Here is a 128,530-nt window from a genome sequence, read left to right as displayed (position 1 = left end):
AGTGGGACTTGTCCCTTACCTTTCCAGACAAAGTTCCCACCTCTCCGGGACCTGAATGAAGCCCTTGCTACCAGCCATCATTCCCATTTTCCTCCCCGAAGGATAATTCAACGTGTCCTTTTGGAATTAAACTCCACGGGAAATTTGAGAATCATCCAAGAAGCGTTACAGAATGGCTGGTTCACCTAGTGGCACTCTCATTTTACAGAAGGGGAAACAGGCCCAGCAAAGCAATTGAACTGGCCCAAAGTGCCACAAGAGTTAATGGCGAGCTATGATTAGAACTCAGACCAATGGCCATTGCACCCACATCATCTGACTTCAAGGATCACAAAAACAAAACAAAAATCTGGGGATGGAGGTGCAGGGCACAGTCCCCACCGCCAGGCCCCTCTCATCTCTGCTTCCTCCTGAGGGCTGTGAGGAGAGGAGATGTGTCTTGGCTCTATGGCACCTCATCAAGGAGGTCTGTGTCCCCTGCCCTCCCAGCGGGCTTGGCTACTGCAGTCTGGGGTCTCCAACAGGGAGGGTCTCCTTAGGAGGGGATGCTCCACAGTGTACATGTGCTTCTACCCGAACCCTTTCCCTGGGGACCGTGAGTTGTTGAGAATAGAACAGTTTCCTTCTAGAAGACATGGGCCTGAGGTCCCACTCTCAGCAGGAGACAGGAGAATGAAGGAAGACACTGGGCCCATGCATGAAAGTGACCTGTGGGTAATTGACATCTCACAGGGGGCCTCCCAACTCTTTTTTTTTAACCTCTGCTTTCTCTGCCAGGGCATGCAGATTTCCTGGGCACAAGTACTTCCTAAAAATGAAACCGCCAAGTGTTGTCGGGGTGCATGGATCCAGAGCCTTTAGGTGTGCAGCAACCTGCCTGGCTCCATAGTCCAGTGGGTGGTGGGAAGGCTGGGGAGCAGGAGGCCATGAAGAGGTTTGGAAGGGGCAGGGAGGGAAAGGGAGAAGGACGACAGCCAAGGAACTGTTTACTAGCAGATTAGAGAGAGTGGGGCCAAAGGGTAGAGTTTCAGGGAACTAGGGGGGTGAAGTCAAGAGGTCTCCACAAACACTTTCTCAGCATCTCTTATATGCCAAATGATAGCCAGGACTCTGGGCACATAAGATGAATATAACCCAGTCCCTGCCCACAAGAAGCTCATGGTGTAATGGGGCAGGGAAGCAAACAATTAGGATGCTATAGGAGGGAGCTTAGTGTTACGGATGCCTGGGAGGAGCTGTTCTGCTTGAGGTGAGGGTTACAGGATGAGGGGACAAGAGAGGGGAGGAAGGGTTTTACCTGTTTTTCCAGGAGGGGTAATCCCTTGTGCAGAGTGCAGGCGTGAAAGAATATGGACCCACAGTTCCATGAGGTCAGAGCTTAAAGTCTAGGGTGGAGGTGATACTGTAGAGGCAGGCAGGTGCTGGGTCCTGAAGACCCCCAATTTGGAGGCTGATCCTAGTGGAAAATGAGAATGAGCTTAGACCACAGCGGCATCAGGGAGGAGAGGAGAGAACTGATTTGAGAGACAGGTAGGAGAAAGGGTCATGGAGCCTTGTGACTATTGGATTCTAGAAGATAAGGGAGTCAAGAGTGTCAAGATTGGAAGCACTGATGTGATAGGCTGAGTGGGACCTTGGAGCTTCTTAAGTGAGCCTTGATTCCCAGCACCTCCTTAGGTTGCTCTGTGAACTTGGGCAAGTGAACTAACCTTTCTGAGGCCATCTGTAGAATAAAGTTGCTAAAATCAATCTTTTATGGTTGTTGTGCATATTAGGGTAATGTATGCTAAGAGCCTAGCATAGGACTTGGCTCATAATGGAGAACTCAATAGATAATAAATGTAATTACCATCATTCATCCATTCAACAAATGTTTATTGAGCACCTGCTCTGTGACAAGGACTATACTGAATCTTTGCATTGGATAGATGATTTTTTTTTTTTTTTTTTTGAGACGGAGTCTTGCTCTGTCGCCCGGGCTGGAGTGCAGTGGCCGGATCTCAGCTCCCTGCTCCGCCTCCCGGGTTTACACCATTCTCCTGTCTCAGCCTCCGGAGTAGCTGGGACTACAGGCGCCTGCCACCTCGCCCGGCTAGTTTTTTTTGTGTGTGTATTTTTAGTAGAGACAGGGTTTCACCGTGTTAGCCAGGATGGTCTTGATCTCCTGACCTCGTGATCCACCCGTCTCGGCCTCCCAAAGTGCTGGGATTACAGGCTTGAGCCACCGCGCCCGGCCGGATAGATGATTTTAAGTCTGAACTTCTATTCTCATGCAGCTCACTATTCAGGGGGAGAAAGATGTTCAGAGCAACAGTCACCTACCAAGGCAATATGGGCTGAGTAGAGGAAGAAGCCCTTAACTCCGCCCAAGAGAATTTGGGACAGCTCCACAGAGCAGAGATGGCAGCTGAAATGATGTAGGGCCAGCCACCTGCTCGGAGCCTGTCACATCACCCCCTGTGCCCCCCCACCACATGGGATTGCTTCAGAATCTCTGAAAGCTTCAGTTTTGAAGCATCGTCTTGCTTCTCAGGGTTGAAGGAAGAGGATGAACTGCTGGTGGGCATCTATATGGAGCCCAGAGAATGGCACGTCAAGCTTTGGCCACCCCAGGAAAGGGGAAGTGCAAATGGGCAGGTGGGACGGGGGAACCAGGTAAGAGTGACCCTGGGCAGGGCTTCCTAGCTGCATAGGGAGTCCATGATATGCAGTCATACACATCAGTGGCCTGTGTATGTGTGCTCTTTGGGTCATCCTAATTTTTCTGCTTCTCATCTGTACCATTCCAAAAATTCCATCTTTGGACACCCTTGATGTCTCCTGCCCTCCGATGCCAACTTTCTTTCTGTGCATCTCGCAATAAGCCCAAAACAGTCGAAGCAGCACTACCTAGGTCTTCCACTAAGGAGGGACTCCTTCCCTGCTGCCTTACCAAGCAATACTTTGAGCTTTAAAGCCACATAAACTGTGTGCCCTTGGGCAGTTACTGACATATCTGACTTCCTTTCCTGTCCATAACATGGAGATGGTAACAGTCCCTATCTCATGGGGCTGTTGTGAGGTTTCAATAAGATGTAAACTTGGCACCCAATCAATGCTGTTTCTCTTTTCTGCAGCCCATTAACTCCCTCTTTGCAGAGGGACAGACAACAGACTCTCAGCTGGGGGTTTCCCTGGCACCCCAGTCCCTGGGGCCCATCCCCTGTGGGCCCTGCAGCCCCCTTCCCCTCTGCTAGTCTAATGGATCTGTGGCATCCCTGGGAGGCCCTGGTCACCCTAGCCGTGTAGCAGTGTAATGCTGGCAGGCCTGAGCAGCATGACAGTGGTGGCCCCAGCGGCAGCTCAGCCCACTCCCCGCTCTGCTCCTGTCTCTCCTCCCCACTGCCAGTGACATGCCACTGCTCTGCAGAAACGACAGGCGTCCCTGGGTGCCTGAGGGCTGAGCAGGGAAACTGGAAGCAGCTCTCCCTCACAGGCTGTGTGGGCAGTGCATTTGAATAGCTTCTGAAAAACCAAAGTTCACGCCCGCCCCACTTTCCCCTGGGAGGCACAGCGTCCAGACAAGGAGAGTTCAGCCAACAGAGAATCTCCTTTCTGCACATTATCACGGGCTCCCTTCCCCTCTGGCCCTGCATCCAAGCAGGCACAATCTCTGGAAGCCCTGCAGGGACATATAGGAAGCCCGAGACTTGACTCTGCCCCTAAGGTGCAGAAATCACTTTGTTTATCTGGGCCTCTGTTTTCCTCTATAGCAAAATGGGAATAGTGTGAATACCTGCCTTTCAGAATGTGAGAATTAAATGCAAAGGTGACTGTCAAAGTGCTTTGCACACTGTAGAACGATCTGCATGTGTATGAGATCATTAGTGTTTGGCCAAAGGGCCCTTCTTAGGGTTCCAGGAATCAAGTAAAGACATGAGAAATGAGAAGCCAAGTGAGAACACAGAAACTCACCTCAACAGCCTGCCTTTGGCAGGCAGGAGGGAGATTGGCAGCAGAGACCTGAAGATGGACTGACCCATCATGGCCTAGCTAGTTAGAGGTCTGTGAGTCATTGGGACAGCAGGACTTGGCTAGACTGAGCCAACTTTTACTCCTCCTCTGGCTAAACCTAGGCCATTGTTTTCCAGTGATTTATGAGAAGTGGTGATGATTAGGAGAAAAATATCATTTACCTCCTTGCAGTGTGATTCCAGCAGAGAGCCTGGGACTTTCTGCTTTATCACTGCACCAAGTGTCATATCCTTCCTTCACTATTTGTGGTGAAAGTACAGGCATGTGTGCACTCATGCATGTGTTTACACATATGCACGCATGCGTGCACACACACACACACACACACCATCACACCATTCTAGACTTCGGATGAGGCAACAGCTGCATCCCCAGAGGGTTCTAGGACAGGGTGGACACATAAATAGAGTCAGCCAATCACAGACCAGTTGACCCTAGCAACTATCAAACCAATTAGAACACCACCACTGCATCCAGTGGCGCCTTCCAAACTTACACACACACACACACACACTCCCTTCAGGTTGACGCATTGCCATGACAACAAAATCACCACACAAAGCTGGTGTAAATGGGAAAGTGGTCCTTAGGAACAAGACTGGAAGAGTCTTTGGGGTGAGGCTGCAGGCCACACTGGCTGGGGCAGGCCACTGAGAGGATCTCTATGCAGGGTGGGGGAGGAGAGACAACTGGTTTACCTCGGCTTTCTAAGCCCATTCTTTACCCCTAGAGAATGGGGTCAAAGGCTCCTACTTGGATTATAGTGAAATATAATGATATTATTTCTCAACTGATAGGGATAGGAACCATGGATTTTCTTTTCAGAAAACCTTAAGAATTTTGAGACTTTTGGACACAAGAGAGTTGATTGATCCCCAGGAAGACCTAAAACCAAAACCTAAAACCCAGCTCATGAGTTCATTGGACAGTTGGATCTCAGTTCAGTTCGAAAGCAGTCACTCACTATCTGCCATGGGCCAAGCACAGGTGCTGATTTTAGCCGTAGCCAGGTAGAACTTGAAGAGTCAGTTGAACATACTGGTGAAGACTTTTAGAAATGCTCCGGAGGCCTGTTGGATGGTGCTCTGGAGGTGGCTGACTGGGAAAGACTCAGGGCCAAGGAAGAGGGCCGAGGTTCGAACCCTGCAGGCCCCACCAGCCCAATTGGCCTTTAGCTTCCAGGCCCCACACCCCTCCTTCAGACAGATGCCAGAGAGGCCTTAACCTTAGCCGTTGACCAGTCTGCCAGTGGCTCCTCCTCTGCCCATTTGCTTCCAATAACTCCCCAACAGGGGGCCTTTGGGTCCCCAACGCCTCTTTCAGAATCTGATGAAATCTGAGGAGTCAAAACACATATGCACAACATTTTCCATTCATTTTCAGGAGCTATGGGCCTCCTTGTGCTCATTCACAGACTCCCTTGTGGCATATGGATCCCCTGCAACCCAGCCCTGCCTCCCTCTTCAACTCATCTTGATTTTCTCCCTCTCTTGTTGTGTCCGGCCACATAAAACTATGAGTACTTCTCTTGTACACACCACTGTGTTTCACTGCTTCCTGCCTTGGCACATGTTCCCACCTACAGGAGAGTTTCTCTCCTTCACCACTTACCTAGTAAACTCCTATTCATTCTTCAAAACCCAGCTCAAGAGTCACCGCCTCCTTGGCACACACAGGCTCAATGTTGTCTATGCAGGCTTGATCACTCCCCAGTTGAAAGCATGTCTGTTCTATATACTTCTCTCACTGTGTGCCTCCCAATGCATGGGGGCTCCATGTCTTCCTCCTTTACTGGGCTGAGAGCTTCCTGAGGCTGGAGACCACATCTTTAGCCTTTGTATGCCCAGGACTAGTATATATGAGGTGCTCACTGGGGTCTAGGACAGGGGTCCCCAACTGTTGGCTGTCTGTTAGGAACTGGGCTACACAGCAGGAGCAAGCAAAGCTTTGCTGGCAAGCAAGCAAAGCTTCATCTGTATTTATAGCCGCTCCCAGTCACTCACATTCCCACCTGAGCTCTGCCTCCTATCATATCAGTGGCAGCATTAGATTCTCAGAGGAGCACGAAGCCTGTTGTGAACTGCGTATGTGAGGATCTGGGTTGCGCACTCCTTCTGAGAATCTAATGCCTGATGATCTGTCACTGTCTCCCATCACCCCCAGATGGGACCATCTAGTTGTGGGAAAACAAGCTCAGGGCTCCCACTGATTCTACATGATGGTGAGTTGTATAATTATTTCGTTGTATATTGCAATGTAATAATAATAGAAATAGAATGCATACTAAATGTAATGCACTTTAATCATCCTGAAACCATCTCCCTGCCCGGTCCGTGAAAAGACTGTCTTCCATGAAACTGGTCCCTGGTGCCAAATAGGTTGGGGACCACTGGTCTAGAGAACCGACATGGCAGAACTGAATTGGCCGAGGAAGCAAAACTGATGAAGGAAGAAGAGAACAAGCAGACCAGAAGTTAGGACAGGAGCAAGGGGAAGAGAGGTGTCGGAAAGGAAAGGGGAGTCAGGAGGTGCCCACAGAGCAAGATTGAAAGACATCATTGAATTTGGCAACTAGGAAGCCATTGGTAGGGTGGCCACAGGCCCAGTTTGCATGGGATTCTCCCAGTTCTAGCATTGAAAGTCCTGGGCAAACAGAGATGGTTGGTAACCCTGGATTGGTGACCTTGACAAGGGCAATTCTGGAGATGGGAGTAGGGCAGAGGCCTGAATGTGGTGGGCTGAGGGGTGAATGGAAGGCGGGAGAGGAAGACTGGGAGAATTGGTGGCTGCTGAGCTGTTTGGCTGAGCTGAAATGAGGCAGGAGCTAAGGACCGTGCCAGTCTCCTGGCCCTTCTCTCCTGCCCACCGCCAACCCCCACCCTGGAGAGAAAGCAAACATAGCTGCTGTCAGGAACACCGTGTACACCCTGAATGAATTCTTCTTGAAAAGCTCCAAGCCCACCACTTGGGTCACCCAACTAGTCCCCCACCACCCCAATCCCTGCTAGACCAGCGGTTCTCTGTTGTCTGACTTCCTGCGGTAAGTATTCGGGGGTTTTATCCAGTTGGTGCAATGGATCCTGCTTGGACTGGTGGGATGGCTCTTCTCTTCTTTTAAACTGTTATTTACAAGTCTCATTTGTCTTTGCATATTAATAGACTGTCTGACTAATTCGATTCTGAACGTTTTCTTTTTGAGACCGAGTCTCGCTCTGTTGCTCAGGCTGGAGTGCAGTGGCGCCATCTCATCTCGCTGCAACCTCTGCCTCCTGGGTTCAAGCAATTCTCGTGTCTCGGCCTCCCAAGTAGCTGGTATTATAGGCGCCCACTACCACACCCAGCTAATTTTTGCATTTTTAGTAGAGATGGGGTTTCATCATGTTGCCCAAGCTGGTCTTGAACTTCTGACCTCAGGTGATCCACCCACCTTGGCCTCCCCAAGTGGTAGGATTACAGGCATAAGCACCTTGCGGCCAGACCTCTGAACTTCTTGAAGGCAGGGATCATGCCCGCCCTCACTGCTTCCCTTTTTCCCTCTCCTTCCCCTTTCCTTCCTTCAGTAAACACTAATTAAGTGGTGTTTGAATTCAGTAGTCCGGTGACTGCCACAGTTCCTGCCCTCAGGCACCTCATAGTCTGGATTCCAGCCTTCTAAATAGGAGAGTTTTATATACCTATTTATATCCCTATTATATCCCTGAGCAGCAGAAGAGGGTCCTTGCAGGGCTTTAGTGAATCTGAAAACCCATAACATTATATGCCAACATTGTGAGTGTAAGTGTGTATGTGTGTGTTATGTGAGATAGAGAAACAGAGACTGTATGTTTCTAAAGAGAGAATCTCAGCTGGGTGCAGTGGCTTATGCCTGTAATACCAGCACTTTGGGAGGCAGAGGCAGGTGGATGGCTTGAGATCAGGAGTTCGAGACCAGTCTGGCCAGCACAACATTGTGACACCCTATCGCTACAAAACAAAATGCAAAACTTAGCCCAGCATAGTGGTGCATGCCTGTAGTCCCAGGTACTCGGGAGGCTGAGTTGGGAGAATCACTTGAACCTGAGAGGCGGAGGTTGCAGTGAGCTGAGATTGTACCTCTGCACTCCAGCCTGGGTGACAAAGCGAGACCCTGTCGAGAGGTGGGGAGAGAGAGAGAGAGAATCTCTACAAATTAACATGTTCAAGTGGAATCAATCTGCCATATTCAAGTCCTGTCTATGTGAATATGGGGAAATTATTTGGTACTCTGTACCTCCATTTCCTCATCTGTAAAATGGGGGTAAGCACCCTTCTCATAGGGCCATGATGAGGGTTAGATGGGATAAGTATGTAAATGTAACATAGATCTTGGAACATACTAAGAGGACAATTAACACTAGTTATTGTTCTTTTTGAGGGAGAGAGGAACTTTTGTGAAATTCTCAAAAGGTTCCAAGAGCCACCGGTCAAGTGAGTGAGCAACCTGCGTGCTGAATGTGGCATCCCACTGGGACAGGTGCTAAGGGGAGTTAGTGTGAGGTGCACTTGAGGCACCTTGAACTTCCCCTCTGCATCTCCCAACCCCCAAGTAGCTCAGGACCCTGCCCTAAACAGCCACTCGGGAGGAAAGACCATTTGAATAGACTGTCCCAGTGCCACTGAATAGCGTGTCCAGGTTAAAACACGTTAGGAGAGAAACCAGAACTCTGCTTCCCCCAGGGGAATGGATTTTAAAAGAAAAGGAAAAGAAAAGAAGGCCTTTGCTCTTGATCATATTAAAAGCAATAGCCTCCACAGCAATTAGGCACCCGTAAATTACACAGCCTGCCTCTGTCAGCTGGCTCCACACTATCTCATTAGCCAGGGTGCCGGCAGACACTGCACACCCTGCTGGGAGCCGCCTCATTGCCAAGTTCTTGCTCCATAATTAAACACAAAATCTCAACCTCATGGAGGCACCCGCCGCCCCTCCTGTCGGGGACAGAGGCAGTGAGGGAGGGACAGAGCCAAGGTGAGGCCTTGCTTCTAGGAGTGAGCTGTGAGCAAACAGCCCATGGCTCTCCCATGACCTTGGGAGGGGATTTGGGACAGGAAGTGAAAGGGCACGGAATGAGAGGAGGGAGTCCCACCTTCTTCCTACCTGAATGCCTGGGACCAAGAGAGCAAATGGGCCACACTGGCCTCTGCAGGATATTCTGAGGTTCAACTTTAGGAAATGAGGTCCTAGAAAGAGGGGGATTGTCTGAGAACATCTACTCACTCCACCACCCACATCTGAGCACACCCACGTAGACTCCATTGGTTTGGAGCCAGACAAAGGCTGATGAGATGCATGCTGGGGCACTGTCAGGTTGCTAGACAAGGTGGACCCCAAAGGGCCTTGTAGCCAGAACTGGAGTAAGGGGTGTCCAGCTGGGGTGCACAGAATGCCCTTGGAAAGTATCAAGATGTGTGGTTAGAGAAATTGTTTGGGGCCAGGTGCAGTGGCTCCTGCCTATAATCCCAGCACTTTGGGAGGCTGAGGCAGGAGGACTGCTTGAGTCTAGGAGTTTGTGATCAGCCTGGGCAACATAGTGAGACACAGTGTCCCTCCCCCACTGCCTCCCTGCCAGCCCCCCAACCCCGTTTCTACCAAAAGTTAAAAAAAAAATTAGGCTGGTGCAGTGGCTCACACCTGTAATCCCAGCATTTTGGGAGGCTGAGGTAGGTGGATCGTATGAGGCCAGGAGTTCAAGACCAGCCTGGCCAACATGGCAGAACCCCATCTCTACTGAAAATACAAAACTTAGCCGGGCTTGGTGGCACAAGCCTATAATCCCAGCTACTCGGGAGGCTGAGGCAGGAGAATTGCTTGAACCCGGGATGCCGAGGTTGCAGTGAGCTGAGATCACACCACTACACTCCAGCCTGGGTGACAGAGCGAGACCCTGACTCAAAACAACAACAACAACAATAAAAAATTAGCCAGGCATGGTGGCGTGTGCCTGTGGTCCCAACTGCTGGGGAGGCTGAGGTGGAAAGATTACGTGAGCCCAGGAGGTCAAGGGTGCAGTGAGCTGTGATCCGCACACTGCACTCCAGTCTGGGTGACAGAATAAGACCCCGTCTCTAAAAAAAGAAAAGGAAAGGAAAAAACAAATTGTTTGACAAGTGTGTAAGCTGCAAGTGAGCCCCTCACTATGGTGACTTCTCTAATGACAAGCTGGGGGGACTGGCTGCACAGCAGGGCTCTTACTTGCTGGGTGAGGAACAGACCAGATTGGGGGGGGGAGAGGACAAAGGCTGGCCCCAGCAGTTCTTCGCTGCCCACCCCACAAAGCCCTTGGCATCTCTTCTAAACCTATATTGAACAAATATTTAAAAGATGTCCCTATGAAGAGGTGGCAAGTGATTAGCCTGCCCTGCTCACCCACTTGTCTCCTGCCAACCGTGACCACCAGGAAGGATGGATAAGTTGCTCCAGGCTTCTAAATCCCACCCAACTGCTGCTGCCCAGGGACAGCAAGGATGGGAGCAAAAACAGAGGAGAGAGGGCAGCTGCCTGGAGCCTGGGGAGGGGAGCACTCCCACCTGCATCCCCACCTCTGAGTACTCTGGTCGCCCCGCCCAGGCAGCTTGGGCCGGGATGACGCCAGGCTCCAGCTCCAGCCGCTGGATCTTGATAGGGAAGGACAGAGCCTGAGAGAAAATCGTGCAACACAGGGAAGCAGGCGAGTTTACTGGAGACAGAGGTGGGGGACGCAGAGGCCAGAGCCTCTGAAACCAGGGCATGGGTAGAAGATGTGGATGCTATTTGGCAGAAATTTGCATGGCATTTTATGTTAAAACTGAGCCGCTGCATTGGTGCCAGCATTCAGCTAGAGCCCAGGGAACTAACTCTGCTGACAGCATCAGAAAAGTGCACAGAAATTCCCCCAGCCCCTGCCCTTCTCCCCTGGTGGTTCTTCTGGCTCCAACTGGCCCCAGCCCAACACTGTGATTTTTGGCCCCAAACCTTGCCTCCTCCGCTCACTCCTTGCCTCCCTCCATCTTAGGGGCAGGGGTGAGGACAGCCTTGTGGTGGTGACTCACAGTGTTGTCCTCTGAGGTTAGCACAGCCCAGAGAAATGCCCGGGCAGGCTGTGCTCCTCTCACTGCTCACTCAGAAGCTCAGTTTGAGAAGCAGCCCTTGACCAGGCTTGGGGCCTGTGCCCAAGACTGAGGAGAAACAGCTGTCATGCCCCCACCTCAGCCTGGAGGCACCCAGTTCCCTTGCCTGTGGGACCAGCACGGAGTCCTGAGCCCAGTCCTGGGGATATTGTTTCCTGGAGTTGCAGCTAATTTCCCTAATTTCCTCCCAGACCAGGTTCCCCTTTCCCTGCAGCCTGGGAGGGGCTGGGGCCCACAGAGCAGCCAGGTGTGGCCCCAGGGATGGGAGTGGGGCCTGGCAGAACAGGGAGGGGTCAGGACCTGGGAACAGTCTGGACAGGCGCAAGGTGGGAACCACATCGGGACCAGCGAGGAAGAGGTCAGGGTTTAAACTCACACTTCCTTTTCCTCTCGGCTGAGCGCCGGGAGGTTCGCGTTACCAGGGCTTCCCAGGCATGCAAGCGGAGTGATGGGGCAGATATCAAGCCTGTTCAGCCCAGACATCCTGAATGATCAGCAAGACTCGGGCCTGCACCCACATGAATAGGTATATCCAACCAAAATGCACCTGAGTGTGTCAGTTACTACCAGGTGCCACTACCTAAGTGGCCGGGCAGTGGTACCTGGTAAGTTTACCTGGTATAATACCTGAATATGTCAAGCTGCCTCCAAATCAGACCATCATGCCAAATGTCCTGGCAAGAAAGACCTACGCCAGGGGACCAGCTCCTCCAGGGCCAGCCTAACTCTGCAGGTTGGTATCTGGCAGTACCTGGTGTAGCCAGGGAAGCAAAGGGACTTGTCAGCCAGAATCTGTACTTCCCCAGGCCTACTGTTTGCTCCAGGAGCTCTCCTGTGGGTCCCCTGGGGCACTGATATTTCTCAGCATGTCTTCCCTGAGATCCCAGCCATTCATGATCCCACAACTGACTTTGCTCTTAGTCAAACAGCTGGTGACTGAACCTGATCCAATATTTACTCCTGGAAAGAGGGCAAAGGGGCAGGTGTCACTCCAGGCGGCCTGGAGTTGCAGTTGGCTGGGTCTGGGGGAGGGAAGGGAGGATTTGCTGTTTTCTCTGGTGCCAGAGGCTTTCTCAGACCTTAGGTATTCCCCATCTAACCATCTGCCTCCTCTTCCTGACATGGGCTGGGGAGGGGACTGGAAGGGGAACTTTGTCCCCAGGGGACTGTCCCTGAGAGGGGTGAAACCAAATAGATGAGGAACCTCAGCCAGGAGGTGAGAAACCCAGACCACCAGCTTGAGAGAAGGAGCCTCCCCAGTGGGGGGCTTCCAGGGAAAGGAGGCGTCCTGCAGGAAGGGGCAGCCTTTCCCTGAAAGGGGATGGGGAAGAGGAAAGACCAGGGACTGGAGTGAGACCCTCAGTGAGGAATGGAAGTGGGTGGTCCATGAGTACCAGGGCCGGGGCTGCCACCTCAGAAACCAGTCAGGCCACAGCCACTCCAGAAACCTGGTGAATCCAGAAACTTGGTGATTTCCCCACCCTTGGCACTGTAATTGAATTCTCCCTGGTGTGATTAGCAATGAATCTTGGAACCCAAAGGGCGATTTCAGGGAGAGGCAGCCAGGAGCTCTCCCTTACCAGTGCGGCCTCGGGGAGAAGCCCTAGGGACAGTGAATTTGGGGTGCTTTAAAAGCAGCAGGAGCAGGTGGGGTGGGGCTTGCTGAGGAGAGAGGGCGGGGGCAGGGAGGGGGCAGTGGTGTGCTGTCCTGGGGAGAACAGGCTTTGCCATGCACCTACCATGTGTCAGGCACCATATACACCAGACTACAGTGAATCTTCAGGACAACACGAAGTCGCTGTGGTTAGCCAATGTTACAGATGAGCAAACGGAGGCTCACGGAGGCTATGTGACTTTCCTAGTCACTCAGTATGAGGCAGAGCATCCAGGTCTGAGTCCCAAGCATGTGTGCCTTTTGTAACAGCTCCAGACCCAGGGAGGGATGCCAGCAGCCCAGCACAGGGCAGGTGAAACTCGGGAGGGCGTCTCTGCCACACCTCCGTGTGCCCATATTCTGGTGCACGCCTGCTTCCTGGCAGCCCCCTAAAGACTCTGAATCAGAGGCAGCACCGCTCAAGAGAGGACATAGGCTCTGACCTCGGAAGACTCTGGATTCCGATGCCACTCATGAGCAGATGTGACCTTGGGCAAGCCATTTAACTTCTCTACGTTTCCACATCCACAAAGAGAACCTCGTCATGCCTTTGTCTAAGGTTGTTTGATAATTAAATGAGATAACGCATATAAAACATCTGGCACAGACCACGTGTGGTGGCTCACGCCTATAATCCCAGCACTTTGGGAAGCTGAGCAGGGAAGGATCACTTGAGCCCAGGAATTCAGGACCAGCCTGGGCAATGTGGTGAGACTCTGTCCCTACAAAAAATTTAAAAATTAGCCAAGCATAGTGACACGTGTCTGTAGTCCCAGCTACACGGGAGGCTGAAGTGGGAGGATCACTTGAGCCTGGGAAGTCAAGGCTGCAGTGAGCTGTGATTGTGCCAGTCAACTCCAGCCTGGGTAACAGAATGAGATTCTGTCTCAAAAAATTAATTAATTAATTTAATTAAATAAGAACATGGCACATAGTAGGTGCTTAAGAAATGATAGTTCTCTGCAGGGCTGGCTTCAATGGGCACGCATCATGCAGTCTGTCAGGGCCTGTGCTCGGAAAGGCCCCCGCACTCACAGGGCCTCCTGCTTGTTTTAATGCTTTATTGTTCTCTTGTTTAAATTCTTAATACTTTTTGAACAAGGAGACTTGCATTTCCATTTTGCATCAGATCCTGCAAATTATCTAGCCCATCTGGGTTATTGGTGTGGGTTTAGTTCCCTGAATCCAGAAAGGACTACCTGTGACCCACACTATGAAACAAGCCACCATTTCATCATTTCATGATTTTGTCTGCCCAGGAAATGCTTCTCTGCTTATCCTCCGTGCATCTTGCTGTTGCTTATAAGAAATCAGAGTGAGCCAGACAGAACCGCAACTCTCCTTCGGCCTCCGGCACCTCAGGGAGATGAAAACAGATCATACCCCTGCTTGTTCTGAGGAGAGGGATTTTTGAGGGAGAATCTTGAGCCCTGGTTTCTGGCAACAAAGGGTGGTCTCCCTGATGCCACCAGCCCAACAGCAAGATATTAAATGCCTCGAAAGGTTGGAGGCCCCTAGCTTCCAGGGACTCCCATCTTCCACCGGGGCCCAACACTGCGCTGTGGCCCCTCCCCACCCACTAGGGTGAGGGCTATAGGCCCGGGGCAGACACAGAGCTCTGAGCAGCAAGGTCAGGAAATGATCACCTGGGCAGGTGTTCCAGGAGCCGGAGCTCAGCCCACCAGCTCCCTCCATTGCGTCCTGTGTGGAAGCATCTGACCACCACAGTGCCTGCACCTTAGCTGTTCTCAGACTCCTGTTCCCAGGGGCCCAGGCGTTTGCTGAATTGGCAGTCTTGACCCATCTATTGACCCCTGAGAAGCATCGCTGTAGGGGAAATGAAAATCGGGAGGCTGTCTGTCTTCTCTTTCTTTCTCTCTCTCTCGAAAGACAATTTAAGCCATTTCTAGATCTAGCAGGCTTTTGCAAGGACACTGGAGTTGTGGGGGTGGTGATGAGGGAGAGGACAGTGGAAGAGGAGTCTGAGGTGCAGCTGTAGGACTTGGGGAGGAGAATCATAGGCTGACTCAAAGATTATGAAATATCTCAGCTAGAAGGGAACTTTGAGAAACTGAGGTCAGAGAGGGAAAGTAAGTTGCCCAAAGTCACAGAGCCAGGACTGGAACATGGGTGACCTAATGCCCAGTCCAGGGGTCTTTCTGCTTCACCATTTGACTTCAGGATCAGGGACAAACTGGAGTGGTGAGAGAAGAGGAGAGATTTCACCCCTGTCCACCTGCACCCCTCCCCCACACACATTTAAGTTTATTCTAGATTCAGTTCCTCCTGGACACTGGAGAAAGGCAGGTGTTAAACCCTGGTCAAGTAAAAAACAAATCAAGGTAAGGAGCTATGTGGCCTCTGACCCTACCCTTCCATTGGCATGGCCTCTGAAGTCTGAGGCTCCTAGAATGGCATGGTGTGGTACATGTCTGCTAGGACCCTTCTCCCAGTAGCTGATCTTACGTGACTGGTACTTTTCTGAGTCCCAGACTTAGATCTTGGGGCCTCTTCATAAGAAAGGGGGACTTGAAGGGTTTCCCATTCAAGGATGATTTTAAAGATAATAACATTAATCGCTAATATTTATAAGCACATTATATGTGCCAAGTGCTGTTCTAAAAACTTTTCATATGTCAACTCATCTAATACACAGCCCTATGGAGATAGATACTATCATTGTCCCTATTTTATAGTCAGAGGCACTGAAACATAGACAGGTTAGATAGATTGCCCAAGGCCACACAGCTAGTAAACAGTAGAACTGGGATTTGAACCTAGATACCCTACCCTTTGGGCTCCTAGTTAAGTGCTTCTCGCAATGTAACATCTTGATCCCCATCCAGTGAGGTTTGTGTTTTTGCTTTTGTTTGGAGACAGGAGATCTTGTTCTGTTGCCCAGGCTGGAGTGCAGTGGTGTGAACACGGCTCACTGTAACCTCACCCTCCTGGGCTCAAGTGATCCTCCTGACTCAGCCTCCCAACTCCCAAGTAGCTGGGACCACAGGTGCACACCACCACACCCAGCTAATTTTAAAAAAATTTTTTGTAGAGACATGGTCTCACCATGTTGCCCAGGCAGGTCTTGAACTCCTGGAATCAAGTAATCTGCCCATCTCAGCCTCCCAAATTGCTGGGATTACAGGTGTGAACCGCAGCGCCTAGCCTCCAGTGAGTTTTTAGTTGGAAAAAGCTACGTATACTTCTACTTCCCTCTGATTCATCTCCACCTGCTTCATCCCTCACTCACCACATCACCTGGGTGCCAGGCACCACTGCCCAGCTAGCAGATAAATCTAAAGTTTGGGACACCTGCTTCTCTCTCCTGAGTGCCCCTTTCCTGCCCCTCAGAACACCCCTTAATGGCATATACTGCCACCTCCTGGCCACCGAGGGTTAAGACTGACCCTATGTGCGTATTTCAGGACTCTGTCCCTGGTACTCAACTTCTCTCTGGGTGATGACATCCTCACCACAGCTACGTGACCATCTGTAGCATGCTTATTCAGCCTGCAGCCTGTGGGCTGCATGTGGCCCAGGACAGTCTGGAATGTGGCCCAATATAAATTTGTAAGCTTTCTTAAAACATCATGAGATTTTTAAAACGTCATCAGCTATTGTTAGTGTATTTTATGTGTAGCCCAAGACAGTTCTTCCAATATGGCCCAGGGAAGTCAAAAGATTGGATAACCCTGATCTATAAGCTGTTGACTCCCAAATGTTTATCTCTTTCTTTTTTTAAGAGTCTCGCTCTGTTGCCCAGGTTGGAGAGCAGTGGCACAATCTCAGCTCACTGCAACCTCTACCTCCCACGTTCAAGTGATTCTCGTGCCTCAGCCTCCTGAGTAGCCAGGATTACAGGTGCGCGGCACCATGCCCAGCTAATTTTTGTATTTTTTAGTAGAGACGGGTTTCACCATGTTGGCCAGGCTAGTCTCAAACTCCTGACCTCAAGTGATCCGCCTGCCTCGGCCTCCCAATGTGCTGGGATTACAGGTGTGAGCCACCGTGCCTGGCCCCAAATGTTGATCTCTTTTGAGATCCAGGTCTATCCTGATGCAAATGGCTTGAGCCCTCCAGCACCCTGTAACTTCCCTCAAGTAACAGGGCTACAAAATGCAGAACTGGAACCAGATCCCGGGGCACCTGGCTCCTTACTCAGTGCTCACATCACAGCACCACACTGCTTCTCCAACACTAGCATAAAACATGGACACAGTGAGTGCCCAGAGAGGGAAAGGATAAAGATCGCATGCTGGCTGGTGGGAGAGTCAGGATTTAGATCCAAGTTAGAGTGGTGGCAAAACCAATCTGCTTTCTCTAGCGTGCATGTCTCTCCTGAGGATTTGGAGAAGGCAAATGGCTCTTTTTTTTTTTTTTGAGACAGAGTGACAGAGTCTTACTCTGTCACCCAGGCTGAATGGCACAATCCTGGCTCACTGCAGCCTCCACCTCCCGGGTTCAAGTGATTCTCATGCCTCAGCCTCCCAAGTAACTGGGATTACAGGAACCCACCACCAGGCCTGGCTAATTTTTTTTTTTTTTTTTTTTTTGTATTTTTAGTAGAGATGGGGTTTCGCCATATTGGCCAGGCTGGGCTTGAACTCCTGACCTCAAAGTGATCCACCTGCTTTGGCCTCCCAAAGTGTTGGGATTACAGGTGTGAGCCACTGTTTTAAGAGCAAATGGCTCTTAAAACACACAGATGTTGAGGTGAGGTGTGAGGCAAGCTGAAGGATGGGTGAGCTGTCGGTGCTCAGAAAAGGCTTTGTGGCTGAGGAGTGAGGGCAAAGGGTCATACGCTGGCACTTCCTGTAGCTGACTGTGACAATGGAATGAAAAGTCCCCTGGAAGGGAGGACAGAGAGTTGAGGGCAGGACCTTGGATTCTGACATCACTGAGGGCACTGGAAGAAGAAATGGAACAAAAGAAAGGGACTTGGAACAGTTACACGAGAGGAGCTGAAGCATCAATACTTTAGAGATGGACTCCTGCATCTTAGGGCAGGGATCGGGAAATCATGGCCTGCCTATGTTTTTGGACCGCCTGAAAGCTAAGAATGGTTTTTACTTTCTTACATGGCTGAAAAAAGAATCCAAAATGAAAAACAGTCTTTCATGACACATGACAATTATATAAAAACTCGAATTCTAGTGTCTATAAATAAAGTTTTATTGGAACACTGCCGTGCTCATTCACTTATGCATTGTCTATGACTGCTTTCTGCTACAACAGCAGAGTTGAGTAGCTGCAACAGAAACCACAGGGCCCACAAAACTTAAAATGTTTATTATCCGGCCCTTTAAAGAGAAGCTTGTCAACCCCACCTTAGAGGATGAGTGAGGGTCATGGGCCACAGGTTCGGCCCCCGTATTGGAAGGGAAGTCCAAGCTGCAGACAGAGACGGGGGGAAGGGGGTGGGCTTTCAGGGGGTCTTTGCCAGAACACCAGCTGTCCTGATTTTCTTTTCTTTCTTTCTTTTTTCTTTTTTTCTCTTTTTTTTTGAGATGGGGTCTCACTATGTTGCCCAGGCTGGTCTTGAATTCCTGGGCATAAGCGATTCTCCTGAGTCGGCTTCACCTCTCAAAGTGCTAGGATTATAGGCATCAGCCACCATGCCTGGCTTTCCTGACAATGAGCCCACATCCTTCCCACTCCCGGCTCCATGAGACCTGGCCTAGAGGGACTCAGACCACCCTCCACACACCCTCTGGTGCAGAGACGAAGCCCAGCCCCACCATTATGGCTTTGAGTGATTCCATACCCTCTGAGCCTTAGGATCTACCTCTGTAAGATGAGAATAATAATGCAAACCTTGAAAGGCTGTTGAGAATTCCAAAAGATAACAAAGTTCATGCCACAGTTGTTGGTGCCAGATGGCATTCTGCAATCTGTAGATCTTGCTGCTGTTAGGCCAGGCAGCCCGCAGGCAGCTCGGCTTCAGAAGTGGGCGCACCTCCTAACTATGTCCACTAGAGGGCAGGAAGGCCCTGCTGGCGGCCGGGAAGGTGTCAGATGGAGCTGGTCTGCAGGTCCCTCTGCCTGGGGAGAGGTGCCCTCCCCTGCTGTTTACAACCCTGGCCTTTGATCAGCTCCTGTTCTCCCCACGGCCTGCTGAGGGCCAGACGGGCGCAGAGCCTCCCGCTGGGGGTGGGACAGGCTTCCTTCTTGCCCTTTCTCCTCTCCCACTGGCAGGCCAGACTGAGGCCAGGCCACTGGGTAAACACTCCTTGGCCAGTCTATTTGCAGAGTTTTGCAAAGCTCTTCCGTGCACATTGCCTTACGTGCTCCTCTAACAGCCCAGGGATGTGGGCAGAGCAGGTGACATGATACCCCTTCATCCACGTGAGGAAACCAAAGCTCAGAGAGGCTAAGTGACTTCTCCAAGATCCCACGGCTGGTGAGCAGGGTGGCTAGGATCATAGCTAGTGTCTTCTTCCTCTTCTTCTTCTTCCTCTTCCTCTTCCTTCTTCCTTCTTCCTTCTTCTTCTAGACAGAGTTTCACTCTTGTTGCCCAGGCTGGAGTGCAATGGCCTGATCTTGGCTCACTGCAACCTCCGCTCCCGGGTTCAAGCGATTCTCCTGCCTCAGCCTCCTGAATAGCTGGGATTACAGGCATGTGCCACCACACCTGGCTAATTTTGTATTTTTAATAGAGATGGGATTTCTCCATGTTGGCCAGGTTGGTCTCGAACTCCAGACCTCAGGTGATCCGCCCGCCTCAGCCTCCCAAAATGGTGGGATTACAGGTGTGAGCCACCGTGCCCATGCACCATGCCGGTCGTAGTTGGTGTCTTCTGAAGCCAGGATGTGGCTCTCTCCTGTAAGCAGGCTGCCCTTAACAACCGCACCCTCCCTGAGGAGACTCTAATATCTGCAGTTTCCTTCAATGGTCCTGCTCCTGACCTCCTCCCTGGTAAAACACCAAACCACCCTTTCCGCCCTCTCAGAACTCAGAATGGTGCAAGGTGCTTCCATGCACAGGAGCTCATTTCTATCAAGAACAGGCTCCCCCAGGGCATTTGAGGACAACACTCTTACCTCAAGGGGCTTTGGATGCAGTTGGGAATACAAAGGCACACGGTTCTACACACACAAAAATGGGAGGCTGGGCAGTGAGTCTGAGGGCCAGGCAACTGACCCAGACAGTGACAGAGAGATTGTGGGGCTGTGGTGGTCAGGGAAGGCTGCCAGGAGCATGAGGGCCTTTGGGAAGCTACAGGGGAATGAAGAGGCAGGAATGCTCAGGGTCTTTCCAGGTATATGGTGAACCAGACAGACATCTGTACCAGACGGCAGAGCGAAGTCCATCAAGTTAGAGGAGGTTGGTTCTCAAAGAGCTTCAAATGCCAGGCGAAGGGAGGTGAATGTAGTCATGTGGGAGATGGGGAGTCATTGAAAGTGTTTGAGGGAGGCAGGACAGGAAGCAGTGTCATTTCAGGAAGGCTGACACCAAGGGAGGAGGAGACTGGGAGCATATCTGGGATGGAAGGGTAACTTTTGTAGACTAGGGGAGTATGTTTCTATGGCCCAGGCTTAAGATAACTAACTGTAGACACAATGGAGAACTGCCAGGGTGTCCTGTAGGATGTGATGTTGGGGATAAAGGAGAAGGACTAGCCCAACATGGGAATAACTGGAGAGCCAAGCAGTGTGTGTGTGTGTGTGTGTGTGTGTGTGTGTGTGTGTGTGTGTGTTGGGGGCGGGTGTGTGATGTCAGGGAAAGGATCATTAGTTTTTTTTATATGAGGGTGAATTTGAGGACATAAAGTAGAGATGCTTTGTGAACAGATCAAGATACAGGACGGGATGTTGGAAGAGAGTCAGGGCTTCAATGTGGACGAGGAGGGAGTCCGCCACAGGAGCATGGTCTTGCAGCTGGGGAGGGACTCTGGATGCCGGGGGAACCAGTGTGGAGAGGGAGGCTGAGGCCGGCAGAAAGAGAACTAGAGGCGGGAGGGGTCGGGGCAAGGGTATGTGTTGAGGTCTCCCCGGTGGCCGGTCCCCTTCCCCACCCCAGCAGCTCCTATTTTCATTTGGAAGATCCTGGCAACTCTGGGGACTGAAGGCATCTCTGGCTCTGGAGTGGAGCACATGGTATCATGATCGGTTCGAGGGGGACGTGTCTTCTAAGTCTTGCCAACCAGAGACTTACAGGGCTTTTGAATGACATCCTGGGACAAGAAGCTCTTTCTATCACAAGTGTGTGAAGGAAGAGGCAGGTGGCACCAAGAGCGCCAGCCTAGGAGGGAGGCTGAGGCTGAGGAAGACAGAGGGGCAGAAAGAAAGAACTGGCCCTGTGTGACATCCCTGAGTTGCTCCATCAGTCCTTGCCGGAACCCGTTTGTGAATGAATAGATGTCCTTTATTGTTTAGCCTGTTAGGTAGAGAGGTTGTCTGTTTCCTGCAAATAGAAGACTCCTAATTCCTATGGAAGATGGAGGAGAGCCTGAAGAATGTTGCTTTCAATAATTAAGGAAGAACATTTCAGAATGGAAGGAGGGGTGAATAGTATCAAATGCTGTGTCAGATCAGATACTTTTCTGAGGGGGAGTGGTGAGGGAGAACAGGGTCTTGCTCTGTTGCCCAGGCTGGAGTGTAGTGGTGTGATCGCAACTCACTGCAGCCTTGAACTTCTAGGCTCAAGTGATCCTCCCCACTCAGCCTCCCAAATAGCTGGGACAGACGTGTACCACCATACCTGACTAACTTTTTTTAAAAAAAAATTTGTAGAGATGGGGTCTTGCTATGTTGCCCAGGCTGGTCTCAAATTCCTGGGTTTAAGCGATCCTCCTACCTCAGCCTCCCAAAGTGCCACTGCACCCAGCCCAGAGATGTTTTATAGTTACTCAAAAACTGTGTGACAGAAGAGGAACCTGGGAGTCAGAGAGGCTTATAGAATCTGGCAGCCCCTACAGCCAGGACTCAGAACTCACAATCTGATCAGTTACCTCAAGGGGGAAGGGGAGCTGTGTCTTGGGGAGCTATTTCCAGAGCTCCTCCTTACCCATGGCTTTGCTGTAGCCCTCTCACCCCCAAACCCAGCCCCACTCAACTCTTTTCCAGGGGCTTAGTGGCCATCTTCCTGCCCCCAGGCCAAATTCACCTCACTGTACCTCAGATAGAAGAATAGCTACTATTTTTAAAACTGTTTAGGGAAAAAGAAACCACCTTCCTCTTTACTCACCACCGCAACACTGGGACAGTTCTTCTTCGTGTCTAACCTAATTCCCTTCAGCTGGGAGGGACCCATCGGTGCTCCCACTGACCCGCCCTTGTTGGGGGGCCTGTAGGGCATCTGAAGGTGACACACTGGACAAGGGAAAAGAGGCAGGCAGGCAATAGGAGTGGCTGCAGAGGCAGGCGGGCGCTCTGCCCCAAATACGGCCCCCTGGGCTGCTGCGGCGAGGGCCGGGCTCTTCCTGAGCGGATTACCGCTGTGGTCTAAGTGACTGAAGCTGCTGAGAATGCTATTGTAGCAAGAGGCTTACCGAAATGTAGACACCCAGCCCTGGCATGTCTCGACACACAGATGGGAAAATAAGCAGAATAAGCTCCCAGCGCTAAGCCGTTCTATTGTCCTGTTGCTGCTAAAACACCTTGCTGGGTTTTCTGCCAAGTGCCCACCCCTCCAGCACTGCTCACTGTGGCTCTGTGGGCTTCCTCTCTCCTGATGGCGGAGAGGCCGCCCTGCACGAGGGTGAGACAGGGAGGTCCAGAGCCCAGGTGTATGGCTGCCAGGCTATGCTGTTCAGCCTGTGTATGACAGAGGAGATGCATGCGGTTGGGTAACATGCCCAAGGTCACACAGCAGCGCAGTAGCAGGGCCAGGGTTAACATCTAGATTCCTGACCTCTGGTGAGAGATCTCTCCCAGGCACACTGGGTCCCATCCCATCCCAAGCTCTGTCTGCCACATGTCCCCCTTCCTGATTCCCCTACCCACCCAGTCCTTTCCCCTGCCACAGCGCAGGTGGCTGCCTCTAGGATCCCTGATGAGCAGACTTGCGCCATCAGTGTGCAGACTGGCACGGAATCTTCCTCAATTCGGTGTTGGTTCACTTAATAGGGATGGAGTCACGGGCTGTGGCCACATGATGTGGAGGGAGATCAAGTCCCTACTGCTGCCAGGGGAAAACAGACTGGAAAAGTCCCATCCCAGCAACTGAGGACATTAAGGGCGGGCAGGAAATGGGTGCAGATCTGCGATGCCCACTCCACAGGAGGTGAACTGTTGCTGCAGGGAGGAGGCCCCGGTGTCACACAGGTGCAGGGCCTTGGAACCCAGACGAAGCACTGGGACTTTCCAGGAATCTGGTGGCCCTAGAGTAGAGGGAGGAGGGGGGTGAGAAAGATGGGGCTGGAGGAGGGGGCAGGGTGGATGGGGAGAAGGTGAGTCCGGTGTAGCAGCAGGGCTGTGAGGTTCTACTGACTGCTGTGCACCTCCATCTGGGCGTCCCGCAAATACTTCCAAGACAACACACCCCAACCTCAACTCAGCATCACTCCGACAGCCTTTCTCCTGTGTTGGGTGGCCTGGCCGGTGGTGCACCCTCCCCCAAGCACCCAGCCAGAGATCGGAAAGCCCCTCTTCACACCTCCCTCTTCACAAGTTTTCATTTCCTGTCAGTCACACATTTGGCCAAGTTTACCTTCTTGTCCTCTCCCACCGCTGCCTTGGCCCTCTTCTCACCTGGCTGCAGCAACAGCCTCCTGGCTGCCCTCACGCCTCACCCCTGAAACCCATCCTCCAGTCTCATCCCTCTTTCCCGTTCAAACTTCCAGGGTCTCCCCATCCCCTGGGAAAGCATTTTAGGCTCCTCAGTATGACCAAAAGGGTGGCTATGGTTTGACTCCTGCTTGCCACAGCCGTGCAGTATGCTGGTTAGAAGCACAGATGCTGGAGCCGGATTTCCTGGGTTCAAATCCTATTTGTGGCTGGGCGCAGTGTCTCACACCTGTAATCCCTGCATTTTGGGAGGCCAAGGCGGGCAGATCACTTGAGGTCAGGAGTTCGAGACCAGCCTGGCCAACTTGGTAAAACTCTACCTCTACTAAAAATACAAAAAATTAGCCCAGTGTGGTGGTGCACGCCTGTAATCCTAGCTACTCAGGAAACTGAGACAGGAGAATACCTTGAACCTAGGAGGTGGAGGTTGCAGTGAGCTGAGATCACACCACTCCACTCCAGCCTGGATGACAGAGCAAGACTCTCTCAAAAAGAAAACCAAGAAACAACAACAAAAAAACTACCTGTTACTTTCTAGCTGTGTGTCCAAGGGCAAGTTACTGAACCTCTCTGTGCCATGGTTTTCTCACCTATGAAATTGGTATTTTAAGATTACCTGCCTTATAGACTTGTTGTGAAGATTGAATGAGTTTTTCTGTGTAGAAGCAGTTAGAACTGGGATTATTACCCCCCTACTCCTGCCAACCTGGCTTCTTCTCCTGCCCCTCTGTGTCTCACATGTTTGCATCTGCGGCTCAGCTTTTCTTATAATTCTCTCTCTAGCAATTGTGCCATTTCTCAGCTCGGTGTCTGGGCCCCTCAAAGGGATAATTTCACCCTGCAGTCTTCAGTCCACCCCCAAGAGTCAGCCACTGGTCTCCCCCGTGACTTGGCTCTCCCTAGTGTGTGGCTGCCTGCTTTCTTCTTTATCTCCCCTGCTGCACTAGAGCTCCTTGAGGGCAGATCTGGGTTCCTGGTGCCTAAATCCTGCATGGTACACAGTAGGCCCTTGATAAATATGTGTTGAATGAATGGATGCAACATTGTTCCCGGAGAGTTCTGGGAGCTCTCTGAGAGTTTGTAGTGGGGGTGCTTATGTCGATGTAGGAGGATTTTTCCTGGGTGTCACCATGGTCCTGGGGATACATGTTAACATTCGTGCCCTGGCCAGGTTTGATGGCTCATGCCTGTACTCCCAGCAGTTTGGGAGGCCGAGGTGAGAGGACTGCTTGAGCCCAGGAGCCCCAGACTAGCCTGGGAAACATAGCAAGACCCCACCTCTACAACAATAGTCCTGGCTATGCCAGAGGCTGAGGTGAGAGGATCACTTGAGCCTGGGAGGTCGAGGCTGCTGTGAGCCATGATTGCTCCACTGCACTACAGCCTGGACGACAGAGTGAGAACTTGTCTCAAAACAAAAAACAGGGCCAGGTGTAGTGCCTCATGCCTGTAATCCCAGCACTTTGGGAGGCCCAGGCAGGCAGATCACAAGGTCAGGAGTTCAAGACTAGCCTGGCCAACATGGTGACACCTCATGTCCACTAAAAATACAAAAAATTAGCAGGGCGTGGTGGCAGGCACCTGTAATCCCAGCTACTCAGGAGGCTGAGGCAGGAGAATCCCTTGAACCTGGGAGGCAGAGGTTGCAGTGAGCTGAAATCACACCACTGCACTCCAACCTGGGCAACAGAGTGAAACTCCATCTCTAAAAAACAAAAAACAACCCCACATTTGTGTCCCCCAGGCCATTTGTCTGCTCCACTACTATGGGTTTCAAGCATACAGTGACAGGCCAGGCCAGGGAAAGGGACTACGGCCTCCTGGGGAACCCAGTAGAGGGAGGGGGCAAAAGGGAAGGAAAGTGGGAGCTGTCATAGTGAGAGGTCTCCACCCCCAACTTTGTTTGGGCCTTCACTGGTTCCTATGACCGTAGGGACCTGCCCCTAGAGTGACCCAACGATGTTCCCTGGGCTGGAGTCAGAACAGGGATCTGGTCCCATAGCTCTGCCATGCCACTGCCCAGGGCCCATGACACGGGGATAATAATACCTACTCCACTTCCCTGGGTGATTGGAAGGCTCACGTTCATCTACTTGTCCATTCTTCACCCATCCATCCATTCATTCGGCAGCTTCATTAAGTCATTATCTTCTATGCCAAGCATGGTACTAGTTGCAGGGAACATGACCTTGGTTAATACACACACAGCCCCTGCTCCCGGAGAACTTGGAGACTTAGGAGATAGACAGGCAATGAAATAAGTGTGGCGAGTTATGATCAAGAAAGTATAGAGTGTAATGGAATGAATAAAATAAATGGGGGAGAGGCCTCATTAGGACCCCCAGGATTGCCCTCTGCTCATGTGGTGATATTGGTGCCAATGACAGGGTGTCTTAGCCAGGAGTAGTGGCTCACTCCTGTCATCCCAGCACTTTGGCAGGCTGAGCAGGGAGGATTGCTTGAGCCCGGAGTTCAAGACCAGCCTGGGCAACATAGCAAGACTCCACCTCTGCAAAAAATTAAAAAATTAGACTGGCATGGTGGCACACACCTGTAGTCCCAGCTACTTGGGAGGCTGAGGTGGAAGGCCAGCTTAAGTCCAGGAGTTTGAGGCTGCAGTGGACCAGGCCTGTGCCACTGCATTCCAGCCTGGGCAACAGAGCAAGATCCTGTCTCTAAAAAAAAAATTTTCCCGGGCGTGGTGGCTCAAGCCTGTAATCCCAGCACTTTGGAAGGCCGAGACGGGCGGATCACGAGGTCAGGAGATAGAGACCATCCTGGCTAACACGGTGAAACCCCGTCTCTACTAAAAAATACAAAAAACTAGCCGGGCGAGGTGGTGGCGCCTGTAATCCCAGCTACTCGGGAGGCTGAGGCAGGAGAATGGCGTAAACCCAGGAGGTGGAGCTTGCCGTGAGCTGAGATCCGGCCACTGCACTCCAGCCTGGGCGACAGAGCGAGACTCCATCTCAAAAAAAAAAAATTTTTTTTTAAAGACACGTTGTCTTGTGGTTACAGATTCTTGGCACCATGGCCCTCCTCCTTCCCTGCCCTCCCATGCCAAGGGCCAACATTGCTGCCCTTTAGTACCTGGAAGGGCTTTACATCATTAAGGGCTTAATACTGTGAGGCCCCAAGGCCCCTGCCAGCTCACTGTGTTTAGAGCCATATTTAAATCAGTTCAATGTCTCTGGGAAGAGAAAGCCAGCTGCCCGGCGATCCCTCATGACCTCTCCAGGCAGCTGAGATGCCCTCTGAGCTTCTTCCTCCTGGGTTCATCTGGAAGCAATCTAACATTGTTTAAAAGCTAGGCTCAACAGGCAGATCACCTGAGGTCAGGAGTTTGAGACCAGCCTGGCCAACATGGTGAAACCCTGCCTCTACTGAAAAATACAGTAACTAGCCGGGTGTGGTGGAGTGTGCCTGTAATCCCAGCTACTCTGGAGGCTGAGGCACGAGAATCACTTGAACCCAGGAGGCAGAGGTTGCAGTGAGTCAAGATAGCGCCACTGCACTCCAGCCTGGGTGATAGAGTGAGACTCAGTCTCAAATAAATAAATAAATAAATGCTAGGCTCGAGCTGGACAGCTGGACAGCCTGGGTTTGAATCCTACCTCAACCCTGTAGTAGCTGGGTGGCCCTGGACAAATGTCCTCACCTCTTTGAGCCTCAGCTTCTGTATTTATAATGAGACCCGCACCACGGAGCTGTGCAACTACATGACCTAATGTACATAAAGTGCTTACAGCAGTGCCTGCACGTGGTTAGCTCTGTTTTATGAACAATGCCCTTGCTTTTACTACATTGCGTTCTGTGTTACTTGCATTCCTCTCCCGAGTCCTTGTGGGCAGTACCCTCTAGCTTCCTCATTCATCTTGGTATCCCCAGGGCCTGGCACAGTGCCTGGCTCAGAGCAGGGAGGCCAAAAATATTTGTGGAGTGACGTCTGACTTAACCGTCAGAATGAGCACTGGGATGGGCTGGGGCCGAGAGCCAGTGCTGCCCAGAGGTAGATGGGGGGCACGCTGCCTGGGGAGGGGTCTCAGGGAAGCAGGCCAGGGCCAAGGGAGGCCCAGTCAGGGGACGCTTGGTGCTGCTTTTCCTGCTTGCAGATCCCAAGGCGCAGGGGCCATCTGCCAGGGGTGGGAAAAGCAGGCCCGTCCTCCAAAGCAGGTGCCCAGGCAGGTACAGTCTGGAGCCAGCCTAAAGGATTTGCAGTTCTGTCACTGAGCGCCTGGACCAGGGACAGCTAGAGGGAGTCCACATGGCCCTGCAGAATGGAGGGGGCAGCTGGCTAGGCCAGGCCTGGGGCAGAGGGCACCCCTGGAACTGCCAGGGTTTGAGGAAGAGGGGCAGTCCTGATGGCTACCCCCTCATGGGGAAGGGCAGAGGATGTACCCTGTTGGAAGGACTCGGAATGTCAGCAGATGGCCAGCCCCGTGCCTCACCACACTCCGAGGAGACCGGGGCCAAGGTGGAAAGGAGCCTGCTCTGCACCTTACGGGGCCTCTACAGGCCCAGGGCTCACACCCTGCTCACCAGCGCACTCCTCACCCCACATACAGCCTCGCAGGGCATACATGGGGCCACGTGGTCTTCACCCTTGGAGCTCAGCTAGGCCATGGCGGGTAGGGGTAGAGGATGGGGGCAGGGACCTGACAGCCTCACTCAGTTGAGGGGGATGTTGAGTGACAGATGTTGGGAAGCACATTCTAATGGTGACTGGAGTGTTCTAAGTCCCTCAAGGACTGGCTTTCTTGCTAACAGATGAGAAAGGGTCTGGCATGTTGGATCATGGGTGAGGGGTGTCCTCTGCTCTAAACCTGTTCAGAGTCAGGCTCCATTTTCTCTTCTCAGCCTTTGAACCCCGAAAGATGGGACTGGCCAACCAATGGACGACTGAGGAAGTCGGCCAAAGCCCTGCGAGTGGGGACATCCTGCAGAGTGACAGTGACCTGCTGCAGGGGCCCCATACCACACACATATAAACACACTACATGAATACACACACACACCACACATACACCACATACATATATACACCACACACGCATACGTACAGCATCATATATACACACCATACACACTGCTTTATACACACTCTACACATACGCGCACACACACACACTGCACATATATACACACAGTACACATATATACACACACAACATTCACACCACACACACTATACACACATCACACACACACATTCCCAACCCCATACACAGCACACACATCCCTTTCCCTCCCTCAGCATCTCACTAACACACAAACACACCACTCCGCTCCTTTCGCAAGCTAACATAATTCCAAACAGACATGCCTGCAGACTTGATGTTTCCAGTAGGGAATGAGGTGGCAGTCGAGGCCTGGCTTATGGGAATGGAGGTATGGTTCTATTAGCAGTTGTGTGTGTGTGACATATTAAAACTGAGTTTGCTGTTGTCCAATATTCAGTCAGTCATTCAACATGTATTTCCACGTCGATTAAAACCTACTATGTGCTAGTCACAATTCTAGGTTCTAGGGAATCCTAGTTTAGGTTCCCCAAGAAGTGAACCTTGAGACAAGGTCTTTAAAAAAATTTAAAAGCTGGCCGGGCACAGTGGCTTATGCCTGTAATCCCAGCACTTTTCGAGGCTGAGGCAGGCGGATCACTTGAGGTCAGGAGTTTGAGACCAGCCTAGCCAACATGGTGGAACCCCATGTCTACTAAAAATACAAAAAATTAGCCAGGTGTGGTGGTGGGCATCTGTAATCCCAGCTACTTAGGAGGCTGCAGCAGGAGAATCACTTGAACCTGGGAGGTGGAGGTGGCAATGAGCTGAGATCACGCCATTGCACTCCAGCCTGGGAGACACAGTGAGACTCTGTCTCAAAAAAAAAAAAAAAAAATTTAAAAAGCTTTATGAGCTATAACTCACATACCATATAATTTACCCCTTCAAAGTGTATAATGTGGTGATTTTTAGTATATTAAGAGTTGTGCAACCATCACCACAGTTTTAGAACACTTTCATCACCATATAAAGAAACCTCATACACATTAGCAGCTAGTCCCATTCTCCTCTTCCCCTGACCGCTAGCAATCACAAATGTACTTTTTGTCTCTATAGATTTCCCTATTCTGGACTTTCATATCAATGGAATCATGCAATATGTGGCTCTTTGTGACTAGCTTCATTCATCTAGCATAATGTTTTCAAAGTTCATTCATGTTGTAGCACATATCAGCACTTCATTCCTTTTTATGGCTGAATACTATTCCATTGTATGGATGTACCACATTTAGCTTATTCATTCACCACTTGATGGACATTTGGGTGGTTTCTACTTTTTTGCTATTATGGATTATGCTGCTCTAAATATTTATGTATTTTTTGTGTGGACATATGTTTTCAATTCTTTCAGGTATAGATACCCAGTGGAAATGTTGGGTCATATGGTAGTTCCATATTTAACATTTTGGGAACCTTCCAAACTATTTTTCAAAGCAGCTGCACCATTTTACATTTCCACCAGCAATGTATGAAGCATTCCAATTTGAAATAAAGTTTTAACTGTAGAATTTTACTCAGAAAGTGATCCCAGGAAATGCCAGGAATGGAATAGGGAAAGGAAACTGGGAAGGGAAGGCAGTCAATAAAGGATCATTATCAGGCAAATTACCCCTGGGATTCATCAAAGCTCAAGGCCACTGAGTAACTCTGGGAGCCAGGTTAGAACTTGCACCACAGAGTCATTTTACCTGGGAAGCAAAGGGGCAGAGGTATGTTATACACCAGCTCCCAACAATGATTAGTTTCTACCCTAATCATCCTCACCCACTGAGGCAACCAACGAGAACACCTCAATCCAAGCTCATACTTCTTATTTTACACACTAGTGGGATCCTTTCCTCTACTTGTAACACTTGTTTATACTCAAAATACCTCAGGTTCATGAAATATGCTATTAATAATACTTGCTACCCAAGAGCTATTAACCACCATTGGTTGAGGGTTTCTGGGGTGTGTGTTAGTTTCCTGAGAATTACCTTTTGCTGGATGCAAGGTGTATTAGTCCGTTTTCACACCGCTATAAAGAACTACCTGAGACTGGGTAATTTAAAAAGGAAAGAGATTTAATTGACTCACACTTCCACAGGACTTGGGAGACCTTAGGAAACTTACAATCATGGCAGAAGGGGAAACAAACATGTCCTTCCTCACGTGGCGGCAGGAAGGAGAAGAATGAGAGCTGAGCAAAGGGGGAAGCCACTTATAAAACCATCAGCGCTCTGGTGAGAACTCACTCGCTATCATGAAAATGGTATGGGGGAAACCACCGCTATGATTTGATTATCTCCACCTGGTCCAGCCATTGACACATGCGGATTATTACAAGTCAAGGTGAGATTTCAGTAGGAACACAGAGCCAAACCATATCACAAGGCAAGCAAAGCAGGCACAACAGGAGAAAGCCATCTGGCAAAGAAATGCAGATGCTGGTGGACGGTTAAGCACAGCTTTGTAGTTAGAGCAAAGGAGGTGAGCAGAGTACCAACAGCACCTACTACCTGGGGTGAACCAAAGATCCTGCTCTCATGGAGCTTACACTCTAATGAAAGAGCTATAAACAAACATAAGTACAAACAAACATACAGTCAGGTAGCCCCAGAAGGGAAAAAGCAGCTCAGGGGATGGAGAGGGATGGGGGATGCTGTGTTAGCTCAGATGGTCAGGGCAGGCATCGCTGAGGAGGTGAGATTCTAGCTGAGACCTAAATAGAATGAGGGACAGGCTATCTGAAGCCAGTTGCCTGCCTGTATTTTTTTTTTTTTTTGAGATGGAGTCTCACTCTGTTGCCCAGGCTGGAGTGCAGTGGCACAATGTCGGCTCACTGCAACTTCCACCTCCTGGGTTCCAGCAATTCTTCTGCCTCAGCCTCCCAAGTAGCTGGGATTACAGGCTTGCACCACCATGTCCGGCCAAAATAGGGCTCCCGAACAGGGACTTGAACCCTGGACCTTCAGATTAAAAGCCTGATGCTCTACTGACTGAACTCTCCAGGCTCACCTGCCTGTATTAAAGTCTGGACTGTGGTGCTAAAACACTGAGTGGGGAATAACCTTGGTAGATTGGGACAAGGGTTGGAGAAGCTGCAAGAGGTCCACAGTGGCTTCTGCAGAGTGAAAGAAGCAGAGCTTAGCAGGAAATGAGATGAAAAATGCAGCCAGGGGCCTCATCAAGTTGGGCCAGGTTGGGAAATAGTTTGAGTTTTAATCTAAAGGTAACAGAGGCCACTGGATGGGTGAGAATCAGAGGAATTTTTAAATCTGGTTTCTGCTTTTGTTTCTTGGTAATGAAGCCGTTGGATCTTAGTACTGAAACTTCCCTATCCCAGTCTTTAGTGAACCTGTTAGGCACCCATAAGGTGCCAACACTTTGCTGCTGGGTGTCCAAACCCAACACTGCAACACTCATTCATTCTACTTATGTTCCCAGCACTGTCCTAGGTGTGGGTATGCAGCAGTGAGCACATCTGACATAAGCCCTGCCCTCCCAGAGTATTCTACAAGGAGGAGACGAATAAACAACATAAATATGCATTATAGGTAATACATACAGAGTCCATACTAGAAAATGGTCAAGGGTTTAGACTAGAGAAAAATGAAGTAGATGCAAGGGATACCAAGTGCTGGGGGTGCTTTGAAATTTCAAACACAGGGGTCAAGGATGGCTTCCCCATGGGGCTGACACACTGAGATAGCACCTCTCAGCCTGGCTGACTTCCGGGAAACCTTCTTCCCAACTCCAGGGAATGTGTCCATTTCCTCCCTAGCAGGGACCTTGCAGCCAGGAGGGAGGGTCATGGCTGGATCTGCCGAGGAGAGAGAGGACAGCAGGGACCCTGGAGTGGAGGACTGGGGTGTGCTCATCAGATGGTCCAGGCACATGGCCTGGGAGGACAGTGGGGGGGGGGGGGGGGGGGGGGGGGCAGGGGAAGAAGGGGGCTGGGTCTGACAAGCCACAGGGGAATATTGATGAGTTTTCTGGCAAGAAGTGACAGGGCTGGTGGGGACGGTGTAATGAAGACAGATGATCCCAGGCCAGCTCTGCTCATCTTCCTGCAGGAGGAGGAGGGGCACAACCCGGGCAGGGGGTGGGGAATGGGTTTGCCAAGTGCCCACTGTGCCCTCTCCTCTGGCACCTTAGCGCTCCAGCTGCCCCAGCTTCTCCCTGCTGCCTCTCCTTCCTCCTCTCACCTCAGCCCACCCTCTCCTCTTCTTCCTGCCCTGCTTTCTCTGGAGAGAAGGCCCTTTCCCCTTCCCCACTTTTCTCTCTTCTTTCTTGTGTTTTTCCCTGTTTCTCCCATTTGCCTGTCTCTCCACAGCTCCCTTTTCTTACTTCTTTTTCTCTCTGCCCCTTCCGCCCCCGACCTCCTGATTGACCTCCAGAACAATGAACTGTCTTTTCTCTGGGGATTTCCTACAATTCTCTAAAACAGCGGCCACTCCCGATTCTATCAACAATTTATTCAACGCCCCCTATGTGGTAGGTAATGCTGTGCCAGCCTGCAGACCAGGGTTGCACAGTACCAGGGAGGAGGGAACACGGAATATTCGATTTTCCCTGACTTCCTTCATTCCTTCCTTTCTTCCCTCCCTCCCTCCTTCCTTCCTCTTTCTCTCTCTCTTCTTGCTTTCTTCTTCTTTCCTTCTTTCCCTCCCTCTTTCTTTCCTTCCTTCCTTTCTTTCAATTGTAGTAAAATACACAGAACATACAATTTACCACTAGTGACATTTATTTTGTATTTATTTATTTGAGACAGAGTCTTGCTCTGTTGCCCAGGCTAGAGTCCAATGGTGGAATCTCGGTTCACTGCAACCTCCACCTCCCAGCTTCAAGCAGTTCTCTTGTCTCAGCCTCCCGAGTAGCTGGAATTACAGACATGTGCCACCACTTCTGGCTAATTTTTGTATTTTTAATAGAGATGGGGTTTCACCGTATCAGCCAGGCTGGTCTCAAACTGATCTTGTGATCCGCCCACCTCAGCCTCCCAAAGTGCTGGGATTACAGGCATGAGCCACCGTGCCTGGCCACTAGTGACATTTAGTACATTGGATGTGTGTCATCACCACCATCTAGTTCCAGCACATTTCATCCCCACAAAAGGAAACCCCATTCCCCTAAGCAGTCACTCCCTATTGCCCACTTCCTCTCAGCCCCTGGCGACCACTCATCTGCTTTCTTGTTGGTGGACTTGCCTATTCTAGATATTTCATATAAATAGACATGTGCTTTTTGTGTCTGACTTCTTAAACTTAGCAGGATGTTTTCAAGGTTCACCATGTAGCATGTATCAGTATTTCACTCCTTTTTCTGGCTGAATAATATTCCACCATAGGGTTATGCCATATTTTGTTTATCCATTCACCCATCAGTTGATGGAATTTGAGTTGTTTAGGACACTGAATTTTTAAGCAGAAGCCCTAGTGTTGAGTTCCACGCCACTCCTACCTGTGTGGCCTTGAGCAGCCATGTTTGTCTTGGAGCACTGATAATTTCACCTGTGAAATGGAACTGTAAAATTTTAAGTCTCTATGCTCTTTTAGAGCATAAGAAAAATGACCTATGATCTTCTAGCTTGATAAGTTGGAAACTGCCTCTCATCTCTCTCCTTCTGTACCTCTCCCATTTGCTATTGAATTTGGGATCAATGTGGAGTAAAAGAATTCATGTGCCAGCCGGGCGCAGTGGCTCACGCCTGTAATCCCAGCACTTTGGGAGGCCGAGGCAGGCGGATCACAAGGTCAGGAGATAGAGACCATCCTGGCTCACACAGTGACACCCCATCTATACTAAAAATACAAAAAAATTAGCCAGGCGTGGTGGCAGACGCCTGTAGTCCCAGCTACTCGGGAGGCTGAGGCAGGAGAATGGTGTGAACCCAGGAGGCGGAGCCGAGATCATGCCACTGCACTCCAGCCTGGGCAACACAGTGAGACTCCATCTCAAAAAAGAAAATTCATGTGCCAAAGTCAGGTGGACTAATGTTTATTGTTGTGTTCATTGTCACCTAAACCATTTTCCTGATTTATTTATTTATTTTTATTTACTTATTCTTTTTTAGATGAAGTCTTGCTGGAGTACAGTGGTGTGATCTTGGCTCACTGCAACCTCCACCTCCCGGGTTCAAGCAGTTCTCCTGCCTCAGCCTCCCGAGTAGCTGGGATTAGAGGCACCTGCCACCACACCCGGCTAATTTTTGTATTTTTAGTAGAGACCAGGCTTCTCCATGTTGGCCATGCTGGTCTTGAATTCCTGACCTGAAGTGATCTGCTTGCTTCGGCCTCCCAAAGTACTGAGATTACAGGCGTAAGCCACTGTGCCTGGCCCATTTTACTGATGTCAACATGCATTATTTTTCAAATTTTAGTATCTTTGAAATTGGCACATAGTTTACAAGCAATGGTTGTATAGTAACTAATAAAGCTCTTTATTTTTCTAGTGGTTTGTAAAATGATTGTGCTTATTCCAGTCAGCGGTTCAAGGTTAGTGTAATATGCTAGGAATAGGTCAGTGAACATCCCCATGAACAATAAGAGAAATAAAAACTGACTTCCTAATGAAACATTTTTGATGTAAGTTAACTGATATCCTGGTATGTGAACTCCCAGCTAAATGAGCTGGTTGACATGGAAATATTGATTTACTTGAGCTGACATAATGTCAACATCATTTAAAACACCATGCAGGCACACCTTGCTGGCACAAGTGGTTCTAAACCACTTGGCCGCCGTGGTAGGGCCATAGATTCCATGAGAAAATACATGTGAATAGACTTTGTGAACTGAGACGCTAGATGGTAGTGCAAGGTGCGGTTATTAGTCTCTCATTCTCCCAAAGCACCACCTCCCCGCCCTGCCCCCTCCAACCGTCTCCAACATGGGAGAAGTCGCATACAAATACTGAATATTTTTGCCTTCATTAAAACAGGCCAGATATTGTAATTACATCCCAGAGAGCAGAGGGTTTCATCTGAAGGGAGGAGAGGGAGGTGGATGAAAGTCAGTCAGACATGCAGAATTCATGAGCTTGGCTAATTGGGCACCTCCACTAAGAACAGATCTTAGCTGACTGGGGAAGAAAACCATATCCAGTTGTCCTGGCCCTGCTCAAACCTTGTCTCCTCCCGGAGCCTTGAGCTGGGCCAGCCTGCCTCTGAACTCCCATGGCAGCCCCTCGGTCAGGACCTGAGCACTAACTGCTCCTGTGGCTGTCCTCTTTCTCCAGCTAGACTGTGAATCAGTTGAGAGCAGAGGCGTTCTGCGAACTCTTTTCTGTGAGTTTTCTCATGGGTATGTGGCAGGAATGTAGTCGAAATATGGAGAGGAGTCAGGAATCAGGGCAGTGTTCCTCAAAGTGTCTACCCAGACCACCTGCATGGGCTATCACCTGCTGGAGCTGGTTACAAATGAAATTCCTGGGAATCCACCCAAGAGACTATATTTCAGTAGGTAGGGCCCTGGAAAATGCAAAACATTAGCCAGGCATGGCGGCGGGCGCCTGTAGTCCCAGCTACTCGGGAGGCTGAGGCAGGAGAATGGAGTGAACCCGGGAGGCGGAGCTTGCAGTGAGCCGAGATCACACCACTGCACTCCAGCCTGGGCGACTGAGCGAGACTCCGTCTCAACAAAAAAAAAAAAAAAAAAAAAAAAAAGAAAGAAAGAAAAAAAAGGAATCTGCATTTAAACAATCTACTCCAAATAATTCTATGCTCAGTAAAGTTAGAAAACCACCAAGTCTAACGATTAAACTAGGTGATCCTGTAGGTGCTTTCCAACCCAACAGCCTGTGATGTACTTTGCTGTCTTCTAAGCATTCAGTCCTCCTCCTCCCTGTCCTTGAAAGCCTACTGTGTGCCTCGCTTCTGCCAGTGTAGGAAACTGATGCTCAGCCAATGTTCAGGAAGAGTCAAAGGGGAGACTAGCATTGCTGTCCCTGCTCCCAGCAAGAAAGCAAGGAGGGTGGAGGAGGACAAGTCGGGGATGTGGGCTGGGGAAGGGAAAGGACCAGGACAGGAGGGGGCTGAATGAGCCAGCAGGAGGTGCCTTGGACCTTGGCAGTCACTGGGGGCCCTGCTGGTCCCATGCCCCCCGCACTCCCTGCCCACCCAACTAGCCTGCCCAGAAGGAGGGAAAGCTGCTAGCCAGACACCTCTCCGCTTTGATCACCAAGAGAACTTACTGCCACCCAGAAAATGGGCTGCTGAGGTTTAACAGGACTCATGTCAGAGGATAAGGAACAAATTGTGGAGCCTTTGGCTGCACTAAGCTACCACACAGAGCTAGTGGTTCTGGACCAATACCATGGAGATCCCTGTCCTTGATCCTCCAGCCGTGTCCCTGATGCGCACCTTGTCTGAGGTGAGCATGCTCAGGGTTTAATAACGGCTGGTGTAGCTAACGTTTATTATGTCCGGCCCTGAGCTAAGCACTTTACATGCATTACCTCATTTAATCTCTATGCCAACCCTACTAATAAGCCCCTTTTGCAGATAGGAAAACTGAGGTTGTGATGTATGATGTAACTTGCACAATGTCACCTGGTTCTTTCTCTTTTTTTTGGTGACAGATACTCTCCGTTGCCCATGCTGGAGTGCAGTGGCACAATCTTGGCTCACTGTAACCTCCATCTCCTGGGTTCAAGCAATTCTCCTGCCTCAGCCTTCCAAGTAGCTGGGACCACAGGTGCCCACCACTGCACCTGGCTAATTTTTGTATTTTTAGTAGACAGGATTTCACCATGTTGGCCAGGCTGGTCTCGAACTCCTGACCTCAGGTGATCCACCTGCCTCGACCTACCAGAGTGTTGGGATTACAGGCATGAGCCACCATGTCTAGCCTGGTTCTTTCAACTGGTGAGTGCTTTACCTCTTCCTCAGATGTCCATCTCTATCCCTGTCGCTCTCCTCTTTATCCTCTCTGGCCTGGCCCTGTCCCTCTTATAGCAAGGGCCTGGAATTCAACCTAGTGCAAATGCTCTAAGTGTTCTGCCCTGGTGTGGGACACTTCCCTTCTGTTGATGCAGCCCTGTGGTGGGCTTTTCCGGAAGCCTCACCACACTGGTGTTCAACCTGAGCTTGCTGTCAGGTGAAGCCCCTAAATTGATGCTTTTTGATCCTAACTCCTTATTCTATTTTTATATAATGGGGATTCTGTGCCCAGGTACAGGAATTTACATTCATCCCTATTAAGTATTTTCACCTACATGCTTCTTGGTTCTGTCTGTTACCTGTTATATCCCCTATGGACACACACACACAAACACACACACACACACACACACACACACACACACACACACTCCTCTTTGCCAGAAGACAGATGTATATTTTGAACAATCTACTCCAAGGGGACTATCTGTTTTCCACTCTTATCCTTCAAATGAAGGAAACATGAGTTGTGTACATGTTTCCCCCAGGGTTTCCCTGGTCACATTGCATACTCAGGCAAGAACGCTTTATGACCAAGCATGCAGGCTCTGAGTCAGACCGTGTGAGTTGGAATCCCAACCTGAGCATGTAGCCCTGTGGCCTTGAGATATTAATGTAGCCTCTGTACTTCAGTGTTCTTCTCTGTAAAATGGAGATAACTATATCTATCTCACTTGTTATTCTGACAATTAAATGTGATAGTTGGCCGGGTGCAGTGGCTCACACCTATAATCCCAGCACTTTGGGAGGCTGAGCAGGTGCGTGGCTTAAGGCCACGAGTTCGAGACCAGCCTGGCCAACATGGAGAAACCCCACCTCTACTAAAAATAAAATAAAATAAAAAAATAGCCAGGTGTGGTGGCATGTGCCTGTAATCCCAGCTACTCAGCAGGCTGAAGCATGAGCATCACTTGAACCTGGGAGGCAGAGGTTGCAGTAAGCTGAGATCGCATCACTGCACTCCAGTCTGGGAGACAGAGTAAGACCCTGTCTCACACACACACACACCAAAAAATGTGATAGTAATTAGGCAGTAAATGTGTCCACCTCCTTGTTGCCTCTTCTGGCTTCTCTGGGTCCCCCAATCTTGCTTTCCCATCCTGACACCCTCCCGCATCTGTTTGACCTTAGTTACAAAGGGGAACACAGAATTTCTGTGATGAAAGGGCTTCAGATGCAGTCCAATCCAGCCCCTTTGTTGTACAGATGAGAAAACTACAGTCCCTCCTGCCATTCCTCTGTTGCTTCATTTTTGTTCCAAAGTCGTTGTATTTCCAGCACTCCAGTTACCACCTTTTCTCTCTCCAGCTCACATAGCAATCAGATCAGGCTGCTTTTCCCCAGTGCAATCAGTGAGCTCCCAGCCTCTAGCTTGCTGGATTTATGGCTCTCTGCCGGCTCACGGGGTCCTTAGGGGTCTGTGCAGCTCAGGAGTTATGGGCCAGCCGAGACAGGGCTTTCAGTGCACTTGGCCCAACTTGTCAGTCACCTCCTGGGGCCGGTTGCATAGAAAAAAGAAAATCAAATACCAAGGCCAATATGCTGACCACATTTTTATGCTCTTCATTCAAATCCAAAATGTTCCCCATGGGGCATGCTGGGAGATGTTCAGAAGAGAAAGGCAGAGATCATTCTCCAACTGACCAGGAAAGGAGGACTACAGCGAGGATGCTGCATGTCTGAGCAGTCTGTGTCCCTTCTCAGAAGACATTGTGCCCCTGTGCCAGGGCAGTGCAATGACAGAGGGTGGCGGGGTAGAGGCTCTGATTTCTCGGAATTCCCCATTAATTCCTTCAAACAAAGGTTAATAGTTATGTAACTAGCTTTTAGACAATTCCTCAACTTCCTCTTCCTAACCAAAGCACCAACTTTAGCCCCTCTAATACAGAAATTCTGGGGCCAGCCTTCTGCCAGAGATAAGGAGGGGCAGCCTACCTAGGCTGTTTAGGCAGTTTTGTAATGGAGAGGATAGATGTTGTATAGCTAGCTTTCTTTCCACATAAGGAAAAACTGTAACAATCATTTCTTGAGATAAAGGACATTCTAGGCTGGGCACAGTGGCTCACACGTGTAATCCCAGCACTTTGAGAGGCCAAGGCAGGCAGATCACTTGAGGCCAGGGGTTCAAGACCAGCCTGGGCAACATGGCAAAACCCCATCTCTATTAAAAATGCAAATAATTAGCTGGACATGGTGGCACATGCCTGTAGACTGAGCTATTCAGGAGGCTGAGGTGGGTGAATCACCTGAGCCCAAGGCTGCAGTGAGCCGAGATCGTGTCACTGCACTCCAGCCTGAGCGACAGAGTGAGACCCTATCTCAAAAAAAAAAAAGAGAGAGAGAGAGAGATAAAGGACATTCTAACAACACTAAGGGCGGTAGGGAGAGGGGGAGAGAGAGAGAGAGAGAGAGAATGGACAAAATGTCAGACTAAGGAACAATCTTTAAATTGAATTAATTCACATTATTAAAACGCCAACAGATTGTCTTCGCATTTGCTTTTTACAGTAGCAGCGCGATCCCCTGGGGCTGGAGTCTGAGATATGGAATTAACTCAGGGCCTGTCACTTAGCAACATGTGACTTTGGGCAAGTTAACTGACAGACTTGAACGTCAGTAGACTTGCCTTCAGTTTCCTCACCTGTAAAACAAGAAGGATAGCACTGATCTCATCAGGTGGCTGGGGAGAGGGGAGCAGAGAAAGGAATGGACCATTCACTGAGTAAGTATGAAAAGGCAGGCATGTTGATATAGGATGTTTCATTTAATCCTCAAGACAACCTAATGAGGTAGGTGTTATTATGACCATTTTACAGATGAGGAAACTGAGACTCAGAGATTAAGTCATTTGCCCAAGGTCACTCACAAACCCACAGTTAGCACCTGTGTTTGCTTGAATGCAAAGCCCACACTCTCTCCAGAAGGTCAGGCAGAAAGGAGGAAAGGGAAGGAAATAGGTTGGAGCAACAGTTCCTGGTCCAGACCTCAATTTTCTCTGCGAAGTAGAAAGCAAGATCATCTACTGAGATGGGGAGGCAGGGAAGTGTCAGGAGTGGTGTAAGTTTGGAGAAGCTTCTGTGGCCCCAAGACAGAGAACTTACCCATCCTCAGAGATAATGTTGCTAACAAGTTGTTCGGCACCTGGTGTTCTCTGGGACATGCTCCTCAGCGGAAGGGTTGCTGTCTCGTTTCTACAGAAGAAACATATTTTATTGTTTGCTTATTACAAAAGCAGTACCTAGTACAGTGCCTGGCATGTAGTAGTAAGTTTATGTATTTAATAAATAATATGGAGTCCCAGACCGGGCACGGTGGCTCTTGCCTCTAATCCCAGCACTTTGGGAGGCTGAGGCAGGCAGATCACGAGGTCAAGAGATTGAGACCATCCTGGCCAACGTGGCGAAACCCTGTCTCTATTAAAAATACAAAAATTGGCCGGGCGCAGTGGCTCACGCCTGTAATCCCAGCACTTTGGGAGGCCGAGGTGGGTGGATCACAAGGTCAGGAGATCGAGACCATCCTGGCTAACTCGGTGAAACCCCATCTCTACTAAAAATACAAAAAAATTAGTCGGGCATGGTGGCACTCGCCTGTAGTCCCAGCTACTTGGGAGGCTGAGGCAGGAGAATGGCGTGAACCCAGGAGGCGGAGCTTGCAGTGAGCAGAGATCACATCACCGCACTCCAGCCTGGGTGACAGAGCGAGACTCCGTCTCAAAAAAAAAAAAAATTAGCTGGGCATGGTGCACATGCCTATAGTCCCAGCTACTCAGGAGGCAGAAGCAGGAGAATCGCTTGAACCCAGGAGGTGGAAGTCGCAGTGAGCTGAGATCGCACCACTGCACTCCAGCCTGGCAACAGAGTGAGACTCCATCTCAAAATAATAATAATAATAATAATAATAATAATAATAATAATAATAATAATATGGAGGCCCTGCTGTGTACTGACTCTGCTGTAGGTATTGGGGCCCCTTACATTCTAATAGGAGAGTCGGAGAGTAACACAGAAGCCAATAAATAAAACATTCTCAGTTAGAAATAAATCTATGAATAAAGAAAGATAGAGTAAGGGGATAGAGAGTGCCTGTTGCAATAGGGAGCTTCTCTCAGGGGGTAACATTTGAGATACACCTGGAATGATGAGACAAAGTTATCCATGCCAAGATAACGGAAGGGTGTTCCAGGCAGAAGGAACAACAAGTGTGAAGCCCTAAGTGAGAACAATCTTGGAATGTTCAGGGGAGCCAGAAGGAAGGCTTGTGCAGCTGGAGAGGAGGTGAGTGTGGGGGAGAGTTGTAGTAAACGAGAGAAGAAGGGTCAGACTGTGTAAAACCTCATAAGCCAAGTTAAGAAGCTTGGATTTTATTCTAATTCCAGTAAGAAGTCTTTGGAAGGTTTTAAGCAGTAGGAGGGATGTGATCTGATTTGTGTTTTAAAACACTCACTCTGGCTTTTAGATGGAAAGTAGACTGTAGTGGGAAGAATGAGTGGAAGCAGGAGGCCAGGGAGGAAGCTGGCACAGTTGTCCAGGAGAGGGGCGAGAACACTAGACTCAAGGGGCAGCCAGGGAGACAGAGAGAAGTGGTTGGATTTGAGCAATGGGTCTGGCTGATAGATTAGCTGTGGGAGGGTGAGAAAAAGAGAGGAATCAAGGATGTTATCTATGTTTTTGGACAGAGCTGAAGGTCCTGTTATTGGAGGAGGAAAGATTGGGAGCAAAAGGTGTAGAAATAAAGAATTCCATCATGGACATGTTCAATTTGAAGTTCCTAGTAGACATCTGTTATGGGTTAACTTATGTCTCTCCAAAAAAAAGTCCTAATTCCCAATACCTGTCAATGTGATCTTATTTGGAAATAGGGTCTTTGCACATGTAATAAGATAAGGTCAGGAGGGTGGCCCTAATCCAATATAACTATCATTTTTATAAAAAGAGATCGGCCTGATGTGGTGGCTCATGCCTGTAATCCCAGCACTTTGGGAGGCCGAGGGGGGCGGATCACCTGAGGTCACGAGTTTGAGACCAGCCTGGCCAACATGGTGAAACCTCGTCTGTACTAAATATACCAAAAAATTAGCCGGGGGTAGTGGTAGGTACCTGTAATCCCAGCTACTCAGGAAGCTGAGACAGGAGAATCACTTGAACCCAGGAGGCAAAGGTTGCAGTAAGCCAAGATGGCGCCATTGCACTCTAGCCTGGGCAACAAAAGCAAAACTCTGTCTTAAAAAAAAAAAAAAGGAAGAAGAGATCAATTAACTGGGCACAGTGGCTCACACCTGTAATTCCAGCTACTTGGGAGGCTGAGGCAGGAGAATTGCTTAAACCTGGGAGGTGGAGGTTGCAGTGAGCCGAGCTCGCTCCATTGCATTCCAATGTGGGTAACAGGAGTGAAACTTTGTCTCAAAAAAAAAAAAAAAGAGAGAGAGAGAGAGATCAATTTCAGCAAAAACACACAGAGAGGAACAGCATATGAAGACATAGACACATAGAAAAGATGATCTCGCAGTGATGAAGATGGCAGAGACTGGAGTGACGCTGCTACAAGCCTAGGAACACCTGGGGCTAGAAGAGGCAAGGAAGGATCCTCCCCTAGAGGGTTCAGCCTGGCCCTGCCAACACCTTCATTTTGAACTTCTAGCCTCCAGAACTGTAAGACAACACATTTCTGACATTTTAAGCCACATAGTTTGCAGTACTTTGTTAAAGCAGCTCTAGGAAGCTAATACAACAGCTGAGTGAAGAGGTCAAATGAGCATTTGGATATGCAAGCCTGGAGCTTAGGGGAGAGCTTGGTTTCTAAAGCCATAGGAATAAAATTGCCTACAGAGTGAGTTTGAGAGAATTGAAAGGAGAAAAGAGCCCAGGGAGAGACAGGAATGGCCACTGAGGCAGGGGTACCAAAAAGTGTCTCAGGGGAAGAGTTGGAAGGAGGACAGAGCAGCCAATTATGACAATCGGTGAAATGGAACTGGCTTCAGCCTTTGGATTTTGCAAGATGGAGCCTGTCGGTGATTTTGACAAGAGAAGTGTCAGCAGGGTGGTGAAGACAGAGAAGTCAAACTGGAGTGAGCTGAGGAGTGAATAAAGGTAAGAAAGTGTAGAGTAATTACGGAGAACTATCTTGAGTTTTGCTGTAAAATGACAAAGAAAAGGGATATTACCTAGAAAAAGGTGTGGGAGCCAAGAAAGGTTTTTTTATTTTATTTTAATTTTTATGAGACGGAGTCTCACTCTGTCGCCTAGGCTGGAGTGCAGTGGCATGATCTCGGCTCACTGCAACCTCCGCTTCCTGGGTTCATGTGATTCTTCTGCCTCAGCCTCCTAAGTAGCTGGGATTACAGATGCGTGCCAACACGCCCAGCTAATTTTTTTGTATTTTTAGTAGAGGTGGGGTTTCACCATGTTGGCATGTTGGCCAGGCTGGTCTCCAACTCCTGCCCTCATGATCCGTCCACACCTCAGCCTCCCAAAGTGCTCGGATTACAGGCTTGAGCCACCGCGCCCAGCTGTTTTTTTTAAGATAGGCAACATTAAGGAATGTTTTTCTGTATGTGACGATGATCTAGGGTTGAAGGGGAAACATGATTCAGGAAAGACAGGGTATAATTTCAAGGAGCAAAGACACAGAAGAAGTGAGAGTGAATGGGATCCAGTGCAAAAATGCAGGAGTTGGCCCTAAGTAGGAATGGAGACTTTTCATCTATTACAGCTGCAGGGAAGGCAGAGAATATGAGCAGATATTATGTAGACAGGTTGGTGGATTGTGATGGCAACATGAAGTAATTCTCATCTGTTTGCATCCATTTGTATTTATTATATCAGTGAAGTATGGGTTGAGGGATGGTATTACCATGCTTGATACGGTCATCCAGGAAAGTGGATGGTCAGTTAAAGCTACACACAGTCCAAACTCTTGGGTGGCAATGAGGACTCTCCTGAAGAAAAGGATGAATGAAATGAATCATTGTATTCATGAAGTGTCTGGGGCTGTGCTAGGCACATGACATATTCACTGATGAAAACTGTGGCTTTCTATCTGGATCCCAGAACTGATGCTCTGGTGACTGTAACAGGGACAGGCTCTAGTCCACTGTGCTATACACAACAGACTCAGGACGCTGTGAGTGACGGTAATTTATAAGTACTTCTGATTGCTTAGCAAGGAAAGCATTTGCATTTTGTCCCTTCTGATGAAAGTTATCCCTGTTTTCTTTTCTTTTTTTTTTTTTTTTTTTGAGACGGAGTCTCGCTCTGTCGCCCAGGCTGGAGTGCAGTGGCTGGATCTTAGCTCACTGCAAGCTCCGCCTCCTGGGTTCACGCCATTCTCCTGCCTCAGCCTCCTGAGTAGCTGGGACTACAGGCGCCCGCCACCTCACCCGGGTAGTTTTTTGTATTTTTTAGTAGAGACAGGGTTTCACTGGGTTAGCCAGGATGGTCTCGATCTCCTGACCTCGTGATCCGCCCGTCTCGGCCTCCCAAAGTGCTGGGATTTACAGGCTTGAGCCACCGCGCCCGGCTATCCCTGTTTTCAAGACTGACCAGGGACTGGGTTACAGTGTGTTTCGTGTTAGTTAGGAGAAGGGGGACAGGAGGCAAAGGCAGGGGTCAGTAAGGTGACCTGTCCAAAGTTGGAGCTGCAGGATATCTCTGCCCCAGACTAAAATACCACACCCTCTGCCTCAGAAAGGAAACAGAGAGCTTCCTTTCTCTGGAAGCCCAGAGTAGAAAAAGGAACAGCCATATTTTTTCTTTAGATGAAAATATGGCCACTCCAGTCCTGGGCCTTTGCCTTCCCTTTCTTTTCCTTCTTAGTTGCTTCTTCTCCAGAATAAATTATTTCTATTTCTTTTTTTTTTTTTTTTTTGAGATGGAGTCTCACTTGGTCGCCCAAGCTGGAGTGCAGTGGCGTGATCTTGGTTCACTGCAACCTCTGTCTCCTGGATTCAAGTGATTCCCCTGCCTCAGCCTCCCGAGTAGCTATAATTACAGACACACACCACCACAGCTGGCTAAGTTTTGTATTTTTAGTAGAGCTGGGGTTTCACCAGGCTGGTTTCAAACTCCTGACCTCAGGAGTTCGAGACCTCAGGTGATCTGCCTGCCTCAGCCTCCCAAAGTGCTGGGATTACAGCCGTGAGCCACCATGCCCGGCTATTTCTATTTCTTTTAACTCTTTTTTTTTGGGAGGGGGGCGGGTGGAGTTGGGGTTTCGCCATATTGGCCAGGCTGGTCTTGAACTCCTGACTTCAAATGATCTGCCCACCTTGGCCTCCCAAAGTGCTGGGATTACAGGCATGAGCCACTGCGCCCATCCAACTCCTATTTTTCTAGCTTTTCTGATTCCACCTGCCCTCCCCCATTTCACTGAAGCTGGGGCCTGTCTTTGCCTTTTCCTCCCCAGGATCTCCCACAGAATGCTTCGTTCCTGTCCCAACCCTTCCACCAATACCACTAGATGTGAGAGTCCAAAGGTTTTTTTTTAAGATGCCTCTAAAGTTCCCACTGATGTTATGCCCCAGTGTCTGAGGTGACTGGACCTGGTCTCCATGTGGCTGAGAGTGTCTCTTTGTGCTGGCTGATGAATGGCTGCCCTGCACTGTCCCAGGACCTCAATCCCTGGAGGGTAACAGGAGAAAGCCCACTCCCCTCCTTAGGCTCTGCACCTGCTACTCTCAGCTTTCTTTGGGGCTGCAGGGTGGCTGGGCAGGGAGCTAACTCACTAAGCCAGAAAAGAGCAGCACCAGGTCAGCAGATCAGGAGTCTCTCTCTGCCTTATCCTCTCTGGACAGAATGGGGCCTGCCGAGGGGTTGCCCAGACCCACAGCCTTTCCTCCCCATGACTCCTGCTTTGTCCCCACACATCTCCTATTACCTGCAGGGATTTGGATCTCTCAATAGAAAGTGAGCCTGCTGGGATGCTATTTACCTCTGTGAGCAAGGGTTTGAACTGTAGAATTTCTGGGCTGGAAAACATCTCACCTGGTTAGCCATCTTCACCCTTGCCTGAAGACACGACACTATGCAAACCTTCAGGCCAGCATCACTTTCTGAAGGAGACTCTGTGATTTTCCTCACTAATACATCTCGGTGCTTCAAACTACAAAACTTCATTCAGTTCCACAAAAGTGTATGGAGTGCCTATTTTAGTATTGTTATTACATTGTTTTACATATTATCTTATTAAAGTATTTCATTATTTATTTTGAACAGGTAGTACATGCAGATGGTACAATATCACAACTGCTAGAGGGAGAACCATGAAAGTAGATGCCCCATCCACTCAGATCCCCTTCCAGAAGTACCTATCATTAGCAGTGTATTGTGTATTTTTCCAAAGACATTCCACACATATACAATTTCACTTAATCTTCACGACAGCCTTCTCAGATGGATATCTTAAATCCCATTTGGCAGATGAGGGAACTATGGCTCAGAGCGTGTTGGTAACAGTGGCAATTCCCATCAAAGTGCATGTTAAGTCCAAAGCCCAAACAGTTTCTGCTATAACATCTTCCCAAATCTACTATTTAATCATTTCCTTCCCTTCTACCATAGCCACTCACATCAGCAGGGCTGGCCCCAGAGCCTGGGTGTGCAGGGCCCTGTCCTAGGTGCTGAAGGCTCTGGTAGAGGCAGGGGATTACTTAGCCCCTACCATCACGGGCTCATGGATAAGCTGGGAGGCTAGCAAATAACTGAAGTCTAGTAGAGAAAAGGCAGGGAGCCAAACCATTCTGCTAGCCAATGAATTTGTTCATGGTACTAAGCAAGCCACTGCCTCTTTCTGACTCTGTTTCCCTATCTGTCCGATGGAGATAAACTTAACTCTCAGGGCTCTTGTGAGAATCTAGAGATAGTAAATGTATAGGAAAGCATACAATGCTAGAACATGTAAAAGAGTCTAGCCAGTGCTATTGATAGCTTCCCCCAGTTGAAGGCCAATGGTCACTAAATGAGGAGGTAAACAGAGTGGTGCAGGCCACTGGGGAGTGACAGGTTGAAACAGGGATGTCGTCATCTATGTTCTTTATTTTGGGGTTGTCTTCAGCAGGAACACAGTTGGCCCAGTTGCAACCATCAGACACTAGAAGTTAAAGGCGGATGCGGTGTGGGGTTGGGCTCAGAAAGAGCAACACACAGCTGAGCCTCTTTCAAAACATTAGTCTTTGGAACCTGGAGAAGTCTGCCTGGATTACACCTGCAAATAGTACTCTGGGCAGCTCTCTAGTTCCCGCAGGTCCTTCCCAGGCCCACCTGTGTTCCCTCTCTGCAAGTTGGATGATTCGCTGCCTTCTCACGAGCCAGTTACTAGCAGCTCAAGGGCCTCTCTACAGGTTCCTTCGGACCAGAACTCTTCCCTTGCCCCTCACCATCCCATCTTCACCCAGCTTTCATCCTTTAGATCTCATTCCTCAGAGAAGTCTTTCTGGGCTCCCCAGCGAAGAGTAAGAGTCCGCATTATTCACACTCCCCAAATGTCTCCTGATTAGCTCATATTGCACTAGTCAGTGTCCATCTTGTCCACCAGACTGTGCACTCCAGAGAACTGGGCACCACACGCACTGGTTCCCCTGTGTATACGCCCAGTGCCTAGCACAGAGCCTGGCATGGAAGACATGCTACATTATTATTGAATGAACGGCTGAAGTTACTCAATCCTGCCTCTTGGGTTCAAACCTGGCCTGTACCTTAGTTTAGCACCTCTCACACTGGGATAGCACCTCTGACTCCAGTATTTGTTGCTTTTTTTAAACATGACTGTCTCACCTGGATCTTCTTCTTTTGCATTCCTGGCACCCAGCCCGTATCATGGCAGGGGTGGTGGTCGTGGGGGGTGGGGGGATCCTGCATATTTCTTGCTAAATGAATGAATTCTTGGCAGGAAGCTACTTTGAACCAGAGGGCATTTCCTTCCAGACAGTTAATGAGCTGTCTGCCAAGGTGGGCCAAAGGAAGGTCCAGGAAATTAGTAACAAGATTGGACTGGAGTTGAGGGGGCTGGAGAGAGGAGAAAAGCAAAGATCCTTAGTGTGCCATCTCTTCTTTGTCATTGTGTGTGGGGCAGGACATAGGCCGTGGTCACTGAAGGGATCCTCTCGAGGGCTCTAAAAGCCCTCTCTGACTGAAGTGGGTTGGGCTCAGGTGACTGACCCCTGCTGCCCTCCCTCCCACTTCCGCCTCCTTGGGAAGGGGGCGTGGCGGGAGAAGAGGAAGGATACTGGAATCTTTGGCCTCTGGGCCTCTTTTTCCCTAGTATCTTCGTCCCCAAGACCCAAGCCAGAATTGGGAGGGGAAGGGGCTGAGGCCGAGCCGGGTGGCGGGGGAGGGGCGGCGCGGCCAGCTGGCTGGTGTCCCCTGGTGTCTGGAGCCGAGGCCCCGGGCTCTCGGCCTCCACGAAGCGAGGCGAGCTGGAGCTGTGCGGTGAATGCAAAGAGCCGGGAGAGCTCCCAGCCCGGCGCCGCCGACGGCGTCCTCAGCCACAGCCCAATGAGAAGAGAGCAGATAATTTATTCTCTAATCCCGGTTCGGGTACCCGGCGCTGGCGAGTGGCGGGGGTAGGAGGGGTGGGTCTCCTCTTCCTCCGTCCCCCTCCCCCGCCCCTGCGGGCTCCCGGCCGCACACACACACATTTCCTGACAATTAGCGAACACACCTTGGCCGCGCGGCCTCCGGCGGCGGCGCCACAGCTTTTGTCTCCCGCCCGCCAGGCTGCGAGGTGCAGGCGCCTAGGCGCGAAGTTGCAGCTCCGACGCGCTGCTCCGGAATGCCGGCCGCCCGCGGCCGTCGGGGGGGCGCGGAGGGCGGGGTGGGCCGGGCACGCCGGCCCTGGGGATGAGGGGCTGCAAAAGAGAGAAGAGAGACAAAAGTAAGGCAGCGCTGGCCCCTCTTCCTTTGTTATAACCCTGAGTGTGTGCGGGCGTGAGCGCGCGCGGGAGTGTCTGTGTGCGCGAGGGTGTGCATATGTGTGTGTGTGCATGTGCGCGCATGTGTGTGCGCGCGTGTGTGCAAATGCCTGCATGTGTGTGCGGGTCGGGACCGACTGGGGGCGGCGGGACCCTAAGGCGCAAGGCTGCTTCACCCGATTGGGAGTTGAATCGCGTCCCGGTCTTTCTAGCTGTGCCCGGAACTCGGGAGTGCGGGCAGGTAGCCGTCCCGCTCTCGCCAGTTCCTCCGAGTACTGAGCTCGGAGTTTGTTCACAGGCTGAGCCCGTGCTGGGGGTGTCGCAGACTGGGCCCCGCCTGCAGGGGTGGGGGAGGAAGAAGCTCCAGCTGAGGGTCTGCCCCGACCGCAGAGGGCGCACGAGGGGGGTCTCCCGGCACCGGTGCAGCGTCTATGCCGCCACGGGGGGCCCCTTGAAGCCCGGGTGGAAGCTTGTGATAGGCGTTGCGAGCCCGGGAAGGCGAGAGGCTGTGGAGGTGGCTCGTCGGGCCATGGAGGGAGTGGGGGGCGGCGAGACGGAGTCCGTCTAAATGCCAATTCCCTGAAGTTCAGCGCATCGGTTGTCATTTCCTATCTTAATGCATATTTATGCCGCGCCGAAATAGGCTTCGTAATTAACTCCCGGAGTCATCCGCAGAGGTTAAAGGGACCCCGAAGATTTGTGCATTGATTGGGTACCTCGGCGGGATGTGTGTGCGCGCGCGTGTGTGCGTGCGCCCTGTGTGAACCCATTGAGAAGAATAATTATTTTTCTCCACTGGAAGCTACAGCAGAGAATCGGACAAGGAGGGAAGAGAGAGATTGGTGAGGGGGAGAGAGAAAGAGAGAGAGACAAAGGAAGTGAGTGCGAGAGGAGCCGGCTTAGCATCTAAACTGTGAGTACTGAGCGAAAACAAATAGGCAGAAAGTGCTGTGAGTTGGCGACCCCTTGGCCAGGTTGGGGACCCGACAGCGGCTGAGGGGGACTTGCCTCTCTGCCCCGGGCTTGGCTGGGAGAATAGGGGACTCTGAGGCATGGGCGGGATGCGGGTTCAGGCACTCACCTGAAAGCTGACCGGCGGCAGGCTGCGTCAACCACCGCCCTAGGTCGACCAAAGAGGAATCCCCCTCCCCGCCCCCATTGCCTTTGTTCCTTTTAAAGGATTTTGCCGCTGGTGGGATTAGGGGGAGTGTGAGAGGGAGCCTTGGCTCCGGAGGTAGCCAATCCTCCTGTCCCCGCTGAGTGAAACCCACCTGCAGTGCCTCCACTGTTTCCTTTATACCCCATTGTATGGAGTGGTATGAGGAAGGGGCTGCAAAGGGGATAGGGATCAGGGCTTTGTGACACCTGTGCATATGTTTGTCTGGTACCCTTGGAACAGAGGGCGCCAGGAGACCCCAGTTTGGGGCCTGGGAGAAGCCATGTCTGTGGGCAAAACCACCAACTCCAGTGTATGTGGAGGCAAACATGGTCCCAGGCTTAGAGGGGACACCAGCTACTCCCCACAGACATCAGAGTCCTGCCTAGCCTTTGTGTCTGTGGGGTCTAGGTCTGGCGGGACCTCTTGGCTGTAAGCCTGCCTCCCACTACCTCCCCATCCCTGGGGCCCTTGCATACCTCAGAAGGGCTGGAGCTAGGAGCCCACCTGGAGGAGGAGCTCTGTCTGGGTGGGGGCCCAGGAAGGCAGCTAAACGAGGATAGCTGCCCCCTTTTCTGAGAAAGGGTCCATAACAAGGTGCCCCCGGGGAACAAGAGCTGGCCAGCCCTGCCAGTACTGAGCTGGTCAGGAGAGGGCGTCTGGGGGCCCAAGGGAGAGCCCTCCCTTCCGACCAGCATTCCACAGCCTCCGTTTGGAAGTACTTGTATACTGCCTTCCTTTCCTTAACCCTCATTAACAAATTCTTCTTTTGGTCTGATTTAATCTTTCCTGATGATTTTTTTTTTTTTTTTTTTTTACATACCTTCATCTGCCAGTGAACAACTTTTTCTCAACTTGAGCCTTGAAAAGGGCTAACTTTGGAGGAAAGTCAGCTCTTTTGAGGCTGGGATGGGAACCTCTGTTCAAAGAGCTCTGAATTGAGGGAAAGGGATTGTCCTCTAAGAAACCCCCTTCAGAGGTAATTTTGGTGGCTTATGCCCTCCAGGAGGCCTGGGGCTGCAAACAACTTCTGTCTCTCAGTGACTCCATTCCAGCTTTCCATTGCCCCACTGGGGCTGCCACAGAGGCAGGAAAAGAGGATCTCTCTCAAACACACACACACAAACACACACTCACACCAGGTAACACTTCCTCCAAGTGGCATTGGGCACTCTGTGAGACTCAGGGCCCCTCCCATTGCCCATACACCACCCCCACCCCATGTACACCTCCACACACAAAGAGAACATCCAGGAGTCTCAGAGCTGGGACTACTGTCCTAAAGGCATGAAGAGGAAGGAGAGACCCTCAACTAGGGAGGATCCAGTTCAGTGTAACCCTGGAAGAGGTGACAGGAAGACTGGGTGGCGGGGGAGACCACATGACATGACTGCTCTGAATTGCAGTCATATGCAGATGGGCCTGTCTTCCCACTGGACTGCCTGCCAGGCCTCAGTGAGTACTGTCTCTTGGTGCCTAGCACACTGCCCATCCCACTGTGTGTGCTCAGTGCGTGTTTGATACATGAGTGGCTGTCCCTGAAGCCATTCTCCCCACCCTTCTTCTCTGTCTGCCTCCTCCTCCAAGAGGTACTCCACAGGGGCTTGGGAGAGCCCAGCTCTTTAGGCTGCGGCACCATCACCCCTTGGGGGTTGAGGAGGGGCATGGAAGAAAACGGGTGGGGGCAGGAATAGTGCTTGGGCAGACACTGAGACATTTCGATATTCATAAATTGCTTAGGTTGAAATGCATGTGAGTTTGCCAGTGACCCATTCTTATATTTTTCTTTAACATCTTTATTGGCTGAGAGGCAAAACCGTGGCCTGGGTCCTGGACTTGGGGAGGCTAGATTCTTGTAACACAAGAACCTCCCTGTGTCCTCCCTCCCACAGCCCAACCTTGGAGCTTAGTGGAGATCAGATGCAGAGGCTGGGGGTACCCAGGCTGCAAAGACTCCCCCGCCTTCTGCCTGTGTTTGCTCTCCTGCCCCTGGGTCTCTTGCTATCTTCATTGCCTGGGACTACTGCCAGGTCTCCCGTCTCTCCCTTCCCTAAGAGCCCAGGGCTGCCAGGCTAGGACCTCCCTCTGTTTGCCTGGGAAGGCTCAGAACTGAGGCTCCTGGAACAACTAGAGAAAGCCCTTGGGGGAAAAAATTGTGCTTTCCTGCTCAATGGAGCAGTGCCCACCCCGCTTTACCTCAGGGAGTTGGGGGCTCCCAAGCTGTTAAATGAGAGGGAACCTGAGCTGTCCGTCCATGCTTTGGAGTAGAGATGGAACCTGGGAGCAGAGGGGACCGGAGTCATGGGGAAAGGCTACCTAGTGGCCTAAAAATAAGGAGGTCATCTTGTTCTCCGTAGCAAGCACACTGCTGGTCTAGTGCAGGTCTGGAGGACAGTGTATGTGGGAGCCTGCTGGGTCCATCTTCATGAAACTAGCCTTTTCTTGTCTTGGTTCTGGGCCAGGGACTGAATGCACAGATCTGTCTGAACCACAACTCCAAATCTACAGGCTTGTTTGGGGCAGATAGCAGAATCAGATCCCCTGAGTCTCTCTGAAGTTTCAGCAGTGCCTTCCCACCCCCATGTGAGTGGAATTAGATTTCCAGGCTTTGCTCCCCACTCACACCCCACAACCTGTTCCAGCCCAGGGACTCTCTTCCATTAGGGGACAGGCATGAAGGAGCTCCAAGCACACACCAGGCCTGAAATATAGGAGAGCTTAGATCTCTTGCTCTTGTTTCCAAGCTTCATCAGCCATTCATTCATTCATTCATTGAATGTATACCTATACCAATCAGCCAACATCCATCGAATAATGTGAAATGCTTCTGATTTAGTCTTTTTGGATTGGAGTATATGTGGGGTGGTAAAGGCAAGTGGCTTAATACCCTGGTTCCCTTCCACCATGGGCAAAGGCAGGTCTGCTGAGCTCTAAGTCCCTGCAAAGGGTATGTAAGTCTATGAAAGGCTCTGAGAGGACGAGTCAGCTCCAGTGTAGACTCATGAAATTTTGGAGTTGTTGGGACCTTAGGTTTTATCTATCTAACTTACTTCCAGGTGCAAGGATCCTTTCTACATTAGCTTACCATTTATTGAGCAGCTACTGTGTGCCAGGCAGTGGGTCTGAGAAGTGGCTGTGTTCCCTGTATTTGATGATCTCCAGTGACAGGAAGCCCACTGGCTCCTGTTGGAACAGTCCTACTTCTTTCCTTTCTTGGACTGATCCCAGTTTGCCCCTCTGGCCCTTCCCTCTGTGTCTTTCTCTGCTGTGGAGGGGTAATGGTTCACTCTTCTTGCAAAGGAGTTCTCCTCCTGGCTTAGCCTCAACCAGAGCCATCTCCAACCAGTGCCCTGATGTGGGCTGACGTCCAGGGTGACTGTGTGCCCATGAAGGAAATGGTGGGAGTGGGGGCTCCCTAAAAAGGGAGTTGCTGCACCCTGCTCCCTAGTGAAACAGGCTTTAGTTTTCATGCTGGACCTGGCTTCTGCAGCTTGCGCTAAGATTAAGGGACTCCTAGAGAGGAGGGGAGGGCACACCCACTAGCCAATCAGGCCAGGGACACCTAAGGTCTTCTTCCCAGCCCTCCCTCTGCCTCTTGCCCCAGGCCCCCTCACCTCTCCCTGCTGCCTCCGGTTCTGCCTGCGTTCCACCTCTGCCTCCACTTTCTCTTTGTCAGCATTCTTCTTTTCTGGCTCTCTGCTTTCTCTGTCTCTCAGGCTTCTCCTCCCCTCTCCTCTAAGAGCAAAAAATGTCCATCCAGGCAAGTTGTAGCCTCCATCAACCTCAGTTTTCTCATCTACCAAATGGGAATAATAATAAATATTTGTGTTACTGAAAGATGATCATTAAGGGGGACCTAGATGCGTGACACAGTTTTCACTAAAAAAAAAGTTTCTTTTCCCCTTCTCTCCTTTTTTCTCCTGTTGAGTTTCTTCTACATTTCCATCTGCTATCACCTCTGTCCTCTTCTTCACAATTTATCTCCGTGTCTATCTCTGTGTCTCTCAGTTCCATTTCCCCTCACTCCTGTTTTGTCTCCCACCTCTTTTTATTCCCTCCTGGTTACCCCCCTGCCCACTCCCCCCAACTCCTGCCACAGGCGGCAGGGCCCAGGCTGTGCTGACAGCAAGGGCAGGCCGGCGGGGCGGGTGGCTGTCTCCACTTCTCATTAGAGGCCCAAGAATGTGTGGAGTCATGAGGGACAATGGGAGCCTGCGGCAGGAAGAATGGGGCCTCTGTTGGGGCAGAAGTTTCCCAAATCCAGCTGAATGGGAGTACCTGAGGGCCAGGGAGGGGTGGAAACTCCTGAAGTGGAGAGGAGGCCACAGGTGGTAGGTATGGGGGATGGGCAGGGCTCTAGAGTTGGCCACCATGGGAATTCTTAGCATCTGTTGGCATTTCTGGGGAGAACTCAGACCTCAAAGGTGACTGCCTCTCTCCCTGGAGTGGCCAAGGAGGAAAGGGATCCTGGGGGATAGAGCCAGGGGAAGCTAAAGAGAAAATGTTCCAGTGGCCCTGTGAGGTGGCTCTTATATACAGGGGATGTCCCTTGGGCCCCTTGGGCTGCTGGGCCCCAGTTCTCACCACCAGCAAGCTGCAGAAAGGTTGTGGTGGGCACAGAGGAGACAGGAATCGTGGGCATGGCCCCAGCTTGAGGAGGGGAGTCCTTGGGGTTCTTGCCCAGCAGTGGCCTTTCACTGCCCATGTTCTTAGATTGGAGGAAGGAGGGTTTCCTCGGGAAAGGAGGTGAGGCTTGACCTGCTTCCTCTTCCTCCATATTCCAAGTGAGGTTCAGTCCGGCCTGAGACATGATGGCTGTCCCCACCTCCATCCCCAGCCCAGTCCCTCTGGCCCAGACACCTTAGAGAGAGATGCCCCGCTTCCAGAGCTTACTCGGAGCTCGTCAGGTGGGCTGGGTTTGGTAGGCAGGCCAGGGGCTGAGCCCTTCGTGTGCCCAGGGATAGGCAGCTGGGATTGGCAGGCTATGGCTAGGAATCCGAGCACAGGACTGGGTGAGGGTGGGTGGAGGGGGCCAGGCTCAGGCAGGTCTGAGAAAGGAAATGGAAGGACAGACAAGTGCTGACCTTGTCCTCCCAGGGCAGGGGAGTGGTAGGAGGAGAATAGGGGTATGGGTGAGGAGAGGAACCAGGGCTGCGGAGAAGGGGAGGGGGCCAGGCAGGAGAGGGGGCCTGCAGGGAGCCATCTCAGGTCTCCTGCCAAAAATTAAACTATAAAAAGGCTGGAGGGGAGCGGCAGGGGAAGGAAGGAGAGAAAGGAGATGGGGAGGGAGGGAGGGACCAAACAGCCCCTCCGCACCAATGGCCCGGCAGGGGGACGTGAGTAATACATGGCTGGTTCAGAGGGAGTGAGATCAAAAGCCAGAGATACAAGAGGTTTGTGCTTCACCGACCAGACAGCCAGAGGCTCAATGAGACCTTTGTTACTCAGGCCCAAGTCAGGGTTGAAGGAATACCTGACCGCCCCCCCTGCCCAGCCCGCCCCCACCCGCACCATCCTCAGGGCTGGGGGAGGGGCGGGTCACAAGTGAGTCAAGTTGAGTTGGGTACAGCTCAGCCCAGGCCGGTGGTGGGCGGGCAGGGGGAGGGAGGAGGCCTGCCCTCGCTGGGGCGTGGAGCTTCTCAGGGTGAGTGGAGGAGTGAGTGGCTGCCTGGAAGGCAGGAAGTGGCTCTGCGGGGAATTGTGAGGTGGACTACGAGGGAAAGGGGGCCTTGTTGAGTCCGCCAGGTGAGCAGCCCCTGGGACCCCCAGCCCCTGGCCCAGCATCCCCTGGGAGGGAGCTGAGGGCATTCTGCCTAGAGTCTATGGCTTTATGCAGGGCCTGGGTCTGGGGTTCTGGGGGCCCATGAGAAAGGATGGAAAGGAGAACCAGAGGGGGTTGCGGTTGGGGTGGATGACCCAAAATTCAGGTGGGAGGCTGCAGGATGCCTGGTTGTTTGGCCCTTAAGGTTGGGCATGGCTGGAGTGTGTGGAAGGGCGTGCTGTGCTGTGCTGTGCTGTTGGTGGGGAATGCAGGATTCCTGTCCAGTGAAAGCAGGTTGCTTCAACCAGGGTCGCGCAGAGAGCCAGCAAGTGTGGCCCTGGGGCTGAGGGTACAGTTAGGGTGGGAGTGGCAGCTACTCCCTGGCAGAGGCAGGGCCTGATCTGGGCCTGAGGCCTCTTACCATCTTCTTGGGGTCCCCTGGGAGAGGTCTGAGGCCCCTGGGGCTTTCCTGAGCCTGGGCTAGCAGGAGCCCTAGAGGCCCACTTCTCTGAAGCTGATGCCTGCAGCTCACCCGTCACAGGGGAGGGGCTGGGAAAATGGTACTTGTGATTAGAACACATCTTTTCCAGGGCCCTGAGACCTTGGTTCCCCTTAACTCAGCTCTTCAATCCATTCCTGGAGATGTCTGTGCTAACCCCCATGTCCTGCCAATGAGAGCGGCAGGGCACTGAGCACCCCTCCCACAGCCTTGTCAGGGATGGCTCCAGAGTGAGCTGCCCTCAGCTTGGGGAGGTTTCAGCTGCAGCCCTCTTTCTGCCTCCAGCCAGGTCTGGAGCTGGAGATCTCACTCTCCTCTGAACTATGCAAGAATGGGTGTTGTCGGTAACCACCCAGACTGGTCTGGGTAGGGTGGCCCAGCCGCCACCCCTGGGGGCACTCAAGAAACCTATTTACCCCTCTAAACAAAGGGCAGGTCCTCATCGCTGCCCTCCTTTACCCAGACCCTTCTTTGCCCACTGTGCTTCCAGTGGTTGGACTAGAAAGAGTTAAGCTTTGCAAGGAGGGAGCCTAACTTGGCCCCCCCCCACCCCCCATCCTGGGTACTGGCAGCAGCACAGCCTTGAAAAGATCCGGCCTTATTCTCTAGGGGAGGGGTAGTTAAGGACCCTGGGCAGGGGGCTGGAAGCTAATTAAGGGAATTTGAGGAGGTCCTTTATGGCCAGGAAGCCACCCCTCCTCATACCCTGGAGTGAGGACCATTGTGTGAGGCCTTTGTAGGGCAAGAACTGGAAACTCATTACTGGGATGGCTTTAGTGCAGGTGGTAGAGGATGGTGAGAGAATTTAACCTGGGGGGCCGCGTCCTGGAGGGAGGCAGTGTGGGTGGGTCTGGTGTGGGGGGTGCTGAGAAGGGGAGTGAGGGCTTCTCAGGTGCCTCAGCTTCTCACCTCCCTGTGAGATTCCTGCCGCTGGACCCCTCCACTCTGCTGTGGCCTATGGCTTTTCATTCCTATGTGATTGCTGTCCCAAACTCATGTAGGGCTAAAAGCCATGGGCTACAGTGAGGGGCGAGCTCCTTCTCCTGCAGCAACTGCACCTCCCACGGGACCAGGTTCGGAGCCAGCCACCAAGGGGCACCAGAAGGAGGCACTGCTTGGGGGTGGGGCATCACGGGATCTGGTAACCTGGGATGGGGCTAGGCCGTGTGACCTTGGCCCAGTCACTTCCCTTCTGGCCCTGTTTCCTCCTCTGGAATCACTGGGCCGGTGATTCCAGAGGGAGATTCCCTCTGAGGAAGGAAGGAGACTTTCAGGGTGTGCTGAGCTTTCTGAGTCGGTTCCTTCCCCCTTGCCAAGTTACTGAGGCCTGGCTCATGGCCAGAGATTTGGGGGCTGGAGTCAAGGGCCTCAGGCCATGAAGACTTGGGCCTGTGCTCAGTGCCTCACTCCTTCACGCCTTTCTCCGAGGTCAGCTTGGAATCCGCAGCCTTTTTTCTGTGTAAGGAGACCTCTGGGCTCTTTCTGAGGCTGAAATGGGAACACTCCATGCTGGCCACGAGGGAAGAGGAGGTTTCTGCAGAGTGAAACTAGGAAGGCAGGCGCTCCCCCCTGGGCGGCAGGCTGGATTCCAGGGCCCCTCGCTCCTGGTGTGCTACTGTCTCCAGGAGCTGCCCCCTCCTGCAGTGTGTGAAGGGCACCAGCCCTCCCTGCCCCAGTCCTGCTTGTCACTCTGCTTGCGTGGCTCCTCCCTATGCCTGTCTCCACTCCCACATTCCTTCCCCTGCCCCCTTTTAAATCGGCCTGACTTTATCCCTACCATCCTGGAAGATTCCAACAGGTGGCTGTGGTGGAAGAGGAAGCATCCTTGTGTCCCGCCTTCTACCCTCTGTTCCAGTCCCCAGTCTGTCTAAGACAGACCACTGAAGAATTACAGAAAGCGCTAGATTTGGTATTGACAATCAGAAGGCAAGTTTCTTATAATATCTCAGAGCCCTTAATTTCACAAACCAACATTTACTGGGTACCTACTATGTACCCGGTGATTCTAACCACCTTATCTGCACTAACCCATTTCATCCTCCAGACAGTCCTATCTACTATTAGCCTATTTTACTTATAGGAAGTCTGAGGCACAGGGAGCTAAGAAATTGGCCCAAGTTCGTATGGATAGGAAGAAGCAGAACTGGGACTTGAACCCACATGGTCTGGTGCCAAAACCCATGCTCTTAGCACATCATGCTGCATATTGGGAGAGCCAACACCAGTGCATGGGAAAGTACTCTGAAAACCAGGGAGTGCTGTACCCACACGGGAGGTTGTTCTCACGAGGTCTCTATTGGAGGTCTCTATTGGATGCACGTCCACAAATTGGCCCCATGGCCCAACTCCAATCACCCTTTGTCCATCACTGGTTTTCCTTTTCCCACAGGAGGTTGCGGGGGTGGGGGGATAGGGGTGTGGGGGAGTGGGGGGGGGGGCGGGGATCAGAACAATAGGAGAAGCAAAGAGAAATCCCAAGCCAGCTGGGTTTTTGCTGGGGCTGATCCAGGCTACTTCCCCTCCTGCCCCAGCTTAGACGGTGAAAGGAACGAGGCATGAGAATTGGCCAGGGTTTCTTACTTGCCCTCTGGGTTCTCTCACCCAGAGTTCAGAGATGGCTGGCACCTTCTTCCACCTCCCTCATTGTCCGGCTGCCCTGGGCCCACAGTGAACCTATCCTATTCCCTACCCTGCTCTGAGGCTGTCCAGGCACCTGATTTGCTTCCCTTAACTCCTGATCTCCTAACTGGAAAGCCAGGTTAGAGCCATGCTCGCTTCCTGCCCCCTGCAACTGGGTCCCTCCCAGGAATCCTGCTGTTCAGTTTGCTGGGGTAGTAGGGTACAGATGAGCCATTCCAGAGATTATACCTCTGTAAAGCTCTAGCAAGGCAAGGCACTTTGTAGGGATGGCTGAGTAAATGTTTGTTGAATGAAGTGTGAACTGGGAGAAAAGAGGTAAGTTGCCACCAGCAGGGACACAGAGCAAGCCCACAGCTCAGCAACTCACCCAAGACAGTCTTTGCTTTGCTGGGGCTGGGCCTGGATTGCTTCTGGGATTACAAAGGTGGATCTCCATTCTATTCTTTGTCTCCTGTGGCTACTGCCCATGGGACAGGCCCGGAGAAGATACGCAATTGTATATTTCACGTAATTGTTCAACTGCATTGAATAAGCAAGTTGCCCTCATGCCCCTTCTCCCTGGAGGATTCACAGATCAGAGGGCTGCGTATGTCCTGTCCCCTGCCTGCAGATGGCTGAAACTTTATTCCCAGCAATCTAAGTCTTTTTTACAGTCCTCAGATATACCCAGCATAAGGCCTCCCTTGCAAGAGTGGGCCCGTGTTTAACAACACTGAATTCAGATGACTCTCTCTTATTGTATTTGTTCCATTTTTAGTGGAAATAGAGTTTGACTGCTAAGCCCTACTCCTTCCTAAATATAAAGACTATTGGGGTGAAAAAGTCTCTGTCCCCAGCTTTCAAAAGTTTGACACTAAAGTCAGACCTTTGGGGTTCATTCTGGCGCTGATGGTCTGGTCCACCAGGTTCCCAGCTGCTGCTGCCTGTCATGTTGCCCACTCTGAGGGTGGGCCGGCCTCTGCCAAGCCAGGCTGGAAAACCCTGGGTGCAGGCCACAAAGACGTTTCAGGACTATTGCTGTTCTGATCTCTCCAGCTCCCGAGAATCTCAGAACCACTGAGAATGCCTGGCTGCCCTTGCAGTCTGGACAAGTGGAGGGAGCTTTCTCCATAGGTGGGCAAGTAAGATACAAAGGGTCTGACCCGGCAAGCTAGGGTCTGTGGCCTCTGAAGGCCGTTGGAGGCAGAGGCCTTGGCCTGTGATTCCAGAGAGCATGGTGAACCAGAGGCTGGAGCTCAGGCTCAAGCAGGCCAAGAAGGAGTTAACCTCCAAGGAGAATGCGGGTTTCTCCCAGACTGGAGGCCTGTGCCCAGTTTTGCTGCTGCCAACTCCAGGAAGAAGTCCTGGGATCTGTAGTTTGTGCCACTACCCACCCCTGGCCTGCCTGTTTATCAACACGGTCTTGTAGACTACAGTTCCCAGAAACCTGCAGAGGCTAGGCTTTGGGGGAAGGGGTGGGATAGGAGGCTCTGTGGCGGCCAGAGGGAGAGGGAGAGGGAGGAGGTGGGGAGAGAAAACCCAATTCACCCCCTTCCTTTTTAATTCTTTCTCCTGGTGTGTCTGCTCCACCGCCCGAGCTAATCCCCCAAATCCGGTCTCCTAAGCCGCAGCTGCTTCCCTTCGCAGTGATGAATGGCTCTGGGAGGGAAGGTGAATTCATATTTTAATTACTGAGGCGCGGTGCTAAGGGAGCCGGGGAGGGGGCGGAGGGCTCAGCTTTGTTCTAGAGGCGCTGAGGGCACACCCTCCTTACTGGGTCACTTCTCTTTTGCCCTTTACCTGGGGTGGGGGGTGGCGGGGAGTGAGGGTGGCGGTTGCCTTGCAGAGAGCGCCTCTGCTCTCTGCCTTGGGAGATGAAGGGATGGGTCGTGGGGGGCGCAATATCCCTCTTCTTGTTTATCAGAGAATTCCTGGCATGTCCCAACACCTTTAAATAGCTTCCTAGGCTTCCACCCCCGCTGCTGCCCACTTTGATGAAGGACATTGCCAAAATTCGAGACACTTAGGAGTTTGTGGTCTGCAAGCCTGGGGCCCTGGATTTCTTTTTATCTTACTTTCTGGCCTGCTCTGAGTCTCCTCTCTCTTGGTTCTTCCACATGTTCATACTGTCTCTGACTCACTGCCCCATTTTTGCCAGAGGTGCAAGGGTTGGAGGACCCTGGGAGAGTATCTGGCACAGAGAGATGCGGGGGTCAGGCCAAGGGAAGGGATCAGCAGGGAGGCCGAGGAACCTCCTAGTGGTGGTGGAGGATGGATTGGCATCTCTTCTGCTTGGCTCCCACAAAGCTGGCTGGGCAGAGCATCGTCTATGCCCCCAGACCGTAAACCATCTTGGACCTGAGCTGGGAAAAAGCCAGAGAGGAGGATGGGGAAGAAGCCAGGGCCAGCAGCTTGCAGTCAGATGCAGCCAACTGTGTGATAGCAGGAGGTTTGTCCAGTGTCCACCCCACCTCTCTGTCCTATTCTGGGCTTCTGGGGGCTGTTTTTCCATTCCTCAGTCCCTCCTGGACTATGGGCATGGAAAAGGAGCGGGAGGGTGGGAGGGGAGTTCCCGTGATGAGCTCTGATGAGTGAGGAATGGACCCAGGCACTAGTCCAGACTCCTCCCCCTCAAATAGACGCAGCAAAGGGACCTGACTTCAGGGAGCCTCTAGCTGGTACTGGAGCCCTCTGCCAAGGGTGAAGGGGTAAAGACAGGGAAGAGAGTCGACAGGACCCCTGCCCGGGCAGAGCAGAGAGGAGCAGAGACCACAGCCTGGCAGAGGGACTCCCCAGGTACCTGCTGCTGGGGACTCTGAGGGAGGAGTGGGGTTCACGGCGGGCAGGGACACTGAAATGGGTTGGAATTCTCTGCCCCATGTCCCCCCACTTCAGGGGCCAGCCCAGCAATCTGCCTGCTGCAGACAGAGCCCAGACAGCCTCCCGGGCTTGGAGTTGTGCACTTATAGTGAGGACCCTTTTAGAGACCCTGTTAGAGAAAAGGAAGGATAACTAGAGCACTTTAGAGCAAAGATCTAAGCAGAATAACCAGGCCCCGTTTATTATACTTTCTGCTCTTAGATAAAGGACCCAGGAATCCCACTGAGGCAGCCAGCCCTCGAACACCTCTCGGGAGCCAGGCTGCAGCCCCTAGCCCAGCTCCTGGCCGGCTTCATTAGCTCTCCTTTCCTCTGATGTGTAGGTTCTGGTTCCTGTGACTTCACATCCTATCCTTCCCTACAGTGACAAGCAGAGCAAAAAAGCCAGGATTTTCTTAAATTCCCCAAAGGACCCTGAGGAGGAACGGGTCACTTAAGGGGGTATATTTTGCTGTTTTTAAGAAAGAACAGTCATTGAAAAGGAAGTGAGGTGAAAAGGGAAGGGGATCGGTGCACCCTGAGGCCAGAGACTCTGAGCTGCACCTTGACCTGTTTGTGGGGCTGCTACATGCCTGGCTTGTTTTAGTTGTGAGTTCCTTCCCAGATCAGCCTTGTTGTGCCTGTCAGTTTCTCCCCATATATTTTTCAATAATCATGGGAATGCTTTGTTGATCGTACCCTTGACTTACACCCCCAGCAAGAGAAGTGCACACATGACAATAACTGATTACAAGGGAATCCACCTACCCACCCTCCCTTCTTCCTGATCAAATTAGGATTCCACCCCCTTAGGTTTGGGGTCTTAGTGTTAAACCTTGCCTAACCTCCTGGTACACACTGAAATGAGGTAATGAAGGCCCAGAGAGATGTAGCCACTTGCTTAGGATGACACAGCATGTTAGCATCAGAGCCAGGAATAGAACCCAGGCCACCTAAGTCCCAGATTGGATCCCTGTCTCTCTCTAGGTTTGTCACAGGAGGGATCCAGAGATAGCTGCAGTGGATAGATCTAGAAATATAGTAGTTGTGTCTCGGCTCTATATATATCCTGGAGGTTGCTCTCTGCTAACTATATATACTCTGCCAGAGTGGGTGTGTAAATGATGCTGGAAATCGGGTTATTAAATAACCAGCCTACCTACCCATGCTGACTCAAGCTGGGCCTCCTGCCCATCCAGCTGGCCAGTGGAAATGCATTGCACCTATTAATTACAGCTAATAGCTGTATTACCGGGATGCTGAGAGGCTGAGGCAGGGGAGAATCTTGACAGGACTTGGCTCCACCGGGCACCGTGCTTGAGGTGGGCCTCAGCTCTGTCTGGAGAAACACAAAGGAAGTTTTTCCAAAAGGGCAAGGTTGGCCAGACCACTGGAACTGGCCAGAGAGCCACCACCTGGGCCATGCCACATTCCTCAAAGGCAGTGAAACTACTTTGCACATGTTCCTTGCTAGGGTAGCCCAGGACATCCTATGCAATCTCTATTGCTTGAGGGGCTGGAGAAGGGAGGCACCTCATGCTTCTCTATTCCTAACCCCTCCGGCATAGCCCTGTGCCTCCCTCCTTCCCCGCAGCACTTGGGCTTCACTCGCCTGCTTGTCCTCATGTTCTTCCTGGAGAGAGGAGTGATTCAGACCAGGCCCGGGCCTGACCTCCATGCAGGACGCTTTCCTTCCTTTGTTCTCAGCTTCTCCGCTTGAGTGGCTTGAATGCATTTCTGCTCCCTTTCCATAGGCCCAGGGGCAGAGGAAGGCCAGAGAGGTGAACTGGAAAAATCTGCAGGTGGCTAAGGCTAGGGAAACCTAAATGAGCCTTTGTAGAAAGGGATACTCTTGCAGACTGAAGCTGAGCTCCCGAAGCTCCCTCTCTTCCCCAGCCAGACTGCCACAGATACCAGAGTGGCCCCTGGCTCCTGCTGAGGGCTTGGTTAGCCAGAGGTGGGGGATGACATGTCCAGTTGGGGCAGATCCAGCCTCAGCCTCTACCTCAGATTTATGTGCCAGGGAAGAACCCTATCTTTACCCTTTTGTGTCTACCTCTCAACCCCTTTGCCCAGTATAGGTGCTAAATAAAAGAGCCTGTTGGCTAAAAGAACCCTCTTTGCTGTCTGTTCTCTGCATGGCGAGGATGGGATTTGCATTGCTCTGAGCAGTCAAAGGAAGGGCATAATCGCTCCCTATAGGCTTTCCTAGGGTGTCAGACAACTTGGGGTTGTTAAGCAAGGGAGGAATCTGACTCAGTCCCAGGTGTCAAAGTAAAGCTACACTGGATGAAGGGGTCTGCATTTGGATGGAGGAGGGCCTGTCGTGTGCGACCTGCAGAAGCGAGTGAAAGCCCCCAGCTGGAACCTGTGTAAGGTGGCACAAGCCAGAGTCTATTTTAAGCCAGCTTGCTTCCTGTTCCCCAACCAGGTGTATGGTGATGAGGTGAGGCAGAGCGGGTGGGAGGGGAAAAAAGGAGGCAGCAGCTGGGCTTTCTGTTTCCTCCCTTGGACTCACCCAGTCTCCAATGTGAGGAGTGATATCAGCTCCACACAGATCAGGAAACACTGAGGTTTCAAAGAGCTGTTGTTTGGAGGCCTGACTCCTCCCCCAGCCGGTGTGAGAGACCTAGTGGGCCGCCTCAGGGAGTGGCAATGACTGGGCCAGACCCAGAGGGTTCTGGGAGCATTAACCCCAGCTTGCTTCTCTCTTCCTGCCTTTCTCCTGCCCCATCTCCCTCCCCTGCCTTTCCCTGCAGATCTCTGGTGAGTGTTCTCCCAGCCTGGTGTAGGGCATGCCCCAGTTCACTTTCGCCTGCTTCTGTGGTCTCCATGGCTTCTGCAAAATGAAGAGGAAGAAGGAGGAAGTTCACAGAGAGCGGGAGACGGCGGTGTGAGCAGAACCAGGGCCCCTCCATCAAGCCCCCAGCAGGTCCCCGGCCTGATGGTGCCCGCTTCTGACTGGGGCTTGGAGCAGGAAGCCGTGTGTGTATCTTAGGTCTTGATTTAGCCAGTGCTCTTCTCAGCCTGACTCTCGCCAGCGGGCATCAGCCTCCTGTATGCCTCTCATCCTTCTCATGCCCACACCCATTAGCTTGCAATTCTCAGACCTCCTTGGAGAGAGGCCCCAGCCACACAAAGGGGAACCCCAGGACCTGCCACATGCCTTCCAGAGACTGAGAAGCCCCAGGGAGGCCAAGGGGCGAAATTTCTTTCCTGCCCTGAGAGCTTCGGGGGACTCTTCTCAGGGTAACCGCATGAGGGATGTGCCGCCTTGGGCTAGGAGAGCTGTTGCTGAATAGGAAACTGGCTGCTCTAGCAGAGAACCTCCAGCAGCCCTGACCCTGGAGAAGGCCTCTGGGGCGGAAGTGTGAGACTCTCCTGGGATTCCAGGAACCAGGGCATGAGTCCTTTTCCAGCCCCCTCCCAGCATCCTTCTGGGCCAGGTGGGGCCAAGCCTGAGGTGGTCATCCCAGTGAGGAGGAGGGCAGAGGTGGCCGGCGGCTCCGTGTTTCCTTCTGTTCTTGCTTTCTAGAAAGCAGTGTTTCCTCCAGCCCTGGCCATGACCCACCCATGTTCATGATGCCGGTGCGTCCTTGCCAGTGGCACAGATGTGGGGAGGGCTGTTCCCCAGGCCCTGACTCCCCTCCTCAGGGACTGTCCTGCCGTGGCCAGACTGAGGGACCCCTTTCCTGCAGTGAGCCGTGCCCTCCCTCGATTCTCCTGTCTCCCCTGCCTTTTTCTTCTCTCCTCAGAAGCCATAGAGGGGACTGCGTTTGTATGTGGTGCCTTCAGGGGAAACTCTCGGGGTGGGGGACCTCTAGGACTTTCCTTGACTTTTTCCCTCATCTCCCACGCCCACCAACCTTCCAGCTTCAGTCTCTGCCCTTACCCCCGGCCCATTTCCAGGAGGTAGGAAGCAAAAGAAAAAAACATTTCCTTCCCTCTTTCCTTCTTCCTTCCTTCCTGTCTCCCTCTATTTTGGTATAACTTAGCCTTTTGTCTTTGATCCTGGAGTTCTCCAGGGCTAGAAGACATGCAGACAGGAATGCCAGCGGCAGAGACGCTTCAGGCAGATTGTGTAAGCCTGTTCTCCCTCATCGGGGAACAGCTCAGCCAAGAAGCAAAGTCAGATCCCCTCTAGCTCCCCATGGACAGAATAGCCCTTCTGACAGGTAAACAGGTGACCTGGGTAGACAGGTCAAGGCCTCAAGATAGGAGAGTCTGGACTCCCCTTTCCTTGGAATGTGGGCTTCTCTGGGCAACCAGGGAGGGCAAAAGGCTTCCGCGGCTGGTTCGCCCAGAACCTGGGAGAAGCAAGGGCACATTCTATGCTGGCAGCCTCTGCCTGCCCAGCTCATACCCACACTCAGGGCCCTTTCCTGGGCTTTGGGCAGATTTGGTGGGATCCAGGTTCTCTTTATGAGGCTTGAGCACAGCTTGAGCTCCTCCTCCCATCCTCCATCCCCTTCCTTTGCCCCTACCTCCCAGCCCCCGCCTTCTACAATCTGTTATTTCCTTTTATATCCAAAGAATTATAAACAGAAGTCCTTCCCTCAAGGGAACAACAAGATTCAGCAATAAAGGCCAGTGGGGTCACAAAGGAGAGGAGAAAAACTCCCTGGTTATTTGTCCTCTTGGATAGTAGAGGCCTTGGGTGAGGAAAAGAGATGGGCAGAAAAGTTACCTTGATACAGAGGCCAGAGAGCTGCCTGGAGGGCATGTGTGTCCCTAGCGGTCACCTGCGAGGCTGCAATCCTAGAGAAGTCACTTCTGTGGCAGAGGATGAAATTGTATCCCCGGAGACTCAGAGGTATTGGGTGTTATGTCCTGACCACACGGGCTCACCAGGAGGAAAGGTCGGGAAAGTGGAGAAAGTACGTCCTGGGGAGTGAGTGGCCGAGGAGAGCTTTCCCCATGTGTGCCTCTCAGACCTTGGCAGGGATTGCAGCTGCAGGGGTTTGGCAGGGAGCCCATCCAGAGAGCGTCTTCCCCCAGAACTCCCTTGGCTCCAGAGGGATACTAGATATCTTGAGCCCTGGCTTTGGGAACACGGGTGGAGTCCCAAGGTCAAAATGTTCTGAGTGGAGGTCCAGTTGTCCTCTGCCGCCAAGCTGGCAGTCCCTTCTTCACTCAGGGCTGAGGTTGGGGCCAGCACTGCAGCTGGAATGGTCTGAGTAGGAGGTAGCAGCTTCTAGCCAGGCACACCCAAACCCCACATTCTGTTGTCCCTCGGTTTCCTTCTCAGGGAAATGGGGACTTTGCTCTTTTTAGCATCTCTGGAAGCAGTCTGGAGACCCATGCCCTCCTCTAGGCCCTTGAATGAGCCCAGGGAATAGGGAAAGACCAAAGCAGCTCCAGCATTCACAGACCCTGCACCCCGGGCCTCTGACTTCGGGCCAGGCTTCTACTCCTTCTGGGGTGGGCCTGGCTGCCCTGCCTTCCCGTCCTCTCTCCATGGTTCTCTCCCAGAGACTCCACCTTGAGGTGGGGGCCCTGAGCCCTTCGGGCGAGGGAGGGGCACGTGGGTTGATGATTCTGTGGAGGAGATCAGGCCTCTTGTTCTTGCTGTGTGGCACTTATTCCTCCTTGCAGACAGGTCGGGGGGTCAGTTTTCCCCATCGGTAAAGCGAGGACTTCCCATGGCCATTTTCCCTCTTGGGCTTCAGGCTGTTGAATGGAAGATCAAGAAATGTGAAGGGTGCTTGGGGTCCCTGTGACTTGGGTGTTGCCTAGGACCCTGGCCCACAGGACCCAAGGGGCTTCTTGTCTCAGGTTGAAACCTTTTTATTAGAATGTCATTTCCTTCTCTGCTCCCAGGGAAGGGCTTTTTGAATGTAGCATATGGGCTCATAGAAATATATAGGGAGATTGTTACTTTTAGAAAAAAAGAGCAATAGGCCGGGCGCGGTGGCTTAAGCCTGTAATCCCAGCACTTTGGGAGGCTGAGACGGGTGGATCACGAGGTCAGGAAATCGAGACCATCCTGGCTAACACGGTGAAACCCCGTCTCTACTAAAAAATACAAAAAGCTAGCCAGGCGTGGTGGCGGCGCCTGTAGTCCCAGCTACTCGGGAGGCTGAGGCAGGAGAATGGCGGGAACCCGGGAGGCGGAGCTTGCAGTGAGCTGAGATCGTGCCACTGCACTCTAGCCTGGGCCACAGAGCGAGAGTCCGTCTCAAAAAAAAAAAAAAAAAAAAAAGCATTAATTAACTAACTGAAATACACATGAAGTGTTAGAGTGGGATGCAAGGAGCACTGAGCTGGGAGCCAGGTCTCCTGGCTTCTAGCCCTGCTTGGAAACTAATGACCATGTGACCTTAGACTAGTCATGTCTTATTTCTGAGACTCAGGTTCCTCAACTGTAAATAGGGGATTACATGAATTTCCTCTTAAGTCTCCTTTGGAGTCCAGGGCTGAAGTTGAGCCTCAGTGGGGCATAGGGTTGTGGAACCAGAGGGTCGCAGGTTTCCTCTGCCCTCACAGATGCACTCTGTGCAGACAACAGACATGTGGGGAGGGTGGGTGGAAGTGGTACGGTGGCTCTGAGAAGTGAGAGCAGGAGCGAGAGGGAAAGGCAAGTCACCCAGAGCTTCTGCTAGTATCTTCCTCTAGCCAGGGCCCAGGGCTCCCTGCAGTTCTGCCTCTCTTCCCTCCTACAGCCAGGCCCAAAGGGATTAAGTCAGTTGGCCTGGACTCTGACTCCAGGTCCTGTCTAGGCCATCACAGGCGCCACTCTTATGTACGCTCTCACTTTCTCTCTGTCACATACACACACCATCACCACCACCACCACCACCACAACCACGTGCAGATAGATGCTCAAGTGATTCTAGAAAAGATCTCAAGGACTGGCACCCTGCTCCAGTTTTGTAACCCATGGGCTTCCCTTTGCACAGCTCCTCACGTGCCCATCTCCATGCTGATCAAACTACCCCACCTCATTCCTTGCCCTCTGCAAAGGGAAGTGCCTCACGCTAGAGTTTGTCCTGTCTACAGACTGAATGTGCATTTTGCCCAGTGGCTGGGGATGTGCTGGTGGAATGTGCTGGTGATTGTTTCTGGATGGAGAGCCACAGCCCCACAGTGTTCTGCCATGACTGACTCCTGATCTTGGCAAATTGCCTCCTCTCTCCCAGCCTCCTCCATAACAGGTGGCGATGAGTCCCATTTCCTCCCTACCTCACAGGAAGGCACGCATGATAAAGGGCACACTTATCAGATGTGCCCAGATGTGGCTGGAACTTTTAGAGACAGATACTTGGTTCACAATTGCAAAGGTGGGCTTTTGCCAGAGAAGAAACTCTCTGGGCTGCTGAGTTCAGTGGGCTCCTTGCAGACTGGTCCAGGAAGTCTGGTGTTCCTCCTGAAGGTGACTGCTGTGCCCAGCAGGCGATCAAGCTGACAATACCACAAGAACCAAGAAACAGAATCTGTTCCCAAGGAATGAACGTTCTATCTCTCTGACCCAAAAGCAAGAGCAAGAGAGAGCCGTCACCATTATCACCCTGCTCCCAACACAAACACGGCCCCTCAAGTCCATATTGCTGACAAGGGTGTCTGGCTCGTCATGGTGAATCCTCTGGACCCCCAGGCCATCCCTGGAGTGGTCAGTGCACACTGTGTCGGGGTTGTTGTGGCCAGTCCGCCTGGGTTCCCTTCTCTGAATTTCCATGGGATGGGAGCTATAGATCATGAAGAAGAAATAGGAACCTTGACTCTTCACAGAGGAGCCCGGGAGGTCAGGACTATCCACCAGGAGGGTGAGTGGTAGCTGCCCAGGGCATCCCTGGAGGAAGTCGTCATACTGAGGAAGAAACTGCAAAAGCCGAGAGCTCCTAGACCTGGGCAGCTCAGGAGCTGGTAGAAACCCCTCAAGTCTGGAGTTCAAGGGTTTTCCTCGTGGGCTGCTGGTCTGTCTTTTTCCCTTCTGGGGCAGCCGTCTCTCCTCCTTCAGCTTATTCCCGTGTTCCATCCAAGGGGCGGGAGGAAGGCAGGAGGGGGAGATGGCAGGACCCAGACAGATCCTCAGGACTCTCCCAGCCTCTGTTGCCATGGCAACACTGCTATTTTTATCCCGTTGTTCATGATGCTCAAAGCTCTAACTTTCTCTGTTCCAGAGAGGCCAGGCTGGCTTCTGCCCTCATCCTTCAATACAGCATCTTCTCCCAGAGGCCTGAGGATGGGAAAGAGTGATGGCGAAAAGGGGAGCCCCTTAGGTCACCCCTCAACCAGAGGGAACTGTTTAACAGGGGTGTGTCTCTGCCCTTTTGAGCCTTTGGTTTTCTACCTGGCTTAGGCACCCAGGTTTATGTTTTCTAGATCAAAACTCCCCATGGTCTCCGTGAGAGACTGCTCCAGAGAAAAAAGAGCTGCCAATCAGGATGGATTTTTCCTACACACGTATGACACTGCGGACACTTCCCTTCTTGGGAAAATCAAACTTCATTCTGAAGAATGTCCTGTTGGTGTTATAAGCCAACCCCTGCCCTCCTAAAAGGGGATAGAGAATTAAATTTGGTTAATTAGCAATCAGATTCACTGGGGAATTGAAACCAGTACTTCCCTTTCTTCTGTCCCTCCACCAAAAAACTGGAACAAATGGCTTCATGTCTTTGTCCAGTCTTTCTGCCTAAAGCAAAATAGCATACATTCTCCAGGCTGAAAAGCAGATTCTTCCCCACACCTACTCAAGACGGCCACATTTCAATCCAGGCTCTTGAAGACAGGGTCTAATGAAAGGATTTCTCTTCCTTCTCTGTCTGTTCCCTCTGACCCAGCTTCTAGTCCTCTCCTTATGTCCCCACCTCCATGGCAGTGGCAGGAGACCCCTGAGAGTCAATGGTGCTAACATTCCCCATCTATATACCCGTATGTAGTTTATCAAGATTTGAACCCAGCACGTGGGTGGCTGTGTTGGGCGGATACATTTCACATCCTCAAGACCACAACCCTGGCGACAGGTCTGGATTAATTCTGTAAACTGGGAATCTATATCATGCTGAACTCCCGCACTGAGGTTCTATCTCAGCTGAACTGATTCATGGATGGTTAAGTTTCCAGGGGTGGCTGGGACCCATTTACTAAGCCTCTAATTGGTTTCATTTTGGCTCAAGTTGCATGGTTTCCCGAATCTATGCACCTGGAGTAAGCACTTTTCTGGTTGCCACTGAAAAGCATGCCGGCAAACGCTGCTCTGTTAATTGCTGTAATAAACAGACTTTATTATATCCCTTTGCAGTAAATGTATTATGTTGTCAGGGTAGAAGGGGCATCCATGTTTATTTCACACTGTAATACACTGCAGCAGCAGAAGCTAAACATTTGTTTCCATCAAATCTGCTGAGAGGAGGAAGAATGGAGACTTGGGGGAAGAGTCAGGAGTATGTACATAAAGTGAGGGGTTGAGGCCAAGTAGGAGGCTTTGGGAGACACCCCAGATCCCCTGGAACTCCGTGAGACTCACTTGTGCTATCTCTAAACTGAAGGAAGCCAGGCCTCGTGCCTCTTACCATCTCAGAAATAATAGTGAGATAAAGCCAGCTAGAGTGGGTGGGTGTGGGGAACAGGGAAGGTGGTTTAGGACTACAATGTGATCACATAGTCTTAAGGTGCTTTTAAGAAAGAGAAAGGGCCAGGCGCAGTGGCTTATGCCTGTGAGGCCGAGGTAGGAGGATCACTTGAGCTCAGGAGTTAAGACCAGCCTGGGCAACATAGCCAGACTTCGTCTCTACTACATATATATATATTTTTTTCTTGTTTCTTTTTTTTTAATTAGCCAGGCATGGTAGCATTCACCTGTAGTCCCAGCTACTTGGGAGGCTGAGGTGGGAGGATCCCTTGAGCCTGGGAAGAGATCATGCCAGCATTCCAGCGTGGGCAACAGAGCAAGACGCTGTCTCAAAAGAAAAGAAAAAAAGACAGACAGACAGACAGAAAGAGAAAGAAAGAAATTGAGAGAGAAAGAAAGAAAGAAAGAGAAAGAAAAGAAAAGAAAAGAAAAGAAAGAAGGAAGGGAGGGAGGGAGGAAGGAAGGAAGGAAAGAATCCTTAGTTGGGCTTCTCAGAACTGAAGATGTGTTAACAGAATTTTCAGACTTATAAAAGAGAGAAAGATGCTGTAAGATGGCATAACATTAAGAACAAGAATTATATCATGTATGTGATTGTATATCCATAAAGCTGTTTGAAAAAGAATTATTGTGTCATAACTCCACTTAGATTGGGGGAACGGATATTCCAACGATCTCTGAAGCAGGACGCCCTGAGAGGGCAGAGAGATCAGGCCATCAAGTCTAACCCCAAAGCCAGTCTCCTGTAAGGCAAGAAGTGATTTGGGGCAGGACAAGATTCAAGTATCACACAGGCAGCTGTTGTTTAGAGCTGTGGATTGACTGCTCCTGAGAGGGCTGGCTGCCTCTTCTGCAGGCTTAGCCACCATTATGCCTAGCACAAAGCGCTCACTAAGTGTTTGTTAAGTGGTCTGGGGCAGATATGACCCCAAGCCTTTCCATCTTCAGGAATTCGCCGAGATGCCTGCCACAGCCCCTCTGCTGTCTGCACCCCAGCCTTCACCCTCTTGCGTGGGGAAATGTATGCCGTGCACTGCTGTTGACTGAATCTATTCTATCAATATTGAGTCCTGGCTCTATGCAAAGCTCTGCAGGAGGGGCTGAAGGAGAAATGTAGGAAAGTCAGACATTGCTCCAACCCTGGAGAAACTCACAATTTCATTTTTTCTCCCCCCCGAGACAGAGTCTCGCTCTGTTGCCCAGGCTGTAGTGCAGTGGTGTGACCTTGGCTCACTGCAACCTCTGCCTATAGGGTTCAAGTCATTCTCCTGCTTCAGCCCCCTGAGTAGCTGGGATTACAGGTGTGTGCCACCATGCCTGGCTAGTAGAGATGGGGTTTCACCATGTTGGTCAGGCTGGTCTCGAACACCTGACCTTGTGATCCCAAACTGCCTCCCAAAGTGCTGAGATTACAGGTGTGAGCCACCATGCCCGGCCAATTTAATAATAATTTAGAAAACAATGTGGCAAGTCTCAAAAATGCCTCAGCTAAAGTACAAGCAAAGTGCTCCAGGGCTTCAGAGGCCTGAGAGAACACAACCGTAGAGTAGGGAAGAATCAGAGAAGGCGTCACAGAAGAGGTGGAATTTTTTTATTTTTTGAGGCAGGGTCTTGCTCTGTTGCCCAGGCTGGAGTGCAGTGGCGCAATCATGGCTCACTGCAGCCTCAACCTCCCAGGCTCAAGCGATCTTCTCACCTTAGCTTCCTGAGTAGCTGGGACTACAAGCACGCACCACTATGCCCAGCTAGTTATTTGTAGTTTTTGGTAGAGGCAGGGTCTCACTATGTTGCCCAGGCTGGTCTCAAACTTCTAAGTTGAAGCTCTCCTCCTTCCTTGGCCTTCCAGAGTGCTCGGATAACAGGCAAGAGCCACTGTGCCTGGCTGAGGTGGAATTTCCCGGGGACCCTTCTCTCTTCTTTGCTGGCGTCTACAGACTTCTGCCCATGGCTGTATGTACGCACGGACAGAGTTAGCAATGACTCTGCCAGCAGGTATGATAGGAAGCCTCTTCTGTCACAGGTGAGCCATATTGTTCCCAAATTCCTCTCCTCCCCAAAGTCTGACATCTGAAAGCTCATGAGTGCTTCCTCTCTTTGACTTCAGGTTTTGATCCCTTGGGGTTTGTAATCCAGAAGGGAAGCAAACACTGGTCAGTTTTCAGGCACTTGTCCCACAGCATCAGTGATTACCTCAGATTTCCTCTTGTAGCAGGTTTTGTTAGGATGAGGGGAAAGAGCGTGAGCAGTGCACACCTGGCCAAGGAGGGCAAGGCCCCACCCGGTGGGAGACAGGGAGCACAGAAAGGAGGAGTGGCTGGGGGCTCTCTGAACTTCCCCATCTCATTGCACTACCTGGCCAGGCCGTGCATGTCTACACACACTTATGCTTGTCCACTCTTCAGCCTTCCTCCCTCCTTTTCTCTTCCTCTTCCTTTCTCTAACTCTTCTCCTGCTACCTTTTCCCTATGCTTCTTCCAAAGAGGCAGTGAGAACCTCAAAGACATCACATGGTGTCTGTCATGCCCCACCACATTGCCTGGGGCCAGAAGATTGGGAAGGGACGTGCAGGCTGGCAATCCTAAAGCTTCTGTGTTGGCCCGGCATGGTGGCTTACACCTGCAATCCCAGCACTTTGGGAGGCCGAGGCGGGTGGACCACGAGGTCAAGAGATCAAGACCATCCTGACCAACATGGTGAAACCCCGTCTCTACCAAAAATACAAAAATTAGCTGGGCGTGATGACGCGCAGTTGTAGTCCTAGCTACTCTGGAGGCTGAGGCAGGAGAATCGCTTGAACCTGGGAGGCGGAGGTTACAGTGAGCCAAGATCGCACCACTGCACTCCAGCCTGGCAATAGAGCAAGACTCAGTCTCAAAAAAAAAAAAAAAAAAAAAAAAAGCTTCTGTGTTGTTGTCCTGGCTTTGCCCCAGCTAAAATGTGTTTTGGTGACCAGACAGACATGCAGCTTTTTCTGTCTGGACCTCAGTTTCCCCTACTTATAGAGTGAGTGAAACTGCCTCCACCACCCTTCCACTCAATTGGCTGTGGAGGGAAGAGCACAAGACTTGTTGTCTTTACTATCTGTGGCAGCCTACAGCAGTCACTCAATCTCCCTAGACTTCTGTTTTTCATATGGAAAATGTAGATAATAATAGCCACAAGTTTCTGCAGGGGTCAAGTCAGATAGCCTGTGCTCAGGTGCTCACCTAGCTCCCAGCCTGGCACAAAGCAGGTGTTCAATATGAGTTAACTGAAAGGTTCGTTGAAAAAATTAGGAATCGCAAGTTGCGTGTTGCACGTGTCACATGTTCCACTGCATCTAGCAAGGTGTTGGGTACAAAGTAGACATTCGGTCAATATCCACAGGTCAAATTGAAAACAGGGTGTGGAGAGGTCAGGAATGATTAAATTAGCTCACTTGTGTGTTGACTAACGTCTCCTTTTCAGGTAATAGACAAGAAATAGTGTGTAAATCTGCTTATCCCCAAAAGGCGTGTGACGTGTGCGGTGAGAGTGAGCTGGGGTCCTCTTCCCCACCCCCAAGCTCGCTGGGCGCTCTAGGACGAGTCTCTTCCTCCTGCTGCATTTTGGGGAGCATCCTGCAGACGGCGCTCTCCCATCATCTCAGCCTCAGCCGAACTGGGCTGGGGTAGGGAGCGAAGGGTGAGGGGAAGTGTGAAGGAAAAACAGCCCCACGCGTCACTCACATATTTACATCTGAACTGTCAAAATAGTTATTTTTAAGTCGAGTTCCGTCTGCTGCGGGTTTAAAACTGAGCGGCGCGGAGGCGGGGGCGCCCTGCTGTGGAGGGAAGGCGGCGGGCGCGGCGGCCTGAGTGCGCGTGCGCAGTGCACCTCCCCGGCTGCCTCAGGGGTCCCCCGGCCGAGCGGGAAGCTCCTGGGGCAATGTGGGCGCGGAGATGTGCATGTGGAAGACCGGCTCTTCCTTTGGACACTTTGCACCTAGCTGGGGAGCTGCGTAAACTGTTGGCGTCCGCATGGTCTGCCATTCCTGGTTCTCCACGGTGATGGGCGGCTTTCTCCTGAATCATAGGAAGCACGCATGCCATTCCAGGAGGGAGATCTGCCCTGTTCTTACTTCCTCTGACTTTGGTTGTCTACCCCTACCCCACTCTCCCACTCGGTCCCTGACAACCCTCCGTCTGGAAGTTTTCCATAGCCTCCCTCTATACTTCCTAGTTACAACTGGGGCCCATGCCCATCTCTAAAACAAGACTTCATGGGCTCCATTCAGATCCGGGTCTGATTTGAGGATGCTCCTCCCGCCCAGCCGTCTGCAGCACAGCCTTTCCTAAGAGGGAAGGAGCTGGGGGCTTCTACGGGAGCTGGTCAGCGCTTGGGCGGGCCTGAAGCTGAGGACCCTTGGGTGTGCAAGCAGCAGAGAGAATGACTTGGCCTTCTATGTGGCAAGAATTCATTTTTCTCTGCAAAGTGAGGAGCCTGCTGGTTTGACACTCAGGATGCTTCTTTCTTGGTCTCTCGATTGCTCTCTCAGGGGCAGTGGGATTTGAGACAGACGCTGGCTGGTCCTGTTGCCATTAATATGTGTCCCAGCCCTGTCCAATGTCTGCTCTGTAATGAGTAGTGTTTCGGAATGTCACCTCTGTTAATGGGGAAGCAGCACCTGTGCACAGCCGGAACCACCTCTCTGTCTTCATTAGGCAGTCCGCGGCCTGGCTGCCGGCTGCCCTCGCTGGGTGACAGATGATGGGGATGAGGAGTGAGAGCAGCAGCCTCCTGCTGTCCAGGATTCATTCCCAGACAATGACCCCAAATGCCTGTCCCTGCTTCCCCCACCCCCCCAACATCAAAATAGACAGCCGAGAAAAATGCCCTTCTCGGGCAAGGTGCGGCAAGGACAGATAATAGCTAAAAAGCATGCTAAGGAGGGTAGAGGAGTCATTTCCAGAAACAGAGACCTGCGCTAGCCATTGTGATCTCTGGTTTAGATTGCATTTGGGGGTCTCTTCCTCCCCCTACCCCAGCTATCTCCACAGGCCACCTTTTATGCCTCTTCTAATAAATCTGTCCACCATGCAAAAGTCACAGTGTGAGGGCATAATGGTTGTTCTAATTCCAGATTTCCCTCTAGCCCAGACCTGCATATTGCCTCCCAGCAAAATCCTGATCCTTTTAAATCTCAGCCCTCATATCTGCGTGACACAATGCAGCATCGAAATGAGCCAAGCCACAAAAGGTCCTGAGACATTGACAGGGCTTCAGAGGACCCCTACCATCATGATAAGATCAGTCTTTGAAACACTACCAGCATGGATATCATATTCCTCTGGTTCAGTTCAACGTACCCACCCTCCCCACAAGGCTGTGTTAAGATAGTTGCAGCATCTCCTTCATCTCCTCCGCTGCCCAAGCAAATTAAACTGGACCAGAAGTGTCCTTCCATACTCTCTAGGTCATTGGAGGTGGAGGTGGGTTGGGGCCACCTGTGGAGGGTAGGGGATGGTGGTGATGATCACTTGGAATTGCCTGAGGCAACTATCTGATCCAGAAGCTGCATGGATAGCTGGTTACTTGACTGGGGTTGGTGGTGGAAGTGGCTTCCCGTTGCCAGGCCCTCACTTTGAAAGGCTCTGAGGAAGCCATGTGGAGATCTGGACTTTTCCCATGACCTCTCTTCCCTGTCTCAGGGAAGGGCACCTCTGTCTACTGAGATATTCAAGCCAGAAATCTGACTCATTCCTGACACTCTCCACTCTCCACCCCACCCTCGATCAGTCACCAAATTCTCAAATCCTGTTGGCTCTCCCTCCTAAATCTCCCTCAAATCTATTTCTCTTCATCCCCACCTAGTTACTTAGTCCAAGCCAGCATCTTTTCTCACCTTGCTCTCCAGTCTACCACCCTCTCTCTCATGCTATGCCAACCTCCCTGACTTTCTTGCCATTCCAGGAACACACACATGGTCCTCCCTGACTATCCAGTCTAAATCAAAGTGCTTTCCTCCCAAGCCCTTCCCTGTCACATCAGTCTGTCTCATTATCACATTCTGAAAGGTTCTTGTTCACTCCATTTGCTTGTTTGTCTGCTTTTCCCTCCTAGGACATAAGCTCCAGGAGGGCAGGAACCTCATTTGCTTTATTTAACCTTGTATTCACAGCACCAAGAATAGTGCAAGGCATGTGGTAGGGTTCAGGAAATATTTGCTGAATGAATGAAGGAATGGTTTGCTGCAAGCTAACGATATTCCTGTACCCAGTCCTGCACCCTTCCTCTCATCCCCTCCATAGCACCTCGAGGGCTCTTTCTTAAAGATAACTGTCATGGCATCACTCCCTAGCTCCAAGCTTTTTGGTAACAGGATTGGCAAAATGTTGACAACAGTTGAAGCAGGGTGAGGAGTATATGTGGGTTTCATTATGCTTTGACTTTACTTGCTTGTAATTGACTTATGTTTGTTTTAAATGTTTTAAAATTATGATAAACAAAAAACCACCATAAAACCTTCAGTGGCTCCCACTGTCCTTAAGATAAAGCCTAAGAGCTCCTTATCCTGCTTCCTAGGACTTTTGCTGTCTGGCCCTCTGCCAGTCTTCCAGCCTTACCCATTGCCAGTCACCCAATTGCCTTCCACACTCGGGATCCTCAGGAAACATCCACACTTCTCCTTAGTACCAGGAACTGTTATAATGCTCTGGGACAGTTGTTTGTTTCCAATTCATGAGTATGGAATTGATTAGACAACTGTATGGCTGTCAGAAGACCAGGTCAATTTGGAAATCCTCCTGTAGGTACAGTCTATGTATCGGCCATGAGGGTTTCCATCTCAGTCTCATTCCGTCTCCATTTTATGCTGCTACTTTTTCTGTCTTTTTTTTTTTTTTTTTTTTTTGAGACGGAGTCTCGCTGTGTCGCCCAGGCTGGAGCGCAGTGGCCCGATCTCAGCTCACTGCAAGCTCCGCCTCCCGGGTTTACACCATTCTCCTGCCTCAGCCTCCGGAGTAGCTGGGACTACAGGCACCCGCCACCTCGCCCGGCTAGTTTTTTTGTATTTTTTTAGTAGAGACGGGGTTTCACCGTGTTAGCCAGGATGGTCTCGATCTCCTGACCTCGTGATCCACCCGTCTCGGCCTCCCAAAGTGCTGGGATTACAGGCTTGAGCCACCGCGCCCGGCCTTTTGTCTTCTTTTGCTTCCACTTTTATTATCTTTCTGTGACTGTCTTCAGATCCCTGCTGGTACAGAGCCTCCTTTAAGCCATGGGAATTATACACTCCTGGATTTTAAGGACAGGAATGGATGTCCCACAATGTCCTCGCCATCTTGGTTTGTGTGGTCTCCTATTTCATGACATTGCTCCTTACCATGTGTACTGCAGTGGAAACCCATTCCCTTGAGTGTGCACTCTGTCTCTCTCTGTCTCTGTCTCTCTCTCTCAAATGTTCTTTTGAGAAAAAGGAGATCCCGACTGGCCTTTATTATGCGAAGCTGCTTTCAGTTTCCCTGAGTTTCCAGGTAAAGGGGTGAGCTATGATATCAAATGAGATGGTAAGATGCCCCAATCATGGGTGATGTCCCCTCGTTAGCAAGAATCCCAGTGCAGGACCCCAGAGCCATTTTATCGTACTGGGGCCTTACTCACAGTTCACACTTGTGAGCGCTTACTGTGAGCACTTACAGAAAACAGTGTTTTTAGCTCCTGAGATGTGTTAACTCAGTCCTTAAAAATTCTGGAAGGAATGTAGTGTTATGACTACGTTTCCATTTCACAGATGTGAAAGCCAGGGTCCAGCTGGTAAGTGACACAAATAGAGGCAGTGATACAAAAATCCAAGATACAACCAGAGGCAGTATGACCTGGAGCCTGTTCTCCTAACCACTCTGAAATTGCCTCTCAAGTTCCCCTGGGGCTTCCTGAGCTCCTGGTTAATGACTCTGGTAATCGAAAAGCCTCCCAGCATCTCCTCCACTACTGTTCATTATCATTTCACAGAGACTGGGGTGAGGGACCCACCTGGTCTCCCTCCCTGCCTTCTTTCTCCCATCCTGCCCTGCCTTACTAGATTATTCTTCCTGACAGCCCTGAACAACCTCCTTCAGAGGCCTGAAGGGTGGCAACCCATCGTCAGCTGCAGAGGGCCCCAGACCTGAAGGATCCTGGAACCTGAAGGCATCTGTGGGCCTAAACACCCTCAGGGAACTCCTGGAGCTGTCTGCAAGCTAGTTCCACCATATCCATCCACTTTGCTGAAGCCAGCCTGGTCTCATCCCCACTTCTACCCCCAAGCCTTGTTCACGATATACCTTTGCCTACAATGCCCATCCTTCTGCTTCCTGCCAATCCAGACCTTACCTGTTCTTTAGGTCCCACTCTGAGTTCTACCTCCTCCAGGAAGCTTTCCCTGAACAACACCACCCCCAGCCAGGGGAGATTTTTCTCTGTTTCTGATCTTCTTCGGCATTTATGGCCACCACTGTATTGGTATTTGATTATGAACTTTCACTTCTTACCTTTGCGTGTGTGTGTTTCTGGTTGGTTTCTCCATCTAGAATGTAATCCATTTGAAGAACTGCATCTTATATGTTTATCTATTCCTGTAGGTTGTCCAAAATTTCCTGCATGTGGTTTATGTATCATAAATCTCTGTATGCAGGACTCACAGGATACCAGGAAAGGAGCCCTCAAGCTCTTGATTTACTGGCATCAAAGGTCTGATTTGCCTTCATGACAGGACAGGAGGCTAGGACCATTTAGGTTTTAAGCAGCAGCTCAGAAAATAGGGCAGATGGATATCTTCCTAACTTTGTATAGCAGGGAAAGTGTTCCTTTAAGTGTACTCTTCATGGCAGTCCAGTGTGTAAAGCAGGTGAGGGTGGAGTCGTTCTGGCTCCCCTGGAGTGGAGCTGCTCTGTGTCCCCCACCCCTCCATGGCAGCTCCAGGCACTGCGGAGGAGACTTTGGGACTGGAGTATCAGAGTTCTAAAAATTGCTAGGAAAAATCACGTCTGACTCCAGATTAAAATAATTTATTAATTTGGATTATTGAAAGGAGAAATTATAGGCACTCATTTTATTAAAAGCATTTTTGCTATTATGTTTATAGAATGGCAATTCGGCAGCATTTTCCCCTTTGTTATACACATTTGTTGGTTTTTTTCCCTCCATCAACCTCGTTCATGCCTCATGCTTTTGAAGGGAAGATGCTTCTGCCAGAACCTTCAGTGCATTTGAGTAAAGGTTCTGTTTACTCTTTAACTTACCCCATTACACCAGCAGCTCCTTGAGAGTGGAGTCTACTGGGCTCTACTCGTTTCCTCATCTGCAGCCTTGCAGGGTGCCTGGTATGTAGTAGGTGCTCAGTAACTGAACTCCCAAGGGGTTTGAGTCTTTAATTATACAGCCACCTCTCAATGAGCTAGACCCGGCTCACGAGCTCTGCGGATGATCCATGGTGAATTTTAATGTGGCGTTGGCATCCTCCTGCTGCTCAGCTTACGCCTGAGCCACTTCCCTGTCCTCCCCCTCCCCACCTCCCCGCTTCCCCTGCCCAGCTGGCGTGGGCTCAGAGAATATTAGTTAATTTTAATATTAGCCTAGGAAAGATTAATTAGGAAAGCAAATTTGCTCTAAAAGGTGTAATTAATTCCGAAGCCAAACAGAAGAGAGTTACGGATTATCTGCATTGCTGCTGCCTTCAAGTAGTGTGGATAATCAAGGGTTGACTAGACAAGTGCAGAATAATTTTTAAAGTGTCAGTGCTGTGTAGACCAAACTCCATATGGTTCCTTATGTAAGCAGGCTCATGCCTGAGACAAAAGATTTGTACTGAGATGGTGCCTATGCAAGTGAAGTGAAGAGGAAACACATAATCAGCCATCCTGTTGTGGCTATTCTGCCTTCTAAATCATTCATGAATCGTGTATCTTCCTCTCTACTCCTCCCCCAAAATGGAATCATCTCTTTTCTAGACTGTTGTAATAACCTCCAAGGAGTCCTGTAGCCTCCAGACTGTTCTTTACCAATTCATCCTCCACTCAATATCAAACTCGGTGTAATTATACCATGAGCTACTTATAAACCTCTACATGTGTCCAGAGGTGAAGGCAGAGCCCTTAACATGGCACACCAGATCCTTCACAACTTGTAAGGATCCACCTGTTCAACCTGACTCATCTCTCATCTCGCTTACCACGTCCTAGAATGTCTGTCCCCAGCCCGTTGTTTACAGGGCAAACTGTTGCTTATCCTGGAAGTCTCAGCTTCAATGTACCTTTGGACCCTTACGGTTCAGATGCTGGGTTCCTGCAGCATTCCTTTAACACTTTATCTTATTTTTTGTAGCTATTTGTTTCCTTTTCTCTTTAAGGAGACAGTGAGCTCCTTGAAAGAGGGGCTATAGCTTTTGCATCTTTGTATTCTCCTCTACCTCTCCTTGATTTAGGCCATGCATAACCCCTATCCCACAGGAGATGATCGATAAATAATTTTTGAAAGAAATTGATCAGCTAATGATTTCAACAATGATGCCAACCAGATCAGCTCAGTGAAACCCAAACTTCTCCCTTTTCCCTCCAGTCAGTAGTAAATTCGGCCTGAAATAGCTGGGGAAATGCCTCCGCTTTCCACTTCCTTTTGCCTGCATAGTGGAGACTCAGAGGCAGGTGGGTTCAGGAGAAAAGTTATCTGAGAATGGTGAGTGATGCGGGCTTTAGACTGACAGCTGCTGATCTTTGCTTTAATTGATTTCTCCTTTTGCAAATGGTTATTGGCAATTGAAACTGCAAATCTACTATCTTCTCCCCTATGTAAATTGCATTTACATTTAAATTGTGCATTCTTCCAAAGAATGGGGTTAGTAAATAACTTGAAGATTAAATTTGAGGAGAGGAAATTGTGCCCCACGTCAAACCTGAGACTGAAGTGACATCTGGCTTTTACTATTTCCGTTATTTCAGTTTAATAACAGCATGTGGCATTAAGGGAAGAGAAATTGGATCTACATTTTAATGAAAGCAGGAAGCTCTCAGGGTTTAGATACCTTATCATGTTGAATACGTAGTCAATTGGCAATTAAAACTTGCTTCCCTCAAGAAATGGAATAAAATATCTTTGCAGCCATGGGGAGAGTGAAAAACAAAAAACAAGCTAATGCTCAGGACTGCACAGATAAAACTGAGGGAGATGGTGTGCTGCAAATAATTAAACCAAATATTTCAGGATAGCATAGAGTATAGGAATTCATAAATGGAATAATGCTGACAATAGAATCATAACTATGCTGGTGGATTTTCAAGAGAATAATTTCAAGCAGAATAGTTTGCACATGATATAGGGTTCAACCCATAGATGTTGAAATCATCTGATTTAATCCTTTTCAGCCTAGCTTGTTTTAAACCCCAGAGATTTGACCAAGAAAATATTCTAGAAATGTCTGTTTCATCCCAATAGTCTAACTGTTTAAATGGAAGCAGTTCCACCTGCTGGCTGCTTTTTTGTTGAAAGCAATTCTGGGAAATGTAAACAAAATGCTTGTGCATCCTAATAACCCAAGCCTATCATTTATTTGCTTTGATGGAAACAAATGTGTCAATTTTCAAAGTCTTTGTTTGGTGAATGCAATGTTTGGATGTTGGTAAATGTTTGCATTACATGTTTGTTTGAAAACTGATGCTCTATTCAGAAACTCTGGAGCCATAGCCCTCGGAGCCACAGCCTGGGAGGCTCAATAGCTTTCATAATCATCCACCCAGAGACGTTCAGCTCTTTCCCAGAATCTGGAAAGGACTGCAACTATAGACTCCCATGAGCAAGTGTAAATGAGATGAAGCCTCCTGAGGAAGATACTGGATGTGGGAACTTTCTGGGGCTAGGGCTCATGAGTAGAATAATGGAAAACATTTATATAATGCTTTCTATGTGCCAAGTACTTTATGTGTATTATAAGTCATTGAATAACATAGCCCTTTGAAACAGGTGCCATTTTTATGCCCCCCAATATGGACAAAGAAGAGGAGACACAGTGAAATTAGTAACTTACCTTATGTGATGTCACCCAGCTGGGAAATGACAGAACTGGGATTTGACTCTAAGCAGGCTGGCTCCCCTGTCCTCTTCACCCCTTTCGGATCATTCCCTCTATCCCTGCAATTTAATGAAGGCATTGCTTTTTCTCACAGTTACATTTTGTCTTGCACACGTCTTTAAAATCTAAGCAGTCTTTCTTGAAAGATGCAGGCTAATAGTCTCACAGATCTTTCCTTAAACAAAATAAGGCAACACCAAGTAGGCTTTTGCAACGTAGGTGATAATATCTGTCTCAGCTGTCTTATAAAAGTGTCCAGAGGATGAAATGAGATGATACGAAAATGCTTTGAAAAGGGCAAATCCATCAAACTTCTGCAATGTATTATTATTTATCTGCCTTCCATCCTGATTTCTTGTTTTCTTAAATGAATAATCCTTAACAAATTAATATAGGTTTCTTCCACTCTCCTATTTTCCCTGGAGTATATGGTCAAATTGCCCAACTACTAGTATGGGCCTTTTGATGGGTGGTGTAGACACTTGAGTTTGTTTGATTTCTCCTTTCTCTTCCTGGTTTCTTGACACCATTTGGTTTGGTAGCAGCTCCTTACTTGCTGTGCATAATGATAACTTCTCTGCATCTCTTGACATTTTATCATGGCAGTGTGCCTATGAGGTCGACCAGTACCTCCTTCTGTTTGAACTTAGGTTCAATTAATCATCTGATTTGCACATCAATCTGTTGCTATGGGGGTTACTGATGTCACACTGTCAGTATTATGATTACCATAATATCTAACAGGCAAAAAGGGACTGGTTGCTAGTGGAAACCTCAGGGTGAAACTCACCCAGCTTTAGTAACCAACTCGATTGCATAGACTTTAGATAACCATGTGAAGGGGTAAGTGAATTAATCATCCAGTTGGATTCCATTTGAATATTTTTCTTCCATATGTGTGTTCCCTCTAGGCAATTGTCTAGTGTCACTTGAAATTGATGAGGGCTCTATTGGAGGTTATTTTTGGGAAGCTGGTGAAACAACAGACAGCTGTTCTCAGGAACAAATGTCATAGGATCTGCCGAAGCTAGCTTCCAGTAAAAAAGAAAGAAAAAAAATTCTGAGGTGCTGAGGGGCATTGTCCTTTTTCTTCCTAGCATTAGTTTGTTTCCCACTGGCCTAAAAGTGTTAAGTCAGTTTCCCAAACACATAGAAAAGGAGGAAACTAACATTTACTAGGTACCTACTATGTGTGCTAGAATGTGACTCTCTTTAAAGCATCGCTTTAAAGTAGAGAACTGTCAAACTAGGTATTCCAGAACAACCCTATTATATATAACAATTCATGACTTTTTCTAGCTTGTATACAGTGTTCTTCCTAATTGGACATTGATTGATCACCAACAAAAGCAAAGTCATTATTTAAAATTGGTCTAGATCCTCCTACGCTGAATAATTATCTTGCTGTTGTTTTCACTGCAGTATTAAAAAGCCTTGAAACATGATAGAAATGTGGTACAATAAACTCCAAAATTAAAAAATCTCCGTTAAAAGGTTTGACAAATGGGTCTGTCTTTTTGCGAAATGGGTCTGTCTTTTTGCGGATTTTGTTACGTAGGTAGAAGGGTCAACTCTGGGAGATCAAGGGATCAACTGGATAAAACTGATTGAACTTGAGGTTGTGCAGATTTGGAAAGCCATATCAAGATTTGCATAAATCTATATGAATCAATTTGTGTGCCAGAGAATGAATAGCTGACTTTTTTTCAAATGCCAATTCAGCAATTACTAAGTCTGCTGGCGGTTAATTAAAAACTACCATCTTGTTATGTTCAGAGTTAAATTACAAGTGTGAAAGCTGCTACTGTTTGCAATAACTGAATGCTCTGTACTCTCTGTCCTGTCATCAAAAGGAGGGCAGGGATAAATAACTTTTATTTAACTCCAAAAAAAAAAAAAAAAAAAAAAAACCAAAACCTCTCAGCTCTTTCATATTTAATTAAGTTCTTATCTTCTCAGAGCTTGAGTTTTACTCAGAGTTCCTGAGCAGTAATGGAAATATCTGTTTATTTTGTCCAGAAGATTTTTCTCATATTCATTGAACAGAACAGTTATAAATAATTGAGCCCTAAAGACACTGGGGAAAGTGACACCCATCCAAAGTTTTATACTGAAGGCAACTAATCCCAGAAGGGATTTATGGCAGAAGTAGAAAGTGCTGATTTTTGCTTTATTGCCTGTGCACCTAGGAGGTTGGGGAGATAGGGTTATAGACACTTACATGGATTGGTAACATTTTAGTACTTATTTGTAAGGTTGTCTTAATGCATTTAATGTTTTGCTATTTCAAGGATTCTACCATCAGAAAAGAGGCCAAACTTCTATCACCATGGTGGATGTGAAGTGTCTGAGTGACTGTAAATTGCAGAACCAACTTGAGAAGCTTGGATTTTCACCTGGCCCAATACTACGTATGTACAGTATGCAGCAAATATTAGAGACTTGTCATTTATGGTTTATAAACAACTTACAAAAGAAGGAACATATGCAATAAAACCATTAAAATAGAAATAGGAACATAGAGAAAACATAAAACCACAAAGAGGGAAGAGGCAATAAATATACCCAAATCCTATTTACAGATTAGGATTGGGTGTTTGTCTTACTGCAACCTCTGCCTCCCAGATTCAAGGGAGTCTCCTGCCTTTGCCTCCCAAGCAGCTGGGATTACAGGCATACACCACCACACCGAGCTAATGATTTTGTATTTTGTAGAGACGGGATTTCACCATGTTAGTCAGGCTTGTCTCGAACTTCTGACCTCAAGTAATCCACCTGCTTGGCCTCCCAAAGTGCTGGAATTACAGGTGTGAGCCACCACACCCAGCCCATGGATTGGGTGTTTTTCATCAGTGAAAAACCAGTTACTCTTTATTATGTGGTTCAGTTTTTTTGTTTTGTTTTTAGTATGTAGACCTTGTTAACTATTTATTTATTATCTATATTCCCCATAGATAGGATGCACAGCCTTGTCAGTCTTCTCAGATGTGTCCAATGCCTGACTTGTGGTTAATCCATACAGGTATCACTTAAGTGTTTGTGGAAACGAAGGAAGGAGTTGAACAGCTGCGAGTCTACCTCGTTTAAAAAGTCATAATTGGGCAGGGTGCAGTGGCTCATACTTACAATCTCAGCACTGTGGGAGGCCGAGGCGGGTGGATCACTTGAGGTCAGGAGTTCAAGACCAGCCTGGCCAACAAAGCAAAACCTGTCTCTACTAAAAATACAAAAATTGGCCGAGTTGGCCGGGCGCGGTGGCTCAAGCCTGTAATCCCAGCACTTTGGGAGGCCGAGACGGGCGGATCACGAGGTCAGGAGATCGAGACCATCCTGGCTAACATGGTGAAACCCCGTCTCTACTAAAAAATACAAAAAAACTAGCCGGGCGAGGTGGCGGGCGCCTGTAGTCCCAGCTACTCCGGAGGCTGAGGCAGGAGAATGGCGAAAATCCGGGAGGCGGAGCTTGCAGTGAGCTGAGATCTGGCCACTGCACTCCAGCCCGGGCGACAGAGCGAGACTCCGTCTCAAAAAAAAAAAAAAAAAAAATTGGCCGAGTATAGTGGTGCACACCTGTGGTCCCAGCTGCTGGAGGGGCTGAGGCAGGAGAATCGCTTGAATCTGGGAGGCAGAGGCTTCAGTGAGCTGAGATCATGCTACTGCACTCCAGCTTGGGAGGCAGAGTGAGACCCTGTCTCAAAAAAAAAAAAAAAAAAAAAGCCATAATTAACCAATAATGTAAGGGATAAGAATAAAAATCTGAGTTACAAAATACCTTGAACCCAGTAGGCCCATATACAAAAAACAGAACAATTTAATTTGTTCTCCAAATTCTTCCTCAGCTTCCACCAGAAAGTTGTATGAAAAAAAGTTAGTACAATTGTTGGTCTCACCTCCCTGTGCACCACCTGTGATGAATGGACCCAGAGAGCTGGATGGAGCTCAGGACAGTGATGACAGCGAAGGTACCGTCATAAGCTGTACTGCTAGATAGCAACTTTGCACTTATTAATACCTTGTCTGGCATGATTTATGCAGCTTTAAACGGTGTGCAGCCTGACCCGTGAAATAGCCATGCGGCCTCTTTGCACAGAGAGCCTGGAAAATAGGCCCCTGGGCTATAAAAGGAATCTGTAACTTCACATCTGTATTCATGCCAGTGACTTGACTGGGTGGCAAGATGGGGGAATGACTGCTCAACGTGCATGTCCTTTTACTAACTAGAGTCAAATGTGTGGTGATGCCTTAAAATCAGAAATTCCTACAGGTAAATTCTAGGCCTCCTTTGAGGTCTCACCCTCTGCTTTGCGTCAGTCGATAAATCTGACCATTATTTTGGGGGGATTAAATGATTTTATGCCTATTAAGAAAGATGAACCACAGTGACAGCTCCCACCTACATGTAATCCTAGAACTTTGGGAGGCCAAGGCGGGTGGAGCACCTGAAGTCAGGAGTTTGAGACCAGCCTGGCCAACATGGTGAAACCTCGTCTCTACTAAAAATACAAAAATTAGCTGGGTGTGGTGGCATGCACCTTTAATCCCAGCTACCTGGGAGGCTGAGGCAGGAGAATCACTTGAACCAGGGAGGCGGAGGTTGCAGTGAGCCAAGATCACACCACTGTATTCCAGCCCAGTGGACAGAGCAAGACTCTGTCAAAAAAAAAAAAAAAGATGAACCAGATTATATCTCCCTGAAACCCCTCCTATGCTGACTGCCCTCCTGATTTATGTGACAACTGACAGCAGCTGGTCTCTTTCAGGTCACAGAATGTGTAGGGGCCGGGGTCTCCAGGATCTCTGGGCTTTGCTGACAGTGGCCTCTGCTCTGGGTACACCATTCTCCTGCAGTGGTTTCTAGCTTCAGGGATCTTAGGGGAAGAGCTTGGAGATTCCCACAGTTCATTCAAGGCGTTTCCATTCAACAAATATTTATCAGGAGTTCTCTATGAGCCACAGTAAAATGACAGGAACTACCATTTATTGAAGGCCACCAGTGCAACCTGGGCCAAATGCCCATCGTCCCATTTAACTCTCACAGCACTTGGCAGAAGCTCAGAGAGGCCAAGTGACTGGCCCAGCATCACTGAGCTCAGAAGCAGCCCCAGAAGATAAGCATGCATTAGCATGGGCCATGCAGAGCAGGACCAATCTGTCTTCATCACCACTCTGTGTCCAGCTCCTGGAACAGTTCCAGGCACATACCGGAACTCGGTGTATGTTTGTTGGATGAAAGAAAGTGAGAGAACTGAGATTTGTACCCAGTCTGGCTCTCCAAATGTTGCTCTTTCCACTCCATACCCTACATTTTTCTCATAATTTCTATTGTGAGGATGAACACATTACATTTTTTTTTATTGTGTCTGATCTACAAGAAAAGGACAGTATCATATAGTTCAAATTAAAAACTGGATAAACTATGCAAGTGCCTGGGGCCCTCTGAAAAATCCCCTTATCCCAACATTGGAAGTGGCACAGATACTGAAAGCTTTCCCCAGGGGTTTAGCACTGCTGGCCTCACTTGAAAAGGATGGCAAGGTTTAGGGATAAACTTCACTGGCCCTTGAGCAGGCAGTTAGCACGGGGGTACCTCAGGGAAAGTGGCTACCCCAGGCCTCTCCGGGTTGTAGATTGTGTTCAGAGTCCTGTCCCAGATCCAAGCCTGCTTCTGTTTCCTGCCCTGGGGAGGGCCTCAAGAGACCAAACCAGCACTCTGGTGAAAAGCAGTGCCAGGTTTAAGATCTCAAAACTGCTCACGACTGCCCAGGACTTCAGGTTAAAGCTATAAAACCAAGCTGTTGTGGTCTCAGTCCCTGCCATCCTGGGTCCCAGCATGTAGCCCTCCACAGAATTGCATTGATGCTAGGGCTAGGAGAAAATTGGTCCTTCCGTTTGTAAGGTTTGCCACTGCTTTAGATTGTGCCTCCCTGATCTAAGCCAACTACTGGCCATCAGGTCGAGGTGGAAGTGCTGATTCAGTCCTACCTTTGTAATGCAATTCTGTGGTTGCCACACGTAGCAAACCTAGTTCGCCGAGTTAGGTTTGAACCAGATATTTGAATTTGTTCATTGGAAAAGTCTCATAGCCACTGGTACCATTAGAGTGGAGGAGTTGTAATGAACTGGAGTGGGGCATCCTATGGACTCAGGCTTCTCCTTTCATGGAAACACCTAGCCCTGGAATGGGCTTGTAGTGGGGGTGGAGGTGCCGGGAGCCCTAGACCTGAGGCTGAGCATGAGGTCATCCAAACAATCAGTGGGTTTGATTTTTCTCATTTTCACTCATTGACTGTCTTGTCGGTGGGCAGACATAACTTTAATTATCTAACTGCTTTCAAATTTCCAATTCTTTTTTTTTTTTTTTTTTTTTTTTTTTTTTTTTTAGAGACAGAGTCTGTCTCCCAGGCTGGAGTGCAGTGGCATGATCTTGGCTCACTGCAAGCTTGGCCTCCAGGGTTCACGCCATTCTCCTGCCTCAGCCTCCTGAGTACCTGGGACTAGAGGCGCCCACCAAGCCCGGCTAATCTTTTGTGTTTTTAGTATAGACAGGGTTTCACCGTGTTAGCCAGGATGGTCTCAATCTCATGACCTCGTGATCCGCCCGCCTTGGCCTCCCAAAGTGCTAGGATTACAGGCGTGAGCCACTGCGCCCAGTCCAAACTTTTCAAATATTTTTTACTTGGAGAGCTCATTTGAAATGGATGTGTAACTCCACCATTCCTTCAGGTTTATCAAAATGCTTCCTTGCAGGCTAATTAACAACATCCTTTTCTGTCCCTAGCAGTTCCCCCTATTTTAAAGTCTTTTAGCACAGGTCTGGCCTTGCCTTCCCTGGGTGCCTTTTTGGATCCAGAAGGAGAAAATCCTCACTTCCTATCTTGGCATTCAGGAATGCATGGGGCTTACCACTGGTTCAAAGGGACAATGACTAGACTGCAAACAGCCACCCAGATGAGCAGCCAGCTTGTGTATTTCTCTCGGAGGCATGCAAATATGACAGGCCTTATTCCCAAAGGAAGGCCTAAGTCTGTTTCACGAAGGCTGCTGCAGCTCAGAAGAAATGTTCTTTTCCATCAAAAGGGCCATGTGAATTTTCATCCCCTTGCAAAAATGTCCTCTGATTGAGAGAATTCACTCTGATGATTGACGTTTATTCTGTTTGCTAGCTCAAATGTTCTCATGGCCTATTTTCCTTTTGTTTCCCATGATGCAGAGCTTAATATCATTTTGCAAGGAAATATCATACTCTCAACAGAAAAAAGCAAGAAACTCAAAAAAGTATGTACCATTCTAATGCCTGAATACTTAATACCCATATATCAAAAACAGGAAGTAGCTCTGTTCATGTGTTTTAAGAAAGGGGATAGCAAGTTACTACATTCTGTTATAGTGGTAAAATCCTAGTTTAAAGAGGATCATTTTAATGCAGGTTTCTGTATGATGAAATGATTTCCATGATCTAGCAGAGGACCCAGAATGACAGGGTCCCTCCTGCCCCTTCTTGAAAAAGCCACCATTCTGCTTCCCCCAGCTGTCACCCCCCCACTCCCCATTTTCACTATCTGTTGTCTACGTTCACATATAGCACTGAGCTCGGTTCTGGGCCCAGAGCAAACACAGATTAAATGTGTGTTTCCATCCCGTTCGCTTTTCTAGCCCCTGAGATCTGGCTTCTACCCCCAGCACCGTATTGAAGCACACAGCCAAGTGTGTGAGGGCTACAGGTTTTGGGGTGAGGCCTAATTGGCTGAGGATTTCTGCCCTCCACTTCCTGGAAGCATGACTTTGGGGAAGTCAGTGAACAGATCTAAGCCTCCTAGCACAGTTTAACAGCAGTGCCTACCTCACAGGGTGGATGTGAAGTGAAAGGCAGGTAAAGCTCTGAGCATCAAACACAGCCCATCATTAGTGCTCAGTAATGAACTCCAAGGTGCCAACTCTAGTGACTTTTTCTGTGTTTTGACCTCTGACCCTTTTTATTTGGAGATGGCTGCCTTCTTAGATTTCAGAATTCTGCCACTTCTTGGTTCTTGGTTCTGTATCTCTCTTTCTGTTCTGACTTTTTGTCTTCCTCTTGGCCCCGGATGTGCCTGTGCCTGAGACCTCCTCCTTCAGCCTCTGCTCTGTGTCATTCACTCACCCCCTCTTTGTGGCCCCCACACATGCTTCTCTCCTGAGGCACAGGTCTGCATATCCAACTGCCTACTGGGAAGCGCCTCCCTTTTCCTTCTCTTTCCCTTCCTTCCTCACTTCTTCCTGTGTTCATTTGACAAATGGTTACCTAACATCATGAACATTTTGTGGGTTACACAGACGTGTTCACGCTTCTCCCCATGGTTATCCCCCTGTACCTCAGGCTTAGGATGTCCAGGACTGACCAAGCACATTTTAGGCCACCCTGAACCTGCATCTATGGCCTGGGTTTATCCTGATGGTTCCAGCGTCTCCCCACTGTCCAGGCTCAAAGCCTTGAAGTTATTGGACTGCCCCCTCCCTGCAGCTCTTCACATACAAAGAGCTGCCAAGTCTTAGGGATTTGAATGATTTTAAAAAATCCATCTCTTCTCTCTCTCCCCCCTACTGCTATCCTAGCTTGCAACCACATTATTTATTTATTTACTTTAGAGACAGGGTCTCATTCTGTCACCCAGGCTGGAGTGCAGTGGCACCATGATAGCTCACTGTAATCTCGAACTCCTGGGCTCAAGCAATACTCCTCCCTCAGCCTCCCAAGTAGCTAGGACTACAGGTACACTCCACCACACCTGGGTAACTGAAAAACAATTCTGGCCGGGCATGGTGGCTTACCCCTGTAATCCCAGCACTTTAGGAGGCCAAGGTGGGAGGATTGCCTGAGCTCAAGAGTTCAAGACTCAGCCCGGGCAACCTAGGGAGACCATGTCTCTACAAAAAAAAAAAAAAAAAAAAAAACTGGCTGGGTGTGGTGGTGCATGCCTGTGGTGCCAGCTACTTGGGGGGCTGAGGTGGGAGGACTGCTTGAGCCTGGGAGGTTGAGGCTGCAGTGAGTCATGCATGATCACACCACTGCACTCCAGCCTGGGCAACAGCATGAGACCCCATCTCAAAATAACTTTTTTTCTTTCTTCTTTTTTTTGTGTAGAGACTCACACTGTGTAGGATCTCACACTGTTGCCCAGGCTGGTCTCGAATTCCTGGCCTCTAGTGATCCTCTTGCCTTGGCCTCTCAAAGCACTGAAATTACAGGCATGAACCACCTCGCCCAGCCTCCGTATTATTACTTTATTTGACCAATTGCAAAATCCTCCTGTGTTTGCCTCTAACTTTTCCCAATTCCAGTTCGGATCTATAAGCAGAGATTTAATCATGTCACTGACTTGCCCAGAGACTTTCAAAACAAGATGCAAACTTGCTATGCACCATGAATCAACTCCAGTATCTCCTGTAACCTAATCTCGCTCATCATCCAACCCAACAAATGCTCACCTTGTTTCTGCACCTCTCAAACTGTCTTCCCATGAACCATTACTTCAACTGTTCTTTATGCCTGAAATTCTTTTCACTCTTCTCACCCCCTACTGCATTTTTCTTCCTGTTAAAACCCTGTGATCTTTTAAGGACTATCTCAATGGCCACTTCTGTGAGTCCTTTAAAATGGCATTAAGGTGGGTGGATCACTTGAGGCCAGGAGTTCGAGACCAGTCTGGCCAACATGGCGAAACTCTGTCTCTACTAAAAATACAAAAAATTATCGGGGCATGCCGGTATACGCCTGTAGTCCCAGCTACTCAGGAGGCTAAGGCACAAGAATCACTTGAACTCGGGAAGCAGAGGTTGCAGCGAGCCGATATTGTGCCACTGCATTTCAGCCTGGGTGACAGAGTGAGAGGAGACTCTCAAAAAAAAAAAAAAAAAAAAAAAAAAAAAAGGCATTTTATCCTGGGCAACGTAGTAACACCTCATATCTACAAAAAAAAAGAAAAAAAAAATTTAGCTGGGCATGGTGACACACACATGTGATCCCAGCTATTCAGGAGGCTGAGATAAGAGGCTGGCTTGAGCCCCAGAGTCTGAGACCAGCCTGGGAAAGATGGTGAGACCTCGTCTCTACAAACATTGTAAAAATTAACTGGACATGTTGATGCACACCTGTGGTCCCAGCTACTCGGGAGGCTGAGGTAGGAGAATCTCTTGAGGCTTGGGATGTCGAGGCTGCAGTAAGCCGTGATGACGCCACTGCACTCCAGCCTGAGTGACAGAGTGAGACCCTGTCTCAAAAAAGTAATACAAATAAAAATAAAAAAATAAAATAGTATTTTATCCTCATTTAGTAGCTATCACAGGGTCTTGCACATAGTAGGAACTCAAAGCTCACCTCACCAAATCTACCAAACAGCTCCAACGGCAAAAAGGTTAGTCTGCAAATATGGTCTAGTATTTAAACTAGTTGCTAAGTTTAAATAAATGAAAAGAAACCTTCAAGTAAACATTGCCACATATGCTATAGCTTCAGCTCCCCATTTAAACATAATTCAAATTTGATGAAGTAATTCTGATATCATACCAAATTTTCTGAAAGTATTTTTTAACTTCCAAATACCTCATTAAAGGAATCCTTTCCATTCGGTAAACCTCAGTTCTGCAGAAAACCCTTTAATATAGTTCCTACAAAGTTGCTACAGCAGTAAAAGCAACCTGAGTATTGAAAATGCATCAGGTAGGACCAGTGGCCTTCAGTCTCCGCTTTACATAAACCTGAAATAAAACCACATCGATATTTTGAATTGGCAATAGAATTAAATAGGAAGTTTGTGATGGCCTAAAATGTTTTGGTTTGAAGGATTTATATAAGCCATTTTCATTCTCAGAAGGGCCTCAAGACATCTGTTCATCCTTAAATCTGAAAGTAAATGTAAATAAGCATTCGCATTTCCATGTAAAAGGTGGTAGAAGGTATGTTTATTGAGGCACTTGTCTAACACTGTAGACTTTAATTACTTAAGAGCATTTGTTTGTACCTGACAGTCTTCTGAGTGCCTAGCTAGGTAGTATTTGCATTTCTTTGAAATACCACATTTTCCTCTCATTTTTAGTTGGTTTCTAGTGGAATACAAGCCACTTAGAGATTTGGAATATGCAATTTCTGGACTCTGTTTAACACCATATGTGTCTGCTTTATCATGTCACACACGCAGCCCATTGGATTTGGTCGTTAAAGCCACTCATTAAGCCAGGTCAAAAATTTTTTTAATTGGGGATTTTTTCATCAGAAAGACACTAGACGCAGCTTATGCTACCAATAACGGAGTGGGACATTAAGTCGGTATGTGTAACTCCGTCTCTAAGTGCCCTTCTACCAAAGAGGGGAAAATGGGATTTGGGGTTGGTTGGTAGGGAGGCAGAGTAATCTACAATGTCAGGCTACATAAGGTAGGCTTTGAGTAAGGTGGCCGTATAATTTATCATCTCGACCAGTATGCTTTTGAAAAGGGACACTAACCTGAAGGGATGCTGGAACATCAGGAGTAAACTGGGACTATCTTGGGCAAATGGGGGCAAATGGGGACATACAGTCCTGGGTTTGGGAGCGGTTCCAAGGGTGGAAGTGTTTATATCTCTGCCCCATCTTCAGAGGGCTGCTGCATCCAACAACCAGAGGGCAGTTAGCCCTGGGAGGTGGGTACTCCTGAGCCCTCCTGGGCCACCTGGGTGTTTCTTTACCCTCTCCCATGCTCATCCCTGCCGGAATCTCAGTTTACTCTGTTCTCCCAGCCTGCATGCTCTCTTCTCATCTTCCCACCCATCCTGCGCATTCTGCAGGTCTGGGCCCAAGAATCAATCTTTCTTTTCCTTCCTTCCTTCCTTCCTTCCTTCCTTCCTTCCTTCCTTCCTTCCCTCCCTCCCTTCTCTTCTCTTCTCTTCTTTTCTTTCTTTCTTTCTTTCTTTCTTTCTTTCTTTCTTTCTTTCTTTCTTTCTTTCTTTCTTTCTTTCTTTCTTTCCTCTCTTTCTTCTTTTTCCTTCCTTCCTTCCTTTCTTTCCCTCCCTCCCTCCCTTCTTTGTCTTTCTTTTCTTTCTTTCCTTCTTTCTCTCTCTTTCTTCTTTCTTTTTCCTTCTTTCCCTCCCTGCCTCCCTCCTTCTTTTCTTTTTTCTCTTTCTTTCTTCATTTTCCTTCTTTCTTTTCTTTCCCTCCCTCCCTTCCTGCCTTCCTTCTTTCCTTCTTTCCCTTCCTTCCTCTCTCCCTCCCTCCTTCTTTTCTTCTTTCTCTTTCTTCTTTTCTTTTCCTTCCTTTCTCTTTTCTTTTCCTTTCTTCCTTCCTTCCTTCCCTCCTTCCCTCCTTTCTTTCCTTCCTTTCCTTCCTTTCTTTCCTTTCTTTCCTTTCTTTCTTCCTTCCTTCCTTCCCTCCCTCCCTCCCTCCCTTCCTTCCTTCCTTCCTTCCTTCCTTCCTTCCTTCCTTCCTTCCTTCCCTCCCTCCCTTCTCTTCTCTTCTCTTCTTTTCTTTCTTTCTTTCTTTCTTTCTTTCTTTCTTTCTTTCTTTCTTTCTTTCCTCTCTTTCTTCTTTTTCCTTCCTTCCTTCCTTTCTTTCCCTCCCTCCCTCCCTTCTTTGTCTTTCTTTTCTTTCTTTCCTTCTTTCTCTCTCTTTCTTCTTTCTTTTTCCTTCTTTCCCTCCCTGCCTCCCTCCTTCTTTTCTTTTTTCTCTTTCTTTCTTCATTTTCCTTCTTTCTTTTCTTTCCCTCCCTCCCTTCCTGCCTTCCTTCTTTCCTTCTTTCCCTTCCTTCCTCTCTCCCTCCCTCCTTCTTTTCTTCTTTCTCTTTCTTCTTTTCTTTTCCTTCCTTTCTCTTTTCTTTTCCTTTCTTCCTTCCTTCCTTCCCTCCTTCCCTCCTTTCTTTCCTTCCTTTCCTTCCTTTCTTTCCTTTCTTTCCTTTCTTTCTTCCTTCCTTCCTTCCCTCCCTCCCTCCCTCCCTTCCTTCCTTCCTTCCTTCCTTCCTTCCTTCCTTCCTTCCTTCCTTTCTTTCTCTCTCTCTCTCTCTCTTTCTTTCTTTCATCTTTCTTTCTTTTCTCACAGAGTCTCACTCAGTTGCCCTGGCTGGAGTACAGCGGTATCATAACTCAGTGCAGCCTTGACTTCCTGAGCTCAAGTTAACCTCTGGCCTCAGCCTCCCAAGTAGCTGGGACTACAGGCACGGGGCACCATGCCCCACTACTTTTTCATTCAGCCTCTACCCCACCCTCTGCCCAGGAGCATTTGCTGCAGGCTGTAAAATGTTGAAGGTGAAAACCCACGCTTGGACTCCTCTGCATTGAATTCCATGCCAGGCATTTGGGGCAGGGTGGGGCGAGGGAGTTACTCAGTCCCTATTGGCTGAACTAAAAGGAGCTTTCCTCTACCGATGTTGATGATCTCTCTCTTTCTGACTTCCTATTATGTACCGTATACTTTGTCTCTTAGACGTACCTTGATGTAGTCTCTTGAGAGATGATGCTTAGATCATTGTGAATAGATGACCATTCAGGGAATGGTTGCAACAGAGTTTCCACCCCTGGGTCTCAGCCTGTGAGTCAACTACTATTGAATACAGGATATTGTGCTAGATTTTCTTGAGGAAGAATATAAGTGGGGAAAAGGCATATATCCTATCATGAAGAAACTTGAAAATGAGCTCTGGACGCAAAGAATATGTGTATCAAAAATAATAAAGAATATGTGTAACAAAAATATGGACTGTGCTGGGTGCAGTGGCTCATGCTTGTAATCTCAGCGCTTTGGGAGGCTGAGGCAGGAGGATCACTTGAGCCCAGGAGTGCAAGACCAGTTTGGGCAACGTGACAAGAACCCATCTCTACAAGAAAAATAAAAATAAATGAACTGGGGGCCAGGCACAGTGGCTCACGCCTGTAATCCCAGCACCTTGGGAGGCCAAGGCAGGCAGATCACCTGAAGTCAGGAGTTCGAGACCAACCATGGCCAACATGGAGAAACCCTATCTCTACTAAAAACACAAAAATTAGCTGGGTGTGGTGGTGCATACCTGTAATCCCAGCTACTCCGGAAGCTGAGGCAGGAGAATCACTTGAACCTGGGAGGCAGAGGTTGCAGTGAGCCGAGATCGTGCCATTGCACTCCAGCCTGGGCAACAAAAGTGAAACTCTGTCTCAAAAATAAATTAATAAATAAATTTAATTAATTAATTAACTGGTCATAGTGGCATGCAAGCCAAGCTACTCAGGAGGCTGAGGCAGGAGGATTGCTTGAGCTTAGGAGGTTGAGGCTGCAGTGATCCAAGTTCATGCCACTGTACTCCAGTCTGGACAACAGAGTGAGGCCTTCTCTTAAAAAAAAAAAAAAAAAATTAAAAAGACTGTAGAGCCAGACTGCCTGGGTTCAAATTTCAGCTCTACTACTAACTTAGACAAAACACTCAACCTCTCTATGTCTTAGTTTCCTCATCTATAAATAAGCTTAAGAACAGTCTCAACCTCACAGTGTTGTGAAGATTGAAATATGCAAAACAGAGTAGTATATGTATATGTGATATAAAATATGCAAAGCAGAGTAGCATATGTATATGTAATAAGAGGCAAGTACAAATAAGAGCTATTATTATCATTAACATTATTGTTACATAAAAAGCATATTATTTAATTACCTGTAGTACAAAACAACATACTTAGTGAAAAATAACACTGGAAAACGAATCTTCAGTGTTGAACTTCTAAGTGCCACAGAATGTGATTTATCGAGTGCCTACAGATATATTTATAGAAGTAAATATACAGATATAATTAAAGATTACTTTCTGTAAGCCCTGCGTGTTGAATGAGGCAGACTGAACTTTAAAAAAACAATCATATGCTGGCCAGGCTTGGTGGCTTACGCCTATAATCCCAGCACTTTGAGAGGCTGAGACGGGTGAATTGCTTCAGTCCAGGAGTTGGAGACCACCCTGGGCTACATGGTGAAACTCTGTCTCTACTAGAAATACAAAAAATTGGCCTGGCATGGTGGCACACACCTGTGGTCTTAGCTACTTGGGAGGCTGAGGTAGGAGGATCACCTGAACCCAGGATCTCAGATCATACCACTTGCACTCCTGCCTGGGTGACAGAGACCTTGGTTTTTGTTGTTGTTGTCTTTGTTTAAGTCATTGTGCCCTCCCTCCCAGTATTTGAGACTCCTCTTTCTTAATCTTATACTTAAATTTAGCTGAGCTTGATGGCTCACTCCTTTAATCTCAGCACTTTGGGAGGCCAAGGAGGGAGGATCACTTGAGCCCAGGAGTTCGAGACTAGCCTGGGCAACATGGCAAAACCCCATCTCTACAATTATTACAAAAAAATTAGCTGGGCATAGTGGTGTGCACCTGTGGTCCTAGCTACTCGGGAGGCCGAGGTGAAAGGATGGCTTGAGCCCAGCTTGAGGCTGCAGTGAGCAGTGATGGCACCAATGCACTCCAGCTTGGGTGACAGAGTGAGAGCCTGTCTCCAAAAAGAAAAAAAAAAGAAAAGAAAATAAAGAAAAAGAAAAAGTTATTAAATCTTTCTCCACACCTCTCGAAATATTTTCAAACTTACAGAATGTTGCAGGAATAGTACAAAGAGCACCCACATTCCTTCCGCTCAGGTTCCTCAGTTGGTACCTTGTATCACATTTGAGGTGTGTGTGTGTGTGTACCCTACCATTTTCTCTTTCTGAACGATTTTAGAGCAAATTGCAGACATGAAGCCCCTGGGCTCCCCAGTGAGTATTCTGCCCACCAAAGGACACTCTACTACATAACCACCATATGACCCTCCAGATAAAGAAATCCACGCTGATTCAATGCTTCCAGCCAGTACTGAGACCCCATGCAAGTTTCACCAACTGTCCCAATGATGTCTTTTTGCTTTCTTATCCACAACCACTCCAGGAACACATGCTCCCTTTAGTTGTCGTCTATTCCTTCTCCTTCGATCTGGAGCCATGGTGTCTCAATCTTTCCCTGTCATTCCTGCCCTTGACAGTTTTCTTTTTTTTTTTTTTTTGAGACGGAGTCTCGCTCTGTCACCCAGGCTGGAGTGCAGTGGCCAGATCTCAGCTCACTGCAAGCTCCGCCTCCCGGGTTCACGCCATTCTCCTGCCTCAGCCTCCCGAGTAGCTGGGACTACAGGCGCCGCCACCTCGCCCGGCTAGTTTCTTGTATTTTTAGTAGAGACGGGGTTTCACCATGTTAGCCAGGATGGTCTCGATCTCCTGACCTCGTGATCCGCCCGTCTCGGCCTCCCAAAGTGCTGGGATTACAGGCTTGAGCCACCGCGCCCGACCTCGACAGTTTTCAAGAGTACAGGCCTTTCATTCTGTAGTGTTACTAGGAACTATCTCTACCCACAGAACACTTCTGATGCAAATGTGTGGGGTTTTTTTTCTCATGACAACCAGTTCTCCTACTCTCCAGACACCAGCCAGGTGTCCAACAATTCAGTAGAATTCTGACACTATAGACCTGGAGTTAGCGTTAGATCCCACAGGTTAAAGGGCTCAGTCTCACAAGACAGCCCCCATTTAAAATGCCAATCTCAAGTCCTGGGTCTCCCATACTTCTAATTGACTCGCTAAAAATCAAGGGTTCCCACAACACCTTGGATTTGCTAATTTGCTAGAACAGCTTACAGAACTCAGGAGTGCTCTTTACTAGTGTATTTTAAAGGATACAGCTCAGAAACAGCCAATGGGAGAGATGCAGGGGGCAAGGTCTAGGTCAAGAGACGCAGAGCTTCCATGCTTTCTCTGGGCGTGCTGCCCTCTAAGTACCTTAATGCATTCACCAACTCAGAAACTCTCTAAACTCTGTCTTTTAGGAGTTTTATGGAGGTCCTGTTACTTAGGTATGATTGACTAAATCATTGGCTATCAGTGACTAACTCAACCTTCAGCTCCCCTCCTCTACCTGGAGGTCAGGGGGTGGGGCTCCAAGTTCAAATCTTTTTTTTTGAGAAGGAGTCTTGCTCTGTCGCCCAGGCTGGAGTACAATGGTGCGATCTCAGCTCACTGCAACCTCCCCATCCCAGGTTCAACCAGTTCTCCTGCCTCAGCCTCCCAAGTAGCTGGGATTACAGGCACGTGCCACCACACCCAGCTAATTTTTGTATTTTTAGTAGAAACAGGGTTTCATCATGTTGGCCAGGCTGGTCTTGAACTCCTGACCTCGTGATCCACCTGCCTCGGCCTCCCAAAGTGCTGGGATTACAGGTCTAAGCCACCGTGCCCAGCCCCAAGTTCAAATCTTCTAATCACATGGTTGGCCTTTCTGATGACCAGACCCCATTCTGAAGCTATCTAAGGGTCTTTGGGCACCAGTCAACTCATTAGCATATAAAAAAGATAACTCTTGTAGCTCCAGAGATTCCAAGGGTCCTTAGAAGTTCTTGTGTCAGGAACCTGGGACTGAGACAAAAATAGTATAATAAAAGATGCTTCCATCACACCTATCACTGAGGAAATTACAAGGGTTTCAGGAGCTCTGTGCCAGGAGAGGGGACAGAAGACCAGGTGTATGTTTCTTATTGTATCACAGCATCACAAGGGTGAACCTCAAATTGGATTTGTCTGATTTTTCCTTTTGACTAGTATTAGAAGCCATGCGTTCTTGGCCGGAATTCTTTAGAAATGGCGCTGTGCTCTTCTCATTACATCGCCACGGGACAATGTCACTGTGTCCCACTGCTAATAATGTTAACCTTCATTACCTGGAAAAGTTGATGTTTGTCAGGTTTCTTGGCCAGGCATAGTGGCTCATCCCTGTAATCCCAACACTTTGGGAGGCCAAGGCAGGTGGATTGCTTGAGCTCAGGAATTCAATAGTGGACAACATAGTGAAACCTCTTCTCTACAAAAAAACACAAAAATCAGCTGGGCATGGTGGCACGTGCCTGTAGTCCCAGCTACCCGGGAGACTGAGGTGGGAGCATGGCTTGAGCCTGGGAGATTGAGCCTGCAGTGAACCGAGATTGTGCCCCTGCACTCCAGTCTGGGTTGACAAAGCGACCCTGTGTCAAAACAAAACAAAATAAGAACCCTCAAACATTATGTTTGCCTTTGTAATTGAACAGCGTTCTGTGGGGAGATGTTTTGAAATGACGCCAACATATTGTTCCTCATGGACCCTCACTCGTTAGCCTTAGCATCTGTAGAACCCTCTGCCTGAATCAGCTTCCACTGTGGTGATGGTCTATTGAGATTTTCTATTTCTATCAGTCCTTCTATATTTGTTAGTTGGCATTCTACTGTAAGAAGCGTTTTCCTTTCTCCCTATTCATTCAATAACTCATTCACTCACTCACTCATTCATGTAAGTATGAATTCATTGATTTCTTTTCTTCCAATGGGTTGTATCCATTGACATCACTATTTTCTTTTTTTTTTTTTTTTTTTTTGAGACGGAGTCTTGCTCTGTTGCCCAGGCTGGAGTGCAGTGGTGCGATCTCGGCTCACTGCAAGCTCCGCCTCCGGGTTCACGCCATTCTCCTGCCTCAGCCTCCTGAGTAGCTGGGACTACAGGCGCCCATCACCGTGCCCGGCTAATTTTTTGTATTTTTATAAAGACGGGGTTTCACCGCGTTAGGCAGGATGGTCTCGATCTCCTGACCTTGTGATCCGCCCGCCTCGGCCTCCCAGAGTGCTGGGATTACAGGCATGAGCCACCACGCCCGGCATGACATCACTATTTTCATACTCAAAATTTCCCAGCTTTGGCTTGTAGGAGCCCCTTCAAGATAGACACTGGGTCCTTTTGACATGTCCTCATCATTATTTGAGCACTTCCTTGGTTTCTGGCACGAAAAGATGCTTCAGACTCATCTTGTACTTTTCCTGCCCCAGGAGCCTTGATTCCTTTCACAAGATGGTGTTTGGAAGCCGAGATCTAGGCCTTCAGTGAGCACCTTTCTACTGGGTATCATTGCTTCTAGGCCGTTTTCAGTGGACAGAGCTAGAAAATAAATGTATGTATCTGTGTACACACACATACATACGTCTCTATTTTTATGTAGGTATACATAAAATAAAAAACTATGAGTTTCTATTTATCTCCAATTGCAATCTAACAATCCAATGTTCTTTCTAATTATTCACTTTTATAAAATCACTTCTCTGACAGTGATTCCATTATCCTCTGATTATAGATTCCATTAGCCTCACTGTATTTACATTTTCTCTCAGTTTTCTATTTTTTTTTTTTTTTTTTAGATGGAGTCTCGCTCTGTTGCCCAGGCTGGAGTGCAGTGGTGCAATCTCAGCTCACTGCAATCTCTGCCTCCTGGATTCAAGCAATTCTCCTGCCTCAGTCTCCTGAGTAGCTGGAACTACAGGCGCGCACCACCACACTAGGCTAATTTTTGTATTTTTAGTAGAGATGGGGTTTCACCATATTGGCCAGACTGGTCTTGAACTCCTGACCTCAGGTGATCCACCTGCCTCGGCCTCCCAAAGTGCTGGGATTACAGGTGTGAGTCACCACACTCAGCCTCAATTTTCTAATTTTCTCAGTGTAACTAATCACCCAATCACAATAACCACTTCCTTCTCTTTATCACCTGTAACTGCCTCCTTGACCATGGAACATACCAGTATCTCCTTGCAGCCCCCACTACAAGAGGGCCCTCTTCCTTCCCCTCACTGTCCCTCTTCCTTGCCCCAGGGCACACTAATGTGTCCATGCTGGTGCCCCCAACCCTCCCAGTGCTCTAATTATTTTACTACCAGGCAGGCAGAAACCCTCCACAACCTTGCTACTCCATTTCTTGGCCTCCAGGCATGCCAACACCTCTGCGTCCATGTCCCTTCTGCCTCCTTTCTTAGTGTGCAGAGCATACGGACACCCCAGGGGACGATAAAGAAGGGAAGGAAAACTGCACGTCTCATTTTTACTTCCAAATTTTAAGTTTATTTCAATGTGTTTCTGCCAAAACTTTAATGGGATTTTAACTCTCTGTGCCTCAATTTCTATTGTTGCTTATGAGATACCTTGTAAGCCTACATGAGCCTGTGCAGGGCCCACCCCAAAGGCTGCCACCAGCAGGCTTAGTGTATCATGGGAATATGTATTAAAGAACTACCGTTAAGTAGTGTGTGATTCAAGTAGTATATACAGGTTTTAGAAGACCTGATGTTAAACATCTCTCTAATAGTTTCTTAATTAATTGAAAAATATCCTTATTCCCAATAGTAGTTATATATTCAAATTGGGTCAAAGTGAAGAGAAAATTACATAGTTTCTTAACTGCTTAATAAGCCCTTTCTTCTTACCTCTGATGTGTGCTAAGGGGGCTGCTAAATGCCATCTTTACAAGGAATTTAATTTAACATTCTTTCTGTAAAAATATTGACCTCCCGGTAGATATGATCAATATATCTTGATCTTATTGATTAAATGTTGGTTTCTTTTCTGTGTAATATAACCCAGTTTTTGAAATTCAAGAGCGGCAAGAGGAAATAGTGGAAACAAACCCTGATTATAATGATTCCAAGATGATAATAAAGGTAAACTTACTTATTTTCATAAACCTGAATTACGAGCAGTGGTATTCTCCTGTAGAAAAAAATATGGATTTGTTTAGAAAACTCAGCTTTCTTTTCTTTTTCATCTAAGAATATACCCATATTTAGCTAAATTATACTTTGCTTTGTGAGTATGGATCTATGTCTTCATTTTAGGAAGAGGAGTTTCCTGTTGTACCTCCCATATGAGCACCCCTGAGTTATTTTTAATCTCTTGAGAATGTCAAGGCTTCATAAACACTAGGCATTATTCATTACAATTCTTGAGTCCAGGAATGATTTATTATAGATAATTTTTTTTCTTGAGATAGGGTCTCACTCTGTCGCCCAGATTGAAGTGCATTGGTGAGATCACAGCTCCCTGTAGCATCAACCTCCTGGGCTCAGACTTCTGAGCAGCTAAGACTACAGGTGTGTGCCATCACACCCTGCTAATTTTTAAAATTTTTGTGGAGATCTTGCTGCATTGCCCAGGCTAGTCTTGAACTCCTGGGCTCAAGGGACCCTCCTGCCTTGGCCTCCCAAAGCACTGAGACTACAGGTGTGAGCCACTGTGCCCAGCCTGTAGATAATTATGGATCATGGAATTTTGTATTTGAAAGGCATCTTGGAGGAGGCTATGTGATTTATCTTACAGATGAGGAAACAGGCAGAAAGGGAATATGACTTGCCCAAGACCACATAGAGGATTAGAGGAAAATTGGAAATAGAAACTAGTGTCCTAATTTCCATTCTGTTGCCCTCTCCATTATATCAAAAGGCCACAGGGGAGGAAAAACGACCAGGCACCTGAGTGATGAAATAGCTCCCCTCAGTGTCCTTTCTGTGGTATTACAGAAGGACTTGGGACATCTGTTTTCCCATGGAAGCAAAGGCTGGTCTTTCTGATGATTGTTGCGTAGCGAGAGTCCATGGGAGGCACTTCTTCGTGACCCTTCCACTCCGCAAACTAAAACCGTGGCACAGAAATTAGCACAGTTAGAAATAGGCTGACATATGCAGATTGGTAGCTGGAATTAGCCCAAGTGAGGAGGAAAAAACTGTGTCTGAAAATCTTTTAAAATAAAAGACATTATGCATATGAAAAAGAATAAAGAATTACGTAATGAGAAGTTGGATTCCCATGCCAAAGATTAAAAAATAAATCATTGCTGAATCAGTTGAAGCCCCCACTGTATCCCTCTTGGGACATCTTCCTGTTCCCTCATGGCAACCACTAACCTGAATTTGCTACTTATTCTTCTTTCTCTTTTCTTCATAGTATCCACAAACTTTAGTTTAGTTTTTCATGATTTTGTATTTTATTTAAACGATATTATACTGCAAGTTTTCTTCTGCAGCTTCCCTTACCATTCAGCATCATGCTGTGACCTTACGTGGTCATTACTGGTAGCTTTAGTTCACTTATTTTCACTGCTATATAGAATTACTGGAGAAGTATTTTTACTCATTCCCTATTTGTTGGACATTTGGATTGTTTTCAGATTTTTGTAACACAAACAATGCTGTTACAAACTTTGTGGTACAGGACCCAGTGTGTATATGTGTAAGAATTTTTTTTCTGATTGCGTGAATGTACCTACAAGTAGGACTGTTGAATGGAAGGGGTCTACCCATGTTCAACTTAAGAGATTATATTAAATTGCTCTACAACATGGTTGCACCATTTTTTGCTTCCCCCAGCAATATATTAAGAACTCCAGGAGCTGGGCATGGTGGCTAATGCCTTTTATCCCAGCACTTTGAGAGTCCAAGGTGGGAGAAGTTCAAGTAAGGAGTTCAAGACCAACCTGGGCAATATAGCAAGACCCTGTCTCTAAAAATAAAATTTAAGAAAAAAATTAGCTGAGCAGTCCTCGCTTCTCAGGCGACCAAAGCAGAAGGATGGCTTGAGCCTGGGAGTTCAAGGCTACAATGAAATTTGATCCTGCCACTGCATTCCAGCCTGGGAGACAGAGCAAGATCCTGTCTTAAAAAAGAAAAAAAATGCTCCATTGTTCTAAATCTTCTTCAGAATTTAGCGTTGCTAGATTTATTTTTCTCAATGTGGTGGGTGTAAGATGGTATTTTATTATTGTAATTTGTATGTATTTTATTATTAATAAGTTTGGGCATCTTTTCACAATTATTGGTCATTTGTGTTTTCTCATCTGTGAAATGCCTATTCATGTCTTTTGCCCATTTTTTATTAGGTTGTTTATCTTTTTCTTGTTAATTTATAGGAGCTCCTTGTATATTGTGGTTACCAATTTTTTGTTAGCTATATGTGTAGCATGTATCTTCTAGTAGTTTTGAATTATCTTTTTACTCTCTTCTTGGTGCCTTTTAAAAATTAAATGTGCTTATATTTGTAGTTTTTATTTTGAAGTAATTTCTTTTTTCTTTTTTTGAGACAGAATTTTGCTCTTGTTGCCCAGGCTGGATTGCAATGGCATGAACTCGGCTCACTGCAACCTCCGTCTCCCGAGTTCAAGCAATTCTCCTGCCTCAGCCTCCTGAGTAGCTGGGATTACAGGCATGCACCCCCAAACCTAGCTAATTTTGTATTTTTAGTAGAGATGGGGTTTCTCCATGTTGGTCAGGCTAGTCTGAACTCCTGACCTCAGTTTATCTGCCTGCCTCGGCCTCCCAAAGTGCTGGGATTATAGGCTTGAGCCACCGTGCCCAGTCTATTTTGAAATAATTTCAAACCATGTAAGAAGAATTCTTACATGGCCATATTGAATCTAACCATACCCAAATTCACCAATGGTTAAGATTTTTCCATCTGTGTTTTACAATTTTATCCATCTTTTTTTCTTGACCTATTTGAGATCAGACTGAAGACATCATGTTTTTTTGACCTCTGCCAAAATTTCAGTATGTATTTCCTAGAATAAAGACATTATATCACTTCTATAATCACAGTACAATGACAAGAATCAAGATTTTTAAAAATTGAGGTGAAATTTACACAACATAAAATTAGCTATTTTAAGGTGCACAATTTAAGGCTGGGCATAATGGCACACGCCTGTAATCCCAGCACTTTGGGAGGCCAAGGCAGGCAGATCATCTGAGGTCAGGAATTCGAGACCAGCTTAGCCAACATGGTGAAACCCCGTCTCTACTAAAAATATAAAAATTATCTGGGCATGGTGGTGCATGCCTGTAATCCCAGCTACTCGGGAGGCTGAGGCATGAGAATCACTTGAACCCAGGAGGTGGAGGTTGCAGTGAGCCAAGATTGCGCCAATTCACTCCAGCTTTGGCAACAAGAGGGAAACTCTGTCTAAAAAAAAAAAAAAAAAATTAAATAAATAAATAAATAATATAGTTCACGATCCAGTGGCATTTAGTACATTCAAACTGCTGTGAAACCACCACCTCTATTTTAGTTCCAAAACATTTTTGTCACCCTAAAATAAAAAATACCCATTAAGCAGTTACTCCCCAGTCACTCCACCCCCCACCCCACCCCACCCCTGCAGCAGCTATCAATCTGCTGTTTTAATGGATTTACTTCTTCTGGAGATTTCACATAAATGGAATCATTCAATGTGTGATGTTTTGTGTTTCGCTTCTTTTGCTTAGTATAAGGTTTTTGAGGTTCATCCATGTTGTACATGTATTTGCATCAGCACTTCATTCCTTTTTATGGCTGAATTATATTCCATTATATGTAAAAACCACAATTGGTTTATTCATTTATCTACTGATGGACATTTGGGTTGTTTCTACCTTTTGGCTGTTGTGAACAGTGCCACTATGAACATTCATGTTCAAGTATTTGAGTACCTGATTTCCATTTTTTTTGGCTAGGTACCTAGGAGTGGAATTGCCGGGTCATATAATAATTCTATGTCTGGCTTTCGGAGAAAGTGCCAAACTGTGTTCTGCAGCGACTGGGCCATTTTACATTACCACTAGCAATGTATGAGGGTTGCAATTTCTACACTACACATCCTTGTCAACACTTGCTATTTTCCTTTTTTTTTTTTTTTAAGACAGAGTTTTGCTCTGTCACCCAGGCTGGAGTGCAGTGGCACAATCTCGGCTTGCTGCAACCTCTGCCTCTTGGGTTCAAGCGATTCTCCTGCCTCAGCTGGGATTACAGTTGCCTGCCACCATGCCCAGCTAATTTTTGTATTTTTAGTACAGATGGTGTTTCACCATGTTGGCCAGGCTGGTCTCGAACTCCTAACCTGAAGTGATCCACCCACCTCGGCCTCCCAGAGTGCTGGGATTACAGGTGTGAACCACTGTTCCCGGTCTTTTTTTTTTTTTTAATAGCCGTTCTAATGGGTATCAAGTGGTATCTCATTGTAGTTTTGATTTGCATTTCCCTAATGACTAATGATGTCATTATCTTATTATATCATTATATCAAGATATGTCATTATTTTATTATAAGGAAGTTTATGTGCTTATTGGCCACTTCTATATCTTCTTTGGAGAAATGTCTGTTTAAGTCCTTTGCCCATCTTTAGACTGGGTTTTCTTTTTCTTTTTGAGTTGTAAGAATTCTTTATATATTCTAAATAACAGACTCCAGATATATGATGTTCAAGTTTTTTTTCCAGTCTATACATTGTCTTTTTAACTATGCTCGCGGTGGCGGGCGCCTGTAGTCCCAGTTACTTCGGAGGCTGAGTCAGGAGAACGGCGCGAACCCGGGAGGCGAAGCTTGCAGTGAGTGGAGATCGCGCCACTGCACTCCAGCCTGGGGACACAGCTAAACTCAGTCTCAAAAGAAAAAACAAAAACAAAAACAAAAAACTATGTTGCCCAGGCTGGTTTCAAACTCCTGGGCTCAAGCGGTCCACCTGCCTGAGCCTCCTGAATAGCTGGGACTATTGGCATGCACCACCACGCCTGGCTACTTTCTTGATAATGTCCTTTATTACATAAAAGTTTTCTGAAGTTTGATTATGATGTGTCCTGGCATGGATTTCTTTAGGTTTATCTGATTTGAGTTCATGCAGCTTCTTGATCTGTAGATTTATGTCTTTTGCCAAATTTGGGACATTTTCAGTCATTATTTCTTCAAAAAAAATTTTAGCCCCACCTCATTCTTCTCTCTTTTAGGGACTCTGATGACACAAATGTTAGGTCTTTCATTACAGTCTTATAAGACCCTGAGACACTGTTCATTGTTTTCTGTTTTCTGTCTGTCATTCAGTTTGGGTGATTTATATTGTTCTATCTTCAAATTCATTGATTCTTTTCTCTGTCTTCTCTATTGTGCTGTTGAACCCATGTTTTGGTTGTTTTTTTTTCAGTTATATATATATTTTTAAGGCAGAATTTCACTCTGTCACCCAGGCTGGAGTACAGTGGCATGATCATAGTTCACTGTAACCTCAAACTCCTGGGCTCAAACGATCCTCCTGCTTCAGCCTCCGGAGTAGCTGGGACTACAGGCACACACCATCATGCCTGGCTAATTTTTTTTTATCTTTTATTTTTAGAGATGGGATCTCGCTTTGCTGTGCAGGCTGTCAGTTCTAAAATTTGCACTTGGTTCTTCTTTATATATTCTACTTCTCTGCAAAGAGTTTATATTTTTCATTTATTTCAAACATGTTCATATTATTCTTTGAAACATTTTATGATGGCTGCTTTAAAATCTTGGTGAGATAATTCCAACATTTGTGTCGTCTTGGTGTCAGTGTCTATCATTGTCTCCCCTCACAAGACTCTGGGTGGTTTTTGTTTTTGTTTTTTTGTGTTTATTTTAGACGGAGTCTCGCTCTGTCACCCAGGCTGGAGTACAGTGGTGTGATCTTGGCTCACTTTAACCTCCACCTCCCAGGTTCAAGCAATCCTCCTGCCTCAGCCTCCTGAGTAGCTGGGATTACAGGTGCCCACCACCATGCCTGGCTAATTTTTTTTTTTTTTTTTTTCAGTAGAGACAAGGTTTCACCATGTTGGCTAGGCTGGTCTCGAACTCCACCTACCTTGGCCTCCCAAAGTGCTGGAATTACAGGCATGAGCCACCACGCCTGGCCTTCTGGGTGGCTTTTAAATCTTGTTTTAGCAGACCTTCTCTGACTGTACGTTGGTGGGAAAAGAGGGGCACTGCCTCTTTACTGCCAGGTGGAAGTAAAAGTCCAGGCTCCCACTGGGGACACCTTTGGGTGTGTGTGGAGGCAGAGGATGCCTCCTTACTACTGGGTTGCTGGGAGGGCCTCCCATGTGGCCTCCATTGACACCACCCAGGCGGGGAGCAGGAGGGTTTGCCACATGGGGGTGAAAGTCCAGGCTTCTTATGCACCTTGGCTGGTGGGGGTGGAGGTGGGCTGTTTGGCTGCCACAAGGAAGTTAATGTCAAAAAGTTTTTTGTCTTACTAGGCTGCCTTTTTCCTTGTCTTTTGGCTTTTCCGGGAGGTTTTTTTTCACCTGCATCCCTTGGTGTTTCCAGGTTGTCAGCCCCTCCAGCTTCCAGTCCAGGATATATAAGGTAAAAAGAAAACCACGGGAACTCACCACCTTGTCTTCCCTGAGTCTCAAGCTCCCTGGCTCATCGACCTTCTCTCTGTATCTTCCAGAGTCTTCATAGGCTTGTTTTAGGTATAATGTCCAGGGGGATTGGCTGTACTTAGCAGAATAAATTGGAAGAAGTACATCTACCCCAATTTGTTCCCAATACCGTTTTCCAATGGTCCATTTTTTTTCTTCTGAGCTGCAGTGTTAGCTCTTGTCATATATCAAGTTTCCATATAGACATCGGTATTTTTTAATGGATTATTTATTTATTTACTTTAAAATTTTAGATTTAGCCGGGCACGGTGGCTCAAGCCTGTAATCCCAGCACTTTGGGAGGCCGAGACGGGCGGATCACAAGGTCAGGAGATCGAGACCATCCTGGCTAATACGGTGAAACCCCGTCTCTACTAAAGAATACAAAAAACTAGCCGGGCGAGGAGGCTGGCGCCTGTAGTCCCAGCTACTTGGGAGGCTGAGGCAGGAGAATGGCGTAAACCTGGGAGGCGGAGCTTGCAGTGAGCTGAGGTCCGGCCACCGCACTCCAGCCTGGGTGACAGAGCGAGACTCCGTCTCAAAAAAAAAAAAAAAAAAAATTTAGATTCAGGGGGTACATGCGCAGGTTTGTTACACAGGTATATTGTGCGGTGCTGAGAGTTGGGCTTCTGATAATCCCATCACCCAGGTAGTAAACATAATACCCAATACTATGTTTTCAACCCTTGCCTTCCTTGCTCCCCCTTTTGGAATCCCCTGCTTGTTTCCATCTTTGTGTTTCTGTGTATTTAAATGGGTATTTTAATGTCTTTACATTTATTGAAATTTTCTTTAATGTCCTTCAGTAAGATTGTATAATTTTCTTAGTAAAGGACATGCTAATCTTTTGTTAGCTTTATTAGTAGATGGGCTTTTAATTTTTGCTTCATTGGGAATAGGACCTCTTTTAAAGCATATTTTAAAATGTTGCTGGTGTATAGAAATGAAGTTGACTTCTGTATATTGATTTTACAACAATAAACTTTTTACAATTATAGTACTTTTTCTGCAGATTATTTTGTAGCCTGGTTTGAATATCTTTAATTTCTTTTTGTTTTACTGTGCTGGCTAAGACTTTTCATTATACTAGTGTAGGAGAATGACGACAGTAGACATTCTTTCCTTTGTCCTGATTTTAAAGGAAATACATCTAATATTTTACCTTTGAGTATGACTTATGGTGTAGGTTTTTGAAGATGTCTTTTATCAAGTTAAGGAAGTTCCTATTCCTGGTTTACTAAAAGTTTTTTGTTTTGTTTTGTTTTTTTTGAGACAGATTATAGCTCTGTCACCCAGGCTGGAGTACAGTGGTGTGGTCTCGGCTCACTGCAACCCCCACCTCCCGGGTTCAAGCGATTCTCCCGCCCCAGTCTCCCAAGTAGCTGGGATTACAGGTGCACACCACCATGCCCGGCTAATTTTTGTATTTTTAGTAGAGGTGGAGTTTCACCATGTTGGCCAGGCTGGTCTCGAACTCCCGATCTCAAGTGATCCACCCCCCTCAGCCTCCCAAAGTTTTGGGATTACAGGCGTGAGACACCTCCCCTGGTTGCTAGAAGATTTTTTAAAAATCGGGAATGGAGATGATCATAAGGTTTTTAACCTTTCTTTTGTTAATGTGGTACAGATAATTTTTAAAGCCTTTTAATTAATTCAAAATCATTACTTGGGTTAAGAGAACACAATGCTTTAAATAAAGGCTTTATCAAATCAGGATTCAGGCAAAAACAATGAAGTAAAATTCTGCTATGATTATAGATCTTTTACTAACTTAATAATTTTTAGTCAGTAAGAGGATTTGGAGTTAACTCAATTTTAAAGATTTATAAATCAAAAGGAGGTTTTTCTTTTTCCTGCCTGTAAGCAGGTCATAACTTCCGGTTTGCTATGTTGTTTGTAAAAGTGTCCAATTCTACATATAGGCCTTTAAGAAATAATTGCATTATTGAATTAGAGCAGTTGGAGAATGTGTTATGTTTCAGTTTGGAGAGAATGCCATCCCCAAGCTTCAGGGACATCCCTGCCTTCTGACTTCTCCAAGTCCAGCAGTAAGGCGTATTGGGAGAATAAGAGAAAGAAAGGGTAGGAAACTGGGCTCTCAGTACCCTTTTCTTAACTTCCCTTAATTGTAGGTGTCAGCCCGTGAAATTTTGGCCAGCTTCAAGCCTACATGGTAAATATATGTCTTGTGGAAATGCAAACAAACTTGTATTTCTTTATGGACAGTTAGTGATGGCTTTAGTCAAGGTAGATTATTTTTAAAAAACCAAATGTAGGCTGGGTACTGTGGCTCATGCCTATAATCCCAGCACTTTGGGAGGCTAAGGCGGATGGATCACTTAAGGTCAGGAGTTCAAGACCAGCCTGGCCAACATAGTGAATCCCCATCTCTACTAAAAATACAAAAATTAGCCAGGCATGGTGGCGTGTGCCTGTAATCTCAGTTACTCAGGAAGCTGAGGCAGGAGAATTGCTTGAACCCGGGTGGAGGTTGCAGTGAGCCGAGATTGTGCCACTGCACTCCAGCCTAGGTGACAGAGCAAGACTCCATCTCAAAAAAACAAAAAAATACCTTTTGATGATTTTAATGAGAATACAAAATGATTATTGTTCTTTCTGGCTCTGGATGTTAGCCTAGTGTTTTGTTGTTAACTATAATGTGATACAATATGACATAAAATATCATATGCAATATTATTTCAGATTGACTATGATATACCTAAGTAGGCCAGAATTAGCACAAAATAGTCCACCTGGAAAAAAAACCTTTATGAAAATGCCAATTCATCTGAAATAATTAAGAATGGAACTACTGGCTAAAAATGTTACTTCCATAGGAAATTAATGATTTTGATAATTTATTAATTAATGAAAAGTTTTTAAAAACATGTTTTGACATATTTTCATTGATGAGTTCTTCTATAATAATATAAATATATTTTTTAAAGCATTGGAGCCAGAATATCTGGGTTTAAATTATAGCTATGCCTTTTATGAATTGTGTTATCTAGGGCAAACAGTTTAGCTCCCTAAGCCTCTACTTCCTCTTCTGTAAAATGGTGACTGTAATAATTACATCCTAGAGTTGTTAGAAAGATTAAGTGAATTGGCCGGGCGCAGTGGCTCACACTTGTAATCCCAGCACTTTGGGAGGCCGAGGCAGGTGGATCACAAGGTCAGGAGATCAAGGCCATCCTGGTGAAACCCCGTCTCTACTAAAAATACAAAAAAAATTTATCTGGGTGTTGTGGCTCACGCCTGTAATCCCAGCTACTCAGGAGGCTGAGGCAGGAGAATCACTTGAACCAGGGAGCTGGAGATTGCAGTGAGCCGAGATCACGCCACTGCACTCCATCTTGGCAACAGAGCAAGACTCTGTCACAAAAAAAAAAAAAAAGAAAGATTAAGTAAACTGAAGTATGTGAAATGCCCAAGATAATAGATGTCAGAACATGGTATTTCTAATTCCTTCCACTACTATCATGCTGCAGTACCATGTGGTGATTATGGGCAGGGACTGTGGGGCTCCACTGCCTCACCAGCTGTGTCAGTGTGGGAAAGCTACTTAAACGCTCTGTGCCTCAGGGCTCTCATCTGTAAAATGGGCATAATAAAAGCACCTTTCTCATAGGGTGGTTTTGAGAATGAATTTAGTTTATTGATATAAAAGGCTTAGAATGGTGCCTGGTGCGCAGGGAATGCCATATACGTGATAGCTAGTGTCGTACTGAGATAGTCACAGTTTGTTGTATTGGCATATCTCTGACTTACTACTTTTATAACTAACTACAGCTGTGGCCAGCAATATGCTTCAGGCCTTGGGAGTGTGGTGGAATTTTTGGACTTGAATGCCAAGGGTATAGCAAAGAGGGTGGAAAAGCAGAGGGGGCCACGTATTCCCCAGCTCTGGGCTCCGAATGCTTTGCTAAAACAGCCATCTTTGCAGATTCTAGCTCTGGGCCTAAGGAGAACAGAGCAAAGATATTATGTGTCTCTTGGGTGCCATTTACCCTCACTTGAGCCACTGCTTTAATAAACACCAATATTTTTTAGCTCCACTGTAAATGTTGTTTATAGTGAAAATCATATTATAACAGCATTAATGGAATTTTTAAAAAGATGAAATATAAATCAACTATAAACGCACCACTTGATGCAAAAACTGATTTTATTTTTTCAATTTACCTCTAGTTTTTGTTTACATGCATATCTAGTATATGTTTACACAGTAGACATCACTGTTTATGTACAATTATACCCTGTTTATTAATACTAATCAATAACAGTTTTCCCTGTTATATGGTCTTTATAATAGTAATTATTGAAAGCTGCACGATCAGGTAGAGAGGCCATAATTACTCCATTTTTGAAAATGACAATGTCCACCTTCTACATACTGCAGGAGAACTTTACATATGATTGATAGCAAAGAAAACAAATTGTAAAAGAAAAGGAAATCAAAGGCCTAAATCTCCTTATGGCACAAGGGAAGTATTTGATTGCTTAGGAGCTGTAAAATTCTATCATTTGATTTTGCAATGCATTTCTACCCCAAATGCTTTATTTCATGTATGTATTTTTAAATTTAAGAGAATTAAAAAGAAGTTGCATGTGATGGGTATGTGGAGGTTCATTATACTTTGTCTATTTTTGTATATGTTTAAAATTTTCCATAAGTAAAAAGCTTTAAAAAAATCTGCTTATAAACCATTTTTCCAATACCCTTGGAAATAGCTTGAAATATCTCTTGATGAACATGCCAACACTAGCCCACATGGCACCTTTGTTGGAAATTTCAAAGTATCTCTTCCTCAAGAGCTTTTGCTTCCCTGTTCCTGGAAGGGTATGTGGTAAGGGTATGTAAATCTACAGTGTCTACATGGGGAAAGGTGCTCCTTGCATGTGGCTCTCTTGCACGGTGCACAACTTCCCACATATGCAAGAGTTTTGCTTGGGTATCACTAAACCACTGTTGAGAACGTGTTTAAGAAGGGGGCACAGGGAGTACAAGGGAAGGGGAGGAGGCTGTAGCTGTTCCATCATTGGTGACCTGTACTGGGTAGAGGGTGACTAGCAGTGCGTGATGCTACAGCAAGCCATGCCCTCCCCAACCCACCCTGGGCTGGGACCCTTGGGCCTGCCGTAGGTCATAGTCCACACTCACTGGAGGGGTCCACTTTATGGTTGTGTCCTGACCACATCCTTGCTAAGACCCAGGCTATCCTTTCTCCTGGTAGCTCCGTGATGAACACAAATGTCCCTCTTCTGCCGGACCCTCCAAACACTCCAGTCCAGGCTACCTTGGGATTGAGGTCATTACTCTCCTCTTGACTTTCCCTGTGCTTTTTGTTCTGTCCTGGTCTCGGTCAGTCCTCTCCCTGTCTGACGCTAGTCCCAGCTCCTTCTCCCACTCCTGGGAATTCTCGAGTTCCTGACTCACTGCAGCCTACAGGCTCTGACAGCACGGCAGGTGTCAGAAGGCGCCTCTTATGTTCAAGGGTCCTGGGCTTCCAGCAGGGGAGTAGATGGCAAGTTACCAGTAGCCCCAAATGTTAGATGCTGTGGCTTGATTAAAGAGAAATAGGAGACAGCTCCATGAGATCCAACAGATGGTCTGATTAGGGAAGAAGGAAGCCAGTGCAGAACACTTACAAAATAGCCATGCTTGGTAGTGAGCTGTTTTGGACAGGGACGGTTTGGCAAGCCCTTCTGAAATCTTCACAGCCGGCGTCAGGCCTGGCACTCAGCAGCATGCAACAAATGTTTGTTAGATGAATAAATAAAACATAAGGGCTGGGCACAATGGCTCACACCTGTAATCCCAGCATTTTGGGAGGCTGAGGCGGGTAGATTGCTTGAGTCCAAGAGTTCGAGACCAGCCTACCCAACAGGACAAAACCCTGTCTCTACTAAAAATATTACACAAAAATTAGCCAGGTGTGGTGGAGCGTGCCTGTAATCTCTGCTACTCAGAAGGCTGAGGCAGGAGAATTGCTTGAACCCAGGAGGCAGAGGTTACAGTTAGCCAAGATCGTGCCACTGCACTCCAGCCTGGGTGACTCTGTCTCCAAAAACAAACAAACAAAACACTACAGTACAAAATGTATATATTAGGGCTGAAGAAATATAGCATAGAAGAGTGATCTAAGTGGATGAGAGTAATAAAGATTTCCTACACGGGGAAATTATTTTTAGAAACTGAAGGGTAGAGAGAAGTCTAGTGCAGTGGTCCAAGCACTGATAATAATACTGTGGAGCCTCTAGCAAGTTACTTAACCTTTCTGTCTCAGACTCATTTCCAAAACAGAATCGTGCTTACTAGATAGGGGTGGAGTGTTCCCTCGCAGGTGGCGCTCACTGGGAGGCCTCCGTGAGTTAATGGGTAAATGGAGCTTAGTGCTTGATCAATAGAATTAGCAACATCATCTGACATCCCATCTTCACATTCCTGAGAGTCCTCCACAATTGCTCCTACTTCTTTTACAAAGTAACATTTCATTTTCCTAAATTATTTTCTAGTCCTTGTTCATAGTCAACTTGTTTTGTTAAAATTACTTTATTCTTTGTAGAAAATGATGCATGCTCATAAGAAAGAGCTCCAAGCAATAAAGTACAAATAAAGAAGCAAAATAGAGTTGATATTTAAGAACAGAGTGCTGTTCTCATCACGTGGCCCTAGTCCCTTGTATGTGTATTGTTCTCATGAGTCACTGAAGTAAAATATTACTCCATGGAACTTGGATGTTTTTGCTAATTCTTGAATAAAGACAAACAAGTTTGTATTATAAAGTATCAAGCTACTTTATCTAGATTTTTTCTAAATAAGAAAACCGAACTGACTTTTTCTAGAATAAAAACCGAGGTCATTTGTACAAGACATTGGAAACAAATTCCTCTTGAACTTTTCTTTCTGTTTATCAGTGGCCCGAGGCTTCCACCACTAAACCCGAAGCTGTAGATACCTATTGCTTGGATTATAAGCCTTCCAAGGGAAGAAGGTAATGATGTTTTTTAGCATATGTGGAAATTGATATTGCATCCTGTAACTCTGGAAAAACTCATCGTTCAGATTTATGTGAAGGGTTTAGCCTGAAAATAATCTGTCGAGAAAGGAGAAAGATTTGTAATATCCAACAATTTCAAAGCCAAAGTTTCTAGTTCATTGCTCATATTTAGAGATAAGGAAATAGGCCCAGGAGAACTGGGAGGACAGGGCAAAAGTCACAGTGGACTGAGATCACAACCCAAGTCTCCTGACATGTAGCCATTTGGAAACATTTCTTTCTATTTGCGTCTTGGAAGATGGGCAAGAGGCAAAAAAAAAAAAAAAAAAAAAAAAAAAAAAATTTAAAAGGATATAAGGGTGGGCGCGGTGGCTCTTGCCTGTAATCCCAGTACTTTAGGGGGCTGAGGCAGGTGGGCTGCCTGAGGTCAGGAGTTCGAGACCAGTCTGGCCAACATGGTGAAACCCCATCTCTACTAAAAATACAAAAAAAATTAGCCAGACGTGGTGGCATGCACCTGTAATCCCAGGTACTCGGGAGGCTGAGGCAAGGGAATTGCTTGAACCAGGGAGGCGGAGGTTGCTGTGAGCCGAGATGGTGCCACTGCACTCCAGTCTGGGTAACAGAGCGAGACTCTGCCTCAAAAAAAAATAAATAAATAAATAGAAAGGATATAAATATACAGTTAAATAGGAGAAATAAGACCTAGGGTTCAATAGGTCAGTAGAGTGGCTTTAGTTAACAATAACCCATGAACACTTCAAAATAGCTAGAAGAGAATAATTTAAACATTCCTAGCATAAAGAGAAGATAAATATTTAAGGTGGTGGATATCCCAATTGCCCTGATTTGATCTTTACACATTATATGAAGGTAACAGAATAGCACATGTTGGCTAGGCATGGTGGCTCATGCCTGTAATCCCAGCACTTTGGGAGGCTGAGGTAGAAGGATCACTTGAGGCCAGGAGTTTGAGATCAGCCTAAGCAAAATAGTGAGACCTTGTCTCTACAGAAAAATTTAAAAATTAGCCAGGCATGGTGGTATGTGGCTACAGTCCCAGTTACCTGGGTGGCTGATGCAGAAGGATTAGTTGAGACCAGGAGTTCAAGGCTACAATGCAGTGAGCATTCCAGCCTGGGCGACAGAGTTAGACCCTGTCTCAAAAAATATATATGTAATATAAAATTACATATACCCCAAAACATGTAAATCTATTATGTATCAATTTTTAAAAAGGAATAAAAAGAGTACGTAGTTCAACTAAAAGCTCAAGACAGGCAATTGTATTAGTCAGAAAGTAAAGCTTTCTGGAGAGCTTCATAACTTCTGAATAAACTTCAGAAGGTTTTGCAGAATTAGACTAGTGGAAACATAAGGCTCATGCTAAAAAATTTCAGAAAGTGCTCTTGCCCTTTTAAGTGCAAAATAAGCAGATTGCAAAGGCACTTCTCGTCTCCACCCTGAAAGGTGGTGTTTGTACCTGAGAAGGGAAGAAGGAGAGGGCCTGAGTACTGAGGCTTCCCATCCATTTATACAATTTCCCAGCGGGGACTTGGGGATCTGCAAGGCCTGTGGCAAGTCAGGCTTTATGCCGGCATTGAGAAGTGCTACACAAGTGGGCAGAAACAATGAAGAAATGCTTTGTGGGATTTGAGAGACCTCACATCCCCCAATACGCTGTTAATATCACTTGTTGAAATTAGAGACTGGGCACAGTGGCTCACGCCGTAATCCCAGCACTTTGGGAGGCTGAGGTGGGAGGATCCTTTGAGCCCAGAAGTTTGAGACCAGCCTGGGCAACATGGTGAGACCTTGTCTCTACAAAAAAAATTATTTTTTAATTTTTTTGGAGTCAGGGTCTCATTCTGTTATCCAGGCTGGAGTGCAGTGGCACAGTCATAGCTCACTGCGGCCTCGAACTCCTGGGCTCAACTGATTCTCCCATCTCAGCCTCCATGCCCAGCTAATTTTTTTTTTTTTTTAGATGGAGTTTCACTCTTGTTGTCCAGGCTGGAGTGCAGTGGCACAGTCTCAGCTCACTGCAACCTCCGCCTCCTGGGTTCCAGCAATTCTCCTGCCTCAGCCTCCTGAGTAGCTGGGATTACAGCCGTGCGCCACCACACCTGGCTAATTTTTGTGTTTTTAGTAGAGTCGGGGTTTCACCATGTTGGCCAAGCTGGTCTCGAACTCCTGACCTCGTGATCCACCCACCTCGGCCTCCCAAAATTCTGGGATTACAGGTGTGAGGCACCGCACCCGGCTCATTCTCAGCTAACTTTTATATGTTTTGTAGAGACAGGGTTTCAAACTCCGGGGCTCAAGCAGTCTGCCTGCCTTGGCCTCCCAAAGTGCTGGAATTACAGGCGTGAACCACCGCACCTGGCCTACACATTTTTTTTTTTTTTTAATTAGCTGGGTGTGGTGGCATGTACCTGTGGTCCAAGCTACTCAAGAGGCTGAGGTGGGAGGATGTCTTGAACCCAGGAGGTTGAGGCTGCAGTGAGCTGTGATTGTACCACTGCACTCCAGCCTGACAACAGACTAAGACTCTGTCTCAAAAAAAAAAGAAAAAAAAAAAAAAGAGAAGAAATTAGCATAGGTTTTTAGTGAGGAGAGGCTATCTCTAAATCCCCACCATGACTGCACCCTTGGGCTTCAAGACATACTTTAAGGGGGTGTTCAGGTACACCGGAGCTGTCCAATCCTAACAGCCGCTGATGTTTTCACAGGTGGGCTGCAAAAGCACCAAGCACCAGAATCACATATGGGACTATCACCAAAGAGAGAGGCTACTGCGCGGAAGACCAGACTATTGAGAGCTGGAAAGAAGAAGGTTTCCCAGTGGGCTTGAAGCTTGCTGTGCTTGGTATTTTCATCATCGTGGTGTTTGTCTACATAACTGTGGAAAATAAGTCGCTGTTTGGTTAAGTAACTTAGGAGCAAAGCAATACTCCAAGCGAGTCCTCCTGCTTCAGGAAAGAACCAAAAAAGTACCCTGAAGGGCAAGCCTAGCCCGCAGCCCTCCCTTGCAGGGAGCCTTCCCTTGCACTGTGCTGCTCTCACAGATTGGGATCTGGGCTCAGCCAGGTGGAAGGAACCAATGGGAGAACGAGGCACCTGTGCTAAGAGCACGATGGTTAGGAAATCCCCCAAGTCATGTCAGCTCTCATTAAAGGTGCTTCCATATTTGAGCAGGTGTCAAACAAGGAAACTGTCTGACATTTTTCTTTCTAACTATGGTGACAAGCCATAGGTCGCATTTTATTCACTCTTCCAATTGTATAGCCAACTCTGGGAAACAGCTAATTTACAGCAGAGAAATGTGTCTAGTTTAGCAAACACAAAGAAGTGTCCAACATCATGGAAACAATTTAGAAGAGGATAGCATTTTTGCCTTTGAAACTTAGGAAGGCTCTAAAAAATTACCATCTGACAAAGGAATGTAATAACTATGGCCTCAGGGACCAGGCAGAGCTGTGTAGGCACCAGGCTCCTCTCTTTATCGGCCCTGTGACCTCGGGTGAGTTAGTTGTCCTCCCTGATTTTTAGTTTCAACTTTCAAGGGTAGAATAGGCCTCTTAGGGTGATTACGAATTTGAGGAAATAATGTGCATAATGTACTTAGTGTGGTCCACACCTGACTTGTAGCAAGTACTCAATAAATGCTTAAGCAATGTTACACTTTGGCACAATATTGGAGGAGCTAATTCTAGGTACAAAAAAGCACCAGAGGCTGGGCATGGTGGCTCAAGCCTGCAATCCCAGCACTTTGGGAGGCCAAGGTGGGTGGATCACTTGAGGTCGAGAGTTTGAGACTGGCCTGGCCAACATGGTGAAACCCTGCCTCTACTAAAAATACAAAAAATTAGCTGGGCATGGTGGCACATGCCTGTAGTCCCAGCTACTCGGAGGCTGAGGCAAGAGAATCACTTGAACCCAGGAGGCGGAGGTTGCAGTGAGCAGAGATTGTGCCACTGCACTCCAGCCTGGGCAACAGCCTAGGCTCGTGATCCACCCGCCTCAGCCTCCCAAAGTTCTGGGATTACAGGCATGAGCCACCATGCCCAGCCTGAAAATGCTTATTTAAAAAAAATTTTTTTTAATAGCTTTATTGTGGAATTGCTTGAGTGCAGGAGTTCAAGGATGCAGTGAGCTGTGATCACACTACTTAACTCCAGCCTGGGCCCTGTCTCTTAAAACATATGTATATAGAGAGAGATAAATAATTTATATGCCGTACAATTCACCTACTGAGAGTTACAATTCAATTATTTTTAGTATATTCATAGAGTTATGCAATCATTCCCACAATAAATTTTAGAATATTTTCATCATTCCAAACAGAAATCCTTAAGGTGTTTATTTTAATGGTAAACAAAACAGGACACAAATTTGTTGTACCATATTATCACAACTGCACAACAGTGGAAGAAAATATGTCAAAATGTTAAGAGTACTTTGGTGACTGGGGCTCTAATTTTTCCCCCATTTCTACCTTTTAAATATTTTTAGATTTCTGTAAGCAGTGTATATCAGTTTGCTAATGAGAGAACATCAACATTAAATTTAAAAATTGCATTCTGTCTGGATGTGGTGGCACATGCTTGTAATCCCAGCACTTTGGGAGGCTGAGGCGGGAGGATCACTTGAGGCCAGGGGTTTGAGACCAGCCTGGACAACATAGCAAGACCCTGCCTGTAAAACAAAAAAAGAAGAAGAAATTTGTGAAAAACTGCATACTGTATTACAGTTTGAATGCAAGGATCATAAAACTCTAGTAAGGCTGGCTTAAACAGGGATTTTTTTTTATCTCATAAAAAGAAGTCTAGGGCTGGGTGCTGTGGCTCACACCTGTAATTCCAGCACTTGGGGAGGCCTAGGTGGGCGGATCACCTGAGGTCAGAAGTTCGAGACCAGCCTGACCAACATGGAGAAACTGCGTCTCTACTAAAAGTACAAAATTAGCCAGGTATAGTGGCGCATGCCTGTAATCCCAGCTACTCAGGAGGCTGAGGCAGGAGAATCGCTTGAACCTGAGAGGCCGAGGTTGCAGTGAGCCGAGATCAGGCCATCGCACTCCAACCTGGGCAACAAGAGTGAAACTTGGTCTCAAAAAAAAAAAAAAAAGTCTAGAGTTTAAGATGTTCAGTAGTGTTTAAAATGACCAAAAATGTAATATAATTCTGATTCAAACAAACCAACTGCAGAAAAAAATTATGATCAAGGAGACGTGAAACTGACCCGATTTTTGGTGGTATTCAGAGAGGTTTGTTTTGACCGAGTTGCAGCAGCTGTCTGACTCCCAGGGGAAAAAGCAAAAGGCTAAGAGAATCCCAGATACTGGCCTGGCACCTTGGAACTGCTGAAATTCCATGAAGAATCCAGATAATGGCCATCACATTATCATTTAAGGCAGGACACAAGGACTCACCATGTCTCCTCTCCAGCTCTACGTATTTCATCCTGAGCAGCAAGGGAGGCTGAGAAAGTAGGCATTGGAGCCTTAGCAGCCTCTGTGTCAGACAGACGAGGGAGAAGAGGATTGGTCATAGGAGTAAGCAGAGCCAACCTACAGTGGTGGTCACATGCACTTAAAAAGGAAAACTTATGTTGTGTTGTTTTGTTTGTTTGTTTTGAAACAGGGTCTCACTCTATTACCGAGGCTGGAGTGTGGTGGATCACCGCAACCTCCACCTCCCGGGCTTACGAACCTCCCACCTCAGCCTCCAGAGTAGCCGGGACTACAGGCCCGTGCCACCACACCTGGCTAATTTTTTTTGTATTTTTTATAGAGATGGGGTTTCACCATGTTGCCCAGGCTGGTTCCGAACTCCTGGGCTCATGTGATCCTCCCAGAGTGCTGGGTTTACAGGTGTGAGCCACCGTGCTCTACCGAAACTTCTGTTCTTAATAAAACCAAACGTTATAAAAAATAAAAATCCTAGAAAGTTTCCTCCATTAGTTTCAACTTTTCCCAGTTCTTTTATGTTAGAATTCTGGAATCAGTTTAAAGAGACTGCACAAGACAATTATTCTTGTGTCTGACCATTCAAGGTGTGAGTCCCCAACCAGCAGTATCAGCATCTAAGGCTCTGTCCCAACTACTGAGCCAGAATCTGCATTTCAACAGGATCCCAGGTGATTCCTACCCAAATTAAAGTTTGGGAAGCATTGTGGTGGTGCATCCCTATCAGATGCTGTGATATAGTGATATAATAAAAAATTTATATTTTGTCTCTGCCCCTGGTTCCTGCCACACAGTTCCTAAAACCTTGGAATCTCCTGGGTGGTAAGAGTGTCTTTTGTATGCTATTTGAGATGACTGATGGCTGGGGGCCACTAGATAGCTTCAGAATGGGGACAGGTCACCAGAAAGACCAAGGCAGGATTCTAGAGTTAGAACTTTCAGTCCCATCCCCCCAGCCTCCAGGAAAGGGAGATGAACGGAAGGTTAAGTTGGTCATGAATGGCCAATGATTTGATCACTCATGCCTCCATAATGAAGCCTCCATAAAAACCCAAAAGGACTGGGTTCAGAAGCAGGTTCTGGGTAGCTGAACCTATGGAGATGCCTGGGGGGTGGAGTGCTGGAGAGAGCACGGAGCTCTGCGCCCCTTCCCGTATGCTTCACCCTGTGTGTCTCTTCCATCTGACTGCTCATCTGTGCCCTTTATTATTAAACCAATACATGTAAGGAAAGTGTTTCCCTTAGTTTTGTGAACCATCCTAGCAAATTAATCTAACCCAAGGAGAGAGTTCTAGGAACCTTGATTCCGGTTGGTCAGAAGCACAGGTCACAATGTAGGGTTCATAACTGGCATTGGAAGTGGGGGGCAGTCTTCTGAGACTGAGCCCTGAACCTGTGGGATCTGATGCTGTGCCCAGGCAGACAGTGTTGGAATTGAATTGAATTAAGTTATAAGGCATCTAGTTGGTGTCTGATGGATAATTTGGTGTCAGAATTCCTTGGTGTGTGGGGAAAAAACCCACACATCTGGTGTCAGAAGTGTTGTGGTGGGTGGGAGTAGGAAAAAACACTTTGGTTGGCCGGGCATGGTAGCTCACACCTATAATCCCAACACTTTGGGAGGCTGAGGTGGGCAGATCGCTTGAGCTCAGGAGTTTGAGACCAGCCTAAGCAACATGGCAAAACCCTGTCTCTACAAAAAATACAAAAATTAGCCATGTGTGGTGGTGCATGCCTGTAGCCTCAGCTACTTGGCTGACGGAGGTGGGAGGATCGTTGAACTCTGGAAGTTGAGGATATAGTGAGCCATGGTTTCAATACTACACTCCAGCCTGGGTGACAAAGTGAGACCCTGTCTCAAAAAAACAAAACAACAACAACAACAAAAACCCAAAACAAACAAATAAACAACAACAAAAAAAAACCTTTGTTTTTTTCCTATCTCTAATAGATCCATATCTAGGAGGAGTCTCTAAAACTCAGGTCAGAGGACCAATGAGTTAAGTCTATCAGGAACCTAAGTGCAATGGGGGACACGTTCCCTCTTGGAGAAAAACTTGTCTTAAAAGAAGAGACTCAAGGCATACAAGTTTGGTCCCAGGCAATGTGTCACCATCCGTTCAACAATCGATTAGCACCTCTTGTTCCCTTGCAATAAAATGACAAATAAAACCAGTCAGGCGTAGTGACTCACATCTGTAATCCCAGTGCTTTGGTAGGCAGAGGTGGGAGGATCACTTGAGGCCGGGAGTTGAAGACCAACCTAAGCAACATAGCAAGACTCTGTCTCTATGAAAAGAAAAGAAAAGAAAAGAAAAGAAAAAAGAAAAGAAAAGAAAAGAAGGAAGGAAGGAAGGAAGGAAGGAAGGAAGGAAGGAAGGAAGGAAGGAAGGAAGGAAATAAAGAGAAAAAGAAAGAAAAAGAAAGAGAGAAAGAGAGAAAGAAAAGAAAGAAAGAAAGAAAGAAAGAAAGAAAGAAAGAAAGAAAGAAAGAAAGAAAGAAAGAAAGAAAGAAAGAAAGAAAGAAAGATTAGCTATTCAGGAGGCTGAGCCCAGAGGATCACTTGGGCCCAGGAGTGAGCTATTATTGTGCCACTGCACTCCCCCTGGGTGACAGAGCAAGACCCTGTCTCTAAAAAGAATTTTTAAAAAAATCAGTATAAGATATAGTTCCACAGTGTGACAGGAGAGATGAAAAGTCAACAGACATTATGGTGTTAAGTGATATCGTTTGGATGGTGGCATAGGGTACCCTGGAAGCACAAAAGAGCAACCTTCTCTGATATTGGGAGTAGACAGGGGTAGCTTCCTAGAAAAAGTGGTATCACAGCTGAAGCCAGAAGGTTGGGTAGGACTCAGTCCAAATAAGGGAAAAGTGGGCAAGGCTAAAGGAAAAGTCTGCCAGGCGAGGGAGCAGTATTTACAAAGACTAGCATGTGAGAGACAGCATGGCAGGTTTAGGGAGACACAAGAGAGTGAAGGGGGTGGGGAGAGATGCGGCTGGAAAAGAAGATGGGATTCAGATCATGGAGGGTCTTGGGACCATAGGAAGGAAAATATGGTCTGTGTTAAAGTTTGAACTTTAATGGAAGTCAATGCATAAGAAAAGGAACTCTTCTAAGGACTAACAGTGTCTGCCTTCCTGATTCTCTTCCATGTCAGTTGCCACAGCCTCCTGCCTGAGAGCTGGAGAGGCGGGCTTCTAAGGAGGGGCCAAACCAAGGAGCTGTGTGCTGAATTCCTTGAGGGACTTGGGACAGAGGAGAGGCAGGTCAGTTTGCAGTGTATTTGCAGCAACAGATGTGGGCAGCCCAACGTGGGTGCATTTGACACGGACAGTGAATGGGGCAATGCTACTGGAACAAAAGCAGCAGAGAAGGAATGAGGAGCTGCTGGCCGGTGGCTGAGATAGCTTTGTGGGACTCCCAGGGATAACAGAATTGTGGCTGCAATTGCCCAGTGCAAATAGGGCAGGGGAATTGGGGGTGAAGAGGAATAGTTAAAACCTCTCTGCTTAGAAAACTCTAAGAATGCACTTGCCCTGTTTTGTGAGTATTTGTGATGTGACCCAAGTGTTTCCCGATTCTCTTTTTTTTTTTTTTGTTTGAGACAGAGTCCCACTGTCACTCAGGCTGGAGTGTGGTGGCATGATCTCAGCTCACTGCAACCTCCGCTTCCCAGGTTCATGTGATTCTCCTGCCTCAGCCTCCCAAGTAGCTGGGATTACAGGCACGCACCGCCACACCCAGCTGATTTTTGTATTTTTAGTAGATATGTGGTTTCACCATGTTGCCCTGGCTGGTCTTGAACTCTTGACCTCAGGTGATCCACCTGACTTGGCCTCCCAAAGTGCTGGGATTACAGGTGTGAGCCACTGCACCCAGCCCATGATCTTCTTTTTAAGGCTCACCTTTCCCTGGTAATTTGGAGAAAACAGGTCCAGGGAATGGGGCTGACTGACGTCCCAGGATCACTGCCATCAAGCTGACCTCCGTAGAGAGCTGATGCAGGCCAGGCCAATTCTCCCATTGCTGCCCTGTCCCTACATTCTCCACAACACAGTGACACAGGCTGTGTTACATGTAACGGCTTTTCTGACATTTTAGATGGAAGTGAAAATGTATATGAAATTGAAATGTGGGGAGGGAAGAATCTTAACACCAAATGCTAAATGAATCATTCCCAGAATCCTAGGAAAATAAAAAGTGCTAACCCCATCAAAAGTGCATTGAAGCGGCTAGCTTTGCTTCCTGCTTCAGGATTCATCCTTTACCAAGGGCCTCACCTTTAACCCTTCAGAGTGATTCTCCACCCTGAGACCCTGTACAGGGCACAGTCATGTCTCCCTCCCAGCGGTTTACAATGATTCAGATGTAGTTCTGGTCTCAGACGCAATCCTGTCTGAATCTATATAAAGAAAGAGAAAAAATTCCCTCACTCCAAAACAGCATAATATGCCAAGATTTCTCCTGCTTCCAACGTGTGGAGTGTATTTGTTTGTTTTCAAATCTCGTGCTTCGTTCTGTTTCTGCAATTTCTAGAGCACACCTGGGGACCTGGTACATAAAAAACTGGCCTTACCTCAGTGCCTTCTCCAACAGCAGAGTCATTGACCCACCCCCATCCCCCCTTCAGCTATACAAGGACCCATGACCTTGAGATTTTCTTGACCCTGGGCCAAATCAAATTCTAAGGCAGGGCTCTCTCCCCCACTAGTCTCAGCAATAGGAAGAGAATCAGTCTAGAGATTGATTTCTTCTTGTCAAGAGCACACTCCCAGCCAGCGAGGTGTTTTATTTTTTCAATTTCAATGACTCGCCTGCCTCCCCTACAAATCTTGGAGCTCCTTGGGTCGAGGACTGTATCTTAATCATCTCTGGATCTCCTCTCGAAGTGATGTCTGTGCTACCTCCAGAAAGAACCCGTTTCCATTTTGAGCAGTTTCCAACTCACATAGACATTTGAAACCACAAAACCAATACCCCAGATTTTGCCTCCTGTTTATCCCTGTGACAAGAAGTCCCTAAAATGAGCAAACTGCTGTTGAAAGGCATTCCCAATCAACCTCATTATGTAGTGTTTAGCCTTCTAACACACTGTCATTTCCAGGGCATCCGAA

General features: G+C 48.2%; 1 protein-coding gene across 5 annotated transcripts; it reads left to right on the top strand.

The window, feature by feature from the left end:
* Nucleotides 1-56,249: 56,249 nt before the first annotated feature.
* On the top strand, nt 56,250-121,156 carry LEMD1 (LEM domain containing 1). 5 transcript variants are annotated; one of them, XM_023186937.1, is made up of 6 exons: nt 84,678-84,774; nt 86,223-86,342; nt 87,771-87,893; nt 91,142-91,206; nt 117,860-117,936; nt 120,675-121,147. In XM_023186937.1, exons 2-6 carry the CDS (start codon nt 86,261-86,263, stop codon nt 120,871-120,873), a joined length of 546 nt encoding a protein of 181 aa, XP_023042705.1. In that variant the 5' UTR covers nt 84,678-84,774; nt 86,223-86,260; the 3' UTR covers nt 120,874-121,147. The 5 variants fall into 5 exon arrangements, with proteins under 5 accessions (XP_023042708.1, XP_023042705.1, XP_023042706.1 ...); XM_023186938.2 differs by lacking the exon at nt 87,771-87,893 and having other exon boundaries at nt 84,708-84,774; nt 120,675-121,156; XM_023186940.1 differs by lacking the exons at nt 84,678-84,774; nt 91,142-91,206; nt 117,860-117,936 and adding an exon at nt 56,250-56,307 and having other exon boundaries at nt 120,675-121,151.
* The last annotated feature ends 7,374 nt before the right edge of the window (nt 121,157-128,530 follow it).

This window comes from Piliocolobus tephrosceles, chromosome 1, assembly GCF_002776525.5.
Source record: "Piliocolobus tephrosceles isolate RC106 chromosome 1, ASM277652v3, whole genome shotgun sequence".
NCBI lineage: Eukaryota > Metazoa > Chordata > Mammalia > Primates > Cercopithecidae > Piliocolobus > Piliocolobus tephrosceles.
The sequence above is the reverse complement of the archived record's forward strand: the minus strand, read 5'-3'. Positions and strand labels throughout refer to the sequence as shown.

Coding starts and splice junctions, on each gene's coding strand:
- LEMD1 (XM_023186937.1), top strand. CDS start 86,261: ATGGTGGATGTGAAGTGTCTGAGTGACTGTAAATTGCAGAACCAACTT. Junction 87,894..91,141: donor GGACAGTGATGACAGCGAAG/GTACCGTCATAA, acceptor CCCATGATGCAG/AGCTTAATATCATTTTGCAA. Junction 91,207..117,859: donor AAAGCAAGAAACTCAAAAAA/GTATGTACCATT, acceptor TCTGTTTATCAG/TGGCCCGAGGCTTCCACCAC.